This window comes from Hemiscyllium ocellatum, chromosome 28 (genome assembly GCF_020745735.1).
Source record: "Hemiscyllium ocellatum isolate sHemOce1 chromosome 28, sHemOce1.pat.X.cur, whole genome shotgun sequence".
Taxonomy (NCBI): Eukaryota; Metazoa; Chordata; class Chondrichthyes; order Orectolobiformes; family Hemiscylliidae; genus Hemiscyllium; species Hemiscyllium ocellatum.
Genome location: NC_083428.1, coordinates 15,105,565 through 15,249,743, shown reverse-complemented (window position 1 = coordinate 15,249,743; position 144,179 = coordinate 15,105,565). Strand labels below are relative to the sequence as shown.

Below are 144,179 nucleotides of genomic sequence, written 5' to 3'. Positions count from 1 at the left end.
GGATGGAGACAGAGAAGGTTGGTTTTATTTCAGGTTTCTAGTATCTATGGTATTTTGGTTTTGTTCTGGTCATTCATTCTTCCTTATCCCATAAATTAATTGCAATGTCACCACTGCCATTACTCCTGCTTAGATTATCAACTTTGCATACACAGTCATTCAACCATGGGCCTCCTTATTATGTCTGATAACTACCCTGTTTCTCAATCTAGCTCAGTAACAAAGAGAGGTAATAATACTGATTTTGTATGGCACCCATTACAGCATGGAGCTCTGGGATGTCAAGCAGTCATAAAATGGACCTACAGACATGTTCATATTGTTGTGACATCAAGTTAAAAAGGAAAAAAGCCAAAATAGCCAGATGTAGAATTTGTACCTCATAGCTATTGTCAGTCCATTATAAATCCTTAAGTCCATAGGGAATAGAAACAGGAGTAGGCTCCCCTCAGACAAGTAGGCCTGCTCTGTCACTCAATATGACTATGGCTGATTCAACATTCCTCATGTCCACTCTCCTGTCTTTTCCCTGTTCCTCTACTGATTTCCCTAGATCAAGAATCTATCTAATTCAGTCTTAAATATAGAAAAGGACCCTGTCCCCATGACTCTCTGTGGGAAGGAGTTCCGAAGACTCACAACTCTCTGAGAGAAGAAATTTCTCCTCATCTCAGTCTCAAACTGGTGCCTTTTTATTCTGGGGCAGAATTTGCACTTGCAAGCATGCAGGTATAGCACTGTGGATCATGCAACCCTCTTGGTCTATGGAGAGGCTTGTGGCATAATAGTGACCCAGAGACTGAGACTTGATGCCCAATGAATGAGCCATGAGCAGGAAAAGCAACTCTAATTCCCCCCTCCCAAAGGGTGGGTTTGCAACTTCCCATGCAATCTGTGGGGCCATCTTTGGCCGTCCTGAATTTTAGTTTGCTCTTACCTCCATGAAGATGTCTCCATGTTATGATACCACCAGTTCAAGAAGTCCAAGGTGCCCAGCAGTACCCATCTTCTGTTGGGATTGCTGAAGCTTCAGGACTGCTAGTCCTGTGATTGGACCAACAACATCAGGAGTCCACCCGGTGTCTTTTATTGGATGGCGGACCTTCAGGAGGCCACCTGGGCTTACATCACTTTGTTGGTCCTGCTACAAGTAAATGTAGGTTCCAAAGCCACATTCCAGTCTGGGACCAATGTGTGAAAGCATTCACTAAAATGCAGCTTCAAATGTGTCACACTGGCAAAAACTGAAATGGAGTTGGCCTGTCCTGAAATTTGAAGAAACCACCTGTGTACAATACGTGACAATGCTTCAGGCAAACTTTCTCACTTCATTCCAATTTAGAGGTCCTTTGTGAGCTGCAGAGTGCTTTGAGACAGCCTGAAGTCATGAAAGGTACTATACAAATTAAAATATTTCTTTTTCTGTTTAGATTGTGCAACAATGATTTGAATGATGATGCCTTTGGTATATGTTGAGTGGGGCAAAAGACTTTCAATTGTAAAGTGCATCTTGTACTTGAGCACTTCTGTGAAATAGATATGTATGTGATGTGAGAACTGTCACAGGTGGCAGTAGATATGAAACAAATTGGCAAGTAACATGTGGTAGCGTGCAGTCGTGGGTCAATTAGGGTCTACCAGTGGATAATTGCCTTTCCAGATCTGCTCCTTTAGAGACTGCTAGCTGCTAACACATTTGTTTTTAAGTCCTGCAGATAGCGAACACGACATTTTGCATGATCATTAGAGTAATTGCATCACAGCATTAGATTTATGAATCACTAATCAAATATCTTCTATATTACCTCTCGTAAATGAGATCCATTATCACATTGTAATACGAATGGTATAAATTAACATATATTGTGGTAATTAGTTCAACATGTCTTTTTCAAAATGCTCCACATAACGTAAGCCTTTCATCATCAGATTGGTTTCACAGATGCATTTCATCTGTTTTCCATAAAGAATTACAGATTTTATTGCGATGTTATTACACCAAATGAATTGCGAACACATAAACTTAATTTTAAACACATAAATTTAATTTTAAAAGCTACATAAGCAGTCAGCAATTTTAATAGATGAGCACAATGCACAACAGAGGAGCAAATGAGGGATGGAGGGTGTCCATTTCATGACCATATGACTGCCTTAGGAATAATTAATTAGCGCAGTAAAATTTATTTCATTAAATCCAGACAAAAGTTTTAATTTAACATCAATTCTGTTATAGTCTATCATTTTTGGCTATTACTCATAAACATTAATCTTTTTAACGGGTTCAAGTCGTCATGGTGCTAAAGAATATTTCAAACTGTGTAGACGGGCACCACCAACATTGTTCCTGTAAAAATGTTTCATCCACTTTGAAGATCTTCCATGTACTCCCTTACACCAGTTGTTAGCACATTCAAATTAACGGGGTTAAGACTTGTAGCAAAAAAATGCATGGTTGTGTATGTTCAACAAAGTCTTTCAACAGGAACAGAATACTCTTTGGAATGAACAAAGCATCTTGAATAGCCACACAACAAAATAATAAATTGTATTTATTAAGCATCTTTGACGCAGCAAAACGTTCAAGTAGTTGCATAGAAACATCAGCAAATAGAACTGACCTGGACGTTCTTTCATTTTCTTTTGGTTCTGTTTCTTTTATGTCTTCTCTTATTCTGTTTTTTTTAATGTCTTCTCTTGTTTTGTTTGAAATTCTTGTTTTGTACTTTTTTATTTTAAGACAATGCAAGAGAATGGTGACTTTATACACTTTTCACGTGACTTTCATATTCCCATACTTGAGAACTTGTGACAATGAAATCTAATTCTAAAATTTTATTAGTAAAGGTGATTAAAAGCCTTCTCTGTTAAGGAGGGTCTTAAAGGAGGGGAGGTGAGAGCTAAGGGTGGACATTGCAAGCCTTAAGGACTTGACAGCTGTCATCAGCAGAAGTGATATTAACATTGTGGGTGCACAAAATGCCAAAAGTGGGGAAGTACAGGGTCCTTTTGAGTTGTCGGGTTTGATAAGGTGAAAGATGTTTAGAGGAATGAGGTTACGATAGGATTCAAAAAGAATAGTGAGAATTTTAAATTTGCATTGTGGCTGGAATGAGAGGTCCATGAGTGCAGAGATGATGGCGAATGAGACCATAAAAAGATTCTCGTTGGATCTTCAGTTTGTACTGATCAGTACCCCTGGTTATGGTGGGAGAAATTGTCCAGTGTTCCTTTTCTGGATGGAGACTCAGTAACCTTGTTGGAAGTGCTTTGGCTGATCAGAGGTGGACCAGATTAAAATTTTTTGTGTTCCTCCAATGACAGATAATCTGCTGGAAATGAAAAATCAGTAACTGTTTGTATTTATATAGTGCCTTTATTGTAGAAAATGACCCAAGGTACTTTGAAAAACTATTGACAAACAAAAGCTGTCACTACATCATATGTGGTGGAATAAACACAGAGAATGATGGAGAAACTCAGCAGATCTGACAGCAACTATGGAGCGAGAAACTTAGTTCAGGAAAAGAGTCATACCAGACTAGAATTGTTAAATTTGTTTCTCTTTTCACAAAAGAGAAAAGATGCTGTTGAGTTTCACAGGACATTTTGCTCTTGTTTCAGATTTCCAGCATCCACAGTATTTTCCCTTTATTTCATCATATAAAGTGGTAAAAGGACAGATGACCAAAAGATTGGCCAATGAGGTATATTTTAAGGAGTAACTTGAAGGAGGATAGAAGGTAAAGCGTTTGAAATGTTTGGGGACTGAACAAAACTGATAAGCTGCCCCTTCGATGCCTTGTTTCACTGCAAGAATGATTTCCTGGGTACAGGATAGCATATATCAAGCATTTCCCTAGAAAGAAAGCATTAAATTTGGAGGACGAATATAGCATTACTGAAAAGGAATGAAAATAAGGAGGAGGCTATGTTCTTTTGTCTTTGATGGTGTGAAAGATAAAACTCACCAACTTTACTGTATTTATGATAACACAGATCCAGCTGACAGCTGCCAAAAACCAATGTTGTGAGCAACCGTCTCAAGTGTTCTATTACTAAGCACCCTTTTAGTAAAAATTAGCTCAGTAAGTCCCAGAGAACACAGAGCAATGCTGAGTCAAATAGTCAAAACACAGAACTGCTTCTTTGATAACTAATATTTTAGGAACTATGTATACAAGAGTTTAATTATAAAATAATCCTGCTCTTACATCTCCCCTTAGAAAATATTTGAAACCAAACATTTAATTTATGGTATCCTTGGGGATTTTGCTTCATTGGTTCTATATATATACATCAAGAAACATGTGTAATATTATGTTGTCAATTTAGCAATTCTCCCCATATCATGCATACCAACTAGTAGTACATGATATAAAAGCAAAATATTTCAGGTGCTGGAGTATTGAAAAAAACATAGAGAATGTTGGAGAAACTCAGGTCTGGCATTGTCGGTGGAGAAGTTCAGATTGGCCCGAGCCACTAACAAAATTTGTTCCATGAATGTCATTAAGTCTTTCATCGTTAACATCTTTAAGTGCACTGCTTCCAAGGCTTTGTGCCTGATTCATTACAACAAGCACAAGATCACATAGGCGAGGGAGATCCAGAGCACTTTCTGCTCAGTGCAGCCAGGAAATTGGCCAAAGGCACCATCTCCGAAAAAAAGAAAGTGATTACCAAATATATCAGTTCCGTTTAGATTCAACCACGCTAAAGAATGAAAAGAAAAAGTACCTTTGGAATGGATGTAACTTGGCCAGTGCTTAATTAATTAACCCATTGTCCTTTACCTCTGTATCTTAGCAATATAATTAGGATATCATTAATGCTAACTAGACAATGCTTATAAAACAATGATATCATGGAAATTGAGTGTGTAACACAATTTTAAATTGTTATTGTAGCATAGTTTGCAAGCTGTAATAAAAGAGATGGTAAAATGGCTGCTGAAGGATAAAGTTATGCAGATTAGACCCCTTGGTATGATAGTTATTTTGGAAAAAATGAAAGCTTTTGAAAGCACTGTGAGCCATGTATGTTTGCTCATCTAAAAGATTTGCAGGCAGTCACTGAGGAAAATCAATACAGGTATTAATATTACTGATTTAACAGAAGATGTGTGTGTATTGACTACAAGGCATCCTTGACACTTAACAAGGTCATGTGGGGTAGTGTGCCATGTGAACTTTTCATCAATCCATTAAACCCTTACCTACTAATATATTTCTTCATAATTATAGGGCAAATGATATAGATATATGCATAATATTACCACATACACTAATTCCCAGACGAGCAAAACTGGCTAACAGCTAAATTAACAGACTAGCTGCCAATTTTCTGAATTGTAAAGTAATTGCTGTATTTTAAAAATTCACTTGTGGAAAGTTGGTATCACTGTCTAAGGCAATATTCACCCTTGAATGTCTTCAACAAGGTTCTACATGGTAGACTAATTAATAAAGTTAGGTCACATGGGATTCAGGATGAGCTTGCCAATTTGATGCATAATTGGCTTAATGGCAGGAGACAGAGAATTGTGGTGGAGGGCTGTTTTTCAGACCTGAAGCTTGTCATCAGGAGTATTCAACCGGGATGAGTTTTGGGTTCTCTTTTGTTTGTCATTTAAGTAAGTGATTTGGATGAGAATATAGAAGGCTTGGTTAGTAAGTTTGCAGATTACACCTAAATTGGTGGCACAGTAGACAGTGAAGAAGATTACTAAGATTACAAAGGGGCTTTGATCAAATGGGTCAATGGGCTAAAAAAATGGCAGATGGAGTTCAATCTGGATAAATGCAAAGTATTACATTTTGTTACAACAGACAGGGGTAGGACTTATATAATTAATGGTAAGACCTTAGGTAGTGTTGTAAAACAGAGTGATCCAGGGGGTCAGGTACATAATTCTTTGAAGTTTGCAACTTGTAGACAGAATGGTTAAAAAGGCAGTTATCACACTGCCTTCATTGTTCAGTCCTTTGAGTATAGGAGTTGAGAAGTTATGTTGAGGTTGTACAGTATTTTGGTGAGACCTCTTCTGGATTACTGTGAGCAGTTCTGGTTGTCCGGTCATGGGAAGGATATTATTAAGCTGAAGCGAGTTCAAAGGAGATTTACCAGCATGTTGCCGACTATGAAAGGTTTAAGTTATAAAGAAAGATTGAACAGGCTGGGAATTCTTTTGATTGGAGCGTAGGAGGTTGAGAAACAACCTTATAGATCTGTTCGCCGAGCTGGGAATTTGTGTTGCAGATGTTTCATCCCCTGTCTAGGTGACATCCTCAGTGCTTGGGAGCCTCCTGTGAAGCGCTTCTGTGATCTTTCCTCCGGCATATGTAGTGGTTTGAATCTGCCGCTTCCGGTCGTCAGTTCCAGCAGTCCGTTGCAGTGGTTGGTATATTGGGTGCAGGTTGACGTGCTTATTGATTGAATCTGTGGATGAGTACCATACCTCTAGGAATTCCCTGGCTGTTCTCTGTTTAGCTTGTCCTATAATAGTAGTGTTGTCCCAGTCGAATTCATGTTGCTTGTCATCTGAGTGTGTGGCTACTAAGGACATGCCACAACCCAAAGGACTAGCCACACTACCATACATCAAGAGCATTTCTGAACTGACAGCCAGACTACTGCGACCACTAGGACTCATAACAGCACACAAACCAACAGCCACTCTCAGACAACAACTCACCAGAACGAAGGACCCGATACCCAGCATGAGCAAAACCAATGTAGTGTACAAAATCCCATGCAAGGACTGCACAAAACACTACATAGGACAAACAGGAAGACAGCTAACGATCCGCATCCATGAACACCAACTAGCTACGAAATGACACGACCAGCTATCCTTAGTAGCCACACACGCAGATGACAAGCAACATGAGTTCGACTGGGACAACACTACTATTATAGGACAAGCTAAACAGAGAGCAGCCAGGGAATTCCTAGAAGCATGGCACTCATCCACAGATTCAATCAATATGCACATCGACCTGGAGCCAATATACCGGCCACTGCAACGGACAGCTGGAACTGACAACCGGAAGTGGCAGATTCAAACCACTACAAATGCCGGAGGAAAGATCACAGAAGCGCTTCCCAGGAGGCTCCCAAGCACTGACGATGTCACCTAGACAGGGGACGAAACGTCTGCAATACAAATTCCCAGCTCGGCGAACAGAACCACAACAACGAGCACCCGAGCTACAAATCTTTTCACAAACTTTGAATGACCTTATAGAACTTTATAAAATCTTCAGCAGTATAGATTGGGTTAATGGTAAATGTTTTCTCCCAAGGATGGTGGATTTCAAACTATCAGGCACATTTTTAAGGTGAGAGGAAAGAGATTTTAAAAAGACATGGGGGTAATTTTTTTTCACAGAGGTTGTTCAAGTGTAGGATGAACTTCCTGAAGAAGTGGTGGATATGGACACAATTAAAGTGTTTAAAAGATATTTAGATAATTATATGAATAGGAAAGGTATGGAGAGATATAGGCCAGGAGCAGGCATGTGGGACTAGTTTAGTTTGGAATTATGTTGGTATGGACTGGTTAGACCGAAGGTCTGCTTCCGTGTTGGATGACTCTATGACTCTATGCTCTTGAGAAGGTGATGCTGAAAGTTGCCATCTTGAATTGCTGTATGTTTGGGGAAGGGATTGCCGGGTACACCACAGTGCTGTTTAGAAGATGTAGACACACTAAAGAAATAGCCGATATTTTACAAGTCAGGATGGTGTGTGGCTTGGAGGAGAACTTTCAGGTGGTGGTATCCTTATGTATCTGTTGCCTTTGTCATAGAGTCAAAAAGTCAAACAGCACAGAAACAGATCATTCGGTCCAACCTATCCATGCTGATCAGGTATCCCAAACTAAATTAGTGCCATTAGGCTGAATTTAGCCCATATCTTTCATATTCCTTTACCTGTCCAAATATGTTTTAAATAGGGCCACTGTACTTGTATCTACCACTCCTTCGGACAGTTCATTCCATTTACAAACCAACTTTTGTATGAAAATGGTGCTCCTCAGGTTTCTTTTAAAAGATTCCCCTCTCACCTTGAAAGTATGCCCTCTAGTTTTGGACTCTCATGCTCTAGGGAAAACACCTTTGCTATTCACCTTATCTATGCCCCTTATCTATCATGATTTTATAAACCTTTAAAAGGTCACCCCTCAACCTGTTACTCTCCAGGGAAACCATGTTCCAGCCTATCCATTGTCTCCTTATAACTAACTCTCTAGTCCCCATACTATCCTTGTAAATCTTTTCTGCACTCTTTCCAATTTAATAATTTCCTTCTTCTCACAGGGTGAACAGAATTGTAGAGATCTTAGGTTTGGAAGGTGCTGTCATAGGAGTCTTGGTGAGTTGCTGCACTGCATCTTCTAGATCATACATACTTCTGATGTGTTTCACTGGTCCAGTGGTGACAAAACCAATATACAAAGCCAAGTCTTCCTTTTTATATAATCAGGAGAAGAATTATAAGAAGCTTTTGTAGTACAATGAATGAGTGGCTGTAAATTAAGGAGTTTGTTTCCGACGTTTTATCTTATTAGAAACTTGTGGTAAGTGAAGATATTTACATATGCAAATGTTAAATGAAAGACAGCTAAATGAGATATTCAGAATCAAAATCAGTTCTGCAGAAGGTTTACAGGACCCAAAATATTAACTCTGCTTTCTCTCCACAGATGCTGCCAGACCTGTTAAGTTTTTTTGAGAATTTCTAAATTTGTTTCTGATTTCCAGCATCTGCAGTTCTTTGTTTTTTTTTAAATGAGACTTTCAATTATCCCGTCTTAACTGAGCTGATTCACAGTTTGGACCCAATGTGGTCTGAGACCTGTTCATGTGAATTTGATACCTTGTGGTATAAACCCAATCTCGGTAATACCTGCAGCTCTCTGAGGAGAAGAGTTTCTCTTCAGAATGGCAATGTTATCATAATGTTTACAAAAGCCTAGTAACAGGAACCACACACAAGTAAATAATTATGACATAATGATTTTTATGATCACAGTTGAGCGCTTTCCTCAGGGAGCCATTCCGTGAAGTGACATCTGTTTTATTATCATCTACGCTTGGTACTATGAACACATTCTTGGTTTGCATGCAAATTATGGTGGGAGTGACACTTCACTATACTATCAAAAATAATGACAATAGAAATATGTACTTCAAGAGAATAACTTAAAATACCAAATAAAACTCTTAACCTAAATTTATTTGTCACATTTGCCATCAGTTTTATTGTAATCTAAGTTAGTTATTTCTGTTTAACTTAATTATTATTTTTTTACACAACTTAATTATTATTATATGCTGTCTGCTTCATTATATTTCACAATTGGTAATTTACAAATACCATTTAAAAGGAAAGAAAATTCCTTTTGGCTAGCACTGCTGTCTCACAGCACCAGGGACCTGGGTTCAATTCCAGCCTTGGGTGACTGCCTGTGTGGAGTATGCACATTCTCCCTATATGTGTGTGGGTTTCCTCCCACAATCCAAAGTTGTGTAGGTTAGGTGAATTGGCTATGCTAAATTGCCCATAGTATTCAGGAATTTATAGGTTAAGTGCATTAATCAGGGACAAATATGGGGAATGGGTTTGGGTGGGTTAGTCTTTAGAGGGTCAGTGAGGATTTGTTGGGCTGAAGGGCCTGTTTTCACAGTGTAGGGGTTCTATGATTCTAGGCACTGTTTGGGGTGTGTTTAGTTTAGCTGGATGGTTAGCAGGTTTGCAATATAGTACAGACTAACACCAAAGTGCAGGTCCTTTTCTCGACCTGTTCAACCTCACCCCTTGCATGAGGTATGGTGACCCTCAGATTAATTCACTATCAGTCATTGCTCTCTAATGAGGGAGTGAAACTATAGCAACTTTACTATTTTGCCCAAACTGTTTATCAGAAAAAGAAATTCCAATCCTTTGGAAGTAATTCTTATTCATAAAGATCTTAAAATTAGACAATGGCATATTCCACATGAACTTTTTTTTGTATTCATTTACAGGGTGAGGGCATCACTGGCTAGGTCAGCATTTATTACCCACCTCTAATTGCCTGCAGGATAGTTAAGAGTCAACCACATTGTGAGTCTGGAGTCGCATGTGGCTAGACCAGGCAAAGATGGCAGTGTACTTTCCAAAGATGTGAGTGAACCAGGTAGGTTTTTCTGACAATTGACAATGGACTCATGGTCATCATTAGACTTTTAATTATAGATTTTTATTGAATTCAAATTCCACCATGTGCTATGGCAGGATTCAAACCCAGGTCCCCAGAACATTACTAGGGTCTCTGGATTAACAATCCAGCGATAATACCCCAAGGCCATAGACTTACACCTTAACATTCACAGTATAATTTAAAGGAAATAATTCATGATCTGGCATTTTTGCTGGTAACTTCCAAATTTTTAAAAATGATTCCCAGTCAGTTTTCTTTTAAAACATAGATCTTAACTTGAAAATGTGTTGGAGCATTTTCTGTCTCGATAGAGAATGAAGTTTTGGCAAGGTGAGATTATTCGATCCAGTGTGTTATCAAAGATATTCAAATTTCTGCAGGAAACAAAGTAGATAGTGGAAATGGGAACAGTATTTGGGGAGGAGCATGGCACCCACACAAAATGTCTCCAATGACTGATACAACAGTGAAAATACACTTTTCAATGATAGAGTTAAATGAGTATGCATGCCCTTGCTCACTTTACATTGGAGATGCTCCTGCTTTAATTTCAGCAGGGCAGTCAAGGGCCAAATGGACCCTGTGGAGAATCTTCAATTGCGAGGCATGGGTCCTCTTGCAAATCAAGATATTTCTTGCATTTTCCATGATATCCTCCCATATTTCAGAAGAGATCTCAATGTCCAACTCCCTCTCCCATACCTTACAGAGCCATTCAGTCTTGTCTGAGGGACCTTCTCCCAATACATGATAAGCGTTGCTAACAGATAATGTACCCTCAGCGCTCAACATCCTCTTCTCCATGTCGGACCTGTAAGAATCAGTAAGAAGTATGGTCTCTTTTCATTTGAAATTTCTAATATGAAAGAAATGAAAGAGGTCCCTACCGGGCAATCCATATTTCCGAGCCAACTGGTCAAACGGCATCAATATGTCCATTTTGAACAAATCACCCAGGAAAGACACGCCCCTAGCTGTGCATAGTTTAAATCCAGAGTCCATCATCCCTGGTTGAAAGCCCGGCATATTAACTATGCATGTCAAAAATGAGGTTTTGGCAATATTGCCCTCACCCTGACACATTGCCCTCCATGCCTTGACAGTGTTGATGGTTACTGGGCTATGGCAATATTCCTTAACTGTTCTCAGTTTGTCTAAGAACAGCAGGCTAATAAGGGGGCATCTTGCCTGAAATGCTTTGATGTCCATCTAAAGTGAGTGAGGGTCCCAGCTGTTCAGTCTTCAAAATATATGCTTAGTAAAAAGCAGAGGAAGCATTCACAAAGGATACGACAGACAGGGCAGAATGTTTATTTTAATGAAGGCTATCCAACCTAACCAAGAGATAGGAAGTACATCCAATCTACAAAGGTCCTGCTTGATTCTGTCAAATAAATGGCCAAAATTGGCTTTTAATAGCCAATCAAAAATGGGAGTAATAAATATACCTAAGTAGAGAAAGCCCTCCTGCAACCATCTAAAGAGGAACCGAGATCCGCCCTCACGGTCAGGCACTCTCAGGAGACCACTCATGGGTATGGATCTTATAACCTGAGAGGCTACCAAATAAATTGATGCATTGTATCAGGTGTGGCACTGAGACTGCTGAGTTTGATAAGAAGAACAGCATCCGCATACAGTGCGATCTTATGTGACTTTGTCCCCACTTCTGGAGTGGTTATATTGGGATCCCTGCATATTGCCTCTGCCTGCGGTTCGATCACCAGTGTGAAAAGCAATGGTGACAAGGGACAGTCCTGTCAACTGCCCCTAGAAATATTAAAATTACTTGACTGTACACCATTGGTGAGGATCACAGCAAGAGGATCACTATCCAAAACCTCCACCTACCTGATGAAGCCAAAGCTTCAAAGTATGAAACCGATATGGCCAATCGACCCTGTCAAATTCCTTTTCTGCATCTAAGGAGATCACCAACCCCTGTAGCAATCACTGTTGACATACTTGGATCATGATAAGTAATCTCCTGACATTATCTGTCGACCTGCGAACTTTTATGAACCCCTTCTGATTCTCCTTAATGATGGAGGGCAGTACAGTTTCTCGCTTTAATGCCAGAATCTTAGATAAGATTTTGAAGTCAACATTCAAGAGTGAAATGGGCCTATAGGAAGCACAGACCTCTGCCTACCCTTTTCTAAGAATGAGAAAGAAGTTTGCCTGTCTTACAGATGGTGGGAGGAGGCCACGACAATGGGAGTTGTTAAACATACTAAGCAGCAGATCTGGCAAAATACTTATAAATTCCTTATCGAGCTCACTGGGGAGCCCATCAGGACCTGGTGCCTTTCCATTCTGGAGCTGCCTCATGCATCTCTTGCACTGTCAATATGGCATTGAGGAGAGACTCTTGTTCAGGGGTCACTCCCAGAAGGTCCAAATTCTTTTTAAAAAGACTCCATCCTAACCTGCCCACTCTCACAGCTTTCAGATTGGTATAATTCAGAGTAAAATTTCTGGAATGCTGCATTAATCCTTTTAGAATCATAGGTTAAATTTCCAGTGTCCTCTCTGATTGAGGTAATGGCTTGGGGATTGTGTCTGGCCACTCCTTTTCCTACCAAGATATGCTAGGTACTTGCCTGCTTACCCCCATGCTTAAACAGCCTTTGATTTGGAAATGTAAGCTCCCTCTTGGCAATCCATGTGAGGATGGAGTGCCGTGATCCACTGCAGCTTAAGCAATGAGGGCCTGTCAAAGTTAGTCTTTTCAGCTACTTTCAGACTCATCTCGAGCAAGCGTTGCTGCTCACCCATCTGCTGCTTCTTACAGGCTGAATAGGAAATAACCAAACCCCTTGCTTAGGCTTTAGCTGTTTCCCAAAGAATGGATATGCTAGTGGCCGAGCCTGAATTAATATCTGAGAAAGCCCTGAACTCAGTAGAAAAGAATTCAATAAACTTGCTATCCTTGAGGATGAAGGGGTCCAGTCTCCAGTGCTTTGAGCCTAATACAGTACCCTTACTCTTAACCATTAAATGCACGGGGGCATGATCGGAAATAGTGATATTGCCAATTGTACATGATGCCACCGAGCCCAGATGTGTTGCGGGGTCAAAAAAAAGATCAATCCTGGTCGCACTGTGCTTTTAAGGCACATCTACTACGATATTTGCCTTGAGATGAATTTCAATGCAACTCAGCACTTGACTAACACGTTTCTGTACTTTCAACTCTAGTTACTCCAAGATTAAGACTTAACAAAGGTAAGGTTGCTTAATGTAAATATAACCCTATTATTTTAGAAGAGAGAGAGAGTGAGAATAGAGAAACACAGTTCTCAGTTTGATGTGGAGGTGCCGGTGTTGGACTGGGGTGGACAAAGTTAAAAATCACATACCATCAGGTTATAGTCCAACAGATTTATTTGGAAGTACAAGCTTTCAGAGCACTGCTCCTTTGTTAGGTAACTAGTAGGGCAGAATCATAGGACACAAAATTTTTGATGAAAGACCAAAGTGTTATAGAACTGATGTGATGTATGGAACAAAGATAAGTTGCTGATAAGTCTTTAATCACTTGGGATAGGTGACATCAGTAATATTGAAAATATTAGAATTTACTTTAAAAGGTGTAATGACTGAGAAGAAAAATGGTAAAATTGGGCAGAGTGACTATGGATTCATAAAAGGGAAAGCATATTTGATGAACTTGGAGTTTTTGACTATGTTACTTGTCACAAGAATAAAGGAGAACCAGTGGATATGATGTAATTGGATATTCAGAAGGCTTTTGATGAGGAGAATAACGCACTAGTATGGATTGAGAACTGATTAACAGACAGAAACTAGCAAGTAGGAACAAATATATCATTCTCAGAATGGCATACTGTTACAAGTGGGATAGAGCAAGGATGTGTACTAGATTCACACTGTTCACAATCTTTATAAATACTTGTTATGTGGAGACAAATTGTAATAATTCCACAATTGCTGATGTCACAAACCTGAATGAGAATATAATTTGTGAAGAGGATACAAAAAAGCTTTAAGGGGACATGGACAGGATAAGTAAATGGGCATAAACATGGTAGATGGAATATAGTATGAAGAAGTATAATGTTATCCACTTTGGGGGGAAAAAAACAAAAGGCAGACTGTATCTTTAATTGTGAGAGGTCAAGAAATGCTGGTGTCCAAAGGGATCTGGGCCTTCTTGCTCAAGAGTCATGAAAAGCCAGTTGTTAAGTATAGTTAGCTATTAGGAAGGCAAATAGTATGTTTGCTTATGTCACAAGGGGATTTGAGTACAGAATTAAAGATGTCTGCTGCAATTGTATACAGCCTTGGTAAGACCACACCTGAAGTATTGTGCAAAAAAAAACCAAAGAACTGCTGGAAATCAGAAACAAAGGCAGAAATTGCTGGAAAGAACTCAGCAGGCCTGGCAGCATCTGTGGAGAGAAAACAGAGTGAACTGAAGAAGGGTCACTGGACTCATAAAGTTAACTCTGATTTCTCTCCATAGATGATGTAAAACTGCTGAGTTTTTCCAGCAATTTCAGGTTTTGTCTCTGCAGTATTGTGAATTGTTTTAGTTTCTACATCTAAGGAAGGAAATGCTTGCTAAAGAGGGAATGCAATTGAGGTTTAGCAGACTAAACTCTGGGATGACACAATTGCTGGATGAGGAGAAATTGAGGAGACTCAGGCTATATGTTCTGGAAATTTAAAGAAAGAGAGGTGGTCTCATTGAAACTTGCACAATTCTTACAAGGTCGGACAGGGTGAATGGTGAAGCTGGAACCAAAGACATAGGTAAGTAGATTTTCTGACTGGCAAGCAAAAAGTTTGAAACTGGGCTCAGAGCTATATTAATGTCTCTCTTCTCACATCATCCAGCACTTAATCCCTTCAATCTTCCCTGAACTCTTGTTGAAAGGTGTAGTGCTTTGGTGTATTAGTCACAAGAGGCATCATTTACATAATGGAACAGTCTCCATTTGCCTGGATAAGTACTTCTCCAACAACACTCAAGTAGCTTGACACCATCCGAGGCAATGCACTCATTTTGATTGGCATCACATCCACCACCATCAACATTCACTCCTTTCACCACCAATGCACAAAGCAGCAGTATGTACCAGCAACAAGGTACACTGCAGCAGCTCATCAAGGATCTTCCAACAGTACCTTTCTAACCTGTGACTTTTACTAGCCAGAAGGGCAGTAAATACAGAGAAACACCATCAGCTGCAAGTTCCCCTGAAAGCCAGAGAACATCCTGACTTGGAAATATAATTCCCTCATTGTCAATAGGTCAAAATTCTGGAACTTCCTTCCCAATAACATTGTAGGTGTTCCAATGTTCCGAGGACTGCAGCGGTTCAATTAGGCAGTTCACCACCACCGTCTCCAGTGCAATTAGGGATGGACAATGTTTGTTAGCCCAGCCGGCAACACATACATTCCCTTAAACAATTTTTTTTAAAAAATTAAGCCCAATTTCCTTCCATGACAACATTAATAAACTGGATGGAATTTTGCAACAATCATTTCATAGTCACCATTACTGAGACTAGTTTTTAATTCCAAATTTGATTGAGATTCCACCAGCTGCCATAATAAGATTTGAACCCATGTCCCCAGAGCATTAGCTTATAGCCGAAGGGGTATTCATTCAGTGATTTTACCACTGCAACATCATATCCCAGAGTTGATAGAAGATAAAAGTAGGGTATATTTTATCAATGTTTGCTGTTAGCAAAGTGACACTTTATTTAACAGGGCATATCCGCAAATCAAGTGAAGAGCAGAGGAGTTCAAATTCAGACAATTTACCCAGATTTGCAACTTAATTTGCACTAGAGAATACATTACACACACATGCTAACAGTCCTGGGGGTAGTTCTTGATTTTATACATAACTTAAGAATGGTGATTTTGAATCTGTATTTTACAGCCTCTTGATTTTTACTGGAAATCTCATGTTTTGCACTATGGTACAAATGTAAGATTATTCAACTCTCCCTTCCCAAGAACTGTCATTGCAAGTCTTCTCCCTCCAAGTGTCAGAGCTATACAAGAGCTCCATTTGGTATTGTTCATGCGTCCTCTGACTGGTTTGTTTTATTGTCTTTCTACCATTAATTTTCCCTTTGTTTGTTAAACCATGAAAGCTCACAATCCTATGGGACCCAGGTACCCTCTGACATCTCACTCAAACATGTATGAATCTAAGGTGTGAATCACAGCAGATAATTCAGCTCTCTGATCAACACTTGCCTGGCATTCACACCTTCCCAGAATAAATCACTGAGCAGCAAACTTTGAAAGCGTGTTTCTCAAACTAGTTCACCTACTGAGGTGGTCAACTGAGATCAACTATCTCAAACCAGAGGGGAATTAAATCTTGACTTCTCTAGTCTAGACTCCAGGTTGCCACTTCTTTATTAAAAGTAATCTTATCTGTGGAGCTTTTCACATTTCAATGACTGGTGTATATTACTGCACGTAAGGATAGAAGGCCAATCTGGAATGCTCATATAGAAAAGCTAACGCACTGGTGCTCAGCAATTGAGCACTGTATTTTTAGGTATCATCAATTAATTTAATTCAAATTGGTTGACATTTTTGTAAAAGTAGCAGACTGAGGAATTAAGTAGAAACTCATTACACTATCATAAACAAATTGTGGAAATTCACTAATTCTGGAAAGAGTTTACACTAATTTGTTTTGAAACATTGAAAACACCAATGGTGATAAATCCAAAGTTGGATTTTAGCAGACTTAGACAAACTCTCCAATACTCTGTAGCCATAATCCAAGCTTTCAGGTAATGATGGAAGGCAGTGCAGTTCATGTAATAATGTTTAAGTGCACCTTAACAAGACTTTTATTAGAAGCAGGAGTTAGGGACAATGCCAGACCGCACAAAACATTCTTAAGCAGACAGCCCCAGACCATAACTTTGGAATTTTTGTTTCGGTAAGTGTGCGGTGAAAATTTCCCGGAGTAAGATAGCTAGGTTGACTACCAGGGTTTAAAACAGACAAAACATTATTCACAAATTACATAATGAAACACAAAGAACAGAATAAAGAATCCCTACAGAACTCAGCCTATCCAACTAGACTTAATTAAGCTGTTCTGAATATAAACAACAGTTCCAATAAGCAAACTCTGTTTAAAAATCCAATATAAATTGAACACATGCTTACAGGTTGAAGTTGAAGGGCAGAAAATAGAAAGAGAGTTCCCACACAGTTCTCTGTTGAATCCCTCACCAGGTTGGACTGAACTAAACTGCTCTGCCCAGCTCAGCTAGAGAGCTGACCACTCCCCTTTCATTATACAGGTCACTTCTAAAACATGACCACTTTGGCCTGAAGTCTTATCTGTTTACATATAAACAAAATCATTTTCATCTCTGTACCAGGCTCTGATTGGAGCCTGGCCCGGTTTATTGCCCCTCTGAAAAAAATCAAGTACAGAGTGTCCTTGAGCTGAGGGACAGCTTTAAAATAAAGGGACTAGCTTTGTGATACTTCCCTCCTTTAAAAAAATTAACCATCAATACCAAAAGATGGCTTCATTTTTTACCCTTCAAAATCTGGTTAGTAGTCTCAACACACATATCCACTGTACTAACTATAAACGTGCAAACATGCACAACCACATGTGAATTCAGGCCATGGTATACCAACCAGCAAATGCTTCTGTATCTCATTCAAGTCTAGATAACACATCGGCAATCACGTTTTTGCAACCTGCCACATGCACAATTGTCAAATTGAATGGCTGCAACAGTCTGACATTTTTGTCCTTAAATATTTCCACAAACGTCAATGGGTTATGATCAGTATATACAATTGTCTCAGATGCATTGCTAGTAATGTAAACACTGAAATATTGTAATGCTGACACCAGGCTTAAAGTCTCTTTCTCCACCGGTGAATATTTCTTTTGATAAGCGTTCAACTTCCTGCAAAAATACCCAATGGATCTTTCTATTCCCTCATCATCTTTCTGCAGGAGAACCACCCACATCATTGGCATCGATAGTCACCTTGAAAGGCTTCATGTAATCCAGTGTGGTTGATACTGGGGAGGTGGTTAACACAGTTTTTAGACTGTCAAATGCCTTTTTTTAATAAATCAGTGAGCGGAGCAGCCACACTGCTAAAAGTTTGGCATAAACTTTCAGTAAAATAACTCAATCTAGAAACCATAGTACTGCTTTTTCCATCGATGGTGTGAGAAATTCCCCAATTACTTTGATTTTTGCACCTTGTACAGCATTTGTCCATGTTCAATAACCTGGCCCAGCAAGGTAACTTGGGTTTTGGCAAATTCACTTTTAGCTAGGTTTGCCACCAAGCCTACCTTCCAAAGTTGATTAATGCTGTAAATGTTCCTTCCATGAGTGACTAAAAATATACACTACATAGTTGGGTAATCCAGCAATGACCTTATTGGTCAGTCTCTGAAATGCGGCTGGAGCATTTTTCATACCTCATGGCATGACTTTGAACTGATATAGCTGAAAATGTGTTGCTGGAAAAGCGCAGCAGGTCAGGCAGCATCCAAGGAGCAGGAGAATCGACGTTTCGGGCATGAGCCCTTCTTCAGGAAGGGCCTGAGGAAGGGCTCATGCCCGAAATGTCAATTCTCCTGCTCCTTGACTTGCTGCGCTTTTCCAGCAACACATTTTCAGCTCTGATCTCCAGCATCTGCAGTCCTCACTTTCTCCTTTGAACTGATATAGTCCATTTGGCGTTGCGAAAGCTGAAATTGCCTTTGCTCTCTCTGACAGAGGTACTTGCCAGTCGCCTCTGAGCAAATCCAACTTAGAAATGTAAGTTGCTTGTCTCACTTTTTCGACACAGTCCTCCATCCATGGAATTGGATATGCATCAGTGTTTGTAATGGTGTTGACTTTGCAATAGTCCATACATAGTCCATCTGACTTTGGCACCATGATTATGGGTGAGCTCCAGTCACTGTAACTCACTTCAATTATGCAATCTTGGAGCATGCGCTCTATCTCCTTCGGAACCTGTGCCAATGTTAGAGGGTTATGCCTATAAGGATGTTGCTTAATCAGAACAGCATCTCCTATCTCTACATCATGCACAATTAGGTTAGTACTTCACAGTTTATTTCCGCATATCTCCCCATGTGATGGTAATAACTCTTTCAGGTCATTTCAATTTTCTTGTGGAAGGTAACTAAATACTTTATCCCAATTTTTGACAACTTCCCCATTGTCCAATTTGATTTGAGGAATGTCCAATTCAGAATCCTCTGAACTTAGTTCTTCCTTCTGTGCTGTAATCATTAACACCTTCTCTTGCTTTCCTTCCCTAACAAAATACCTTTTGAGCATATTCACATGACACACTCTGTGAGATTTGTTCCTGTATGGAGTCCTTATCAAGTAGTTCACCTCACTCAATTTCTTCCTAATTTGATAAGGTCCACTAAACCTTGCTTTTAAAGGCCCACCTGTCACTGGAAGTAACACCAGTACCTTATCCTTAATTGCAAAATTGTGAATTTGCAATTTCTTATTCATTTCCTGTTTCATTGTATGCTGTTATACTTTTAAATGCTGTCTAGCCAACTCTCCAGCTCTATTTAAATTGTTCTGTAAAATTTAACACATCTTCCAAATGGCTGGCCTCTGAATTCTGACTTGTTAATTTCTCTTAATCAATTTTAACGGTCCTCTTACTTCATGCCCAAAAATAAATTCAAATTGATTGAATTTGATTCATTCGGTACATATTTGATTGCAAAAAGTACAAACGGAGCTCCCTTATCCCAATCATTTGGATAATGCTGACCATGAGCCCTCAACATGGTCTTTAATGTTTGATGCCATCTCTCTAGCGCTCCTGCGATTCTGGATGGTACGCAATAGATTTCAATTGCTTTATTCCCAAGTTATCCATAACCTCCTTGAATAGTTTGGATGTGAAATTTGATCCTTGATCTGACTGGATCTCTGTTGGTAGTCCGTATCTCGTAAAAATTTTAAGTAATTCTTCTACAACCCTTTTAGCTATGATGTTACGTAATGGGATTGCCTCTGGAAATCTAGTCGACACATCTATTATTGTTAATAGATACTTATTTCCACTTTTTGTTTGAGGTAGGGGACCTACGTAATCAATCAAGACTCTTGTGAAAGTGTTCTCAAATGCTGGAATAGGTATTAAAGGTACAGATTTTATTATTGCCTGTGATTTTCTGATTAGCTGACATGAATGACATGTCTGGCAAAATTCAAATACATCTTTGTCTGGTCCAGGCGAATAAAACTGTCTTTGTATTTTAGCCTGTATTTTCCTCACCCCTAAATGACCTCTAAGTGGGCGCTCATGCGCCACTCGCATCACCTCCTTTCTATACACTACTGGCAAACAATTTGATGAATCTCTGCCCATTTCTCATCTGCTTGAATGTTTAATGGTTTCCATTTCCTCATTAAGACATCGTATGTTAAGCAATAACACACAGGAATGCATTCACTTAATTTCTCAGTAACTGCCTTTCGATATAATTATTTTAACTCCTCATCGTTCTGTTTTAATCAATCAGCTTAACAGAGCTAAAAATACTTGCATGTTTACCTATTTGCTCCTTCTCTGTGCCACTTATCTGATCAAAAAAAGTTTCAGATGACACAATGTCAGCTTCATTATCTGTGTCTTTTGATCTCTCCTGCTTCAGCTTGTGTCTCTGTAATCTTGTGATCGCACAATCTGGGAAAATTCCTGAATAAGCATCCTTCATTTCTTCAGTTGCCTGCGTCTCCGCTAGCTTTTCAACTAGAGTAGGCAGCACGCCTACCAGTGAATCAGCTATATGATTTGCAAGGACAAATTGTATTCCTGGAGCTGGGAGTTTGTCCACAAATTCTCAACTGTTCTCTGGATTCTCTAGCCTCACTTTAAATAATTGAGCACTTTTTGTCTCACCATGAATTCCTGTTACCAGTACATTTTCTGGCAACAGTCCCTCAGGAGTGCATATCTCCACATCCCTCAGCATTATAGACTGAGAGGATCCTCTTTACCTGCTATTCCTGGCCTATGTGAATAAACTTTACCCTTGTGTGTACTTCCTCCTTAATCAACCTCTGATCATCTTGTACACTATGAGGCAGTTGTCTAACTTCCCTTGTGCTTTTTGTTACTAGTTTTACTAGTCCAACGAAACTTCCAGGCTTGTCTGATTTTCCTACATCTGGTTTTGTCCAAGCCCATCAACACTGTGAATTTGGGTGGTCCACTTTATTACGATGAAAGCAATGGAGCTTTTTAACTTCTTTGTCTCCCTTAAGGGTTTCTCTTTTACCCTGAGGTAAGTTGTCCTTATGACTTTCACTGAGATTTCCCTTTCCCTTTCAATGTCAGGCTTTCTCTTTGCCCCATGGCCTGAAATTGATTCTAGAAGCCAAGCTGAGTTTTATGGACCAGCTCGTAATCATCAGCCACTTCAGCTGCTAACCTTGCTGTTTTAACTCTCCACATGAGTTTGCACTACTTCCTTACTAAGCCTACCCTCAGCCTTTGTCTCCAGCCTTTTAAGCTGACTTTCCCTTTTAAGTGTCAGTTTTTAAAGTTCAAACACTCTCTTTTTCTCTCTGTTCTGCTTTTAATTGTAATTCAAACTGTTTCATTTCTGCTTTTCCTTATCTCTCACCCACAATTCAAGCTGCTTCATTTGCAATTGAGTTCTTGCCATCTCTGTAGATTCTGAGGATTTCTCCAGCAAGTTTAAATGCTGAACTACTGCTGTAATTATCTCTCCTTTCCTCACAGAAGCAGATAGTTCCAATTCCAGCTTCTCTGCTAATTCTTGCAACTTGGTCTTATTCGCTTTTTGCAAAACTTCTAAAGTCACCGCATCTACATCGAGAAAACTTTTGGTGACTGAAAGAGCCATTACTACCCCAAGCTTTGTCTATCCACCCAAACCAACACCTGGAACAAAGACCCTAGCACCTACTACTCGCTGTTTAAAATCCCGCAAAGAGCCCCCAATATGTTATGGACTAGGCCAGACCAGTCAAAACATTCTTATACAGACAGCCCCAGACCATAACTTTGCAATTTGTTTTGTTAAGTATGCGGTGAAAGTTACCCAGAGTAAGAAAGCTAGGTTGACTACCGAGGTTTAAAACAGACAAAAATTGATTCACAAAATTACATAATGAGACGCAAAGAACAGAATAAAGAACCCCTACAGAACTCAGCCTATCCAACTAGACTTAATCAAGCTGTTCTGAATATAAACAACAGTCCCAATAAGCAAACTCCCTTTAAAAACTTGTATAAATGGAACACAAGCTTACAGGTTGAGGTTGAAGGGCAGAAAATAGAAAGAGAGTTCCCACACAGCTCCCTGTTCAACCCCTCACTAGGTCAGACTGAACTAAACTGCTCAGCTCAGCTAGAGAGCTGACCACTCCCCTTTCGTTATACAGGTCACTTCTAAAACATGATCACTTTGGCCTGAAGTCTCATCTGTTTACATATAAATAAAAGCCTCTCAAAATCCTTTTCAACTCTGTACCAAACCAGACTGATCAGAGCCTGGTCTGATTTGTTGCCCCTCTGAAAAATAATCAAGGACAGAGTTTCCTTGAGCCAAGGAACAGCTTTCTTTAAAAAAAAGGGACTAGCTTTGTGACACAGGCAATACTTGATTTGCCCATCCCTGGAACCTTCATCATTGAATGAAGAACATAGTTGGTGATTAATTCATAAAATACTAAGTCCAGATTTTGGGGAAACATCCATGTTTTTGGGAAGAAGATTCTTACTCTTTCTCATCACTATGTGCTAATCTTCTGAACTGAAAGTGAATGTTAATTCCAGCTCTTCTTAATATATTTGCTTCCTGTGCATTTGATTGAAAAGACTAATAATGTTACACAACATTACAATGTAAGGTTAATTAACTGCAAAGTTTACGCTGTAGTCTAACAGCTTCATTGCACTGTTACATGGATGTTATCAACTCCACTATTCTTTCTTTACAATAACTTATTTATCAATGCACTTCATTCAGTCTAAGACCTCATAACCTTTTTTAATAGATACTCACAAGGGAATTAATTACCTATTATGTTTTGTGCAGCACTGCAATAATTATGGAAGGAAAGATGTGGACCTGAGAATAATAATAATCATGAGCATTTACAAGGCACAAGTCAAGTATGTGACGGAATATTCTCCACTTTCTTGGATGAATGCAGGAGCAAGAAGCTTGATACCATCTAGGACAAAACCGGACACCTACTTAGGACCACATCCACAAACATTCACACTCTCCACCAATGATGCTTAGTAGCAGCAGTATGTTCCATCAATAAGATGCACTGCAAAAATGCACCAAGACTCCTTAGACAGCACCTTCCAAACATAAAATTACTACCATTTAGAAGGACAACGGAAGGACATGGGAACACAACCACCTTCAGGTTCCTATCCAGGTCACTCACCATCCTGACTTGAATAGACATTTAAATTTCTACACTGTTGTCGGGTCAAAGTCCTGGAACTCCCTCACTAATGACATTGTGGGTCTAACTGCAGCAAATGTTTTGCAGCTATTCAGAAAGATAGCTCATCTCCACCTTTTCAAGAACACTGAGGGATGAGCAATAAATGCTGGCCCAACTAACAAGACCTATATGCCGTAAATGATTTTTTAATTTAAATCAACAATGCCAGTTAGGATTGGTAATTAGTAAAAATATCTTTCCTCAGAAGGTGGCGAATCTTAGGAATTTCCTACCCTAGAGAGATGTGGAGGGTCAGTGATTGAGAATGCTTAAGACAGAGCTCATATTGAACACATGAAGCAATGTGAAAATGGTGAGTGTTTTGAAGAACATGCCAATTCCTGTTGTTATTTCTGGGTTCCTGTGTATGGACCATTTTGCATTTTGGTATTCCTGCCCATCTGGTGAAATAAAAGAAGGATTCTCCCATGGTTAACAGAAGAGATTAAATCCAAACAAAAACTAAAGTGGCAAAAACAAATGGGACACCAGAGGATTGAACATTTTTTAGGAGAGCAGATGACTAAAAAGCTGATAAAGGGGAAAAGCTTGAATATGAAAGTAAATTGGCACAAAATATAAATTATAAAACAAACAAATTAGCTATAGTTCTTTGAAGATATAGGTAAAAACAATGACTGCAGATGCTGGAAACCAGATTCTGGATTAGAGTGGTGCTGGAAAAGCACAGCAGTTTAGGCAGCATCTGAGGAGCAGGAAAATCGACGTTTTGGGCAAAAGCCCTTCATCAGGAATAGAGGCAGAGAGCCTGAAGGGTGGACAGATAAGTGAGAGGAGGGTGGGGGTGGGGAGAAAGTAGCATAGAGTAGGTGAGTGGGGGTGGGGATGAAGGTGATAGGTCAGGGAGGAGGGTGGGGGAAGGTAGCAAAGAGTACAATTGGTGAATGGGGGTGGGATGAAAGTGATAGTTCAGAGACGAAGGTGGAGTGGATAGTGGAAAGGAAGGTAGGCAGGTAGGACAAGTCATGGGGACAGTGCTCAGCTGGAAGTTTGGAACTGGGGTGAGGTAGAGAAAGGGGAAATGAGGAAACTGGTGAAGTCCACATTGATGCCCTGGGGTTGAAGTGTTCTGAGGCGGAAGATGAGGCGTTCTTCCTCCAGCCGTAGGGTAGTGAGGGAGAGGCGGTGAAGGAGGCCCAGGACCTCCATGTCCTCGACTGAGTGGGAGGGGGAGTTGAAATGTTGGGCCACAGGGCGGTGTGGTTGATTAGTGCAGGTGTCCTAGAGATGTTCCCTAAAGTGCTCTGCTAGGAGGCATCCAGTCTCCCCAATGTAGGGGGACTTCACCACCAAACAGACCCCACCACCAGGGATATATTTCCCTCCCCACCACTTTCCGCATTCTGCAAAGTCTGTTTCCTCTGTGACTACCTGGTCAGGTCCACGCCCCCCCCAAAAACCCACCCTCCCATCCTGGCACCTTCTCCTGCCACTGCAGGAATCGCAAAACCTGCGCCCACACTTCCTCCCTCACCTCCATCAAAGTTTTACCTGCACATCCACCATTTATTGTATCATTTATTGTATCTGTTGCTCCTGATGCGGTCTCCTCTACATTGGGGAGAAGGGACGCCTCCTAGCAGAGCGCTTTAGGGAACATCTCCGGGACACCCGCACCAATTAACCACACCACCCTGTGGCCCAACATTTCAACTCCCCCTCCCACTCACGCCTGGAGGAAGAACACCTCATCTTCCGCATTGGAACACTTCAACCCCAGGGCATCAATGCGGACTTCACCAGTGTCCTCATTTCCCCCACCTCACTCCAGTTCCAAACTTCCAGCTCAGCACTGTCCCCATGACTTGTCCTACCTGCCTAACTTCCTTTCCACCTATCCACTCCACCCTCCTCTCTGACCTATCACCTTCACACCCACCCCCACTCACCTATTGTACTCTATGCTACTTTCTCCCCAACCCCACCCTGCTCTCATTTATCTCTCCACACTTCAGGCACTCTGCCTCTATTCCTGATGAAGGGCTTTTGCCTGAAACATTGATTTCCCTGCTCCTCGGATGCTGCCTGAACTGCTGTGCTTTTCCAGCACCACTATAATCCAGATTCTTTGAAGAAAAAACAAGCAGAATCAATAAAGCGAAACCAGTAGACATGATGCACTTGGATTTCAAGAAAGCATTCAATAGTGCCACAATAGAGGTTGTCGCATAAGATAGGAATTCATGGTTTGGGGATGGGGGGGGTAAGGTCTGAGTGTGGGTTGAGAATTGCTTGATGTACAAAAGACAGAAAATCAGGTTTAATAGATTTTAGCTCTGTAAAGACATAACTAGTGGAGATCTACAAGATTCCATTCTAAGGTATCATCTGTTTACTATCTATATTAATATCCTGGAGAGGGAGCAGAATGTAACGTATCCAAATTGAATGCAGTTCAAAAGAGATTCACAACGCTAATTCATTGGATGAAGGGTTGAGTTATCAAGAACAGCAAAACATGTTGGGCCTTTATTCATTAGAATGAGGGGTGATCTTATAGAAACAAATAACATTCTGATGATGGGTCCTACCGAAATATTGACTCTCCTGCTCTTCTGATGCTACTTGACCTGCTGTGCTTTCTTCAGCACCACATTTTATCGACTCCTATTTGCCAGTGTCTGCCTCCTCATTGTCTTCAATATTGTGAAGGGACTTAACAGGGTAGACACTGAGAAGATTTTTCCACTCATGGGGAATCTCAGAACAGGGGACACAGTTACAGAATAAGATAAGAGGGACACATTAAATGAGATGTGAAGGAATCTCTTCTCCCAGTGAGTAGTGAATTTCTAGAATTTTCTACCCCAGAGTGTTTTGGAGGCTAGATCACTGCAAGTATTGAAGAGGAGCTAGATTTTTGAAATATTGGAAAATTGAGAACTATGCCAAGCTGCATGAAAGAACAATTGAGGTCTGGGGCAAATCAACCGTGATTTAATTAAATGAAGGGACAGGCTTGAGGGGCTGAATGGTCCACATTCCTTTTTATTAAGGAGATGTGAGGGTCGTAGGCTGGTCAGCATTTATTGCTCATCCGTAGTTATCATTTGGAAGGTGGAGATGAGCTGCCTTCTTGGAACTCTGCCGTCCGTCCATTATAGGTAAACCATAACACCCTGGAGAGGGAGATCCTATTCATGCTTATATTTATTATATTTTTAAAACTCACACAAAACCACTATCACACTCATTGCTAGAATTTTCAGACCCAACTAATTAACAGAAACTGCTACAACCCAGATCATTTTTATCTGGCGAAATTGTTTTAATGCACATTTTTCATCAACGCTGAAACTGCCTCACATTGATGAATCTGTGCAAAATAATTCTCATTTACATTAGATTAAGATTCCTACAATATGGAAACAGGTCATTCAGCCCAACAAACACACAGCAACCCTCCAAAGAGTAACCAGCCAGACCCATTCCCCCATCCTATATTTATCCCTGACTAATGCACCTAACACTACAGGCAATTTAGCGTGGCCAATTCACCTGACCAGGACATCTTTGGATTGTGACATAAACTGAAGCACCCAGAGAAAACTCATGCAGAAACAGGGAGAATGTGCAAACTCCACACAACCAGTCACCCAAGGCTCGAATCAAACCCAGATCCCTGGCATTGTGAGGCAACAGTGCTAACCACTGAGCCACCGTGCTGCCCTGAGCAAATAGTATAACATATCCATGAGGAAGATTCACACTACCATGACTTTGTTGTGACTGTAATATAAATGCAGCTAGTTTAAAATAAACTTTTGCAAAGGGCCATCCATCCTGTTGGTTCATTGTTAATGTTAAATTTAACTGATGAGCAGAGCTTCATTCTGCTTAGGTGGAGACCTTCTCATTATATAGTGGAACAAATCAATGTTTTGAACTTCAAGGACTCTAAGGACAAAATATCAGTTTCAGATCAATGCTTGTGGAATATCTGTCCCTTGTTTATATTCCTGTGAAATGTAAACCAATATGATACAACACGTGGCTGAATCTTGTCTATTATCAAAGCAGAAGTGTAAATTAATCCTGAAAAAGAATGTTTCTTGTACCATCCAGCCAATTCTGTGGATTATATTTCAATCTCACTGCATTAGCTTTGGTAACGTACTTGTTTCTGAGTTCAAAGGTCATGGGACAACGTCCCACCCACCCACTCAAGTAAATAACACAATCTGACATCCAAAGTTATGAGGAAAGAAATCTGTATTGGTGCAAGTGTTGCTTTTCAGGTGATGTGTTAAATTCATAGTCTCTCGGATATTGTGTATTGCGCTACCAATTAATTGTGGTTGGGGTAAAGTGATGTCACTAAACTATCCTACTAAAGTTTTTTTTATTCACTTGTGAGACATAGGCATCACTGACTGTTACATATTTATTGTCTGTCCTTAGTTACCCGTTGAGAAGGTGGTGGTGAGCTACCTTCTTGAACTGCCTCCACAACTTCTCCTTCAAATCCTCCCACTTCCTTCAGACCAAACAGATAGCCATCGGCACCCATATAAGGATCACCTATGCCTGTCTCTTTGGATACATGGAACAATCCATCTTCCGTAGTTACACTGGCACCATCCCAACCTTTTCTTTCACTATAATGATGACTGTATTGGCGCCACCTCATGCTCCCAACGTCACAAACACCCTAATCTTAAGTTCATGTGGACCATATTGGATACCTCCCTCCCCTTCCTGGACCTCTCTGCCTCCATCTCCGGCAACCGACTCAACATGGGCATCTACCTGAAACCCAACAAATCTGGACTCCATCTCCTCCCACACCCCTACAGGAAAAACATTATCCTTTACTCCCAGTTCCTCCGCTTCCACCGTATCTGCTTCCAGGAGGAGCAATTCCATTCTAGTATATCCCAAATGGCCTCCTATTTCAAGGACCGCAATGTCCCCTCCCACATGATCAACTATGCCCTCCAGTGAATCTCCTCAACTTCCCGCACCTTCGCGCTTGAACCCCACCCCTCCAATTGCAACAAGGATAGAATTCCCCTGGTCCTCATCTTCCATCCCACTAATCTCGGATACTGCACATTAGTGTCCACCATTTCTGCCACCTATAATTAGACCCCACCACCAGAGATATATTTTCCTCCCCACCCCATCTGCATTCCACACAGACCATTCCCTCTGCGTCTCCCTCAGTAGGTCCACAACCCCCACCAACCCACCCTCCACTCTAGGCATCTTTCCTTGCTGCTACAAGAGGTGTAAAACCTGTGCCCACACCACTCCCCTTACCTCTGTCCAAGGCCCCAAAGGATCCTTCCACATTCGGCAGAGATTTTCCTGCACATCCAAACACCTCATCTAAAATGTCCATTGTCTCCAATGTGATCTCTGCAACATTGGACAGACAGGATGCCAACTTGCAGAACATTTCAGGGAACATCTCTGGGATACATGCACCAAACAACTCCACCACCCTGTGGCCAACCACTTCAACTCCCCTCCTACTCCGCCAATGACATGCAAGTCCTGGGCCCCTTCCACTGCCAAATCCAAGCTACCCAACAACTGGAGGAAGAATGCCTTATCTTCCACCTGGGGACCCTCCAACCACATGGTATCAAGGTTAACTTCATCAGTAACCTTATCTCCCCTCCCCCCACCTCATCTCAGATTCAACCCTCCAACTTGGCTCTGCCCCCTTGACCTGTTCTACCTGTCTATCTTCCTATCCATTCCACGCTCCTCTCTGATCTATCACTATCACCCTCCACCTTCATCTACCTATCACCTTCCCAGCTACCTTCCCCCCACCCCCACCCTCATATTTGTCTCTCAGCCCCCTTCCCCTCCCCGCCATTATTCCTGATGAAGGTTTTATGCCGAAACACTGACTCTTCTGTTCCTCGGATGCTGCCTGACCTGCTGTGCTTTTCCAGCACCACACAGATCTCCAGCATCTGCAGTCCTCACTTTCTCTCTTCTTGAACTGCCTGTAGTCCAAGTGCTGTAGATAGCAATGGTAATTAGCAATTAGCTAATTAGCAATGGTAGATGATTTCCTGAAGGATTAAAATAATTTACTAATCACCAAGAACAAGCTTGGCAGTGCCCAGATCCAAAATACTGGTGGCGCCTGTCGTATTATTAGAATGCATATTTAATGATATGATGCTCAAACCCTAACATCAACATTCATTTTATATCAAGATTCTGAGAAGACCTTTACCTTGCCTGCAATCCCAAGCCTTGTAGGTGTTCAAGCCAAGGATGAACCTATAGCTCAGCAGATACGCTCTCTGTGGACCCTCTAGCCTCAACCACCTTGAGGTCACTTGTCCATAACTCCAAAGCCAACAGGCTGCACCATAGATTCCTTTCATCCTAAACTGTAGCACCTAGACATAGTGAGAGGGAAAGGAAAAATAAAGTCCTATGAGGGCATAAAGGTGGCATGAATGAAAATTCATTATAGATACAATATCATGTTTGTTGATACATGTTCATTTTCCATCGTCACCTGTGTAAGTGAACATCATTTTAACTGAAACTATAAGAATTAAGGTAAAGAGTCCAGCCAGACTCTGCACTCCACAATTTCTCAGCCTTTCTGAGCAATAGCTGTACTTTGCATAATGCCCATACCAACATGACACATTGTTAGGACTGAATGAAACAGCAGTGGATATTGTGAAGGCTTCCATTTTATTTTAACCTTAACTTTTATTAACCCACTCCTCAGTCCAAGTAACCAGCCAAACCTTCACATTCCTTTCTTCCTTCCTGTCTTTGTCAAACCCATTAGTTTTGATTTTCCTCATGTTCTCAACCAGCCCACTTACTTAACTGCTCATCTTCCACTTCCCTCCCTGAGTCCCTGACAGCTTTGTTATGCCTAGGCACTGTAACCCCCCCTGTTGAAGTCATGGTGATGGTGATCATTGATGAACTCCCTCTTGCTGAACCCCTTGCTCTATTTTTCCTATCCTTATATGTTCAGTTGCCCTGGTCTCCACAATTATTTCTCCTCCTGCACCCTGCTCCAATCCCCACAACAGATTTCCTCAGTATCTTCATCACAGCAATGATAAACATCTTTACATTTCAGTGAATGGACCCACTGGACTAACTATGGATCACTTCCTGACTGACTGATGAGTGACCAACCCCTGACTGATCTCTGTAGAGCTACCTAACTGATCTATCACTAATTACCAAGCTGATTGCACTCGCCCTGCAGGAATGGCCACACCTTACTCCCAAAATACAATAATGCTGACCCTCAGACAGGACAGCTTAAGTGTCCTTCAAGCCAACTGATTAGCTAGACTGAGATTGGATGGTATCCTTGAGTTGTGTAAGAACCTCCTGGCTGAAATACTCCCCATAGACTTGACTGGAGACTACTCCCCTTAGAGTTTGAGACATGTGGTGTGTTTGCTGCACAAGCAGCTGGCTCATGCTGTAGGTGTGATATTAGCACAACACAGTGCTGTGCAGCAACATGTTCACTCTGTTGACTGATTACTACTGACAGTAATGACAAGCTGCCTGACTTCATGTCTGTGCTAAAAGGCAAGGCAAGACAGAAGGACTGTGAGCCTGTAAATTCTAAACAAAGCAGTAAAATCCAAAAAGACAAGGCAAGGAAGAGATACTGTGAACATCCAAGTAGGTACAAGGTAAATGAGTGTCAAGAGAAGAAGCTAAGAGCCCTGAGTTACATTCTGCTCCAATATGTGAGATGGGTGCCAGTCCCTGCATGTAAAGTGGTCAGGCAGCAACATTTCAATGTGAGGTGTCAGCACACTCCATAGTGATAGAATTGAAGTGGAGGACTGGATTCTAATTGAGTTGAACATAAGCCATGATGATCTGATGGAGCTAGTGTATGTCATTTAGGGATTAGTGGAATTCCTCAGTCCTGCCTTTTAGGGTGGAATGATTCGTGTGATGCACAATCTGGTGCTTAACACCGTGGTAACAGAATGCTCAATGCTCCTACTGCACCTGTACGTAACAGGTAATATTATCAAGATGCAGTGCTGCAAGCTTCCTTTTTGCAATGGCAGCTGAGTAATGACTTTGTGAAGAAAGCATAAATTATAATTCTACTCACTTCATAATTGTTTAAAATTCATACTCTGTCTGCCTTTTATCAGTTGAAATTTAATATAGTTGCAAAGTTTGATATTAAAGGATGATTTCACTTGAAAGAAACTTTCAAAGAGGAAAAGTTTTAGCAGATTTCTCTTCTTAAAAATAGAGATTTGAAATTTGCACCTGGAGGTGACTGACTGTTATAAGTATCAACAACTTAATTCAGAAAGAATATTCAAGCTTTTGTTCCAAAGGAGGAAGGTGACTAGGTAATAGATGCATATGAAAAATTTAAAATATGGATATAAAAATTAATGTGCTAAGATGTGTTATTAGTTCATAGTTGAGACAATATTAGCCTAAAGAGTACAATTGATAATACAAACAAGTAAATGCCGAAGCACATCTGAATGACATTTCTCCATCCAATAGCAGAAACATTAACCAATTGAAAGTAATGTTTGTATTTAAATAGCAGATTTACAAAAGTCATATGAAAATGCTTAGCATTTATCCATTAAAACTGCCAATAATTTTTTATTGTCATTCTCGGTAAAAATGAGCAGTTGTTTGTTTCAGCTACAGAATGTTCTTCTGTTAATTACAGCCTTTAAATTATATTATTCCAGACATATAATTGTGTGTTGCAATTGAGAGTATAATTGTTGGTTGGATACAGGTAATATTCAGGTACTGTAATTGTGAATACATACTGGACAATTGATGAGTCAGGCTATATTCAGCCAACCAGACTCTGCAGAACCAAAGAATTGTCGAAAGTTTTGGAGATTGTAATTATTGCTTATCTGGAGGTTCTGTATTATTGATGTTCCCATCAATGTTAGCTCATTTATGTGGAATGGGCTGAACAGCCAGGTAAATTTTTATCAACAAAAACTTCTGCAAATGCTTTGGTTGTTCCATTGAATCAAATCTGAAATATTACAACATGATAGCATTATCTAGAGAGATTCAATTTAGTATTAAAATTGTTAAACTGAATTAAATCTCAAACATTACAAATATGATAGCATTCTCTAGAAAGATTCAACCTAACAGTAAAGCTGTTAAACAACAGGTGTTACAAATATTCCAAATTTGTCATTCCATGCAATATAATTTAATTTCCAAAAACACATCATATTTATAAGGTCTTCATATCACTCAGAACAGTATGTACATTGTGAGATGAATGGTATGTGACTTATATACATTAATATCAATATATTTTAGTGTTTGGATTTCAAACTAGTGCCATGTGGGTGTTGGTCTATTATTGTGTAGGGGTTTAAAAACAAATTAGAGAGAGAAAGATGCTTTTAATTGTCATTTCTACCATATATAGCTGATACAGTAAAAATGAGACAGTGGTCCGTTAGGACCGAGAGTATTATATGGACAGCACAAACTACATGATTGTACACGGCATAACATGTATAAGAAGTGCAAAATGCATGTTACAGTGTAACAGAAGAATGATGGATAATAGACATTTTTCTAGCAGCAATATGAAATAATTTCAGATGGGAAAGAATCCAGTTATAGTGTTAAGGAGACTGATGGCTTGGGGGAAGAAACTATTGCACAGACTGGCCGTAAGAGACCGTAGGCTCCAGTATCTTCTGCCAGATGGCAGGAGGGAGAAGAGTTTGAGTGAGGGATGTGGGGTCTTCCACAATGCTCTCAGCCTTTCGGATGCAGCATGTGGAGTAAATGTCTGTAATGGTGTGAAGATGACACCGATGATCGTCTTAGCTGTCCTCACTATCCGTTATACGGTCTTACGATCTGAGATGTAATGAGCCAGTGATGCTGCAGCTCAGGGTACTCTCAATGCACCCTCTGTAGAAAGTGGTGAGGATGGGGTGTGGGTGGTGGACTTTCCTCGGCCTGCCCAGAGAGACGTTGCTGGGCTTTCTGGGCTATGGAGCTGGTACTGAGGTTCCAGGAGAGATCCTCTGCCAGGTGTATGCCAAGAAATTTGGTGTTTTCCTCAATTTTCACAGGGGAGCCATCACTGTCCAGCAGAGAGTGCTTGCTCTGTACCCACCTGAAGTCAACAACCATCTCTTTTGTCTTGTGCATGTTGAGAGACAGATTGTTGGCTCTGCAGCAGTCTGTTAGCATCTCCTCTCTGTATGCTGACTCGTTGTCCTGACTGATGAGACCCACTATAGTCATATCATTAGTGAAATTGATGATGTGATTTGACATGTGCATTACTGCACAGTCATGTGTCAGCAGAGTAAACAGCAGTGTCAGTCTTTCCAGATACATGACTTTAAAGTCAGTATGTGACAAACAGAGCAGGTGACTGCAAGGATCCTTGAAGTATGAATGGAAGGTTATTTATACTTTGGGGTTTTACAACTGGAGAGAGAAAACATGAAGCCTTTAGCTGTAACAGAGAAGGATGAGCAAGTTTTTTCATTTAGGGTTCAGTTTGATGGAATCAAAAACAAATATTGTTGCACCTAGATAAAGAGATTGTTCAGGGCAGTTAAGGAAATATGTTAATGCAGTGAAAGAGCTTGTGAAACTTTTACATCAGCATGCTTGGTTAAAATGATTCAGATCTTTCAAAGCTGAGAAAGTACAAGCTCTCAGTTGTCCATGTTTTCAAGGGAACAGGCAACATGTCTTGCAAGACAGGAACTGAAAAGAAGCAATTAAGATACACCTGAAAATTGTAAAATTTCTTTGATTTTGATTAATTGACAAGAGATGGTATCGGAACACAGATAGGATTTTATGTAGCCATGAGTTTCAAAATCTTTCAAGCTATCTTAGATATAATAATGTGGAGTGTGTGTGTATGTGTACAATTGTAAAACAAACATGTTTTATTGTTCAAACCAACTCTGCAGCCTTATATGCATACTTTTCAGTGAAAGACCACCATGTTAAGTTAAAAGAATGAAAGGTATGATCAACCAAAACAGATTGAATTCTCGGATCTGATTTGTCCAATAGTGACATCGGGTGGGATCATAAAAATTGAATGACTTTATTAACATGCATGATTAAAATGTGGGATATGACATTTTGTAGTGGTTTAGTCAGAACAAATGGAAAATTTTAACCTTCAAAAAAAAGGAGTGAGTTAGTATTGGGTGAAACAAAATGTTAAAAATCTTTCACTTAATCCATCCTGCCTCCAATCTGCCGACTTCCAAATTTAATGGAGGTGAGACGGGGACAAACAGCCATCCTGTTTTCAGAAGATGGATTGGGTAGACATTATAATGAGGCTGGGAGCCTCATGACATCCTTTCCTTATTCCTGGCCATGAAAGCTCTTCATAGCATGCTTTCCTTTATTGGTCAGAGTATTGAGTACAGGAGTTGGGAGGTCATGTTGCAGCTGTACAGGACATTGGTTAGGCCACTGTTGGAATATTGTGTGCAATTCTGGTCTCCTTCCTATTGGCAAGATGTTGTGAAACTTGAAAGGGTTCAGTAAAGATTTACAAGGATGTTGCCAGGGTTGGAGGATCTGAGCTACAGGGAGAGGCTGAACAGGCTGGGGCTGTTTTCCCTGGAACGTTGGAGGCTGAGGGGTGACCTTATAGAGATTTACAAAATTATGAGGGGCATAGATAGGATAAATAGACAAAGTCTTTTCCCTGGGGTCGGGGAATCCAGAACTAGAGGGCATAGGTTTAGGGTGAGGGGGGAAAGATATAAAAGAGACCTATGGGGCAACTTTTTCATGCAGAGGGTGGTACGTGTATGGAATGAGCTGCCAGAAAATGTGGTGGAGGCTGGTACAATTACAACATTTAAGAGGCATTTGGATGGGTATATGAATAAGAAGGGTTTGGAGGGATATGGGCTGGGTGCTGGCAGGTGGGACTAGATTGGGTTCGGATATCTGGTCGGTATGGACTGGTTGGATGGAAGGGTCTGTTTCCATGCTGTACATCTTTATGACTCTATGACACTGCCTACAAGTGTCAAAAGGGGAAGAAAGATTTCCCTTTCCACTTACCACACCACATGAGTGATTTGAACTTTATCCTACCCAACAAATTTCAGGTCAGGATCATAAAACAATCAAAATGTAAAATGAGTTTGAGTGGAGCTGAAAAATAATAATGTAAACAGACCCTCGGTAGGAGTGGTTTATAGGTCCTTTAATAGTAACCACATTGGAGGACATGGTAGATAGCAAGAAATAATCAGAGCTTTTGAGAAATACACTGGTGATTCGAATCTGGGTATAAATTAGATGAATTAGATTGGTGAATGTAACTATAGCCTGGACAATGAGTTAATGGAGTCTTTTTAGGACATTTTCTTACAGCAGTACATTCCAGAGCCAGAGACTAGGCTATTCCTAGATCTGTTATTGTGCAAAGAGACAGGATTAATTAATTACCTCACATAGCAAAGGTACTCTAAGTAGCAGTCACCATAATATAAATCCTTTACCATATTCAGGATGAGGGACCTGATATGTTGGCACTTGATCCAATGATTTCACACTGGTTTGAGCACTCACTCCTGAAGGTGCTTACTCCTACACTTAGACATGCAAACAAATGCTGGCCAAAATAAATTTGTTGGGAAATAGTCACCCGATGTCTTTACATGGTCGCAGAATAAATGCACAGAAATATTTTCCTTTGGGAAAAATAATGCATTTCCACTTTTAAAGAATTGTTTAGAGTTAAATGATAGCATTGCAAAAGCAGAATACTTTACAAGACAGACTTTCTGTGGAATGAGTTCTGTTGTTAAAAAGAATGCATTGTTGATTTCTTCTGGGAAATAAACCCGTTTGGAGCTAAAGCAACTTCACTTCAGCTCATGAGGTACTGTAGATGTCACCTATATTTTTGTATGTCCTTGGAGTTTGGCTTTTCATAGCAATTGCGCTGGGGATAGCTAAACCTTTCGTTCATCAGCAACAACAGTTTATTGTCAGAATTTAAATGATGCTTCAATGTGTGTGTGAATCATCTAAGAAATGAATAAAAAATTAACAACTGTGCAAAGACTTTCATTCAAGGATAAATAATTCCTCTCAATCTTTGTTATACAGTGAAAAACTACATTCATTAATTGCATGTTCTCAGCAGGGAGAAACCCTTAAGAGGGATGATGTGTCATATAAGCCTATTATTCTGTGGGACCAACTCTCCGCACTGTCTCTCAAGTGTAAATACACATCGTGAACAATGGATCAATGAATTTTCGTAACATTTTCCTCAATGAACAAGCAGTAGAATTTGTTTAGTGAATCTCCAGATAAAATGTCTGTTTAAAAGGATCCAGCATAATACAACTGAAACTTTGTTTAGCAGAAAGTCATTTAAGTTGTATTTTTTCACTTTCCTGAATCAACTAACCTATTCTCTCTTAGGCCATTTCACCTTAAAACTACAAAGCCTAAAAATTGGTGAGTTTACGCAATAGTAATTTTTAAAAAATATAATTCTACAATATATAATTTTGTACAAATCTATTTTAGAATGGGCAGAAAGTTAGAAGCTGCTCCTAAGTGAAGGTTACTGAAGCATCTGGAAGAGATAAGGAGAGAATACTACCATTTGGTAGTGAGAAAAGAAAGGTCAGGTGTGTAAGCATTGGAGATGAGAACTGTTGGATTACAATAACTGGAAAAAGGGTTCTGGAATTTTGGAAAATTGGGGATGACATGAGAATGGGATGGAAGCATTGGTGTAGAAGATTGTTTGTGTGTTTAATTACAACATTGACACTGGGTGGGGCGTTGTACAGTCTAGTGCAATATGCCTGTGCAGGTGGTGATTCTGGAAATTATAATATTGTGTTCAAAGCGCCTATTGAGGCTTGTGGCAGCAGGAATCACAGTGCAACCTGTGATAGAGACATAGCTTGGGGCAATTTAGTGGGAGGCAAGTATAATTATGGGGAATATAAGTATAGTAGGAAAGTTTGACAAGCACGTATGCAGGACAGAAGAGATAGATAGATTAAAAATAGTGCTACAGGAAATAAGTGTGACCTTTACAAGAAATGTATGTGAGGCATGTAATGTTTCACATAAGAGTTAGGTAACTAATTATAATGGAATGTTAAAAGTCAGACATGTTTTTAAGAAGAGTCATATCAAGCTCAAAACATTAGCGCTGTTACTCCATTGACTGGCTAGGTTTCATCAGAATTTTCTGGTTTTATTTCAGTTTTCGAGCATCCACAGTATTTTGTTTTTATATTTTCAAGAACTTTTATTGTTGACAGCTAGCTATCTCCATTAAATGTTTTAATGTTACATGTGTTTCAAAATCATGTACAGAAAGCAGCACATGGAAGTGAATTGTCAGATGCTGGCCAAATTTTGCTATGAATTTCCATAGGTTTCAAAACTGATCAGTTCTTCTTTAAGGATTGTTTGGTTTGCACTGGCACATCTTCTATTTCCCTGTTGACTACATGCATCTTTAATTTCTAACTTGAGATCACACATTCCTTACATTCTTTTGCATGATGTCAGGACTGTGTTTGACATTAGTTTAAGATTCATATCTTGGCCATTCATACCTGACTGCTACAACTTTATTTGGTGTATTTAAAACGAATTAATTGAATTCACATTCTCTGATTCTGGACTTTCCAATTTGCTTTTCTTTATGTGACATTTTCTTCAAAACCAATGAAAAGTCTTGATGGTCATTCATGGTTCTTGTTATGGAGGAGAAAGTGAGGATTGCAGATGCTGGAGATCAGAGGCGAGATTATGGTGCTGGAAAGAGACAACCGATCAGGCAGCATCCAAGAAGCAGGAGAATCAGGAGCAGGAGATTCTCTTACTCCTTGGATGCTGCCTGACCTGCTGTGTCTTTCCAGCACCACGCTCTCGACAATGGTTCTTATTATGCACAGTTTCAGTTTACAAACCAGTAACCATTTGATAGGACTCTACAATAACAATAACAGCCTTGTTCAAAGTATATGTTTCATGTATAAAGTTGCTGTTTCATGTCCCATAAGTAAATCAAATGGAAGAAATGCTGCCATAAATACCAACAATGTGTTAGGTGGAAACCATGTTGTTAAGGAAGTGTAGTATCTACAAATTATAAATGACGTTTTATAGTAATAAGATTAAGCAAGTCCTGAAGTTCAGGGGCATCTTCAAACAGACTTCTGTATGCAAAATCCTCATTCAATATTGCATTCTCCTCACCACCCTCCCATCCTCACCTAAAGTTACTGTGGCGAAATATGTTCACATAATACTGTAGGGGAGGCAATAGCCTAGTGGTATTATCACTGGACAGTTAATCCAGAGACCTGCATAACGTTCTGGGACCTGAGTTTGAATCTTGCCATGACAGATGGTGGAATGTCAATAAAAAATCTGGAATTAAGAGTCTCCTGATGACCATGAGTTCATTGTTGATTGTTGGAAAAACTCATCTGGTTCATTAATGTCCTTTAGGGAAGGGCATGGTCTGGCTTGCATGTGATTCCAGACCCACAGCAATGTGGTTGATTCTTAAATGCCCCTGCCCTCTGGGCAATTAGGGATGGGCAATAAGTGCTGACCCAGCCAGCAATGCCCACATTGTGCAAATGGATAAAGGGAAAAACAATCATGACATGTTTATTTCATTTTATTCACTTTAAAGTACAATTTGTTCATGGGAAAATTTAATGTTTTTTTAATCCCTGTTTATCATATGATGTCAACAATGAATATTTTTAGAAAATTGTATCAGTTAAATTTGCATTGCTGTCATATGGCTTGCAGCAATGGGAGCTTAATTGATATTGTACTTAAGTTCTAAAAATACCCATACTTGATGCTGGACAAAAATATCTTGTTCATGAACCTTGCCAATGTTGTTCCAGCAGAAAATTCATCCTGAATTGTATTTATGTAATGCTTTGTCAAAGATATAATTTATATGAAGATAAATATCCATTCTAGGATCTAGCACAATAACCAGAAGTATATCTGGTTATCCTGGTGTAATGTTCATGCTATCTCTGTGTAACTAAATTCACCATAGTCCTACTGAACCATAGGCTATTCCGTCTTTAGATATCGACAACTGGTGGTGGTTTAACCTGAGGGTCACCACACCTCAGGCGAGGAGTGAGGTTGAGAAGGTGGTATCTTCATGGCAACCTCAGCTGGTATAGGAATTGAATCGGCATTGTTGGTGCTAATCTGCATTGCAAACCAACAGTCCAGCCAATTGAACTAACCGTGCTGAATATCTCTGCATAGAGAATAATTAATAATCTATATAAAGGCCAAAAGCTATTGAAGTTAGATCATTCATTGTCTCTTTGGACTTCTTGTACATCTAATGTTTTGTTTACCTAATTTTATTGTTTTATCCTTCTGCATAAAGCAAGTAGATTGCTAATATAAAAATGGTACAATGATTAAACAGCATCTGCAAGGCAACAGTAATAATAGAGAAGACCTTGTCTCTAATTTAAGAATAGTTATTAAACTAACTTTGATGACTACTTTTGTAGGTGTGATGCAAGTGCTGAAGGATGTTCAAATATATACATCATATATAGAAAGACTGGCAATTTCCACCAGTTCTACAATGCTGAACAAAATGGATACACTTGAGTAAGCTAAACAAGATAATTTTGGTTTCAGGACTTCATATGACTGTGCAGATGAACACACTTACAATGTGGTACTTGTAGGCCAACATGCCTCCTTTATTCTAGGCACTAGATTGATACCGAGATGTGTGAGAACAAATGTAGACTACCCAAATTGGATTGGTTCGATTGATAACTGATTTATTGCTCTTTGTAGCACAGTACAAATTTTGTTTACTATCATGTTCTGTATAGTTACTGTCAGCTGATCAGGCAGTCTTCTGCCAATGGAGTAGGCCTGTCTCAGTCGGCAATCATCTTGCTATCACTTTCCTTTGCCTTTGTGGTATTTTTGTCTCATTAGTTTCTTCTTCAAGTCACATCCTTCCCAGTTGGGAGACCTTACACAGTATAGTGTTTTGTTACATCATCGCATCCTTATTTTATCAACCTAAACATTTGTCATCCCAGATGTTTCTTGTGTCTCCACTTGGTGGTACAGGGATCCTCAAGGCCATGGCAACAAATCAACCCAATGATACAGTTAATCAGTGCATTTAATTAATTATCTCTATACTCAGTAGCATAATCATTTATGAATTGACCCAGTAACACAGTTATTCACTGTGCAGATAGGCCCAGCATTCAACATTATGTATCTGCTTACATATCAAAGCTCCACTGAAATTTGGTGAAGCCAATGTATTTATGGTCAGTTTTGCATAATCTTTACATTTGCTTAATCCAATAGCCTCCTACACACTCAGCCTAAGGACAGGGAGATATTGGAATCTTTGGAATGTATTCAGTTTAATCAATCTTATAAGAACGCAGCATCTCAAAAATGTAAATAATATAATAGCATTATTCTGGGAATTTGGATTTAAAATAGACAGAGATGGTTTTTGGGCAGTTCTGCGAAGGCATTTTTCAAAGCAGGTCAGAAAGTCATTTGAAACTGTGACCTAGGTACATCAATTCCAAGAAAAAAGATGACTGCAGTTAAGTACTTGGGAGAATCTCTGTAATGTAAGTGGATCAACTGTTTATACTGTTGCATTTATAACAGAATAAACACATTAAGGCAATTAGTTTTGAATAACTTCTGAACTAAAAGTTAAAGGTTTTCATTTCGAAGAACCTGCATTTAAGTTCAGAAGAGAACAGTTTATCTTCCAGCCGAAAAACCAAGCTTTTCACTTCATTTCAGGGGAATTAGTCACCTTTGATGAAGGTGTTTCTAGTATGTGAAGTTTCCAAGCCAGAATAATTTGAATAGAAGTCATCAAGTGAAGTCATTTAGGCCATGAGAACTGTGACAGGTTCATGCCAGTAGACCCAGAAATGCCCCGTAGAAAATGGTCTCAGGGATCACAGATAAAGTACCTGCAAAGCATCAGTTAACCACAGATTTAGAAATTTGAGACAGGAGTGATATGGGATTAAGTCTCTGTGACAGATAGTGTTTGAAAAGTTTGAAACGTTGTTTTGATTTTTGTGTCAAGATGCTACTGTCTTCTATTTTAATATATATCTAAAACTTAGCTTTATTTTCTGTTTTTTGTGAAATGGGCATATGTTCTGTTGTTAAGGAACATCTGCAATCTTATGTGCTTATGTCTCACTGACTAATCACTGTGACAAACAACCGCAAAAAATAAATATATGATGGATCAAGGCATGTTCATTCTGGGATTTGACTTGTTCAGTATTACCAGCAGCTGAGATCATGATATGCATATGAATAAAGGGGGCCCCTGACTTACGAACGCCAAACTCAAACTTACGCACATGATCTCACCCAGGGATGTATTAATATTGATTTTGATGGTCTGGCAGACGATCACTTCGTCATACCTATAGACGGCTATTTTATATTGTCCTGCAATGTATTCCAACCTGCATTCAATACACATAGATTCAAGAATGGAACCCATTTGCGGCTCAGGGACAGCATGCAATTTTTAGACAATACATTGTTAAATACATTATGCTGCTGAGGAAAAATGTGACTTTGAACTTGTTTGCTAAAGTGCTTCAACACTGAAGATTTTCTTGTGCGATTTCTGGGCTTGTATTAAACTAATTGATAAGGATAGTTTGCAGCTATTAGTCTATTGTGCAAACAAGAACAGCAGAACATGAAGTAAATAGACTTTGGTCTTCATTTGTCTTGCAATTCCTATGTTCTTTTGAGACATATGTAATGTATTACAATTAGTTGCAGTACAGAGTTAAAAAATCTGCCAGGATTCCCTCAACTAATCTCTATCCAGTGAGCCCTACTGGAAAATTATGTGTATGAGTTTCAATTAAAGACAGGATTAGGTTCCACTGTAATTACCTATTAGTTGAAAATCTTGGCAATAATCATTGCACAGACTCCTGTATAGAGAAAAGTTACTTGCAGGAAGAAAGGTGAGGGATTTTCTTTCTAAATTTAATATGGCTAATTGAAGTTTGTTTCCAAAATACAATGCAGAGAATTCTAGTGCAGGGGAGCTTATTTTTCAAGGAATGCACAAAGGCTATTGGTTTAACTGATCCTAAATTACTACCTTAAATTTAATTCTTTACTCGGCTATTTTAACCTACTCAAGTTTGTATTTCAGTCTGTTTCTCAGCTGAAATAATTTTTAAATCTGTAACAATAAGATACCGCTGAAATACTTCACAATTATTATTTATTTAAAGTTGTTCAATGGAAATCAGGAATTAAAGATGTGAATTTTAATTTGAGACATGATTTGAAAGAGGATGGGCTGCACAAACTCAACAACTTCCATTGTTAAGTGTTACATGTTTGAATGTGTGTGAGCAACCCCCTCAAGCAAAGTGAAGTGTCAATTTCACTGCATTGATCATTAAATTAGACCAATATTAACGTGGCTTTTGTAATGGAGTTATATCTTCATGCATTTCATGGAACTCAACAATGAAATCATGGTGAGAACATAGTGGCTATTGCGTGAACTGAAAACATCATCAGGAAATATGACAGTAACTACAGAAACATCCCAGTTGATATTTTTGTCTGTATGAAGGATTATGTTTCACAGTACTGTTGCAGGGAAATTTCTTTCACAACTTCAGGCATTACTTTTGCAACTGTGGATATGTTTGTTCACTACTTTGGAGTTGTGGTCTATCACATCAGCCTGCTGCCTGACTTTGCACTTCAAATGAGGACTAAGGGAATTGAGCATCTGTAGCACTAGCAGTAGGAGCAGCACCAGTCTGAAACTAATAACTGCTTCATAAGAGGAGGGATCATACAAATGCTTGCAGGATGACATTCCCCAATGTAGAGTCTATAACCAGAGAATAAACTTCATCTGCAAGCTGAAATATTAGTGTCGCAGGAGACTCAGGATCTTATATAAAATGGTTACAGGCATTGGTGGTCGACTGGAAAATATTTCTGCTTCTAATAGACCTGTTGACCACATTTCCAATGTCTGTCAAAGTCACCACAACTCTCAATTTCTTCATCTCTAGCACCTTCCTGGCTATGCTGGAGACATTTGCATGATATTGCAGTAAGTATTCCTAAAATAGTTTATTTGCCAGAGCAGACCATCATATTATCTTTGGTACTGATGTTATCAATCAGGTTTCACTTGGTCTTGATTCTGTATGGAATCCCTCTGTTGCAGAGTATCTTCATCTGCTACAAATGGCAATTAAGATAATCCAGATCACCCAGGAGTCTTTATCAACCACAAAGGTTCACAACCCTGGAGCAGCCTTCTGATGATGTCATGGAGCTCTACTTCCATGAATATATAGATTACAGAATAGACAGAGTTTTTTTTAGATTCCCTACAGTGTGGAAGCAGGCCCTTCAGCCCAACAAGTCCACACCGACCCTCTGAAGAGCAACCCACCCAGATCTGTTCCCCTGCATTCACCCTTGACTAATACACCTAATACTAGGGGCATATCTTTGGACTGTGGGAGGAAACCAGAGCACCGGGAGGAAACCCACGCAGACATGGGGAGAATGTGTAAACTCCACACAGACAGTTGCCCAAAGTGGGAATTGAATCCAGGTCCCTGGCGCTGTGAGGCAGCAGTGCTAACCACTGAGCCACCATGCCGCCCCAAATCTAAGCTAGACAATTCTACACTAGTTGTGAATTTTAGGAAATCTTAAGAGCACCTGGATATGTCTACATGAAGAAGATAGATTAGTCCTTAGCTAATATAGTTACGGTCATAATCATACAATCCCTACAGAGTGGAAACAGGCCATTCGGCCCAACAAGTCCACACCGACCCTCTACAGTGTATCCCACCTATTCACCTACCACTCTACATTTCCCATGAGTAATGCAATATTAAATCAAAGGTAGATATGTCTATGATTACCACTAGAGCAGTACTTACTAATAATATAAAATAAAGTGTTACTTTGAAATCAAAGTCTGAAGATAGTTCTTGACTTTATCATCTCCATGTCCAGCTTGTTTTGAACCCAAATTCATAGTGTGGCATCAAATTGAATGATAAATGTTGGTGATAGTGACAGGATATGCTGAAAGAAAATTATGGAAACACTGAAGAACAAGAAATGGACCTGAGATCATCTGGAAAAAAGAATTCAAAACATTTTTTTCTTTGAAATTGTTGATACAGCTTTCAGAGCAGCTGGCTGCCAAAAAAGGCACACAGGTAAACAGTTACTGGGAAGGGAACATCTCTAAACAGAAAACTCTGCAGGATAAACAATCATCGCTCAATAAGTCTCAAAAGTCTTTGAGTCAACAATAGGAGAAAATAACTTTTAAAAGAAAATAGTGAAAATGATAAAACTTCTAAATCTGCATTGCATACCTGGGAAACAAGGTTGACTCCTGTACACCCACAGCAGATGCAATCAGTTTGATAAAATGTCTTAGTTTCCACCTGAAAAACTAGGAGGAGCATAGTTAAGATACATAACAGTGAGTTGAAAAATATCTGAATGTTTTATTTGACGATAAAGTTAACAACAGCAAGTTAAGGTCGTGATTCAGTAAAAGGATTTTTTTATTGTAGGATTTTTTTATTCCTTGGTTTAAGGAAAATCTCATGAAAAATGGGGGAAAAAGAATTGGGAATAAGAACAAGCTTTTGCAATTTGAAGTATCAGAGCGAACAGTATAAATGAGAGAAATCTTTATTATTTCAACAGGTTATGGAACAAGTTCAGCTATTCAGCAATTACTGTTGATTTTTCTTCAATAAAAATACCACAAATTGGATGAAAGAAACATGTGTAAATCTGATCACATTTTGTTGAAGGTAGTAACAAAATACCCAAATATGGCAAAAATAGGCTCAAATGACATCATGGCAGCCCTCTTTGATACAGTCAAAAAAAATCATTGAATCTTATCGCGTGAAACAATTTTTAAGAAGTTCTACCTCTGGATCTTTGGGAAATCCTTCAGCCAACTTGAAAAATGAATTTATCTTTCATTTATCTCTCTGAAAGTGTTGTAACTGAGAAGGGAATTAGATGGAAAACAGCATTTAGAGTAGCAGAAGCTTTACAGCTTTTACCACAAGATGTGGTTGTGATACAATGGCAATCAAATGGGCTGCTTCACTGTGGATGTTGTTAAGATTCTTGAGTGCTGGTGGAGTTATATTTATCCAGATAACTTGGGAGTATTCCAAAGCACTGCTGACTTGAACCTTGTAGATGGTGGAGAGGTATTGCAATGACAGGAGGTGAATTACTTCCTTCAGAATTCTTAGTCTCTGACGTGGCCTTGTAGACACATTATTTATTAGCTAGTTCAGTTCAGAATCTGGTCAGTAGTAACTTCCATGATGTTGACAGTAGGAGATTCAGGAATGATACCACTAATGAATGCCTAGATGGTTAGGTTCTGTCTTATTTGAGATGGTCATTGCCTGGCACTTGTGAGTTGCAAAGTTAATCGACACATATAAATCCTGGATGTTGCCTAGATCTTAGGCTATAGGTGCTGGAGATTCAGAGTCAAAACGTATGCTGGAAAAGCACAGCAGGTCATGCAGCATCCAAGGAGCAGGGAGAGTCAGCATTTTGGCCAGAAGCCCTTCATCAGGAAAGTGACATTCCTGAAGAAGGGCTTACATCTGAAACATTGACTTTCCTGTTCCTCGGATGCTGCCTGACCTACTATATTTTTCCAGTACCACACTTTTCAACTCTGTTGTCTAGAATTTCCTGCATAAGGACACAGGATGCATTTGGTAATTGAGAAGTTGTGAATGGTGGTGAATGTTGTGCCATGATCAGCAAAAACCTCAGGTTTGATGTTATGATGGTCATTGACAAAGCAGCTGAAGATGGCTGGGCTTAGGGTGTTATCCTGAGGAACTCCTGCAGTGCTATCCTGGAACCACAACAAACTTCATTTGTGGATGTAAGTTTGCTTGCTGAGTTGGAATTTTCATTTTCAGATGTTTGACCATGATACTAGGTAACATCATCCGTAAGGCTCCAATTAAGCACTGGTTTTATGACCTACTTTCTATTTATGTGCTTAGGTTTCCTTGGGTTGGTGACGTCATTTCCTTCAGTGATGTCACTTCCTGTTCTTTTTCTCAGGGGTTGATAAATGAGGCCCAAGTCAATGTGTTTGTTGATAGAGGTCCAGTTGGATAACCAGGGTCCAACCAGAACTCTATGAACAAACAAATCAACTTGCACCCCATTTACCATGCTCTGAGAAAAGGAACAGAAAATGACATCACCACAGGAAATAACATCACCTGCCCAAGGAAACCTAAACATGTAAATAGAAAGCGGGTCATAACACCAGTGCTTCACTGGTGGCTCACTGATGATGTTACCTAGTATGGTGGCAAAACATCTGAAAACGAACCTTCCAGCTCAGCGAGTAAACTTACATCCAGAACCTCAACGTGAGCTACAAATATTCTCAAAACTCGTGAACTTCCTTCGTGCAATTGGAGAGTTTTCCCTTTGATTCTCATTGAACTTAATTTTGTTAGTGATCTTTTTGATGCCATTCTTGGTCGAATGTTGGCTGAATGGTAAGGGTAGTCACTCTCACCTCATCTCTGGAATTCAGCCTTTTGTTGACATTTGGGCCAAGGACGTAATAACATCAGAAGCTGAGTGGCTCTGCTGGAACCCAATTTGAGTGTCAGGTTATTGCTGAGCAAGTACTAATAGCATTATCTGTTTTGTTACGAAAGATAGGAAGTTCATTAGTATAAGTCTGAGAGACATCTCATGGTATTATCTCTGTATCATAGCAGTAAAATACTTTTTGGGAGGCAAACGTACACCATAGTAGCAGTGGTAGCTATCTGTAAAAGACTCCACTATATCGATGTAGATATTTAGAAAACTATTTGAAAGCTAGCTTTGGGACCATGAGAAATAGGAGTGGAGGTAAAGTCATTCGGCCCATCGAGTCCACTCTGCCATTCAATCATGGCTGATGGACATTTCAACACCACTTAGCCGCACTCTCCCCACATCTCTTAATTCCTTGACAATAGAGAATTCAGTCAAAGAGAGAATTCCTCATTATAAACACTGTTATAGATGTTTAAATGTTGTAGGCATTTATAATCAAGAAAACAGAGCTAATTTATTTTTGATGAGAATATGTTTTCAACATGGAGAACTTTTTAAAAATTGCCTGAATTAAAACAAATTTAAAAAGCAGACATTCACTCATGAACTGAGACATAAGGCTAGTGCATTTTAGTACAGAAAGCTGGAAGGCAAGAATGCTTTGTTCCTGACATTTGATATTGAAGTAACAATTTCTCAAACACAATAACAAAGTCTTTGCTGTGACAACAAGATTTGTTTTAATTTGCACTAACGTAAAATCAGGGATGCATAGCTTAAGATGGCATAGTGCGATGTTAAGGTGAAAACATGAATAGTAGAATTATGGATAATTATGGAATTATGAATTATGATTATAGATTAGGAATTCAGTGGCACCCTTACTGAATTACAACTGTTGATATAATGTATCCAGCTCTAGTTTGCAGACCATATGTTAGATGATCCCAAAAAAGAGCTCCACTAACCTTTCCTTTCATTGGCAAAGAGGGGCTTTGCAAAATTAACACATCCAGTCTTTCCATGGATTGTCATAAAGATCCAGAAAATATCAGGATTGGTTTTGATGAGTAGCACTAAGTAACTTCAGAACTAACAGACTCTGCATCATATCATACAAATGACAACTCCATGAGTCTATTGACCAGTTTATTAGATAATGTCACAGAGAAGGACATATGCATGATTTTTAAAAGAAGAACGATTAGAGAGGCTCTTTGAGATACTCATCACTATTACATTGATCAAAGCCTTTAGGAAGGATCTTTTGGGCAAGAAGGCGGCCCACACCATTGATGCATTACTTGAGGATGGACATAAGTGCAAAGCCATAGTGGTATATTAATAACAATTACATGCTTTAGGTGCATAATCATTATTGTTAAGATTAGCAAAGCTTATCTAATCAACAAAGTATGTAATAGACAGATATTTGCACCAATGCACAAAGCTGTCCAGTTTTCTTGATGTCTGTAAAGCACATGGCACCAAAGGGCATTAGCACACAAAAACAGATAATTTAATTCCATAGCTCAAGCTAGATCCCTGAACAAAACATAGGTGACCAACAAGATTGTACATCACCACAACACTGGCAAAAAAAAGTGCTAAGAAGGTTACCCAGGCAAAGGTTACATTTCAGTAGATGAGCAGGTTTTCCATTTTGTTAATGTCATACATCATGTCACTGGTAAAAGGTGATTAGAAGCTTATACAAGACATCCTGAAAAAGCAGAATAATACACACTTAAAGAAACAGCTGCGGTCAATTGATAGCTGGGGGTCCAGATATACTGTTTATTAGAATGCCATCAAAAGATACAGCAAATATTCAAAAAGACTAATGGAATTCTGGCTTTTATATCTAGATGACTAGAATATAGTGGGTGGCACAGTGGCTCAGTGGTTAGCATTGCAGCTTCACAGCATCAGGGACCTGGGTTTGAATCCAGCCTCAGGTGACTTTGTGTAGAGTTTGCACATTCTCCCCATGTCTGCGTAGGTTTCTTCCAGGTGCTCCAATTTTCTCCCACAATCCAAAGATGTACAAGTTAGGTGAATTCCCCCACGGTATGGTGTTAGGTGCACGAGTCAGTGAAAAAAATTGAGAAATAAGGGAATGAATCTCGGGTGGGTTACTCTTCTGAGGGTTGGTGCGGACTTGCTGGGCCGAATGGCCTGTTTCCACACTGTAGCGATTTTAAGTTCTAAGAATACAAGAGGATAGAAGTTATATCACATTCATATAAAGTCTTGGTTCTATCACAACTGGAAAAGTTTGAGCAGTTGTAGGCACCACACCTTGGAAAGGATATGCTGTATATATTATAAAATGTTAGAAAGGCAAACTTTCCCTTCCATTGTTCTTAATCTGTCTGCAGCCTGCAGTCTCACCATGCCTCTCCAGCCAGGTGGGACAGCTCTCAACTGGATCCATTCCCAACAAATTTTACATTGAACAGTGGCTTCTTTCTGGTATCCTTGAAAGATCTATCTTTGAACACATCCTATTTCTCACATTGTGTTAACCTTCAGTGATATCATCCATAACCACAACAGTAGTCTTGACATGTACTCTATCAACACCCAGGCCTTCCTTACTATCAACTCTAATGACTCCTGCATGTTGGTAAATTGTCCAACCCTTAAACTGGCATCCAGTACTGGATTGGCCAAAAGTCTCTCCAATTAATTATTGGGAAGATTGAAGCCATTGTTGCTGCTTTTCTGTCCAAACTACACTTCCAAGATATGAAATCCTCAGCTGGCTGAAAAGGATGTATGTTTGCAACTTTGGTATCACATTTAACCTTGAAATAAGCTTCTGACCATGTGTTTGTGCCACAATTAAAAAAGCAACTTCTACCTCTACAACATTACCAAAATTCAACCCATCTCAATTTATGTACTGTTGAAATCTTCATTATTTTTGTTAACTCACAACTTCTCAAATACTTTACTGGCTGGTGTCCTACATTCTACCCTGTGAACTAGAGGTCATCAAAAACCATTTCCTGTGAAGTAATTTGCACCACATTCTGTTTGCCTGGTGCCCCTATATCCTGCTGATCTGTATTGGTTCCCAGAGAAGAAATATTCAGACTTTGAAAAGCTCATCCTTGTCTTCAAATTCCCCAATGGCCTCAACTCTTCCTAATTCTGCAACTTCTGCCAGCTCATAGACTTCTGGCCTCTTGAACATCCCTGATTTTAATTGCTCAATCATTGATGACTCTGACTTAGTTCTGAAAGTTCCTCCTTCACTCACTTTCTTCTTTTTTGACACTCCTGAAGTCTAACCTTTTGGCTAAGTTTCTGATTCTCTGAACCAAAGGGCAGCACTTAATAAGGGCAACAGGAGTCTCAGCTGTCAGCTAGTGAGAGCCTCACTCATCTATGTAAGGAAAGACTCACTCCATTGATTTCCCATCAGGCAGACTCTCCCTCCAATAAAGAAGACAAGAATTGAGGGTTCCCTCCTTTCCTGAGTTGCTGGCCAGAAGTTGGCAGTTATTATTAGAAATGGGGCCACAGGCTTCTGCAAGCAATATATCTACAGAGGTCGAGAATTGGCAAGTGATCCCAGTCCAAAGGCAAGGTGAGGGCAGGATGGGGATCATGGGTGCGAGGAAGGCATGGAAGCAGGAATTAGGTCTGCAGAAAGAGCAGAGAAGGATGGCTCTCAGCAGCGTTCTCTTTCACACCACCTTCTCTGTACTGAATCAGACACTGAGTGGCTTTGAAGAGCGGAACCCCCAAGTAAACACATCAGTATTTGATTTTCATGCTCCCAACACAAGATACCTCTGTCTGGAGCTGATTAAATACCAATGGAATCTCCTCTCTAAAAGACAACAAATCCAACAAGGCACAAGAGTGACTTCCTCCCTAGATCTTTAAGTATCATCTCTGGATTGGCACATGATCCAATAACGTTCTAGTTCAAATGTCGGAGTGTGACCGACTAAGCCATGTTGACTCCAACAGCAAGTTGGAGCAAAAGAAAGATAATTGTACATTTTTCATAACCTCGCGGTTCAAAGAGGGCTTCACAGTCAAAAATTAAGAACGGCTGGTGCAGCGTAAGGAAGTGAGACCTATTGAGGCGCTGATGACCTGGTTGAGGCAAAGAGCAAAACAGCAAAAACAGAAAAAGTGAGGGGGAAAGAGAGATACAAGAGGGAAAGAAGAGAGGGGTGGAAGAAAGACGAAAGAGAGAGAGAAGGAAAGAGGGAGGCAGGAGGAACGAGAGGGGGAGGCAAAAGCGAACAGAGGAAAGAGAGAGTTCGGAATGAACAGACGGAGCTGGAAAGGGAGGGAGAGGAGGAAAGGAAAGTGAGGAAAGAGAGAAAGGGGAAGAGGAGAGAGGAGGAAACAGTGTTAGAGGAGAAAAGAGAAATTAGGAGGATGAAAGAGAGACAGAGGAAGAAAGAAAGCTATTATCCATAAGGCATGGAGAAATATGGGTCCTGCTACCTAGTTAGGTCCCTTTAACGCAATAAAGGCAACTGTAGCGCCCCAGTGACACCGCTCCCCTGGCCCCGCAGTCACAGCGCTGCACTCCCACTGACCGCCAGCAGCGGCGCTGCCGCAGCACTAGCCGAGTGTACATCCGGGACCCGGCGCTCGGATTTCCCAGGCAGAGACAGAAACAATATGGCGGAGGTGAGGCGGCGCAAGAGCTGGTTTTACCCTGATGTGATTTAATGACTGCGCCGCGTTATTACAGGCTCCCGAGCGGCCGGCTCTTGAGGTATAGATCGAGGGAGCGGCGCTTGAGCCGCCGGGGTTGTTGAAATCGGAGTCAGCGGGTGCAGGCATCAACGGCGAGTGATTTTTATTTTGTTTTTGGGAGTAAGGGGGGAGCGGTCGGTTGGGTGATGGTGGTGGTGGTAGTGGGTTGGGTGGAGGTGGGGTAGTGTGTTGGGGGCGGGCGGGGAGTGGGGGGGGCGGGGATCGCCTGTCCCGGCCCCGGCTTCACTGAGAACCTGACAGCTCCCGGAGCGCACTGCGCCTGCGCGCCTCGCCGACTCTGTTTGTAAACTTACTGCCACATTGCCCCAGAGGAGCTCACACAGAAAAAAACATCCACAGGAATGAGCCTTCGGGCTTTTCCATTCAACCTGCTGCATACCTGCACTCCACTTCATTATATACGTGCATCGATATGCATCTGCGTGCAGACAGCAAATGCAAAGGCACACACTCAGTACCTTCATCCCAATGGGCAAAAATGAGGACTGCTGATGCTGGAAGCCAGAGTCTAGTTTAGAGTGGTGCTGGAAAAGCTCAGCAGGTCAGGCAGCATCCCAGGAGCAGGAGAATCGACGTTTCGGACAAAAGCCCTCCATCAGGAATAGAGGCAGGGCAAGGTGGAGAGATAATCCCAATGCACATGCTTTAAAAATCTGGCAGTTTCTTGCTTTTGGGGGGGGAAATCTTTCACCTGGTTCCTGATCAAATCTTGGACGTGCATGCGGTATTGTTATGAGCGCGCCGCTGTGCGTGTGTTGCAGAGTGTGATCCAACATACGCTCTTGTTTATATGGCAATTCTAGTGCTTTGCAAAGGTGAGATTTCACCCCCTGTCTCTCTCTCTGTGAGAGTGTGTGGGTGCGCGCGCGCGCGTGCAAAATCCGCTTGCTGCCGGAGAATTGCTTCAGTTTCCCGAAGTCGACCTGTGCGACCCGGTTTATCAGCTCGTTCTCCTCCAGAAAGGGACGGTGCTGCACGGCCTGAAGTACCACTCAGTGATGCGTTGGCAGAACTTGGAAGTGTTGGAGTTGTCTGTGCTGAATATTCGGACTTCGGAACCTTTTTATTTAAATAAAAGCCCAGGCAAGAAACTTGCCCGGTTGTGATCGGGCGTGTTTTTGGATGCTTTTATTTCTGCCGCTACCGTGTAGTTTAACTTCTGCAGTTGACGGCAATGCTGGCTGGAGACCAGAGTCTTATGCCACTGTGTAACACAGGACATTATTCCATCACAATTGTGTGTTGCTCAACTGTGCCGAGTGGTGGGCTCAATGACGTAATGTGAGCAAGATGGAAATGCGAGTTTAACTGAACGGAGGAGTGCGTCAAACAGCTGAAATTCAAGTAGAACGGAAGATTGTTGCACAGTTTGAAAAACTCCGTTTTAAACAGACCCAGGAGCGTTGGAGCTGGGAGCCTGAGCAGAAGCTGAAGATGCGGCAAGCAGTGCAGGAGCACATGAGAGCCCAGTGTTAAAAGGTGAATAATTCTGCATTGCAAAGTAAGAATGGGAATTATCCTCAATTGATTTAATTCGCTAAACCGTAACAACCCCACGTAGTTTCAGTTTATTATTTCCCAAGGGGCTAAGTGTAATCCATATTTTCAATGACACGATTCTTTCTTCCAGGTCACCATGGAATGTTGCCTATAAGCCAACCATAGTGGGTAAAAAGAAACAAAATGCAGCGTGGCGGCATGGTCCCGTTAATACACTCTTTAGTCGATAATTAAGTATTCCTTTCAGAATTACAAATTGCGTGCTCTACAGTGTGAGCGATCCTTGAATGATGGAGGCTTTTTTTAATGGAAAACTTGAAACAAATTATCATAAATAAGGAGTGTGTGTTTGTGTGCACGTTCTTCCTGAAGATGTTTTAGCTGGTATATCAAATGTTAGCGACATGTTTGATGTTCGTTTTCTCTTCCTTCCTGTAATGTATGTGCAAATGCAATCCAGTGGGTGATTCAATATCTGCTGATGTTCAAAAAAGAACTGAAGTCCCCAGTCTGCATATAGGTCTTTGGGAAACACAGAATAGATTCACAATGAAAGGAACTTCAATCAACATGATCACTATCACTCATCAAATACAAGAAAAATGCCAATAATACTCTGGAGGTCGGCTTCGATGTTTGATGAAGACGGCAGATCTTGATTGCAGAAACTACAACCCAACTTTGGATGGCTGGAAAAGGTTGTACTGGTTTCTTCAGCAACTGCAGGACTGTGTGATTGAGTGATTTATGTCCAGATGATACCCTTTCCAATCCATTTAATGTCTTCAGAAGATCAAACCTGGTTGTATTCTTATACTGAACTCCTTTGGTCTCTACAGCTTTGATGACTGTCCTACAAGATTGGAGGAAAGTTACATGTCAGGTATGGAGTATCTGAAAAACTTTTCAATTTGAGCCAAGTACTTGATTTGGCCAAGGTTCTTTGTGAACCTTTTATGAACTTCATGAATATGTGATACATTCTTCTGGGGTGCCAATCAAAATGGTGTTCAGTACTACACATAGATTGAGCAACTTTTGAAATGGCACAAGAGTAATCATTATCAACAACAATGTGATCACTTAATCCATGACTATAGCGAAACCTCTACATGCACATTAGGAAGTCCATGCTTCTCAAACTAGATTAGGCCTTGATTGTGAATGACTCTGTCTTGATCAGCCAGTTATCTACCACCTACACAAGATAGGGAATTGAACCTGTCTTGAGATCATATCTCTTTTTGCCTGGTCAGTTGGTACTGTAGCAGGACTAAATGTTAGACTCCTATTCCACATATGGTTGAGTCAAGATGACATTGCGATACTGAATACCTTTGGATCTGACACTCCAGCTTTTTAAGAATGTTAGTAATTCAGGGATGGGGTACATTTTGAAGAGCTGGCAACTGTACTTAAACACATACCCAGTTGTACTAGGGTACTCACAATAGTAGCAGTGGTGAAGAATTATAGTTTTACCACAAAATCTACAGAAAGAAAGTGTTGTGAAAACCTGAACCCAATGTATTATAATTGAAAGTGATTCTGGGAGGTTTTCTGTTTAGCACTATTGTTATTGATTATGAAGTGTTTTCACATACAGAAGGACTTTTTCCTGATTTGGAAACTGAAAAGGGTGAGCCGAGGACAGCCTTGTTTAACTTCAAGCATCAAACTTTTTTTTTCCTTTTTTTAATTTTTTTTTCTAGGGATGTGGATGTTGATGGCAAGGCCAGCATTTGTTCCCCCTCTAATTGCCTTTGAACTGACCATCTTGTTAGACCATTTCAGAGTTCAGTTAAAAATCACATTGCTGTAGATCTGGAGTCACATGTAGGCCAGGCAATATAAGAATAACAAATTTACTTCCCTAATTGACATTAGTGAACCAGATGGGTTTTTATGACAATCCATGATAGTCTCCGTAATGGTGATCACAAGAACTAGGCTTTGCATTCTACACTTAATTAATTGTCTTTCAGTTTCACCAACTGCCCTTGTGGAATGTTAAGCGGTTAAGATCTTCATTTCCTTTCACCAAGTAAAACCACTGTGCTGTCATGTTCAGGTGTCATCTCGATTAGTTTTATGGAGCAGATAGGAAGTTGGCATTACCAGTTGTGCAGTGTTTATTTTTGTTTGTGGGATATGGACATCACTTGGCTAGACTAACATTTATTGCTCATCTTTAATTGCACTGGAGAAGACAATTAACTTGGGAAGTAATTAGTAAGAGGACAGCTGCATTAGGCAGGATATCCAGATTCAAAAAACTGTCAGACTTTTCTAGCATATTCTATATGGTAACCAGAAATATATCAAGCGTTCATGTTCTTCCTCTGCTGACTTCATGAATATGTGATACATTCTTCTGGGATGCCAATCAAAATGGTGTTCAGTACTACACATAGACTGAGCAACTTTTGAAATGGCGCAAGAGTAATCATTATCAACAACAATGTGAGCACTTAATTAATGACTACAGCGAAACCTCTGCATATTCATTAGGAAGTCCATGCTTCTCAAACTAGATTAGGCCTTGATTGTGAATGACTCGTCTTGATCAGCCAGTTACTGAACACCCACACAAGATAGAGAGTTGAATCTATGATCTTGAGATCATATCTCTTTATTAATTTTTTGCCTGGTCAGTTGGTACTGTAGCAGGACTGAATGTTAGACCCTTATTCCACATATGGTTGAGTCCAAGATGACATTGCGGTACTGAATACCATTAGATCTAACGCTCTAACTAGTTTAAGAATTTATTCGGGGTGGAGGTGCATTTGAAGAGGAGTTAGAAGTTCTCGGTTTTACATAACATCCTTCTGCAAAACCAACGAAGAGATCACGATATTGTGCAGGTTTGCTTGCATTCATGCCTGTAAAACAGTGGTTTCATTGGAAAAAATAATTTATTGGTTGAGAAAAAAGGAACAGACGTAGGCCAGTTGGCCCCTCAATTCTGCTCCCCTCTTCAATATGATCATGGTTGATCATCCCATTCAATACTCTATTCTTGCTTTCACCCCACAACCTTTGATCCCTTTATTTCTAAGAACTGTATTTTTCTCCTTAGTCATAGATAGGTACAGCATTTGGATAGAGAACTGGTTCAAAGGTAGAAGACAAGGTGTTGGTGATGAGGATTGTTTTTCAGACTGGAGATCTGCGACTAGTGGTGTGCCACAAGAATTGGTGCTCGGTCCACTGCTTTTCATCATTTATATAAAGTATTTGGATGTGAACATGGGAGGCATAGATTTGCAGATGACACCAAAATTGGAGCTGTAGTGGACAGTGAAGAAGGCTACCGGAGAGTACAACGGAATCTTGATCAGATGGGCCGGTGGGCCGAGGAGTGGCAGATGGAGTTTAATTTAGATAAATGTGAGGTCCTGCATTTTGGAAAGGCAAATCAGGGCTGGACTTAGATACTTAATGGGAAGGTGCTGGGGAGTGTTACTGAACAACGAGACCTTGGAGTGCAGATTCATAGTTTCTTGAATGTGGAGTCTCAAGAAGATAGGATAGTGAAGATGTTTGGTATGCTTTGCTTTATTGGTCAGAGCACTGAGTGTTGGGGTTGGGAGGTCATGTTGTGGCTGTACAGGACATTGGTTAGGCCACTTTTAGAATATTGCATGCAGTTCTGGTCTCCCTCCTGTCGGAAGGATGTTCTGAAACTTCAAAGAGTTCAGGAAAGATTTTACAATGATGTTGCCCGGATTGGTGGTTTTGAGCTGTAGGAAGAGGCGGAATAGGCTGGGGCTGTTTTCCCTGGAGCATCAAAAGCTGAGGGGTGACCTTGTCGAGATTTATAAAATCTTGAAGGGCATGGATAGGGTAAATAGAAGAGGTCTTTATCCTAGGTTTGGGGAATTCAGAACTAGAGGGCATAGGTTTAGAGTGAGGGGAAAGTTTTGAAAGAGACTTAAGGGGCAACATTTTCATACAAAGGGTGGTGCATGTGTGGAATGAGCTGCCAAAGGAAGTGGTGGAGGCTGGTACAATTATAGCAATTGAAAGGTATCTGGATGGGTGCATGAATAGGAAGGGTTTAGAGGGATAAGGCCCATGTGCTGGCAAATGGGACTAGATTAATTTAGGATATCTGGTCAGTACGGATGAGTTGGACCAAAGGATCTGTTTCCTCCTCCTCGAAAGCATTTAATGTTTTGGTCTCAACTGCTTTTTGTGGCAAGGAATTCTACAGGCTCACTACTCTAGATGAAGAAACCTCTCCTCAATTCAGTCTTAAATGGCATACTCCCTATCCTTAGTCTGTGACCCCTGGGTCTGGACTCCCAATCATTAGGAACATCCTTCTTGCGCTCACTCTGCCTAGTCCTTTTGAAGGTTTCTACGAGACTCCCCATCATTCCTCTAAACTCCAATGAATATGGGCCTAACCAATCCAGTCAGCCCTGCCATTCCAGATAAACCTCTGCTGCACTCCCTCCATAGCCAGAACATCCATCCTCAGATAAGACCAAATGTGGCTCACCAAGGCTCTGTACAACTGCAGCAAGATGTCTGTGCACCTGTACTCAAGTCCTCTCACTGTGTTGGCCAATATACCATTTACCACCATCACCCCCTGCCGACGTACATGCTTACTTTCAGTAACTAGTGTGGAAGGACACCTGGGTCTCTCTGCACCTTCCAGGTTCCCAATCTGCTAGATCCATCAGAAACACCTCAAATTGAGATAATAAATCTGTACAATCTTGCTGCTTCATCCACTCTTTTTTAACTTTCTGAATTATTGTTGCAAGTCTGTCTCCTGTTTTTGTCGATGATTGATCGCGCTTTATAAAGGAATGCTCTTGAAAGAGAAAAGTGAATGAAAATGACAGGTTAGCTAACAGAAGTTTTCACTTCTCTATTTCTGTTGGATTCATCCAGGTGAGCAGTTAAATCTAAATGTTTTATTTCTGTTTTATCTGACCACTGTTGTAACAGAACTCTATTGGGGTGCTCATCAAGCTGGGTAGAAGAGAGGACCTTTTAAACTGTCAGTGCTACTATATCAGCCTCACATCTGCTTTTAAGTTTGCTCCTCAACATTACCAGGCTTTTTGCCTAAGTATGCCTACCTCTGGTGGCATTTGTTGCTCTTCAAGTAGTGGTCTTTTGTGAGCTTTGGCAATTACTTACCCTATTTTTTGCATTTAAATGTGCAAAATCAATTTCTGAGGATTTCTCAAGTAATATATTCTATGCTGTTACTTTAACATCTCCTTAGACATTGTTGCTTATTTGTGTAAAATCAGTGCTTGCAGTTAAATAAATGTGTGAATAATATGGTATTTATCATTAGTTTTGCACACTTCCCCACCATCCACACTATTAACCAACATATTTCTACCTCAACGAATGCATTTATTTAATGAGTAAGAATTCACTGCTCAAGAGTCAAACATATGATTAATGAAAAATGACATTCATTGATTTGGCACAAGCAAAATTATTTGAAATCAATTTCTGTCTTTAACATGCTATGTTGAATCTAATTTTTGTAATGCACTATTTTACTTCTAAACCCTCAATTTATTGTGTATCCACTAAATGTTCTCTTAAAATGTTAATTTCGTTTTGGTTTTGAGGTTTGGTTGTCAGTGGGGCCTGCTGGGTGGATGAGCTATCTGACCATGACATTTGATACAGGAACCTATTCAAGTTCAGGGAGCAAAAAAGGAATGTAGTGGTAGTCAGCAATTGAGATGTTGAGGCTACTATTCTCTGCAGTAAAGGACTACTGTCCAGAAGACTGTTCCTGTCCGTTGCCAGGATTTGTAAGGGAGAGGATCCAGTTGGTGTGGTCCATGTCTGTAGCAGTGATACAGACAGGACAACAACGAGGTCCTGTGTAGTCAGTGCAAGGAGCTAGGCACCAAATGACAAAGCAAACTGAAGGGCACTGTGCAAACTGCTATGGGCCAAGAGATTATAGAAATGAATGCATACCTCAGACAGGTGCAGTAAAAGTTGGTTCAATTTGTGGGCACTTTCAGTAGTATGAGGAAAAAATGCTGACTCATTGGAACAATCTACATCTGACCTATGTTGTGGCCAGGACTCTAGTGAACCACGTAACTAGGGAAGTAAGGAGGATTTTTAAAATCTATATACTGGGGGCAACTCATCACATTTGGGGAAGGTGTGGTAAATCAAAGAGTACAGACCAGACACGGTATTGTATGCTAAATGATAAACAGTGATAGGAAGCGATAGAGAGTACAAAACTAAGTCAACAGTTAAGGTTAGTGGTTACAAAAGTGCTAAAGAACAAAACTAAAGATTGCATATGGATACGCATTGCATTCAAAACAATATTGATAGTGAAATACAAATAAGTACGATATGGTAGCCATTGTGGACTCATAGCTGCAGGATTGGAGCCTGGATATTGCTAGGTTTGATAATTAGAAGGCCAGAAAGATAGGAAGAAATGGAGGGTGTCTCAGTTACTGTATATCCTTGAATAAAAGTCTGTCTTCTGTAAAAGTCAACCCCCTCTTTTTGGACAAAAAAATTGGGAATTTTCCATATCTCTCGTGGAAAAGTTGACTCTAGCTCTTCACATAATTCACACCGATGTTAGGCTTCGGATTTCTTAAGTTCATTATTGAGCGAGCGCTATAGTTAATGTAATTAGCATTCACTTTTTGTATGGCTGTTCCGCTTGGTTCTGGGATTCCATTCTGCTGGCCGTCCTGCTCAGTTCTGGGACTCCGATCTTCCAGCAGTTCCCCTCCAGTCCAGTATTCTAGTCTGCTGGCTTTTCTACTCTGTTTTGGAATTCAGTTCGCTGGCCTTCTGGTTCAAGTCTGGGATTCCAGTCTAGCCCTCAGCAGCACTGCTGATGTCATTGCCGCTCCAAGGGACGTTTTTTTATATGAAAAAGAGAATAACAAGAAAAAAAAGCAAAGGTGGACTAATTAATTATTCTTTATCCAGTAATTACTGTAATCCATTGTGTCTCTTTCTTTATTCCTTAAGTGATCAACTGGGCTCCTAATGATACAGCATGAATTTTGACGGTCATGAATTTCAACCCCTCAAAAGTAGTATCCATGTAATAGTCGACCCCATAAATTTAACCTTAAAACATAGTCTAAAATCCGACTCTCTAACGTGAGTATATACATGATTATTGATGGTGTTCATGCAGTAGAGAGGGACAACCTGGGTTCAGGAAATCAGGGGTAGACACGGTTTGGGTGGAGGTGATATAAAGACAAGAAGTCACTTGTGAGAGTGGTATACAAACCTCCTAACAGTAATCATATGGCAGAAAGGACAATAAAGGATGTAATAATAGGACCCTGTCAGAAAGGTATGGCAATAATCATGGATGATTCTAACCAGTTTTCCAGTCTGAAAAAAGTTCGATGCAAGGGTAGGCTAAATATGAAGTTCAGAGAATGTTATTAGGATGATTTTTTGACAGTACATCTGAAGCAGACTAGAGAGCAAACTGTACTAGAACTGATATTATGCACTGAGATAGACTTAAGGACATCTCTTTAGTTCATCAATTAAGTAGCAGTGATAAAATTATGATTGAATTTTACATTCAGTTTGAGGGAGAGGAGTGGGTCCAAGGCTAATATTTTAGGCTTAAACAAGGGTCGTTATGAGGCATAAAATTAGAGCTCACTAAAGTGAGCTGGAAAATTATTTTAGGGGATAGGAAGGAAAAATAGCAATTCAGTGGCAGATATTTAAAAGAATATGGCAGAATACACAGGATAGATATTTTTAACAAGAAACAAGAATTCCAAGGGAGGATCACGGTCCATGATTTACTGAATGAGAGTTAAAGGTTAGACAAGGATTTTTTTTCTTCTAATTTTGATACTAAGATGGATGGTAGGTTAAAAGAAAACAATGAATGACAAAGACTAATAGAGAGGGAAATCAATATTGAGAGAAAGCTGTCTAGAATTATAAAACATATAGTTAGTATTTCTATGCATAATTGAAAAAGAAAAGCATTAACAAAGTGAATGGTAGTCCTATAAGCCTGGGGAATCAATGGAAGATGGAGATTCTTCAGGTGATTTGAACACTTTGCTTTAGTCGTCAGCACAAGGAATACAAGTAACATCCTGGGAATGGCAGTAAATCAGGAAATAGGTGGAAACTTGAAAATTATGGTCATCAGAGCATTGGAACTGAGCCAGTTGTTACACCTATAAATTGACAAGGCCCTGAGTCCTGATGTATTAATCCTAAGGTCTTAAAATAAGAGTCTAGTGGGAGGGTTGATTTTAATTGATTTTAATTTTTTAAATTCCCAAGATTTAGATTGGCGAGTAGTAAATGTAACTCTTCTATTAACAGGAAGCTACAGGCTAGTCAGTTTAACCTTGGATGTAGAGAAAATATGACAAGCTGTTATTAAATATGTTATAGCAAGACACTTAGAAATAAATGAAATAATGTGGCAGAATTAACATATCCTTTCCGTGAAAGGAAGATTGTGTTTTTTTATCAACTTGCTGGCATTATTTGAAGAAATTGCATGTGTTGTGGGTAAAGGGCCACTGCTGGAAGGCATTTGATAAAGTTCCACATCAAAGGCTTTTTCAGAAAATAAATGCTAGTTATGGTATAGTTATAAATAACTTGAGTATTACTGAAAACTTTTTATGTTGCACTTAGAGGACAATTTGCGTGAAATATCAATGTAGAATATCAATCGGTCGTCTTGGCAACTATTAGCACTTTCCTCTCTATAGAATATAAATGTTTTTCCCTCTATCTTGATATTTTTTGCAAATTGTTTTATTGAGTGCAAGTTAAAGACCTTCAACGAAATGTATCTTTTTCCAGCAGTACTCAAAAACCAATGGTGTAGGGGCAGCATATAGGCATGTATAGAAGATTTGTTTCTTGTTTACAAACCAGAGAGGAGGCGTCAATTGATCTTGTTTTGATTGGCAAGATGTAACAAATGCTCTGCCTTTGGGACCAGTGCTGGCACCTCAACCTCAACTTTTTAAAATGTATACAATTGATTTAGATGAAGCTATAAATGGTTGTTAAGTTTGACAGAAAGTAAGTTGTGACGAAGACCGAAAAATGTTACTAAAGAGAACTAGATTAGTTAAGTGAGTGGGCAAAGATCTAGTAGACTTTGTGTAATGTGGGAAAATGTAAAATTGTCCATTTTGACAGCAAGAATTAAAAAAATTTATTTAAATAGTGAGACATTACGGAGTTCCAAAACTCAGAATGGTCTTTATTTCCTTGTGCATTAATCGCAGAAGGTTAACATGCAGGTGTGGCAAGTAAATAGAATGTCATCATTTATTGTGGGTGGAATTGAATACAAAAGTGGAGATATTAAACTTCAGTTATTCAAAACATTAGTGTGATCACATTTGGACTAGTGTACAGTTTTCTCTTGAGGAAGAATGTAAGTGCTTTTTTTTTGAAGCAGTGTAGTGAAGGTTTATTAGACTAATACCTGTAATGAGTGCGTTATTCTGAGGTTAAACAGACTATTGAAAATATTTATAGGATGTTATTATTGGAAACTTGGATTTTAAATTGTAGGCAAATGGTGTTTGGTTTTAGTTCTTTGGGGGTGACCTTTTTAAAATAAGCCAGAAAGTAATTTTTGTACAGTGAGTTCAAGAAAGCATGCAACTTAAGCTTAAGACGAGATAAATAATCTGGAGAGTTAATTGATGAAAATTTTGCAGATTTAAAATTTATGATCTATAGAAAGGCAGACCAGCTTTTAATTGAGCAGGGCAGTTTCTTACCAGCAGAAGAGCTGTTTAATTTGTAGTAATCTAGGCTTTTGAAACTTCTTCCCAGCTTTGAAACTTTTATTAGTTAAGTGGATAAGACTTTTCTTGAAGTTCTGCTAAGAAAAGTCAGTGAAGTAACCCATGCCTTTGTATCTTGGGGAGAGTTAGTAACTGGGAGAATCTTATCTGGTGAATGCTGAGAAAGATGCTGAAAGGGAATGCTTGCAATGTTGTCAATTCCATAAATTTAAAAGCTAAGATAGGAATAATAATTCAGTAAGATTGAGTGCTCTCAAAAAGGTTGAAATTTATTTTTTGCAGTTTATGTTAAGATCTTTCAAAATTGCCTTGGAATTTTTTTTGTAATAGACTTGTGATTTTGTTTTGTTAAAAGTACATTGATGGCCTGTGTGAATGTGTCAGTGTCAGTGACAGACTGCCATGGTAACCAAACTGCAAAAATAAAACTTGTGCTCTATTAAGCCAGCTTTCACTCCGAGATCTGATGTGTCCAAAAAAAGTACGAGGTAACTTGATTGAACCATATAAAATTCTGAGAGTCTTGACAGGGGGTGCATTTGGAAAGGATGTTTCCTTGTGTGAGAATAAGGCACTAGGGATTGCTTCTAAAAATATGCAGTTGCCCATTTAATATGGAGATGAAAAGAAATTTCTTTCTCACAGAAGGTTACAAAGTCACACAGCATAGAAACAGACTCTTCATTCCAACTTGTCTCAGCTAACCAGACATCCCAATTTAATCAACTACCATCTTCCTGCATTTGGCCTAAATCCCTCTAAACCTATTCATGCACCCATCAGTTGCCTTTTAAGTGTTGTAATTGTACCAGCCTCCACCACTTCCTCCAGCAGCTCATTCCATTTACTCATTACACTCTGCGTGAAAAAGTTACCTGTTGGGTCATTTTTAAATCTTTCCCTGTCATCTTAAAATTATGCTGTCTAGTTTTGGACTCACCCACCATCAGAAAAAGACCTTGGCTATTCACCCTATCCATGCTCTTCATGATTTTATAAACCTCAAGCTTTGGACGTTCCGGAGAAATGATCCCAGCCTATTCAGTCTCTTCCCAATAACTCAACTCAAACTCAAATCCCAGCTACGTCCTTGTATATCTTTAGTGCATCCTGTCAAGTTTGACAACATCCTATAGAAGAGCTATCAGGAATGCACATAGTATTCTAAAAGTGGCCTTCATCCATACCCTGTACAGATACAACATAACATCCCAACTCCTTTGATCAATGTTCTGACAATTGAAGATGAGCATGCCAAATGCCTTCATCACCTTGTCTACCTATGACTCCATTTTCAAGGAAATATGCACTTGCACCCCTTGGTCTCTGATCTGCAGCATTCCCCAGGCCCTACTATGAATTGCCCTGCTTTGCCTAACCAAAATGCAACACCTCACCTTTAGCTAAATTAAACTCCATCTGCAGTTCCTTAGCCCATTGGCTCATTTGATCAAGTGAAAATAGAGATTTTGCAGAGTTCGATAGATTCTTGGTTAGCAAGGGGATAAAAGATTATCAACAGAAGGTGGGAATGTGGTATCATCAGATAAATGTGGTCTTCGTGAAAGTGGGGCAAGCTTGAGGGATTGACTGGCTTTCTCTTGCTCCTGTTGTGCATGTTCATGTGTTTAGTTTACTTTGAGCTGTACTTCTTTAAGCTATCATGTCCTAATATATATTCAAAGGCGTAGATAAAGAGAAACAATTTCCAGCATTTGGGGGTTCTAGAACTGGGGAGCTTGTCTGAGAATTAAGGCCAGACTATTCAGGAGAGATGTTAGGAAATAGTGTATGTACAAAAGATGGTAAATGTTTTGAACTGTCTTCCACAATCAGCATTGGATGCAGATCGGTTGTTAATTTTAAATCTGAGAAAGATAAAGTTTTGTTCAGCAAAGATATTAAGAAATATGGGCCAAAGACAGGTATATGGAGTTAGGCCACAAATCAGCAATGATCAACCGGCTAAATTACCTGTTCCTATGTTAAATTGTTGTAACATGTTATCTGAAGATAGAGTATTTGATAGGCACATCAAAATAAAGTGGTCAAATTTCTCAGTCAACCTTAGACTGTTTTGTAAAATATTTTTTTAAATGCTTTTCTTTCTGTCAAATAATCTAAACAAAAGTTTGAGCCACCAGACCTTATGCTGTCAGTAAAGGTTAGTAAGGAACCTTTACCATGCCCAAATACAGTTATGCAATTTTAAATCCAAATCTGGAGAGGAAGACGCGTTTTAGAGAAATAAAGGAATTCACTTAAACAGAGGCATTGTTTGGATGTGGGTGATCGTAGCATGCTACTGTTCATTGTTCAACCTTTGTTAACTTGAGAAATTGTGGTGAGCCCCCTTAAACCATTGCTGTTCTCGTGCTTCCTTAACAGCATTAGGTAGAGAAATCTAGGATTCTGACTCAGTCATAATAAAGGAATGGATGTTTATTGCTCAGTATGATGGTATGTGATTTGGAGGGCAATTTGTATATTGTTTAATATTTGGAATGATAATTGTGGAATTAGCAATGCTAATTTAATTATGAATGAATTTTAATTGTGTCATATAATAAGACATGGTGTTCATGAGTTCCTTTTATTTTCCATTTTATTTGATTATTGTAAAACATTTCTTGTGATGAATTTGAAGTGAATTTGTAATCCTGAAGTTGGTTTATGAAAACTTTTTAATCAAATCCAGACAACTCAATGTCCCAGTATCTTTGGAGCAATTACTTCAATGGCTCCTTTCAGTGGATGTATTCAGAGCATGAGTTTTAAATTGAAATATTTTCCATGTAAACCATCTTCCTTCATTGTGCAAGGATCAAAATAGCACTTTGATTAAAGTCATGATTGAAAGGTATGATACTGTGGTTAGATTCTTTGGCACAGAGGAATGTAACTAACACCCAGCATCATGGTGCATAATTTGTAAAGCTAGCATCAAATTGCTATATAATCCTGGAATCCTACAGCACAGAAGACGGTAACTTAGCCCCATTTTGTAGGTGCTAGCTCTTTCTCTGTAGTCATGCAATTTTTCATTTTGCTCTGTATATTCTATCATTGCTTTTGAAGTTACTATTTTAAAAAATGAGTAAAAGTTGTATCAACTTCTGATGTAGTAGCCTTTATACAGTGAGAAACAGGCAATATTTCTATTTCTAATAGGTTTCTGTGTTGGGCATATAAAGCAGTATTGGTTTGATTTAGAAACTCTTGAACATGGTGATGTGTTGCCATGTGTCAGATACCTAACTGATGATATGACAAAAGCTCATCGTTTGCCAGCCATTCTGTACTTGAGTGGTCCTTGACCAGATCAGCTGTATTCCGAACAAATCACGGCAGGAACCAATTTTCAGAATGAAAGTGGTGTTCCCAATTGTCTAATGAAAAACCACGGAACTGCAAACTGCAGATGATGTGCATCATAGGATCTCTTTGCTTAGTGTCATTGGATGCCTTTTCAACCACAGAAAACTGGTTATTTGAGAACTATGTAAAACAATTACTTTGCAAAGGTAGAACAGTGTTTGAACTTAACGCTGCTGGACAGCAATGGGGTAAGTACTTCTCGTTATAGTTTTCTTCCCTCTAATTTGCTATTTTTGTGATGGTATTTCATTCCCTGCCGATAGCTGTAGAAAGAAAGCTCCAAATTCACAGCATGCATACACACTGCAACATTTGAATTTCATTTTGTGTAATAGCTGCATATAAGTTACTTTAACCTAGGTGAAATGAATCGAGTTATTGTCGAGTGACATAGGTAAATCCAACACTTTTGAAACCAGGTATGTGTTGTCAGGCAATGTGTTCAGATACGTTTCTAACAGGCGTAGGTTGAACTCAGTTGTTCAAGATGTATGTAGTGCTGACTTATTAAGATTGTTGGTTCCATGTGGCCCTGCGGATGTGAAGGGAATGCAAAGCTTGGCTTTAACTCTTTCAGCATTGTAAAATAAAACCCGAGCAAACTCAAACTTCTCATTTATTTTTGCAATGGTTGATTTCTCTTGACATTTTAAACTTTGTATTTGCAATTACTTTTGCAATGTACAGTGAACAAATGTATGCTGTAACATTGGAAGATTGAAAAAGGTCTTAAAAATTCGGCTAGTGGCGTGGCTTACTGAGTGACTCTTTACCAATTAATGCTATTTGATTTTAAAAATTATGGCCATCTATTTTAAATACTTGGTTGTGATAGTGATATTGGTCTGCAATCTTGTTTTGAGCATAAACTGCCACATAAACAACCAAAGACCTGTAACACTGAAGTATACTGACCCTTGGTCAAATGCAGCATTAAGTAGCAAATTATTTCCGCCTTTTTAAGATAAATGGAGCTTGCCACAAGTGGCAGCTAATAGTCTTCTTGTTAGAAATGTTGTGCTGTGGAATCAATAATCAAATGTGTTTTTTTAAAATCTCCTTAATTCCAAATTTTACAACTGAAACATTTTGCTTACCTATGTGCAAATGCATTGCATCTGGATAACAATGCCTACTTCCATTTATTTAGCACCTTTTTAATATAGTAAAATATACGAAGATGTTTTGCAGGACATTGAACTGCATAAGGTATTAGAAATATGGCCAAAAACTTAGTGATACAGAGGCATGGGGATTTAGGGAAGGAGTTTCAGTGCTTTGGGCCTGTGCAGCTACACATTGAAGAACCATTAAAATTAAGGATGTGTAAGTGACTAAATTTAGAGGAATAAAAAGATCTCTGAGAATAATGGGGGTAGGGAAGGACAAGACCTCGGAAGGATCTTGTCAGGCCCTGAATGCCCTAGTCCTGCTCCTAACCCCAATGTTTTCTATGGCAGTGTTTAAAAAAAAAGGACTCTCAACTTTCATCATTTGATCTTCATTGGCTAGAACCTTTTATGGACTATAATGGATTTAAAAAGAAAGAATTACTTAGTCGCCACTGTGACGACCTGAACAAGTTGAGGCAAGCTTCATAAAACCATCAATAAGTAAGGCTGTCTAAACTAAGATTAACATCATCAAAATGACTTTCACCTCTCAATTGGGTTGAAAGTTGCTTGCAGGTTATCTAGCTTGGAAAAGAATGAAACCAGACACTGGGTTACACAAAAGAACTGTATTTCAGACAATTAGTTTAGGACAAAGAGGAAGAAAACTAATTTGCACCATCAGAATTTGGAAGGCTTGCACTATCTCCTCTTGGCCTTGGAAACCAAGGCCTGGTGATAAACCAAACTGGAGAAATATCCATGCACTGAGAACTCAAAGCATTTTTGCTACTCTTAATGCAAAATGTCAATTAAGCAACTCTAGATTCAGGTTAAAGTCTTAACACTTAAGACTCTACAAACTTTTCTTCAAAGCTACTTTATTCTAGACTTTGTGTATTAGACATTTTCCCCATTTTAAAATTTACATCCATTTGTGTGTGTGTGTGTGCGTGTGTGTGTCTTTTTTGTGGGCTGGTAAATAATAAAATTCCTACTACTACTGCATTTTATTTGCAGTGTTATCTCAGCTGCACACTAAAAATAATTTTAAACCTTTTTGTTGCAGCCAGTCGAAGGATATTGAAAGAGCAAAGCTGATTTATCCTTCCTCACCTGGTTGTAACAACTTGTAAATGATGACAATTTTAAAATTAGTCATTGTCCAATTGGTCACTGAGCACAAGGACAATTAATAAATGAAACTTGGTGTGAATTAGGAAATGGGGCGGTAGAGATTTGGATTAGTTCAAGTTTTAAGATTGGAAGATAGGAGGCTAGTAAGAGATATGTAAGAGTAGTCAAGCCTAAAGGCAGCAAAGGAATGGATGAGGATTTCAGCAGTAGATGAACAAACTCTGGTAGTATTATAGACTTGGACATAAGTAGTTTTGATGGTATGTTTATGTCTTTGGAAGACCAAGTCTGACATAAAGATTGTGAATGGTCTGGATTACCTTGACAGTTGTACGGTCAGTTTTCTAATTGAAGTGTGTTCTCCCCATGTTGAAGCACATTTCCTTCTTCACTCCTCATTGTTGGGCTGCTCAGCTGATTCAATTTCATTGTATGTGGCTGTTAAGGTTACTCTTAAATAAGCTGTCTTCGTCAGTGCTGATATAAACAACAAACTACATGTAATATGTTGAAGATTTGAGATATAAACTGGATGTTAGCCGGATTTTCTGGTGGTAATGAGAATGAAACTGTCAGCATTCACCGTCATTCCTCCACTGACGATGACAGTAGCTTTGGAAATATCACAGAAATCTATAAATTACTATCAATAGTTTTGCATTTCTCTGGAGGCTATTGAAGCATAATCAGTGGGAAATCTTATGAATTAGCAAAACTTCCAGTCTAACTGTTAATCTTGAAGCAATTGACGCAATTACAGCTTGTTGAGGTGTAACTGGGTTTTTAATAGCAAACTGTTAAATACCTTTTCTAGCCTTCAGGAACTAAGTTTGTTTATAGAATGTCAAATTTCTTTGAATAATTTTGTATTGATGTAGAATTAGTTATCATTATTTTAGAATATTTGTTAAACTAATCACATTCAGTTGTTTTGTCATCTGGAATTTAAGATTGAGGATGTCAAATGCCTTTCTCTTGCTGTTTGGGACAGTGTTTCAATGTGATTTGCTGCTTACCTCCTTGATAACATCACTGCTGCTGCATGCCAATTTATCCCTTCATCCTGGTGTCAGGCTTAAACTGCCATCGTGAAAGAGGAAAATCCTACCACAGATGGCGAGATCTTTGTGGGCAGCAGCCCATGTCCTTATTTCAATGCTAATGATAAAATCGAGGCTAAAATTTTTCTAAATGAAATTTTACTTTGGACACAGCTAATCGTTTTTAAAATCTTGTTTTCAGGCCTCTGTTGGTAGACAGAGTCCACGTGTGGTGTTATATCGAACACAGGATCTATGTTCCTTCGAAAACAGGCTTCAGTCTGGAGGAGGTACAGTATGTTAATATTAAGATTAGTTGTGACTTAATAGGGATTGTTGGAACTTAGTTTATTTAAAAAATACAGCCATTATATTTTAGTTAAAGCTTTTCAAAATATGAAAGTCACTGTTGCTGACTTAAGAACTGCTTGAATGGAATCTTCTTTCTACTTGCCACACTGCTCTGGTGATGTCAGTTCTGCAGAATGTGTCCATTACAATTAGTCATTTTGATCACATAGAACTAGAGTATTATTGAAAAAAGTTACTTTTCATTGAAACTTTTTTTGTCTTGTTGGGATTTTATTTGTTTTCTGCTTTATTGGTATTCTTGCGAATTGTCCTGATGTGTGCAAGGCAAAAGACTTCAACAAAATGAGTTCTTTTGGCAAGGTGCAAGAGTATTATTATTATGAAATTATAATTTCTTAAAATCATTAAAATGCTTTTGCAGCGGAGCCAAACTGTCCTAAATTTTAGTCAAAATAGCCAGATTTGATCTAAATTCTGTAGAAATCTGTGACCCGTCCTGTTGCTACCCGTGATGGTGTTCACCAGAGTTGTATTACAAACCTAATTCCATATCTGCAGCTATCATGATAACTCAACTTCCTGGTTTATTCCTCTTAACTTCAGCTAGAGGGACCTAGAAATAAGGACACGGGGTCCATCAGATCTAAACTGCCTCCGTCTAAAGGAAGAAAGGTAGCCAGCAGTTTTACCCTCCTCCTGATATTGAAATCTAGGCATCATTTTTAGCCTTTGTAATTTTCCTCAATATTATGAGTGTCCCATTGAAAATCATCAGTAAATGTTCCCCCACCAAAAGGGATTAGGAGTTAGACTCAGAGTATTTTGACAACAGGACAATGAATGAGATGGTTTACATTTTAAACGCATGCAAATTTATTATGATGAAAAAGCATACAGTTTGGTGGTTATAGAAAAAACATAAATTCCACAAAATAAAAGCTAGCTCTTATTGTATAAGAAATTCCAAGCTATAAAATGTATTTGTTACTTGATATAAATTTTGAAAAGAATGCAAGGAGTCCATTAAATAGTAGAATAAGGTTATCTTACCAACCGTGAGGTGCAAGGCCATTCAGCCTATCAAACCTTATTCTAGTGCCATTCAATGACATTATGGCTGATTTGATCATCATCAGCTGAGCTTCCCAGTTTTTCTTCCCACAGCTCTTGATTACCTTACTACTTAAAACCTTGTCCCAGCCTTCAATAGCCTTCTCTAGTCAAAAACTTCCACAGATTCACAACCTCTGAGCAGAAATTCCTCCTCATCTCTGTCTTAAATGTTTGACCTGTTATTCTGAGATTATGCTATCTGGCCCTAGGCTTTCCCACAAGGGCAAAAAACTTGTTTTGACGAGGCAATCCAGCAGTGCAGAAAGAGTTTGTGCGTTAACGGAAACAATAGAGAAGTAGAGTTAGGTGTTGAGGACTACACCTGTGAAAGCTACTGCCTTGGACTGATTGTGCCTTAGAGTTCCTTGTAAATAAGGAAAAGCAGTGATCTGTCAGGGTGATGGGATGTAAGAAAGAGAAGCCATTGTGGTTGATATATGGTCTAAATAGGTGAGAATAGAGCTACCAAAGGACAGTCATAATTTGGACTTTGAGGAAAGACTGTGAATGGAGAATGGAATAGTCTGTTGCATGAAGTGCTGAAATAGATTGAAGAAGATAAAGAAGCACATTAACTATTCTCACAAGTGAAAATATGTTCTTAGCTTTGGTCAAAGTCGTCCTAGTATAGACAAGGAGGATGTCTTGTTCTTTGTTCTAGAATGCTGTAGGCACATCTCTACCTGTAACTCCTCAAGGCAGCAACTAGTGAATTATGGCATTTTGTAGTTCTGTCAGGGTCACCAGAGAAAATTGCAGTTAGCCTGATAATTATGGGAGTAAGATGGTAATAGGAATTACAATAAAGAATAGTACTGAGGGGCATATGAACATGGTATATGTATTTGGAGCTGAAGTAGGCTATTTGAACTCTTGAGCTTGCTCTACCATTCAGTAAGATTATGGCTAATTTGTGTTTGAAATTCCACATTGCCACCCACACCCAGCAATCTTAAATTCTTGTTAGGCAAGAAAATAAGTCTACCTCCTCCTTTAAAAGTATGAAATGACACTGCTTTCTGCCCCTTCTCAGGAAGAGTTTCAAAGTCACACAACCTTCTGAAGAAAAAAAATTCTCATCTCTGCCCTAAAAGGGCAACCATCACTTTTTAAGTTGTGCTCCCTAATTTAGATTAGATTAGATTCCCTACATTGTGGAAACAGGCCGTTTGGCCCAACAAGTCCACACCGATGCTCCGAAAAGTAACCCACCTAGACCCATTTCCCTCTGACTAATGCACCTACCTGGATAAATAATTTGGATGTGAGCACAAGAGATGTAGTTCCTAAGATTGCAGATGACACCAAAATTGGGATTTATAGCAGACAGCTAAGAAGGTTACTTCAGATTACAACTTGATTTTGATCAGATGGGTCAATGGGCTGAGAAGTGGCAGATGGAGTTTAATTTAGGTCAATGCAAGGTGCTGCACTTTGGGAAAGCAAATCTGAGCAGGACTTATACACTAAAATAGTAAGGTCCTCCGGAGTGTTGCTGAACAAAGAGACCTTGGAGTGCAGGTTCATAGTTCCTTGAAAGTGGAGTCGCAGTTAGGTAGAATAGTGAAGGCGGCATTTGGTATGCTTTCCTTTATTGGTCAGCGTATTGAGTACAGGAATTGGGAGGTCATGTTGCAGCTATATAGGATATTGGTTTGTCCACTGTTGGAATATCGCGTGCAGTTCTGGTCACTTTCCTATCGGAAGGATGTTCTGAAACTTGAAAGGGTTCAGAAAAGATTTACAAGGATGTTGCCATGGTTGGAGGATATGAGCTATAGTGAGAGGTTGAATAGGCTGGCGCTGTTTTCCCTGGGATTGTCAGAGGCTGAGGGGTGACCTTATAGAGGTTTATAAAATCATGAGAGGAATGGATCGGATAAATAGATAAAGTCTCTTCCCTGGGGTGGGGGAGTCCAAAGCGAGAGGGCGTAGTTGTTGGGTGAGAGGGGAAAGGGTTAAAAGGGACCTTTCACACAGAGGGTGGTACGTGTATGGGATGAGCTGCCAGAGGAAGTGGTGGAGGCTAGTACAATTGCAACATTTGAAAGGCATTTGGATGGGTATATGAATAGGAGGGGTTTGGAGGGATATGGGCCAGGTACTGGCAGGTGGGACTAGATTGGGTTGGGATATCTGGTCAGCATGGATGAGTTGGACCGAAGGGTCTGTTTCCATGCTGTACATCTCTTTGACTATGACTCTATAAAACCCACGCAGATACGGGGAGAATGTGCAAACTCCACACAGACCGTTGCCCAAGGCTGGAATCTAACCCAGGTCCCTGGTGTTGTGAATTAGCAGTGCTAATTACTGAACCACCGAGCCACTATTTCTATGTATCAATCTACTCCTCTGAACTACCTCCATGCATTTACATCCTCTCTTTCCAGGCCGAGGGTGATTGCTGCTGAACTGCAGTCCAGCTCAGTTGTGACTGGGTGAATGGTTTCTGATGGTGGGCAATCTGAGACTTTGTGGATAGGAGATCCCCGATGACGACCTTGGCCAGAGGTGCCATATGGGAGGAAAGTGCCATTCAGAAGGCTGGAAGCAGTCTTAGCAGGGGAGAGGCCACTCAAACATTGTGTTGATCCGGTCAAATAGGGTATTGCAGTACTGTAAGCAACTTTAATATGAATTTCTGATGCTCAGTTATATTTCCAGTCCTAATAACCTTGATGTTAAAGCACCACTAAAAGGGACAAATTCAGATTCAGACTCTCTGTAGTGAAGACAAGCAAAGCATTTGTTCATTTCATCTACTGTTTCCTTATTATCTTCTATTAACTTCCCATTCTTGAGTATGCTGAAATATCCCATTAAATATCTGCTGTTGCTTCTGTTTTGACCCATCTCCCAGCATGGTATCCCAGTTTATTTCAGCTTTCATGTCCAAGTAATTGTCCTTAATTGAGATAAAATACCAATTAGCAAGTTTTGAGAAGATTTGTAGCTCAGGTTGAGGTTCTGGATGTACGTTTGCTCGCTGAGCTGGAACGTTTGTTTTCAGACGTTTCAGCACCACACTAGGTAACATCTTCAGTGAGCGTCTCGGTGAAGCTTCATCTGGAGGCTCACTGAAGATGTTACCTAGTCTGGTGACAAAATGTCTGAAAACAAACTTTCCAGCTCAGTGAGTAAATCTACATCCATAAAATACCAATTTTAGACCCAATCTTCTTCCTTTCATGTTGATTACAAAATTTGGTCATAATATAGTTGCTGCGAATAGGAGTAACTTTACTCAAAGCTGATATTAATCCTGGTGCTACATAATACCAATACTATAACCTGCTTTCTGCTTGGTTCCACAGCAGATTGTGAAATTATCTCAAAATCATTCCATGAATGTCTTACGCAGGCTACCAATGCTAATTTAATTTTTCCAGTTTCCATATAGATTAAAATCTTAGGTTATCGGTATCCCTTTATCACAAGCACTCAAAATTTCTTCTTGTAAAGTCTGTCTTATATCATGGCTCCAATTCCTGTAAACCACTCCCACTGGTGGCTTCTTTCATCTACTATTCCTCAGCTTCACCCAAAGTCAGTCTTCATCCTGACATCAAGACTGAGTCATCTCTTACTATTGCACCAGTGCCATCCTTGCTAACAGTGCTAGCCCTCCACCTTTTATGTAGCTTCCTATTCTTCATGCATATCATACACCCCTCAATATTCGGGACCCAATTCATTATGTCCTGCAGCCATGTCTTAATAATGGCTGTTTGATCATATTTATTTGCGTTATCAATTTGTTTCCTCTGTTACAAACACTATGCATGTTCAGATAAAGAGCCTTTAGTTTTATCCTTTTGTTATCTTTAATAAAATGAAATCTTGACTGTTGGTGTATTCTTAGATTTAGTTCTCTTCTCTTCATGATTTCATCTGACTTTTCCTCTCCCATATTACTATTTTGATTTTTGACTTCCTACTTTGACTTTATCTCTTGATTTGCTACATCTACCTAAACTTGATCTCTCACCCCAGAATTTAGTTTAAAGCCTGCATGTTTGAATTTATTTGCAATTTTGCACAGGATTACATAGTATAAGTAGCACAGACACAGGCAATTTAGCCAAACCAGCTGATTTTTTTAAAAAAATTAATTCATGGGATGAGGCTAGCTGACTAGCCTAGCATTTATTTGCCCTTTCCGCATTGCCCAGAGGGCACTTAAGAGTCAAGTACATTGCTTTGGGACTGGAGTCACATGTAGGCCAGACCAGTTAAGGATGGCAGTTTCCTTTAGTGCCTCAGATGAGTTTTTCCGACAATCCAGATGGGTCCCCAGAACATTTCCTGTGTCCCTGGATTAATAGTCCAGTGATAATACCATAAGCCATTGCCACCCCTGTTTTTGCTGCATTCAAGCCTCCTATCTTATGTCATCTCAATCCATTATTGTAACCCTCTATTTATTCCATCCTCATCTGTTTACCTAGCTTCCCTGAAATGCATCGACACTACTCCTTCCAATCACTTTCTATGTTAGTAACTTGCATGTTCTCAGCATTTTTTAGGTGATTTCTTTGAAATCCCTGTTGGACTTTTTAGGGACTGCTTTGTTATTGTAATCCTGTTATGCTATCTCCCACATGAGGAGTCATATGCTGTAATTGTAAAAACTTCCCATAATTTTAAAGATGTAATCTATTAGAGTCATCCCTCAGTTTCCTTTCTTCAAATGAGAGAAGACCAAACCTATGAATATTTTTAAATATATTATTATGATCCCAGCTAATGATAATACTGGACAAGTCAGATGAAATCTGGCTTGATACATCTTATTTTTGCTGATGTGACTGTCAGTCACTGAAACAGTCAAATGAGGCTGTAAAGTTTATTAAGTGTTTTGCATAAAAGACTAAAACAAGCTATAGAATAAAGTTTAGAAAACTCCAGCAAAATAACGTTTTCAAACTACTTCACAACACCATCCATTGAGATTCAAGTTCAGCAAAATTGCCTCTCCATATCAAATCTTTAAGTTCTCCTTTAATAATTCTCCAAGTTTCTTTCTTGTGAATAACGGAGTCATTCTACATAAGTACCCATAAAATTGAGAGCTTAGGTTACTGTTCTAAGTCCATTAGTTCTAACTCATATTACCTTGTTTATTTTTTTTTTCTTTCTATTATTGTGTGCACGAGAATGTGTAATTGTTAAATTTGATTTTTGACTTTTAGCTGGCTCAATGGGCTCAGCAGATCACAGATTCAATTTGGCCGATATCCTGTCTCACAATTACCCATCTCAGGAAGAAGAGGAAACGCCTGAGGCCGATAAATCATTTGAGGATCTGGAAAGGGTAAACTCATCTTAGGAATTTTCAAACTTTTAAGTTTTGAATGCCATCTAGTTATGTAATACATCTGATTTTGTTTGATAACCAGATATTTGTTAATGTCACCTGTATAGCAGGTAAAACTGCTGTAATGTTTTGCTATTGTTTCTGTTTTTCTGCCACTTACTCACCTCCAAGCAAAGCAAAGCAAATCACTTGTATATGTCTATGTGTTGTAACTGCAAGATATATTTAGCAAAAATAAATGAACTGCAGAATTTGTTGAACCTTAAATCTAATGTATGTGTTTTGCTAATTGGTGGTTCATCGAGGAACTCCCCAGATGTTCAGCACTTCAGTCACTAATCTACTTGTTAGCAGACATCTATGGTATACTCTGAATAATTGTCTCTTTTGCGCTAAAAGAGATCCATCCAATTTTTTTTTATTCATTCATGGGCTGTGGGCTTGATTGGCAACGCTAGTATTTATTGCTCTAGAGATATTGGTGAATGGTTTGCCAGTCCATTTCAGGTAGCAATTAAGAATCATCCACATTGCAGTGAGGCTGAAGTCATGTGTAGGTGAGACCAGATACAACTTAGGCAGATTTAGTTCTGTATAGTTTAGAAGTGAACCATTACTGAAATCAGCTTTATAATTCTGATTTTTTTTTTGTGCCTCTAATACAAATCCAAAGATTTCATGATAGCCTGGCATTCATCATTGAAAAGGTTATCAAACTGGCAACTTAAGATTTTTAAAAACATTTATCTCTTAACTGTGTCTGTCTGTGTGGTAGTCAGGGTCTATGTTCAGAGAGATTGGACTTAGATAGTAGATATCAATTGGATTGACTTGCAGTTTGCCTGTGTTCTGCTAAAGTTACATTGTGAATAACAGCTCCAACTAAACTGATTCCACACCCAGATTCCCTGCACCAATATGTTTTCATTGCATTGATTTCATCTTTCACTAACAATGCCACATCAGCATATTTTTTTCACACCTAAGATTGAATTCTTTTGCATGTTCAGTTGTAGCATGGTCGCCAGCTGTCACATCTCCACAATCAGAATCAGATTATCATATTTACGATTATTTGCATTGTTAATTCATTTAACTGATCCACAATGTTCTGTGCACTCAGATATACTACCTTCAGACTTATATTATTGACATTTTTGCACATTTTGTTTGTTGCTAGCACTTGTTTCCTCTATCTTCCTGTTTTGCTTTCTACTTTTCTATCTTGGCTTTCCATTGCATTCTTGTCTCCCCAGTTAGGTTCCCCTTCCCCTGCCAGTCTGGTTTAAAATCTCTCCCACAGGACTGGCACATGCACTTGCAGGATATTAATCCTGGTCCTGTTGGGGTGCAAACTGTCCAACCTTTGCAGACCCCAGTTGCCAAAACTGGTCTCAAAGCCTCAAGAATGTACATCCTTCACTCTTCCATCATCCTTCCAACTACTGACTGAACTAATCTATTTTCCTGCCCCTGTCCTCACAAGTATGTGGGGGCACTGGATGTAATCTATGACTGCAATCAGTTGAGGTCCAGTATTTTAATTTACTTCCTAGCATTCAATATTCTGCCCACAAATCATATATATCGTTACGGATATGGACCACGAGCTCTGGTTGTTCTCTCATCCCTTCAGAAGGTCCTGTAATCATGCAGTGGCATTCTGACCCTGGTACCAGGAAGGTCTTTCAACCCTGGTGTCACTTTGTCAGAACATCTGCCGGTACCCCTTATGATATAAGCCCCTCTTGCTATTATGCTTCCATGTCTTTTCTCCTCCTGTGCTGCTGGGCTGTTCCTGGTGTCACAGTTTTGGCTCTTGTTGCATTCCACTGAGAAACTACTCCTTTCAACATTGAGAAATCGGAGATGGCACGAAGGTATTTATCAGATATTATCTTTTCCAATGAGAGTCTGGTGTTACATTCAGGTGACCTTTACCTTGGTACAACTTTATTACAGCTTCGTTTCTCTTCACAGTAAGGCACACAAAAGCTTCAGATTGTCTTAGCTTATGCAGTTTTTAATTCCAAGCACAAGCCTCCACCCTTTGACAACTATAGATCAGTGGCACTGGGTTATCTCTCTGTAATTGGCTGCAGGTATAACATCTTACACAGTTCAAGCTTGCACATCACTGAAATGCACAGGTTGTGTCCATCCCAGGTCCTCATGATGTTTCCCAGACTTTCCTGTCTTTCTTCTTGAGGCTTTTCACATTGGATATTGTATTCAAGTAACCTCTGCCAGCTGCACTGTGTTAACTGACAATTAATTAGATACTTGAATATAAAAGAATACTGATTTTTTTGATCAGTTCCAACAAAGTTATGTGGTTACACCTAATGTTAGAATTCTTTACATAAGTTGTGTATTAATTTGTCCATTCAATCCATATTCCAATGTCTGCTAATTTCTGTATTCATTCCTCCTCATAATAACAGGGACTGCTTTTGCTGTTTGAAACTGGTTTGAATCCTTTCCTCTAATGCTTTTGGTGATTTTATTTTTGTATGTAAGTGGATCAATAGCTACTTCGGAATCTACATCTGTGATTATCTAAAGGATCTTAACTAATACCTACTCTTAATATCCTAACAGATGGACTAAATAATTCAAGAGAAACAGATGATTAGTGTGAAATATTCTTATCTGCATTAGCCATTGCAGCTGCACATTCTCACTCATTTAAGTAACCTTGAGCCTTGCAGAGCTGCTACTGTTCTACTTGCAGAGACTATATCAAGTAAATATTTTTCCATATGCTAACACTACCGTCAGCCATGTTCTACTGCATTAGCCATGGGCAGCCATTGGCCATTTTGTGCCGTTCAGTCATGGGCACCCCTAACAAGATTCCTGCATTGTCTACCTGGTGCTTTTTCTTTATTTGGCAATAGTCCACTCCTTTTGTACCTGTGCACTCTTTAGCTGTGGTGTGCCAGTCAACTATGTAGATCTCAGCCTTGTGTATTCTCTACAATTATGTTAGCTGCCGCTCCAGACCCGAAACACCGATTTTCCGTAGTTGCAACTGCAGACAGTTCATGTACATGTGGCCAGTCTGGACACTGCAAGTGTCCCTGACTTCCCAAATTGCACAGGAGAAACATTCCACTAGGTCCTGCTGCCTTACTGTGACCTAACCATGAATTACCCATTTTATGTTTATTTTCTCTAGTTTAAAAAATATTCAATATATACTAAGGACCTTACCTTATTCTTTGTAGTCAAATACCCTAAAGACCAATTTTTAACTTCTCAATACAAGTTAATTAAGATGAACAAGTGGAATTGAGTTAAAAATTAGTTAACAAAAAATAAATGAATTAAGCTTGGGCGATTTCAGCAAAATTGTCTCATGGAGACTCGTAATATGATTTCATCTAGTCTTGCCTTTTATAACTTCATTGCTTTGTTGTGACATGTTGTCTTAACAGTTGTAGTATTGCATATTTGTGTTCAAAGGAATTAGGAAAAAAGGAGCCAAGATTCATGTATGCTAATCTTAATTACATTTACAGGAAAGTGATGTGCCTTTCGAAGAACTTCTAGCACTTTATGGTTATGAAGCATCCGATCCAATCTCCGAGCATGAAAGTGAGGGCAGCTCACCCAGTGAGCTTGCTGATAACTTGCCAGAAATGACTCTGGATAAGGTAATCATTTGTTTTTAAAAGTTCAAAACAACATAAGTGGTACAATCAGCTAGTTAATGCCAATATCTGCCTACATTTTTATAAGAAGCAAGTGAATCTTGGTTGGTCCTGCTCATAAAGATCAAAGGGAAATGTCAACCTTTTATGTGAAATTTATTATGCGACCATGATGGAAATAATGTTTTTTGGGCTACTGAAAAATCTGAATGACTGATCAGAATGTGTCTGTCTTTGTTTCATTAAAGTTTCATTATATTCAGAATTCTTGTATATGGGGAGTCATTAAGAAATCCCACACTTGATTAATGTGCAATGGTTTTTGCTGGTGAAGTTTAGACTGTAGCTGAAATCCACAGCTTTATTAAAGGAAGCTCTTAGCTTCTCTGCCATTTTCTCTATCTAACAATTCTACTGTTTTGCCAAAAACTTTGCTATTGTCACCATGATTTCTTCATAGACCTGCAATGAGAATGTAAAATCTTACTTGACGACTTGCAACATTTTCTACTCTTTTTTTTTAAGAAGTACCAGCTGAAATATTTCTTGGAGTCTGCATAAAAGAATGGAATGATGGATAGTCATTTCTTAGAGACCCTATTAACGGAAAGCACAAACCAATTTGAAAATTTAATATACAATTAAACTGGTTAAAAATAGATAAAAAGCAGAGTTGCAGAATGGGGAAAGGGTGCAAAGTGAGCATAACAGCAGATACATCAATTTTGATAGTCTAAACTTGAAACTTGACTTTTTTTCTTTTAGATGCTGTGCTCTAATAGCAGTTCTTTTTTTTTTATCAACACCCTGAAACCTTAGATGCTTCATGTCTTGAAGTCAGTTTGAACCTCTGTCTTTTAATCTAATGACTAACATGCAATAAACCATTTGCTATTTGTTGTGACTGAGCTGACACTTGCTTTCTTGTCTTGCTATCTTGTAGCTTGACCACAGCAATCTTTTGTCCTATATAATTGAAGGATCAGTATTAAAGATTGTCAATTTATTGTGCAATTGGTATCAAGCTTAACAAATTCCATGAAATTGAACTAAACAGTGAAAACCTTTCAAATTGTGTACCAGTTACAAAGGGTGTTCCTTTCACATAATCAAGGAAAAATATATGTTAGTTTCTTTTCTTCATTAGTTACAATGACTGATTAAAATACTTCATAACTTTTGTATTTGTTCATGGAATGTGAGAATCACTGCTGAGACCATTATTTGTTGTCTATCCTTAATTACTTTCGATTTATCGTTGTGACATGTACCGAGAGACATTGAAAAGTAATTTAGAAGGTTATGTTGAACTGCCTTCTTTAACCACTGCAGTTCATATTGTAAAAGTCCTCCCACAATGTTGTTACAGAGGGTGCTTGAGGGTTTTGATTCAGAGGCGTTGAAAGAATGTCAATGTATTTTCAAGTTAGGGTTTTGTATGACATTGGGAATTTGGAGATGCTGGTGTTTCCCATTCACATGTTGCCCTTGTCCTTGTTATTGTTAAATGTTGGTTCTGGAGGTGCGTGTGAAGAAGTCTTAGTGAGTTGCTACAATGCATCTTTTTGATGATGTGCATTGTAGTGATTGTGTACCAGTGGTTGAAAGAATGAAATGTTTTAAGATGGTGGATTGACCATCAAGTGCACTGCTTTGTTCTTCTTGATGTTGAATTTCGTATGTGTTGGTGCAGTACTTTAAGACACTCCTGATTTATGCCTTTAAACAAGTGGAAAGGCTAATAGAGTCATAGAGATGTACAGCATGGAAGCAGACCCTTTGGTCCTTGCTGACCAGATATCCCAACCCAATCTAGTCCCACCTGCTAGCACCTGGCCCATATCCCTCTAAATCCTTCTTATTTATATACCCATCCAGATGCCTTTTAAATGTTGCAATTGTATCAGCCTCCACCACTTCCTCTGGCAGCTCATTCCATACACATACCCTCCTCTGCATGAAAAAGTTGCCCCTGAGGTCTCTTTTTTAACTTTACCCTCTCACCCTAAACCTATGCCCTCGAGTTCTGGACTCCCCACCCCTGGGAAAAGACTTTGTCTATTTATCCTATCCATGCCCCTGTGTTTTAGTAAACCTCTATAAGGTCACCCCTCAGCCTCCGACGCTCCAGGAAAAACAGCCCTGGCTATTCAACCTCTCCTTATAGCTTAAATTCTCCAACCCTGGCAACATCCTTGTAAATTATTTCTGAACCTTTTCACGTTTGACAACATCTTGCCAATAGGAAGGAGACCAGAATTGCACACAATATTCCAACAGTGGCCTAACCAATGTCCTGTACAGCTGCAACATGACCTCCCAACTCCTGTACTCAATACTCTGACCAATAAAGGAAAGCATACCAAATGCCACCTTCACTATCCTGTCTACCTTCAAGGAGCTATGAACCTGCACTCCAAGGTCTCTTTGTTCAGCAACACTTCTGAGGACCTTACTGTTTAAGTGTATAAGTCCTGCTCAGATTTGCTTTCTCAAAATGCTGCACCTCACATTTATCTAAATTAAATTCCATCTGCTACTTTTTAGCCCATTGGCCCATCTGATCAAGATCCTGTTGTAATCTGAGATAACCTTCTTCGCTGTCCACTACACCTCCGATTTTGGTGTCATCAGCAAACTTAATAACTATACCTCTTCTGCTCACATCCAAATCTTTTATATAAATGATCAAAAATAGTGGACCCAGTGGTTATCCACTGGTCACAGGCCTTCAGTCTGAAAAAAAATCCACCACCACCCATTGTCTTCTACCATTTGAGCCAGTTCTGTATCCAAATGGCGAGTTCGCCCTGTATTCCGTGAGATCTAACCTTGCTAACTAGTCTCCAATGGGGAACCTTGTGGAATGCCTTACTGAAGTCCAACTAGAGCACATCCACCATTCTGCCCTCATCAATCCTCTTTGTTACTTCTTCAAAAAAACTCATTCAAGTTTGTGAGATGTGATTTCCCACACACAAAGCCATGTTGACTATCCCTAATCAGTCATTGCCTTTCCAAATACATGTACATCCTGTCCCTCAGTATTCCCTCCAACAACTTGCCCACCACCGAGGTCAGGCTCACCGGTCTGTAGTTCCCTGGCTTGTCTTTACCACCTTTCTTAAACAGTGGCACCACGTTTGCCAATCTCCTGTCTTCCGGCACCTCATCTGTGACCATTGATGATATAAATATCTCAGCAAGAGGCCCAGCAATCACTTCCCTAGCTTCCCACAGAGTTTTAGGGTACAGCTGATCAGGTCCTGGGGATTTATTCACCTTTAACCATTTCAAGACATCCAGTACTTCCTCCTCTGTAATATGGACATTTTTTTAAGATTTCACCATCTATTTCCCTACATTCTATATCTTCCATGTCCTTTTCTACAGTAAATACTGATGCAAAATACTCGTTTAGTATCTCCCCCATTTTCTGCAGCTCCACACAAAGGCCGCCTTGCTGATCTTTGAGGAGCCCTATCCTCTCCCTAGTTACCCTTTTTTGTCCTTAATGTATTTGTAAAGTCCCTTTGGATTCTCCTTAACTCAGCTTTGGCAAAGCTATCTCATGTCCCCTTTTTGCCCTCCTGATTTCTCTTTTAAGAATACTCCTACTACCTTTATACTCTTCTAAGGATTCACTCGATCTATCCTGTCTTTTTCTTCCTTCTTTTTCTTAACCAAAACCTCAATTTCTTTAGTCATTAGCTTGGGGAGTCACGAGATGTATCATTCAACACGGAATATGCTGTCTCTGATATGTTCTTTTAGTTGCAGTATTTGAGAGTCAGGAATTTGATGATAGTAATGCCATTGAGTGTCAAGTAAAGTGGTTCAACCTTTATTAGAGATGCCCATTTCCTGCTCCGAATGTTACTTACATGTTATCAACCAAAGTTGTCTAGGTCCTGCTGCAAATCTGCAGAAATATGAATAAATAAGCATATGTGATGAACCCTGCCTTTTATTGACAGGAGCAAATAGCTAAAGATCTTCTTTCTGGAGAAGAGGAGGAAGAGACCCAGTCTTCAGCAGATGATTTAACTCCGTCTGTCACTTCCCATGAGGCATCTGATCTTTTTCCCCACCCTCTGAGATGTAAGTTCAAAAACATGATGGTTTACAAGGTTCTTATGTATGCAGAAGGCTAAATCAGCCATTTTCAAGCATTTATATAGAATAACCATATACACATTCCTTTGTTGCATCTATTATTTCTAAATTATACCATGGTTTTTGCACCTCCTTTTGTTATGATTCCAGCTAACAGTAATACTGAAGCTGACAGTTTCTAAAGTGAAACCCTGACTTGGTCGACTTCAAATCCTACTTTTGCAATTTAGTCATCATGCTGGTCAGCCATTCAGCATACCTTACAAGAGGGTATCAATGTATTTTTAACATAAGAGCATAAATGTCTATTGGACACACAGAGGAGAAAAAGAAACATAAAGTAGTTCACACTTGTTTAATGACATTATATCACTCAGGACTACTTTTCAACCCCAACTTGTTTGAACGGTGCTAAAGTAACAGAATCTTTCCTGACATAGACCTATTTGCTCTGCCTAACCTCTGGATGTTTCTCTTTATTGATAACAAAACTTGTTTCTTTCTCTGTCAACATGTGGCACAAGAAATCTCATTGATAGGCAATAGCCCAATTGTTTTTCTTCGACTGTGGGTTTTTTCTAAAGCATCTAACTACTGAATTTCAGGATTCCAGGAGAAAGTGAGGACTGTGTTCCGGATTCTTTAAAGCTTCATTTTAAATGCATGTAAACAAATTGCCAGACAGCCTGGTGGCTCTCTGAGAACCCAAAAATTAAAGTCCTTTTCTTAACCCATGCAATATAGCTTAATGCCCACACTTAAAGTTTTACATGATTTTGTTGACATTAGATTCCAATTTTCTACAAAATAATAATTTATCATGAGCTATCATTACATTTTCTGCCTAGAAATCCATTCTATATGTTCAGCAGTTTGCTTAAAAAGATATTCCAAATCAGTTTTAGCATTGTACAGGTTTGAACTTGTTTTAATCATAACTTTAGCTCTACTGTTATCTTCCTCTTGAGAATGAATAAAGTATGATCTAATACAGTTTGCACAGGAAGGTGAAAAAAGAACAATTCATTGTTCAAATATTTTATGAAAATCTGCTTTATTCAATGTTGAATATATTTCACATATGATGTTTGGCTGTTAGAACACAAGAACCACCAGGATGACATTTCAGATAGGGAAGACCAATGATTTATAATCACTCACCCATTCTAATTTTTCTTCCTTTCTAATGAAATGTTTCGTTAAATCCTTTTCATATCTCAGGAGTGAAATCCCATTTTAAAAATTTCCATCCAACAATCTATACAGGTATTTAGTTCCAAATGTTGATTTTCCATTTGTTAAAGAAACTATAGTTTGAATTTATGCAGCTTGGTTCTAAAATCTATGAAAAGGTAGACAACTAGGGCAACTTTTAACTTTTAAGTCTGTTAATTCAGAACAAAATGTTAAATTTCAACTACCATAGCGTCCAGAGGAAGAGAAATTACAGTTTGTAATTTCATAATTCAGCTCAGTAAGTTTTAGTATTGTAGCCTTTTATTAGACTAATTGTGAGAGCATTCATTATCTGCTCTGAAGTAAGAGCCCAAGCATGGTCAATGTATTCCAAAGCTGATCTTAAATCATTTACAATTTTAATAATCACTTTCAACTCTTACTGTATTATGAATTTAAGAGAATTAACTTTAATGTTAGTTGAAAATGTGTTGCTGGTTAAAGCACAGCAGGTCAGGCAGCATCCAAGGAATAGGAAATTTGACGTTTCGGACATAAGCCCTTCATCAGGAATGAGGAGAGGGTGCCAGGCAGGCTAAGATAAAAGGTAGGGAGGAGGGACTTGGGGGAGGGGCGATGGAGATGTGATAGGTGGAAGGAGGTCAAGGTGAAGGTGATAGGCCGGAGTGGGGTGGAGGCGGAGAGGTTAGGAAGAAGATTGCAGGTTAGGAGGGCGGTGCTGAGTTGAGGGAACCGACTGAGACAAGGTGGGGGGAGGGGAAATGAGGAAACTGGAGAAATCTGAGTTCATCCCTTGTGGTTGGAGGGTTCCCAGGCGGAAGATGAGGCGCTCTTCCTCCAACCGTCGTGTTGTTATGTTTTGCCGGTGGAAGAGTCCAAGGACCTGCATGTCCTCGGTGGAGTGGGAGGGAGAGTTAAAGTGTTGAGCCACGGGGTGGTTGGGTTGGTTGGTCTGGGCGTCCCTGAAGTGTTCTCTGAAGCGTTCCGCAAGTAAGCGGCCCGTCTCCCCAATGTAGAGGAGGCCACATCGGGTGCAGCGGATGCAATAGATGATGTGTGTGGAGGTACAGGTGAACTTGTGGCGGATCTGGAAGGATCCCTTGGGGCCTTGGAGGGATGTGAGGGAGGAGGTGTGGGCGCAAGTTTTACATTTCCTGCAGTTGCAGGGGAAGGTGCCGGGAGTGGAGGTTGGGTTGGTGGGGGGTGTGGACCTGACGAGGGAGTCACGAAGGGAGTGGTCTTTGCGCAACGCTGATAGGGGAGGGGAGGGAAATATATCCCTGGTGGTGGGGTCTGTTTGGAGGTGGCGGAAATGACGGCGGATGATACGTTGTATACGGAGGTTGGTGGGGTGGTAGGTGAGAACCAGTGGGGTTCTGTCTTGGTGGCGGTTGGAGGAGCGGGGCTCAAGGGCGGAGGAGTGGGAAGTGGAGGAGATGCGGTGGAGGGCATCGTCGATCACGTTTGGGGGGAATCTGCGGTCCTTGAAGAAGGAGGCCATCTGGGCTGTGCGGTGTTGGAACTGGTCCTCCTGGGAGTAGATGCGGCGGAGACGAAGGAATTGGGAATATGGGATGGAGTTTTTACAGGGGGCAGGGTGGGAGGAGGTGTAGTCCAGATAGCTGTGCGAGTCAATCGGTTTATAGTAGATGTCTGTGTTGAGTCGGTCACCCGAGATAGAAATGGAAAGGTCTAGGAAGGGGAGGGAGGAGTCTGAGACAGTCCAGGTGAATTTGAGGTCGGGATGGAAGGTGTTAGTAAAGTTGATGAACTGTTCAACCTCCTCGTGGGAGCACGAGGCAGCGCCGATACAGTCATCGATGTAGCGGAGGAAAAGTTGGGGGGTGGTGCCAGTGTAGTTGCGGAAGATGGACTGTTCCACATATCCTACAAAGAGACAGGCATAGCTGGGGCCCATGCGGGTGCCCATGGCAACTCCTTTCGTTTGGAGGAAGTGGGAGGATTGAAAAGAGAAGTTATTCAGGGTGAGGACCAGTTCAGTCAGTCGAAGGAGGGTGTCAGTGGAAGGGTACTGGTCGGTACGGTGGGAAAGGAAGAAGCGGAGGGCTTTGAGTCCTTCGTGATGGGGGATGGAGGTGTACAAGGACTGGATGTCCATCGTGAAAATAAGGCGTTGGGGACCGGAGAAGCGAAAATCCTGGAGGAGGTGGAGGGCGTGGGTGGTGTCCCGAACATAGGTGGGGAGTTCTTGGACTAAAGGGGACAGAACCGTGTCAAGGTATGCGGAGGTGAGTTCGGTGGGGCAGGAGCAGGCTGAGACAATGGGTCGGCCGGGGCATTCAGGTTTGTGGATTTTGGGCAGGAGGTAGAAACGGGCGGTGCGGGGTTGTGGGACTATGAGGTTGGAGGCGGTGGATGGGAGATCCCCTGAGGTGATGAGGTTATGGATGGTCTGGGAGATGATGGTATGGTGGTGGGAGGTGGGGTCGTGGTCGAGGGGGCGATAAGAGGAGGTGTCCGCGAGTTGGCGTTTGGCCTCAGCGGTATAAAGGTCGGTGCGCCAAACTTCTACCGCGCCTCCCTTGTCTGCCGGTTTGATGGTGAGGTTGGGATTGGAGTGGAGGGCTGCACATTCTGAGGGTGAGAGGTTGGAGTGGGTAAGAGGGGTGGACAGGTTGAGTCGTATAATGTCGCGGCGGCAGTTGGCTATAAATAGATGGAGGGCGGGTAAGAGGCCAGCACGGGGTGTCCAGGTGGATGGGGTGCGTTGGAGGCGGGAGAAGGGGTCGTCAGAGGGTGGGCGGGAGTCTTGGTTGTGAAAGTAGGCACGGAGGCGAAGGCGGCGGAAGAATTGTTCAATATCTCGCCGCGTGTTGAACTCATTGATTCGAGGGCGTAGGGGAATGAAGGTGAGGCCTCTGCTGAGGACTAATCTTTGGCGTAGGGGAATGACCACGACCCCACCTCCCACCACCAAACCATCATCTCCCAGACCATCCATAACCTCATCACCTCAGGGGATCTCCTATCCACCGCCTCCAACCTCATAGTCCCACAACCCCGCACCGCCCGTTTCTACCTCCTGCCCAAAATCCACAAACCTGAATGCCCCGGCCGACCCGTTGTCTCAGCCTGCTCCTGCCCCACCGAACTCATCTCCCAATAGCTTGACACGGTTCTGTCCCCTTTAGTCCAAGAACTCCCCACCTACGTTCGGGACACCACCCACGTCCTCCACCTCCTCCAGGATTTTCGCTTCCCCGGTCCCCAACGCCTTATTTTCACGATGGACATCCAGTCCCTGTACACCTCCATCCCCCATCACGAAGGACTCAAAGCCCTCCGCTTCTTCCTTTCCCGCCGCACCAACCAGTACCCTTCCACTGACACCCTCCTTCGACTGACTGAACTGGTCCTCACCCTGAATAACTTCTCTTTTCAATCCTCCCACTTCCTCCAAACTAAAGGAGTTGCCACGGGCACCCGCATGGGCCCCAGCTATGCCTGTCTCTTTGTAGGATATGTGGAACAGTCCATCTTCCGCAACTACACTGGCACCACCCCCCACCTTTTCCTCCGCTACATCGATGACTGTATCGGCGCTGCCTCGTGCTCCCACGAGGAGGTTGAACAGTTCATCAACTTTACTAACACCTTCCATCCCGACCTCAAATTCACCTGGACTGTCTCAGACTCCTCCCTCCCCTTCCTAGACCTTTCCATTTCTATCTCGGGTGACCGACTCAACACAGACATCTACTATAAACCGACTGACTCCCACAGCTATCTGGACTACACCTCCTCCCACCCTGCCCCCTGTAAAAACTCCATCCCATATTCCCAATTCCTTCGTCTCCGCCGCATCTACTCCCAGGAGGACCAGTTCCAACACCGCACAGCCCAGATGGCCTCCTTCTTCAAGGACCGCAGATTCCCCCCAAACGTGATCGACGATGCCCTCCACCGCATCTCCTCCACTTCCCGCACCTCCGCCCTTGAGCCCCGCTCCTCCAACCGCCACCAAGACAGAACCCCACTGGTTCTCACGTACCACCCCACCAACCTCCATATACAACGTATCATCCGCCGTCATTTCCGCCACCTCCAAACGGACCCCACCACCAGGGATATATTTCCCTCCCCTCCCCTATCAGCGTTCCGCAAAGACCACTCCCTTCGTGACTCCCTCGTCAGGTTCACACCCCCCACCAACCCAACCTCCACTCCCGGCACCTTCCCCTGCAACCGCAGGAAATGTAAAACTTGCGCCCACACCTCCTCCCTCACTTCCCTCCAAGGCCCCAAGGGATCCTTCCATATCCGCCACAAGTTCACCTGTACCTCCACACACATCATCTATTGCATCCGCTGCACCCGATGTGGCCTCCTCTACATTGGGGAGACGGGCCGCTTACTTGCGGAACGCTTCAGAGAACACCTCAGGGACGCCCGGACCAACCAACCCAACCACCCCGTTGCTCAACACTTTAACTCTCCCTCCCACTCTTCCGAGGACATGCAGGTCCTTGGACTCCTCCACTGGCAAAACATAACAACACGACGGTTGGAGGAAGAGCGCCTCATCTTCCGCCTGGGAACCCTCCAACCACAAGGGATGAACTCAGATTTCTCCAGTTTCCTCATTTCCCCTCCCCCCAACTTGTCTCAGTCGGTTCCCTCAACTCAGCACCGCCCTCCTAACCTGCAATCTTCTTCCTAACCTCTCCGCCCCCACCCCACTCCGGCCTATCACCTTCACCTTGACCTCCTTCCACCTATCACATCTCCATCGCCCCTCCCCCAAGTCCCTCCTCCCTACCTTTTATCTTAGCCTGCCTGGCACCCTCTCCTCATTCCTGATGAAGGGCTTATGCCCGAAACGTCGAATTTCCTATTCCTTGGATGCTGCCTAACCTGCTGTGCTTTAACCAGCAACACATTTTCAACTGTGATCTCCAGCATCTGCAGACCTCATTTTTTACCCGATAACTTTAATGTTAGTCCAGTGATGTGATTGGTCTATGGGTGCATCACCACTAAATCTGAATTTCTAATAGGTACAATAATCTCAGTACAGAAACTGGTAAAATGTGTGATTGGGTAACTCTCGGTCACCAACTTCCCTCTCAATTTGGTGAGATCTAGTTCTGCTACTCCTTCCAAATACTTAACGTTGAATTATTTTCAGCACTTTTTGACTTGCATTCATGAGGTTGTACAGTCTTGTCACTTTTTATTTTTAAAACTAAGGATGAAAATCAAACAGGGACTTGACAAGGTCAGCAAAGTGTGGATTCTCTGCTCCTGGGATGCTGCCTAACCTGCTGTGCTTTCCCAGCAACACACACTCAACTCTGTGACATAAAGGGTTGGATCATAGACATTCATGACTATTGCCTGCTGGTTTTTGGCATGTTGTATGCAGAGAGTCATGAGGCTCTCATTGATGCCAACAGGGACCTCCAAGACCCAGTTGACAAAGTTGTTCTTTGATAGCGCATTCAATTCTGTGTGTCCTGGTTTTTCCTCTCCAAGAGAAGGTGGAACCACCTCCTCCTCCTACTGCTACTATTACTACTATTACTTGTGTTAATGGGTTCAAAATTATAATGTCCTCTGATGAAGAAGTTTGTCCTAAGTTCCCTACTGGATTTATTGGTAACTACCAACCTTGTATTTGTGGCCTCTAGCCCTGTTCCAACTTGCAAATGGAAACATTTTTCTGACGTCTACTTTTCAAACCCAAAATTTTGAAGACCTCCATCAGGTCACACATCAGTCTTCTGATTTCCAGAAAAGAGCTTATTTTCCCTGATATACATTATCCCTGTTCTAGCATAATTGTAGCAAATCTGGTCTTGTACCTTCTCCAGTGCCTCAAAACTTGTTACTGTACTGTAGATGTCAAACTATTAACAGGACTCCAACTCATGAAGTTGCAATGTCCACTGACCAACTGGTTAGCATGTGGAAGGGAAACAGAGTAGCATCTTGTAGACTTTACAAATGTCAGTTCATTCATTGAGAATTAACTGCTGAAGGCCCACAAGCTTGCAAAACTGCTGAAACTTCTAGCCACATTGTGTTTGTGTCTCTTTTGTCTGAAATCATATCTTAAATCACCTCAAAAATTTGCATCTTGGATCAGTGTTTCAGTTTTTCAAAAAATATATCTTGATCATTGATGGGTTCAGATTCTATTTGGAATATGCTGAGAATTAGCATTGTTGAAACATTTAATTTGGTGACATTTTGCAAAAATGAGCTCCAAAATACTGTTCATTTTATTGATATAAATGCATAATTTTTTTTAATGTTGCACTTTTTGGTCAGAATAATTAACACAATAATTACATGACAATAAATGAAATGCAATAAAAATATGATTTCTTTGATTAATTGTAATTAAATTATAAACTTATTTTGTTTCCAGCTAATTCTATTGAGGATGATAAGGAACTGTCATTATCAGATGAGGATTCTGAAGAAGATGATTCCATTTTATCTAATGACTGTAAAAAGGTACAATTTATATTTTCATTCCTTCACTATTGAAAACTAGTTATTGTGTCGGTCCAGGTAAGTTACTATCAGCTGGGGACATCTGTCACAACATAACTTTTGAGCATTGAATTATGCTTTCTCTTCAAAACAACTTTAACCATTTTTCTTTTTTAGTTTTATTCATTCATTTTTGTTTTGTTCCCACTCTTGCTATTTGTTAACACTGCCAATCTCTAGTTCTAGCACTGAGTCATTGTTATGTAATGTGGAGTGGAAACTATCTAATTTTTAGAACTGGGCTGTGCCAGAAGGTTCATCACAATTGATGTGAGTGATTCTGAGCTGACATGATTAGCTAACTTACCTAGTCTTTGCTGTCTAATAATATGTGCTGAAAAAAAAAACACAGATTATTGAATGATGAAATTATTGATGCTGATTGTGATGTCTCCTTTGGAATATTCATCTGATAGCTTGTCAAAACTGATCCAGCTCACATGTATAATGGTTAATTGAGATATTGAAGGATTCTCTTTGCTTACTACTGAACTGTACCGGATCGCGAATCAACAAGAACATTTTGATGGTGGAAGATGAGTCTGAGATATGTTTTATTACCTAAATAGCTTGTTCAATTTCTTGTTTAATGTTTGGGAAAGCAGTGACTATAATGTACACTGGTTATTTAACAGTTAAGTTTTACAGTTAATTTTGAATCCTATAAGCAACTGCTGTTCTTAAAAAAAAATTCTCGCCCTGATATCAAATCACTCCATGGTCTTGCTGTTGCACCTCTCACCCTTGAGTGGTTTCAACATATCACTGTATATACTGGTATGCCAAAGTAGAAGCTTATCCCTTGGTGAAGACTGAATGATATAATCAGCTTTGGTCAAAAGTTGTTGCAATTTGGTTGAGACTTGAGAATATATTTCACACCTTAAAGAAGAAAGTACTAAAAGTATATTTTGGTTTATTTCAGGAAATTATGGTTGGGCCTCAGTATCAAGCCCCTATTCCACCATTTATTGGCCGATATAGACAAAATGAGAAAGGTAAGAATAGGAGAAAGAATATAATTTTTTCTTCATTGGTGTTTCTTTTTTTCTTAGTCCTCTGGACTTAATGATTGATTCTTCTTTCATATATAGCACTGTTTGAAATATATGCATTTGCATGACCCATTTCATAGTTAAAATTTTATCAATTACCATAAAGTCTTAACAAATATATAAATACTTGTATACATTTCTAAACTGAATGCTTCATTTTGCACAATACAACATTCTAGGATAGTAATGAATACCTTTGTACCGTTTGATATTTTAATATTAATAAGTAATGTGCATTTTATTGAAATGCATTTACTCCTGTACTATTGTAGCAGGGCCAACAGGCTTCAATACTTGGCACTTGCCTTTCTGATATGAATTCAAGCATTAATCAAAATTTATTTTGATTCAATGTAGAGATACTGACCGCTCCTCTTACCATTATCAACTTCCCTAGCTGGTAGCTCACGCTAAGTTCAGTAATGCAGAAACTTGACATTCATCTATGTGAAGAGCTGTGTTTTCTTTCCCATGACAGTGCTGTTGCCAACAATGGACTTTAACAGTGGCAACCATCTTGTCACTGCCTTGTCCCATAGTCTCTAGTCATCTGTAGGTGATACTTATCTGGCTGATTGAATTCATATTCCAGTCCTTCACAAATTGTTACAAAGTCCAAATTCCTGCTCTAAGTCCTGTGCTTTTTTGCAATTTGATTCTTCCCACTCTCCCCTTGTACCTTATACTTTGCTATTGATATGAAAAGTCTCCTACCTTTTTGCTCCAGATGTCTCCACACTCTCGCTCGTTCTACTTCAATCATCTCCATTACGTTTGCTGTCATTCCTGGTAATCTGACACAGTTCTGCAGTTGTTCTCTATCTCTAATTGAAACCTAAGTACAGAATTTTGGTCCAAAGCAGTAAAATAAAGAAAACAAAGTTTAGAAAGTTAAACATTACTTCTTTGTAAAAAGTAGAAAAACAAAGAAACTCAATTAATACTTCAACACCACAGTCCATAAATGCCTAGCCATGCTGGGCTCGCACTCATTGTCTCATTTTTAATTTTCTAATTTTTAGAACTGGTCTGCTGGAAGGTACATCACAATTGATTTGATTAACTCTGAACAGAGGTGATCAGTCAGCTTACCTGTTCTTGATGTGGAGGTGCCAGTGTTGGACTGAGATCAGAGGTCACATGACACTAGGTTATAGTGCAACAGGTTTATTTGAAATCACAAACCTTTGGAGTGCTGTCCCTTCGTCAGGTGACTTGGTGAAGGAGCAGTGCTCTGAAAGCTTGAGATTTCAAATAAACTTTTGGACCATAACCTGGCATTGTGTGGCTTCTGACCTTATCTATTCTTGATTGCTGTCTAGTTATTGTCTACTTGAAAAAAAGCACAGCACAGATTATTGAACGAAGAGATTATTCGCATTGATTGTGATGCATCCTCTAGGTACCCTGTCAAAACTGAATGATCAGGCTCACATGTATAATCCTATATTCTCACTTTCAAAAGTCCTTTAAAGTATTGTTCAGCCAATCGTTTGATCACTTCACTTCGTTCAATGTACTTGTTCTTCCTTTTCATTCCATATTTTTTCTGCTTCACACTGTCAAGTATTCTGAAAGCCTTTTCAGTGTGTAAGATTTTCCATAAGCATATTTTTGTGAATGACTAAATTTGACTGTTTAGAATTGCTACACCATCTAATTTAATGGGTAAATTATTACTTTTCTGCTGAGAATATCTGGTATAGATGTGTGAGTAAAAATAAAACAAAAAATTGATTCAGTATCCAATGATATGTGTCAGTTTTGTGGATCTAGTGCTTTACAAGTTAGTTCAGGTGACCATTCATATAGTTGAATGAGCTAGAGGTTTAACCTCAACCATTATTTTAAAATGGAGTGCGATTTATTTACATCTGTACCTTTTTATAAACTGAAATACTGCTCAGTTGAGCTAATAATAAGATCAAAGAAGCCAAAGCGCACAGTTAATCCATTGAGTATACTTTTTTTAAATAACCGTTAAGTTTAATTTGCCTGAGTTTAATTATCGTAGTACCAATAAATGCCAGTTAGTGGTGGCGATAAGCTTATGGATCCTACTATTGTCATTATTTGATATCATGCACTGGTGTTGATTCTAAGTATTATACTCATCTTATTTTGTGTATACCTATCTGGCTACAGCACTGCAAAAAAAATACGTAAATTACATCAATGAACATTAGTGCATTATTCAAAATAAATTGGCAGTTGTGGCTGCTTATAACTACTTGCAACACAATAACAACTTCTATTAATGTAACAATTTTGATCGAATCAGCTGTCCCAAGTCACTTCACAGGGCCATTCTGAAACAAAACGTGATACTGTGGCACATAAGTTGTTTGAGCAGATGACTTAACTTGGTCAAAGCATGTCTTAAAGGAAATAAAAACGTAAGCTAAGGTGGCAGAAAGTTGTATGGACAGAATTCCAGAGATTAAGGTATGGCCATCAGTAGTAGAGCAATTAAAATCAGGAATGCTGAAGAATCTAGAATTAGAGGAATGCAGATACCCCTGGGTTTTATTAGGAGGGTAGGTTTAGGTTTCAAATGATTGAGAGCTCTGGAAAAAAATGAAACATCCGGATTTCATCGCAAACCTGAAAATGACTTCTCTGAACATCATGCTTTTGTGCTGGATGTTAGTCTGTTCTGAGAGACTTGGCTTCTCTCTCCATTCTGTTGCTCTTTTCCTATAATTAAAGGCACTATGACTATCTGGCTCTTTCCCTGTGGCAGCTGTGACTGAGACACTTCGGTTCCGTGCTAAATGTGTGACTAGCCACAGTTTATACTGTTTTTAAAGTTTCAGCTTAATTCTGTTCCTGGTCAGAAACTCACTGTCGTCAAAGTACAATACTTCCCAATGCACCTTTTGATATTCTACCCCCAAATAGCCTTCTGCCTTCATTCGCAACATTTCTCTCCAAACATGAACAACAGTCATTGGTGCTTCATATTCACTCCATCCTACATAAACGTTGTCCCACTAAGGGACCCCTATTTCTCAGTCTGAGCTCCCACCTATTATTTTTCTTGAATTGAATTTAATTTATTGTCACATGTACCGAGGCACAGTTAAAAGCTTTGTCTTGCGAGCAATAGAGGCAGATCACATAGTTAAATAGTGTAGACAGTTAAATAATAGGTAAACAACGGCAAAAACAAAAACATTAATACGGGTGAATGTTAAGAGTTTGTGAGTCCATTCAGTATTCTAACAACAGTAGGGTAGAAACTGTTTTGAAACTGTCTGGTGCGTGTGTTCAGGTTTCTGTACCTTCTCCCCTATGGTAGAGGTTGTAGAAAAACATTGCCAGGTTGGGATGGGTCTTTGAAAATGCTGGAGGCCTTTCCTTGACAGTGGGCCTGGTAGATGGATTCTACAGATGGGAGGTTGGCCTTTGTGATTGTCTGGGCTGAGGTCACCATTCTCTGTAATTGTCTCCGATCTTGAATGAGTTGCCATACATCCAGACAGAATGCTCTTGATAGTATACCTATAAAAGTTGGCAAGGGTATTCACCATCCTGCCAAATTTCCTCTGTGCTGTTAATGTGTAGGGGGACATGAGTAACATCCCGCAGAAAGTCAATAATGAGTTCCTTGATTTTGCTGGCATTGAGAGCTAGGTTGTTCTCGGTGTACCGTTTTTCCAGGTCTTCCACCTCATCTCTGTAGTCTGTTTCGTCACCATCTGAGATTCAACCGACTATGGTGGTGTCATGAGCGAACTTGTAAACGTCTTTAGTCTGGTTACAGGGGAACCTCGATTGTCCAAATACCAATTATCTGAAAATTGGATTATCTGAAGGAGATCTCGAGGTCCCAATAGAAACATTACATCAAAGACGTGTTTCCAGCAGTGATTGTGTCTTTTGTTTACAGTGATTAAACAGGCACTGTCTCCAAATGACTGATCTCCTGCACTCTCTCTCTCCCCACACTTTCCCTGGAGTTCTACAGAGGGGTGCACCCTAACCCCACCCCACCCCAGGAATAATCTCTCCAACATTGTCCTGTACAGGGCAAACATGGAACCTGCCAAAAATTTACAGTAAAAAGCTGTGTGTGTATCTGTGTGCTATTTGGAGACTTATCCCACAAAAGCAGCAGCGGTCTTGTTGTTGGTATGCAGTCCAGATGCCCCGGAGAAGGGCCAAGGTTGGTCGGGGTTGGGGGACAGGGTTGGACCGGTTGGGGTTCAGGGTTGGACCAGAGTTGGGGGCAGGGTTGGATAGGGTTGGGGGCGTGATCTTGCATGCTTTGTGCTGGGGGGAACAGGGGCGGTGTTGGGGGCAGCATCTTGCGCGCTGTGCACTGCTGTAGTCTCCTGAATAGGGAGCAGACTTTAAAACTGCGAGCCCCAGAGGAAAGGCATTTAATCGATTTTTGGAATAAGGGATTATCTGAACGAAATAGTGCCCACCCATCATGTTCGGATAATCAAGTTTTCCCTGGATTTGGTGACACAGTCATGGGTATACAGCGAGCACAATAAAGGATTGAGTACGTACCCCTGGGGGACTCCAGTGTTGTGTGTTAGTGAGGATGAAATATTGTCCCCAATTTTCACTGATTATGGCCTGAGGGTCAGAAAACTTTTCAACCTATGATCCCAACCACCTAGAAGGACAAGGACAGCAGGCACTTTGGAATACTACCTTTTGCAAGGAGCTCTTCATAATCCAATGAGCTATTACTACGGCTTCCCTCCCTTCACATTGATTCAGTGAAGCCCCGGCCACCCCAGTCCCAAACTCACTTCATTCTTTCTCTAGTTTTCCTCAGTGACTGCTCATATCTTAGTGGTTCAGACTTTTCTTCCATGTTCTTTTCTCCCATGTTCCCCAGGACTCCTGAGACTCCTTGCCAGCAGCTAATTAGCTGTACAGTTTCAGCCTTTTACCAATCAGCTGACTGCTGCTGTGCCTGAATATCCCTAGATCCCAGATCCTATCTCTTTGGTTTTCCTTTCCAGCTGAGTTGATTTACTTCTGATACCAACTCCTTTTTCCTTTGGCCAGACTGTAGTCCAGCCCACACTGTTGTCAACAATTGCTTACCTTGCAGCTGCTCACTCTCTTTTCCTAAGACTCCGTTTCACACAGCAGCACTCCAGCGATGAATCACTGACACAATTCCAGCTCTCTGGCTGCTGAGCGCAGAATCCCACTGCTTGTGGCTGTCCTTTTTACCAACCATGTGAAGCAAGCTAACAGCACTTTAGCAGTATGTAATCACCTTTTCTGACTACTTCTCACAAACTGACTGACACTTGAACTGATTTGAGAAACCAGGCTCTACCCTTGTCTCTAGATAAATCAAATGAAAAACCTTAGATTGCTTTGAGCTTAAATGTTGCAATCTCAACAAACTGACTGCCCCACCGTACTAATGGATGAAAATAAATGCATTTTATTTTTTAAACTGTACTTTATCGCATAACTGATATTAAAGATTTTCACTGTTCAAGCACTCTGACCTTTAAAGTTGACGTAACTATCTGTTCTTCTAATCCTAGTCTCTTGAATATTCTCAATGTTAATTGCTCCATTTATGATAGGTACACATTCAGCTGCCCCAGACCTATTTCCCTTCCTAAATCTCTCAAATGTCCTTCTCTGCTTTAAGTTGCTCCTTTAAACCCTACCTCTTTGACCATGTATTGTTCCATCAGCCCCAATGTCACTTATATTGGTATGTCAAATTTTGCTTTATAATTTGCTTTCTTGCTATGTTAAAGGAGCTTTGAATTACAATTTGTTGGTGTTGGTGATGCTGGAGGGGATTACAGAGATGGGAAGGGGTGAAACTATAACAGAAAATTGAAAGCAGGCTGATAATTTTAATATTGGTTTGTTGCTTGATTGTGGTAAGCCAGTGAATGTAGAAGTGATGGGGTTTTTTGTTCCTCTTTTTAACTTTTGTTCATTTGACATGATTGCATTTAGACAGTTACTTTTCACACTCACAATTTGGGTTTCACTGAAATTGATCCTTAAATTTAGCAGAATTCCTGTATTTCTTTTTTTAAGATATGGTACTACTACTAACTGAAATGCAGAAAGTCGCAGTCTTAACGAAATTCTTTATTTCTCGGTGCGTGACGTCATGCTGAACTAAGTGTAAACTATGATTTAGAGGTTGTCTGTTAATTTCTATAAAGTCAGTAGATTGTACATTGCTCCTCTTCCTTTTATCCACTGGGTGGTAGCAATTAGTCACTTTTCTTTCCAGAATGTAAATTATACAGCAGGAAAATACCTTCTTCAACGTCTAAAAAATATTTTAATCAACCTCTTCCGAGACATTATTACACAACTCTGGTGCAAGTGGGACTTGAACCTGGGTCTCCTGCTTCAGAGGCAGGGACATTACTATAATTTTTCTAGTAGTTAGCATTACTTTATCCAGAAGAGGTTCCAGAGAGAAATGTCATTAAGCAGAATTTAACAACCAGGTTCAAGAAATTAGACTAAAAAAATTGTGTCCAGAGCCCATATTGTTGGCAGCATAGACTTGGTATTTTTACTGCAGACAGCCTTCTCATTGGCTGCCTGAGGGCCTGCTGTCCAATTTGAATACAGCAGGTGGATTGTCTGTGCTGCCAGCCTCATCCTACGACTGTCTATTGTGGAGCCGCACAGAGCCACCAGGAGAGATAAATCTTGGTGGTATCTTGGCCACAACTCTTGTTAGAGACAAGTGCAAATTAAAACGGAGAATGGCTGATTGGGACAGGCCTACCGTTTGCAGGCAGACTGTTCCAGGGGTGTATCATTGGGACCATGAGGACTGCTTTCTCAGGCCTCTTCTGTGTGACAAAAAAGTCCTGACTGATGGTCCCCATAGTTTGACCGAGGGAAGCTACTTCCCTGAAGCTAGTGGCCTCCCCATGTGGCGGGAAGGGGTCTGCCCTGCTGTTGGCAATTTATCATAAAAATTATCTTTATCTGATCTCTAAGTTATGGAAATTGCCTGTCTTCTTCCCTCTGTGATGCAGCCGTTTGATTGACAGAGCAGCCCATCTCCAAGAAATTCCGTGACTGCAGTGTAAGGGCAGGAAACTGCCTGATACAACATCCCACTGTTTTACCCACCCTCTACCTCTGCCAACTCCAACTTCTGGCCCAACAACCAGGTTCCAGTAAAACTTAGCCTAATGGTTTCACTATCAATTATAGTGTACAGTATCTTCTAATACTCTGCTACATTTTTAGCTTTGCTGGTGTCCTGCACAGTGGGTGCTGGAAACCATTTCCTAATTTTCTCAATAAAACAAAACAACTTCTGGAAGCTCACCCAAATCAGCTAGTTATCACAGATAAGAGAGAAACATTTTTTTTTAAATTCACTTGTGGGATTTGGGCATTGCTGGCTGGCTAGCATGCACTGTTCATGCCTAGCTGCCCTGAGAAGATGGTGGTGAGTAGCCTCTTGAATCTATTTGCTCCACAATGCCATTAGGGAGGGAATTCCAGCATTTTGACCCAGAAACAGTAAAGGAATGGAGATATATTTCCAAGTTAGAATGTTGAGTAGCTAGGAGGGAAACTTGTAGATGGAGGTGTTCCCATGTGTCTTCTGCCCTTCACCTTCTAGATGGAAGTGGTTGTGAGTTTGGAAGGTGCTATAGATCTTTGGTGAATTTCTGCAGTGCACCTTACAGATAGTACACACTGCTACTACTCAGCATTGGTAGTGGATGGAGTTGATGTGATGCCAATAAAGTGATCTCTTTTGTCTTGGATTGTGTTAAGCATCTTGAGTGTTGTTAGTGTTGCACTCATCTAGGCTGTTGGGGAGTATTCCACCACATTCCTGATTGTGACTTGTAGATGGCGTTGCAGAGCCCGGAGATAAATTACGGTTTGCGATATTGCTAGTCTGTGACCTATTGTTAAAGCTATCATATTTATATAATGATTCCAGTTGAGCTTCTGGTCAATGGTAATCCCCAGAATGGTGATATTTATATTTATTCCAGTTTTTCAAGGGCTCCTTGCTGGCACATGTGCTTAAATGTGGCCTTCATGTCCAAGGCTATCACCTCTGGAAATTGTATCTTTTCCAATGTCTGTACCAAAGATGTAATGAGGACAGGAGCTGAGTGGCCATGGCAGAACCTAAACTTTAGTAAGCTGATTGTTGTTAAGTAAGAGCTTCTTGTTGCATTGTTGATAACTCTTTCCTTCACTTTACTGATGATTGAGAATAAACTAATGGCACAGTTAGATTTCACCGACGTTTTGTGTATAGGACATACCTGGACAAAATTCCACATTGTTAGTAGATTGCACTTTGAAAGCAATACTGGAGCAGCTACTTGAGGGGTGGTAAGTTCTGAAACGCAAGTCTTCAATACGGTTGCAGGAATGTTGTCAGGACCCATAGCCTTTTGCAGTGTCCCATGCCTTCAGCTGTTTTCTTTACATCAAATGGAATGAATCAGATTACAGTAGTTGAAGATTGGCATTTGTGATGCTGGGGACCACTGGATGAGGCTGAAATAGATAATCCGTTTGATACTTTGGGCTGAAGATTGTTACGAATGTTTCAGCCTTCTCTGCAAGATAACTGGGACAGATAAGCTAACTTCTAAAAGTGCACAGGTGGTTTAACTAATAATGCATTCCAAGTAAGAAGCCAACCCATCTCGAAGATGCAATGTCTAAGTTATCGGTGGTTAAAAACATTAAAATAGAATTATTAACTTACATTGATATCTGCTCTAAACCTGAATTTATAATGAAGGTTTTACTAAGTGTAATTTGTTTGAAATGAAATGAGTACTTAATTTACCCACTGAACAAGTGAAACCTTCCATATCTTTCTCCAGTTAACAACAGTGAAAGTCTTAATTGGCTTGTTGACTTCCATTTTATAGATTTCTAAATAAGTTGCAGTTAAAAACACATTTTGATGCTTTACGCTAAAATAACCAGCATCAAGTGTACTGCAACTATTCATACTACCGTATGAACTCATGTATAAGTTGATCTTATGTATAATTCAAATCTTGTTTTTTCCATATATCTCATATATAAATCGACCCTACTATATCGCATTAAATCGCATTCATTCATTCATTCATTCATACCAGTAACTATTCATCGCTCTTTGTTTACTATATCACGTATCTATTCATTCATTCATAACTCTACTTACCACACTTGGTTTACTACAGCATGTTTGATTCAATCATTTATTCAGATTAGTAATAAGTCTATCGGTACTTACCACACTTTGTTCACTATACATCCAAAAGTTAATATCGTTTAAAAAGTGCAGCATGAATTTCAGCCCCTCAAAAGTTGTGCCTGTGTATTAGTCGACCCCCTAATTTCAGCTTTAAAAAACCATCTTCAAAATTCGACCTATACAGGCAACATGCTAATTTTAGTTGAAAGTGATCACTCATTTTATTCAATCATTCATCTTTTGCCTTAGCTCTGGGGAAACAGCAAATTGTAGGGGAAAAAAGATGTGGGAAAAGATACTTTCTTTTTCACTCTTCTGATAATTTTCAAAAAGCTACACAAAATTAAACAAATTCCCCATGTTATGACTGCATTAAGGCCTATAAGTTCTACTGCTGCTGCTGAATGTTATGTAAAACCCACCAGTTGAATGCCAGGCAGTTGATTAGTGCTCTTTAGAAATAGATTATCCTTCCTCACTTGTGAAGTATAAATGTTCCCTGTAGAGAATCATCAAGTGTGCTTTTGTTTTGTTGATCTGCTCATACAATATCAGGGCATAAGTAAACCATTAAGCCACTCAAACCTGATCCTTTATTCAACAAGGTCATGACTGATCTGCTTGTGGTTCAAATTCCACATTCCCAAACTATACTCTGTATCCTTTGACAATGCTGTTTAACATGAACCTATCTATTTCCATCCTAAAAATACTAAATTTATGGTAACAACTGGTCTTTTCAAAGCAATATTTTTCCATGGTGCAGTTGTAAAGTCATCATATTCAACAATAAAGCGATTTCACAACAAAAAAAAAACTGACCCCACCACCACCACCACCTGAGGCAAAGATCATCTGGATATTGTTCATGTTAGTTCCTGGCTGTACTGAATTTGTAGAATGTTTCTTTCAAATGTTTCACTAAATTAACAATCCGTTTGAATATTATTTAAATAGGAATTGCAAAAATCTGCAGCACAGAAGGCTTCGGGTTTCCTCATGCCTTAACACTCAACAGGTAGTAGGAAAGGCAAATGGGCCTTTCGGGAAGTCTTGCTAAAAATATACAAGGTATAGTCAGACCACGCCTAGAATGCTGTGAACAGTTTTGGCCCGCTTATCTAAGGAAAGGTTATATTGGTACTGGAGGCATTCCAGAGAAGGTTTACTTGGTTAATTCTAGATATGGAGTAATTTTACTTATGAGGAGAGGTTGAGCAACTTGGACTTGTATTCATTGAAATCTAGAAGAATGAGGTGGAGTCCTCATTGAAATATATATGCTTCTAGGAGGGGCTTGACAAGAGTAAGTGCACAGAAACTGTTTGCACTGCTGGAGGAGTCTAGAACCAGAGAGTATCATTTCAGAGAAAGCCCATTTAAGACAGATGAGGGGAAATTTCTTCTCTGAGGCTGATAATCGGCCTTTAGCATTCTTTATCATAGAAGGCTGAAGAATACTCAAGGCTGAAACAGGTACATTTTTCGTCAGTTGGGGAATCCAGGATCATGGGGAAATAGTTGAAAAGTGTAGTTGAGGATTTTCAGATCAGCTATGATTTCATTGAATGACAGAGCAGACTTAGTGGGCTGAATGGCCTACTTCTGTTCCTATATCTTATGCTATTAGGGCAACTTAAGCTAACATCTGGATTACACAGTCAACTCTCTAATCACCTCCCCTCCCTCCCCTCCAACTTCCATTCTGACATAGCCCAATTAAACCACCACACAGGCCTGACTATGGCATCCAGCCTGTACTGATCACTCACCCACTAACCTACATATTCTATTCTACCCACTTAGCCATTATTCAATATAATGGCAGTTTATGCTGTAAAAAGGAGGGACTTCTTGTCTTCCTTAAGCAGTGGAATGTTCTCATGATGTCCTGCATGGGTTGCTATGCATTTGGGGAACCTTTCAATTCAGTGGCAATCTGTTCAAGATTGTCATTGCTTCAGCAATACCCGAACATAATTCCAGTTGTGAACCCTGCATAGAGTCAAGACTCTTGAATTAACTGAAGTGGGTTGGAGAAAGAAATCTTACCAGTCACGTTTTACTGTGACAGGGAATCTTGAGACATGTTCCATTTGTTCAACTTACTCCTATAACCACAGAGTTGCTCAAATTCAAAGTAGACACATCACAGTGAGATAACCAGAGCATTTGGAGCCTGAATGAAGAGGGAAACCAGCTAACTGAACCATGAATCGGTCAGACTGGAGGATTGTGGAAATAAATGGCAAAGCAAGTATAAACTAGTGGAATTAGTTTGGATCTCAATGTTGGTATAGAAAAGGAGGGAAAGAAAGTAGGTTGAGAAGGAAAGAGCAAAAAGAGACAGGAAATGCCAGTTCTTTTTTAAAATTGCACATCTTACAGTTGCTTACACATAAAGAAATGAGACTCCACGTTTCATTTTCAGTGCCAAACATGTTGATTGATACTGATGAACATTCACACCTTAAGCAGTTGAAATTATGAGACTTAACATTTTGTGAGGAGTTTATTTTGTATCCACCATGCATATGCATCAACTTCCTGACATTTAAGGTGTATCAGTGGTAGAGTGAGCAGTGCCATGTCAACAGCAGCATTTGGTTTTTGACATTGGCATTTTTTCTTTGCCTGACATTGTGCCATGTATGCGTAAATAATAGAGACACTATTAGTCTCACTTTTATGTAGACATGTAATCCAGCCTGTATAATCCAAACCATTAATTGGTTTCTAAAGCATTATACAATTACAGCACATGGTGGGTTTTTTTTATTTTAGCATTGGACCATCTAATTTAGTGTCTCTTTATGGATGAGGTATAAAGTAGAAGTTCTATCTGTCTATTTGGGTGTACATAAACAATCTCGTGACATAATTGAAGAAATGTGGTGGATTCCTTCCAGTATTTTGCCCAATATTTATTATTAAACCAAGGTCACCTAAAATGATTGACTGGTTATTTGTCACATTTGGGCCTGCTATGCTAGAAAGTATTGCTGAAAATGTGGTGGAAGAAATTCATTTGGGACTTTCTAAAAACAATTGGACCGTTGTTTGAGGAGGAAGAAATTTCAGGCAATGGGGAAAAGACCAGTGATTAGAGTAGCTTGGAATCAACAGGCTGAATAGCCTCCTTCTGAACGATAACATTCCTATGATTCTATGAATTCAGCAACCTTGTTTGCCTGCAATAGTGGTACATTATCTGTAAAGTACTTTGAAATTTATTGGAGATACGAAAAGCATTTTAAATCTGCATGTTCTCTCTGTTAAGTCTGTATTTTAAATTATCAACATCTGCTGCATTTTATTTAATGATGTGCTTGCTACTCTTCAGTTAGACTACTAATAGTGTTGATTCAGTGTTGAAAGATTCTTATGTTCTGTATTTTGATTGTCTTTACATCTGCTATTTTTCCATACTTCTAGTTTATGATAACGAGGATCAGTTGCTTTGGGATCCCTATGTTCTTCCAGAAAGACAAGTTGAAGAGTTTCTATATAAAGCAGTAAAGAGAGCAAGAGATGACAAAACGAATGAGAGCTTACCTGAAGGAATACTCATTAAGGATAGCGAACAGGTGACCAGTTAATCTGTACAAATTAATTTCAGTGGAAGTCTGAACTTACTTCACTTAATACTTTTGCATGAACAATCGATAAGTTTTATGCAAATCTAATAATTTAAAATCAACTTATGATTGCTCGTTACACTACCAAATGAATCTCAGAATACCTTTCATGTTGTGATGAATTCAGGGGTAATACATTGCCAGAAAGTTCTTATTTACCGTTGGACATCCTCTTATGTTCCATTTGATGTGTAAGGAGGAAAGACTGCAAAACAACTCATCCATAGCTTGGCAACACAGTTTTCAAAATCTATGTATAAGAGAAGGACATGCATGTGCCATAGATAAAGTTAGCACTCTTAAGAGAACATTTTCTGTCAAATGATCATTTCATATGTGACCATTAAGCTTCCACTAAGTTCAAACTGTTGACAGGATAAGAGGGTATTTGTTCAAACTAGCACCAGGTAAATGTTTGACAAGTATCATCAAGAAATTGTTCAACCAGAATGATTATTACATGAAATATACAACTGGATATAATGCTACGTCAAAATTGACAGTGCACAGAGTCACTCTGATCTTTCTAGATATTAATTGATATTCTTAAAAATTAGCTGGCCTTTCTCATCCTTATTTATTTTGAGTATACATTGATTTTTTTTAACAAGAAGCTGAAAATCCTGGTAATTTGCCAAAAAAAAAACAAGTTTCTGGAAACACAGTTGGTCAGGTCTTTCTGTGGAGGAAACAGACATGATCCTGTTTCAATATGAAGCCGTGACATGTTACTATCTGAGAGAACAATTCTTTAAATTAAAGTGAACACCTGAATTGCCAATTATTCCTGGTTTCTCTGTTCTTGTTGCAGATTCTGTGTATCCTCATTTTCTAGGTTTCTTTTTGTTTTGAAATTTTTAAACAGCTTAATGTTTTAAGACATTAGTTTCAGTGATAATTTAGTTTGCATTTTTTTAATCTATAGAGTGTAAGATTTCAATTTCTTAATTTTACAATCCCTGTTTAAATCCATAGGCCTTGTACGAACTTGTAAAATGTAACTTCAATGCAGAGGAAGCCCTGAGAAGACTACGGTTTAATGTCAAAGTTGTGCAAGGTAGGGAACTTCTTTTTAAATATCTTTCTACCTCTATTCAACAAATTATTTAATTTAGGGGAAGCCTCCTCTCTCTCCTCAGTGCATCTCATGTGACCCAATTCTCTTTTGTGATAACTATTTTAGAGATGTGAGGATGGATTTACTTATACTCACCTTCTGCTGTTTCTTGCATTCTTTAATTATAATGGAAAGACTTTCTGAAATATCATTTTATTCAATTCTAATTTGATGTAGTCTAACAAAGATGTGAGGAAGTAACTTGTTTGCATTGCAAATTATTACTCTGCTACCAATTGTGATATAAGCTAACATTTGGAGCCTAGAAATTGTTTTATCGTTGTCCGGAAGTATCACATCACTCTGTATTGTAGTGATACCATGCCATTGTTTTGCCCTTGCAGATGAACTGTGTGCCTGGAGTGAAGAGGAATGCAGAAATTTTGAACATGGACTTCGGGTTCATGGCAAAAATTTCCATCTCATACAAGCAAATAAGGTAAAATGATATAAAGGCACAACGTAGCTGAAGCTGGAAATCTGAATTTAAAAACAAAAAAGGCGGTAGTTCTGTCAGCTGCTGTGATGAGAAGTAGAGTTAATTTTTTTCATCTGTCAAAGCACTTCAAGCTGAAAAACTAACTCACTTCTCTACAGATACCGTCTGACTTGTTAACTATTTCTGCTGAGTATTTTTTGGCTTTAGTATGGCTAAAATAGAATGTCTTTTTCAATTAAATCCATAAATAGGAATATGTTTTGTCCTGCCTAACTTTCCAGGGTGTTGTACATAGGGAATCAAAACCAAATTTAGTCTTCAGGTGAAGCTTAGATAAGTAGTGGGGAATAATCCAACTAGGGAGTGCCGATGTAATGTATTCCTTTTATGCAAAGTCATGTAATCCATTATAATGTGAACACAAGCAGTTAATGGCAAAAGAGTAGTCCAGGATACAGCAGTTGATGCAAGAGTTTTATTGTATTAACCTGCTACATTGCTTTTCCAGCCGCTAAGCTTTACACATGTTGGCATTATTTCAAGTTTTTCTTTTGAACTCTTGTCTGTTTGTCATTTGAGTTTTGCACAATCACAGATCCACCACTTGACAGGAAAAATGATTTGGCTTCCAGCTAATGTGTTGCAGCAACTTGGCTATTCGTGGAAATTCTGCAATGTGGGGATTGATATTGTCGGAAATTACCTGTTCATGTTTAGCTAATGAATACAGAGATGAAAAAATTGAGATCTTGGTCTTTTTCAACTTTGCTGCAGTTTTATTGACCAGTTCAAATGTCAAGTATGCTTATTTGTTACTTTTGAATGAGTGAAGCGCCCAGAGCATCATTTTGTATTTGATTAGACCATAAGCTACAGGAGTGGAAATTAAGCCTTTCAGCCCATCCAGTCTTCTCCGGCATTCAATCATGGCTGATAGGTTTCTCAACCTCATTCTTATACTTTCTCCTCATAACTTTTGATCCCCTTGATATTCAAGAACCTATCTATCTCATTCTTAAATATATGCAATGACAAGGCCTCCACAGCCTCTGTGGCATTAAACCCACAGATTCACCACTCTCTGGCTGAAGACGTTTCCCCTTATCCCTTCTAAAACGTCTTCCCTTTATTCTAAGGCTGTGCCCTTGGGTCCTAGTCTCTCCCACCAACGGAAACATTTTCCCAGCATCTACTCTGTCGAGGCCATTGAGTATTCCTTATATTTAAATTAGATCCCCCATATCCTTGTAAACTCCCATCAAGTTTAGACTGAGTCCTCAAACATTCCTAGTATGTTAAGTTTTTCATTCCTGAGACCATTCTCATGAACCTTCTCGAAACACACTGCAGGGTCAGTGCATCCTTCTTGAGAAACGGGACCCAAAACTGCGCACAGTACACCAAACATGATCTGACCAGAGCCTTGTATAGCCTCAGAAGTACATCCCAGCTTTTATATTCAAATCCTCTCAAAATAAATGCCATTGTTGCACTTGCCTTCGTAACTATTGACCCAACCTGCAGGTTTCCCTTGAGACAATTCTGTACTAGAATTTTCAAGTCTCTTTACACTTCAGACTTCTGAATTTTCTCATTTAGAAAATAGTCCATTCTTCTATTCTTCCTACTAAAGTGCATGGCCTCGCACTTTGTCACGTTGTATTCCATTTGCAATTTCTTAACCCATTCTTCTAACCTGTCCAAATCCTTCTGCAGTCTCCCTGCCTCCTCAGTGCTGCCTGTGCCTCTAGCTATCTTGGTATCATCTGCAAACGTAGCCCAAATGCCCTTAGTTCCTTCATCTAGATTGTTAGTGTATAAGGGGATAGGCTGTGGTCCCAAAATTGAACCTTGCAGAATGCCATTTGTCACTGGCTGCCACGCTGAGGAGGACCCTTTTATTCCCATCTTTGCTTTTGCCAGACAACCAAGCTTCTATCCATAATAGCACCTTGCCTCTAATACCATGGCCCCTTATCTTACTCTGTTGCATCCTACGCGGCACCTTGTCAAAGGTCTTCTTGAAATCCAGGTAGATAACATCCATTTGGCTGTCCTTGGTCTAACCTGCTTGTTACTTCCTCAAATGAATTCTAGCAGATTTGTCAGGCACGACCTACCCTTGATGAAACCATGCTGACTTTGCCCTATTTAACCATACACTTCTAAGTATTCGGAAATCTCATCCTTCAGAATAGATTCCAGGGTCTTACTCATGACCAAGGTTAAGCTAGATTGTAGCTTTTGGTGTTGTTAATTTGGCTCTGGTCTTTAAAGATCAAAGTTAGGGTTCTTGTGGTACAGAGATAATGTCCCAGAGTCTGAACCAGAAGACCTGGGTTCAACATCCCCTATTTCAGAGGTTTGGAATAACCTCACTGAAAAGGTTGATTAGATAATATAAAATCTCAGGCTCTGCTGCAGTAGTCATGTCCCTCCATCTGAACGAAAGACCCAGGTTTGACTCCAACTTGCTCCAGAGCTTTGGCATCATATTTCTGAACGCGTTGATTAAGAAAATCTAAAGATCTGTGTTACGTAAAGACAGTGATTTTGTGCTGTGAAGCAATGTAATAATTCCCTCAATTATTTGATTTTGTTCAAATATGTAAACACTCAGTTGTGAAATAACACTATTAGCATGTTGCAGAATTGGATATGTTATTTGTTGTCAAGGAGCTGACTGAAATCAGGAGATCAAAAATAAGAGCTGGAGTGGACATGACAGTCTTTCAAGCCTGCTTCATCATTCACTGAGGTCATGGTTGATCAGGTCTAAGCCTCTCTACTTTCAGGCCTTTTCCCTTACAACAAAAAGACAGCTTTTTGAAAAGTAGGAGAGTCCACATCCACTTTGTGTCAGTTCAATGACTTAGCCTCCGTAGTCTCTGAAACAGAAATATCTAAAGATTCATGAACATTTGAAAGAAGATAACCCATTTATCGTCAATTGATGACTCCTTACTTAAACTATGGCTCCTGGTTGTAGACTCCCTTACTATTACCAATCCTCTTAGAATTGCATCTCATTGTTCTAAATTGCAATAATTATAGGACCAACCATTCCTCATATCACCTTCTATCCCATGTATTGATTTAGTGAACAATTTTTGAACTGCCTTCAATGCAATTACATGCCTCCTAAATAGAGACAGAAAATGTCTGTCATAGTCTAGGTGTGATCAAAATAATACCTTGTATAGTTCAAGCAGGACTTCCAGTTTTTATACTGTGTCTCATGCAAAATAAAGACCACATCCTTCAATTTGCCTTCCTGACTTTTCAATTGTATCTGCAAGCTTTTATCTCATCCACAAGGGCACCCAGTTCGCTCCGTATCTAGCATTCTGTAGTCTGTTCAATAATAGGTAGTGTAAGTAAGTGTTAAATAACATAACAACACTATTTGCAGGATTCACATGACGCAACCGCTCAGCAATACTGTCCAGATGGGTAATAGAAAATGAATAACTTATACTAAGAAGTTAATTTAAAAATAAGAAGGAACTTTGCACAGTCATAATATTGTAATAGAAAATCAGTCAAAGGGAAAATAAATCTTCTTGCAGAGACGGAGAACGTAGCTAAGCTACTGAATGAATGCTGTCTTCACTAGTGGAGGGGATGGTGCTAATATAGCAGTGAAAGAGAAGTATTAGGAATCTTATCTTAAATAAAAAGTGGTAAATGAGGTATAGATAAAAGGCTGGTAGTCTGGAAGTGTATGAAAGGGACAGTGACGGTGTGGATGCAAAATAAGTTTAGGGACAGAAGCAAAGAGAGGTGGTGAGTTTTATTTTATTTCACACAAACATGGTATAACCTTGATGGATCTTAGGTATTGAGACCATTGCCCTTTTAAATATTTATTAATTACCTGGTCTTGATATGAATTTGAGTTTTCAAATGACATGAAATCCATGTTTGTAATAAACAGAGCAGAATTGTTGCACATGAGGACACTTCAAGATCAGGGCAGACATCTGCCTCATGAAATTTAAATCCACAGTGTGCACTAATAAATTCTGATTTGAAGAACTGCGAGAACCAATACAAAACTAATTGTTGGACACCATTTTATAGAGGGTATAGGACCAGAGAACTGTGTTTCATGTACACATATTTCTGAGGTTGGTTGGGTAAGTTCAAAAAACTTTTATGAAAGGTATGTAGGCCTTACTAACTGTATGCAATAATGCAGTTTTGATAAACCTTTACAAAACATTAGTTAGGTGTCAACTGAGCAACACTGCTGAAATGCGTGTCAGGGCTTTAGAAAAATTTCAAGAGAGATTTATCAAAGTATGTCAAAAAATTAAGAGATTTGATAATGTTTAAAATTCTCAAATGGCTTTGGTAGAGAAACTCTTTCCAGTATTAGATGGCTCAGTAGCCATGTTTCCGCCAATTTCCCGTTGCTGTTCACAGTTCATTTGTTCCTTTTAAGAATATTGTGAGTCTACAGTTGTGCAAATCTTAAAGGAAAAACTTTCTGAGTATGACCTGTTCATTCTCAGCATGGTATGTTTGGCAAGGTACTGCATCAGAGTAGCATATACCTGAACAACTTATAAGAAATGTTGGTCATAAACTGAGGGCACAGATTTAAGGTGATTAGCAAGAGAACAATTTGAGACAAGGAGATTCTTTTTGCATAGCAAGTAGGTGTGGTCTGAAATTGACTATCTGAAAAAGATTGTAACAATTGGTTCAGCAGTAATGTTCAAAAACAGTTTGGATATATAATTGAGGAAAATTGTTTCCAGGTATGATGGATCCAATAATAGACATTAGTTCTAAGTTCTTTGTTCAATATTGCTAATTACAAAATGTGTACTTAAGAAGTTGATGTATTAAACTAAATCCTATTGATAGTTGATGCCAATTTAAAATTGTCAGTACAGTGAGTGAATCATAGTTTTACTTCACAATATCCAGCACTCTTGAATCTTTCTAGGTAAGAACACGTTCCGTTGGTGAGTGCGTTGCATATTATTACATGTGGAAGAAATCCGAGCGTTATGATTATTTTGCTCAGCAAACAAAATTTGGGAAGAAGAAGTACAGTCTTCACCCAGGTGTCCTGTAAGTATTGTTCTAGATATTTAATCTATGGGATTTTTGTTTGTGGTAAGCTCAACATGGCTATTATTTGATAATGTGTGGATGTCAGGAGATTTAATTCTTATTTTTCTGAACTCAGCGTTTTCATCTTGCCTTATATGCTTTTGTTTTTTTTTTCTCTCCTCTCTTCAGTGACCATAGAAAATAAATTTGGGGCTGTTACTGGAATGAGTGTTTGCATTATAGACATTTTCCTTCCACCAAAGCTGTTAGTTGAGGACAATACTGAACTTCTTCATGAAATTGAAACCCTTTAAAGGATTTCATGATTCGTGGTAATTGGTAGAGGGTGGATTTCAACCTCTCAGATGTTACTTGTGTAAAACATCACCACCTACTTTTTGACTGAAAATTTAGACTTGTCTTTTATACCAGATCTTACAGTATTACATAAGTTCTACAGAAGGTTCCTGATGTAAAAGTAATGAATTTACATTTGTGTCAAATGCCAGAAATTCCATAATATTTGAAACTGAACCCAGTGATTTGATTTTAGGCACTAGGTTAGATGAGCTTAGACTGTTGGGAAAAGGAGAGTGATACCATGCAGACCAAAAGTGAATTGAGTTGTCAGTCTTAGAATGAAATGAGGAATAACCCAAGGTCATTAGTGTAGGATTAAGCTATGTGCCTGAATGACAGACACCTAACATACTGGAATCTAACAAAATAACCACGCGTAACTTTTTTATCAGCGATCCGAGAGAAAGAAAGCTTTTGTTTAACAGGTCTTCTACAGTACGAATTTTCCAGTAGAGATTTTTGTACAGTTTCTAAAGTATTTATGAAGTAAATAATAAATATTGCAATAACAATGTTTGTCTTTTGGAAGCTGTTCGCTATATTGTAATTCAGATCTGTAATTTCCAGTATTGACTGCGGTACTTATGTACACTATTAATTTCTGTAATCCAGATTGATTAGAATGCTTATGGAAGACCTGATTTGCATTTTCTTTTTAATCAGGGAGATATAATGGTGTGCTATTGGAAACCACTCTCTCATTAGAGAGTCATCCTGCCAACTGAGCTAAACTGACCCCCTGTGGGTTGCTATTGTGGTGTGTTAACAACATAAAATATAATAAAGTAAAAATAGCAGTATTTGCAGATTGTTTAATGGGCTAAACCTGTCCCCAAATTTAATATGTTTCCAGGAATAATTGGTAATGCACAATGTATATATTGTACAGTATTTAAAGTCTGGTTGAAGATTTGTAGCTCGGGTGTCCGTTGTTGTGGTTCTGTTCGCCGAGCTGGAAGTTTTTGCTGCAAACGTTTCGTTCCCTGGCTAGGGAACATCATCAGTGCTATTGGAGCCTCCTGTGAAGCGCTGCTTTGATGTTTCTTCCGGTATTTATAGTGGTTTGTTCTTGCCGTTTCCGGGTGTCAATTTCAGCTGTAGTAGTTTGTATGTGGGGTCCAGGCCGATGTGTCTGGTGATGGATGTTCTTGCCGCTTCCGGGTGTCAGTTTCAGCTGTAGTGGTTTGTATATGGGGTCCAGGTCCATGTGTCTGTTAATGGAGTTTGGACACATGGACCTGGACCCCATATACAAACCACTACAGCTGAAACTGACACCCGGAAGCGGCAAGAACATCCATCAACAGACACATCGACCTGGACCCCACATACAAACTACTACAGCTGAAACTGACACCCGGAAGCGGCAAGAACAAACCACTATAAATACCGGAAGAAACATCAAAGCAGCGCTTCACAGGAGGCTCCAATAGCACTGATGATGTTCCCTAGCCAGGGAGCGAAACGTTTGCAGCAAAAATTTCCAGCTCGGCGAACAGAACCACAACATTGTACAGTATACAATAAACTGCTAATACACAGTCATAACTATAACAGTACAACTCTCAAAGAAGAGTGTCTTCATGGGTTTTTATACACCAACCTACCTTGCTCTTCCCCACCAAGTAAAGGGCTCACACTCATCCATCCACCCACAGGTACACATAAGCACCCACACACACACATGCAGCAACTGTGTGTGTGTGTGGATTTGTGGATCTACTGTCATATTTTGTCATGGCTGAATTTTGAAGGGAACACTTGGATAACTTTTTCCAAAAGGAAGATAAACTAATGAGTGACAGTAAGACACCAAAGTTGCATGAGCACCTGCATGATGGCCAAATGAATGGAAGATGACATGTCTAGAAGTTAAAAATCACACAGCACCAGGTTATAGTCCAACAGGTTTAATTGGAAGCACACTAGCTTTCGGAGCGACGCTCCTTCATCAGGTGATTTCGTCGCTCCGAAAGCTAGTGTGCTTCCAGTTAAACCTTTTGGACTAAAGCCTGGTGTTGTGTGATTTTTAACTGTGTACACCCCAGTCCAACACTGGCATCTCCAAATCATGTCTATAAGTTGTTCATGATCATTGATATATGTCTCCTTGCTACACTTTGGCTCATTAATTGTGCTTTCATGTGGCCTAATTTTAATGTATGTAAACTGTTAGAACTATTAAAGGCTGTATTTTTATGATTTGTATTATTTTAAAACTTACAAGTAAAGGGCAGATTTTCCTCTTTTAGTGGATAAAATTAATTGTTAGAGTGGAAAGCAAGGTGAGACTGTGAGAGGAATATCTGGCTTTTGGTTTATTTGAGGTCATGTTGAAAAGCGATGAACTGAACATTTTCAAATTATGACATAATTTCCTCATATATTTATCATCTTGCATAAATTTTGTCTTGTCAGTTCCTTTCTGGATTGAAAGTTTATGTTTTATTTAAGTAATACTAACATTTTTTTTTCTCATTTCGTAAGAGACTACATGGACCAGGAGTTGGATAGCATTGAAGGTGAGAGTTGCAGCCGAACCCCAAACTCTCCACCCATCTCCTCCACTACGAGCAGACTGGACCCAGAACAAGATCCACTACTCATCCAGAACTCAGGTGATCATTTCTCTGTGCCCAGAAACCTTATAAGTATTTGTAGGTAAAGTTCATTATCCTGAAACTTTGGAGTACTTCAGAAAGAACCTACGTTTTTTTAACTGTGTTGTTAGCTCATTCTGGTCTTTGTTTCTTTTTTGCCTCTGGTTTAAGTATAATTGCAGCAATTTCCTTCTTCCAACTCTGCTGTCGCCGCCTATGACCTGCTGTTCATATGCAAACTTCTGATCAATATCTTGTAACACAGTTAAATTGGACACTTAATCTAATGCACTTCATGTGTGACTTAGATTGAGTTTCCGAGGTGGGTTAGTACTTGTGATATTCCTGCCAAAACATTGGCTGGGGACTGAGGTTATTTTATTATTGCATCATGTTTTTTTGTTTCTCAGTTGGGTAGACATCCCAGATTTAAATTTAGACTTAGGAGTAAAAAGTGAGGTCTGCAGATGCTGGAGATCAGAGCTGAAAATGTGTTGCTGGTTAAAAGCACAGCAGGTTAGGCAGCATCCAAAGAACAGGAAATTCGACGTTTCGGGCCAGAGCCCTTCATCAGGAATGAGGAGAGGGTGCCAGGCAGGCTAAGATAAAAGGTAGGGAGGAGGGACTTGGGGGAGGGGCGATGGAGATGTGATAGGTGGAAGGAGGTCAAGGTGAGGGTGATAGGCCGGAGTGGGGTGGGGACGGAGAGGTCAGGAAGAGGGTTGCAGGTTAGGAAGGCGGTGCTGAGTTCAAGGGAATTGACTGAGACAAGGTGGGGGGAGGGGAAATGAGGAAACTGGAGAAATCCAAGTTCATCCCTTGTGGCTGGAGGGTTCCCACGTGGAAGATGAGGCGCTCTTCCTCCAACCGTCGTGTTGTTGTGTTCTGGCGATGGAGGAGTCCAAGGACCTGCACGTCTTCGGTGGAGTGGGAGGGAGAGTTAAAGTGTTGAGCCACGGGGTGGTTGGGTTGGTTGGTCCAGGCGTCCCAGAGGTGTTCCCTGAAGCGTTCTGCAAGTAGGCGGCCTGTCTCCCCAATATAGAGGAGGCCACATCGGGTGCAGCGGATGCAACAGATGATGTGTGTGGAGGTGCAGGTGAATTTGTGGCGGATATGGAAGGATCCCTTGGGGCCTTGGAGAGAAGTAAGGGAGGAGGTGTGGGCGCAAGTTTTGCATTTCCTGCGGTTGCAGGGGAAGGTGCCGGGAGTGGAGGTTGGGTTGGTGGGGGGTGTGGACCTGACGAGGGAGTCACAAAGGGAGTGGTCTTTACGGAACGCTGATAGGGGAGGGGAGGGAAATATATCCCTGGTGGTGGGGTCTGTTTGGAGTTGGCGGAAATGACGGCGGATGATACGCTGTATACGGAGGTTGGTGGGGTGGTAGGTGAGAACCAGTGTGGTTCTGTCTTGGTGGCGGGCGGAGGAGCGGGAAGTGGAGGAGATGCGGTGGAGGGCATCGTCGATCACGTCTGGGGGGAATCTGCGGTCCTTGAAGAAGGAGGCCATCTGGGCTGTACGGTATTGGAACTGGTCCTCCTGGGAGCAGATGCGGCGGAGACGAACGAATTGGGAATATGGGATGGAGTTTTTACAGGGTGCAGGGTGGGAGGAGGTGTAGTCCAGGTAGCTGTGGGAGTCAGTCGGTTTATAGTAGATGTCTGTGTTGAGTCAGTCGCCCGAGATAGAAATGGAAAGGTCTAGGAAGGGGAGGGAGGAGTCTGAGACAGTCCAGTTGAATTTGAGGTCGGGATGGAAGGTGTTGGTAAAGTTGATGAACTGTTCAACCTCCTCGTGGGAGCACGAGGCAGTGCCGATATAGTCATCGATGTAGCGGAGGAAAAGGTGTGGGGTGGTGCCAGTGTAGTTGCGGAAGATGGACTGTTCCACATATCCTACAAAGAGACAGGCATAGCTGGGGCCCATGCGGGTGCCCATGGCAACTCCTTTAGTTTGGAGGAAGTGGGAGGATTGGAAAGAGAAGTTACTCAGGGTGAGGACCAGTTCAGTCAGTCGAAGGAGGGTGTCAGTGGAAGGGTACTGGTTGGTGCGATGGGAAAGGAAGAAGCGGAGGGCTTTGAGTCCTTCGTGTTGGGGGATGGAGGTGTACAAGGACTGGATGTCCATCGTGAAGATAAGGCGTTGGGGACCGGGGAAGCGAAAATCCTGGAGGAGGTGGAGGGCGTGGGTGGTGTCCCGAACGTAGGTGGGGAGTTCTTGGACTAAAGGGGACAGAACCATGTCAAGGTATGCGGAGATGAGTTCGGTAGGGCAGGAGCAGGCTGAGACGATGGGTCGGCCGGGGCAGTCAGGTTTGTGGATTTTGGGCAGGAGGTAGAAACGGGCGGTGCGGGGTTGTGGGACTATGAGGTTCGGGGCGGTGGATGGGACCAGATTAGGTTAGGATATCTGATTGACATGGACGAGTTGGACAGCAGGGTCTGTTTCCATGTTGTACATATCTATAACTACGTGACTGAGGTCCTTTGATATGTGTCTCCAGCCCCTTAATTATTTTAGGGTTGTCTGAACTGTCCCTTTGGTACAAGATCCACTCCTTTCGTGACTCCCTCGTCAGGTCCACACCCCCCACCAACCCAACCTCCACTCCCGGCACCTTCCCCTGCAACCGCAGGAAATGCAAAACTTGCGCTCACACCTCCTCCCTTACTTCTCTCCAAGGCCCCAAGGGATCCTTCCATATCCGCCACAAATTCACCTGCACCTCCACACACATCAACTGTTGCATCCGCTGCACCCAATGTGGCCTCCTCCTCTATATTGGGGAGACAGGCCGCCTACTTGCAGAACGCTTCAGGGAACACCTCTGGGACGCCTGGACCAACCAACCCAACCACCCCGTGGCTCAGCACTTTAACTCTACCTCCCACTCCACCGAGGACATGCAGGTCCTTGGACTCCTCCATCGCCAGAACATAACAACACGACGGTTGGAGGAAGAGCACCTCATCTTCCGCCTGGGAACCCTCCAGCCACAAGGGATGAACTCAGATTTCTCCAGTTTCCTCATTTCCCCTCCCCCCCACCTTGTCTCAGTCGATTCCCTTGAACTCAGCACCGCCCTCCTAACCTGCAATCCTCTTCCTGACCTCTCCGCCCCCACCCCACTCCGGCCTATCACCCTCACCTTGACCTCCTTCCACCTATCGCATCTCCATCGCCCCTCCCCCAAGTCCCTCCTCCCTACCTTTTATCTTAGCCTGCCTGGCACCCTCTCCTCATTCCTGATGAAGGGCTCTGGCCCGAAACGTCGAATCTCCTGTTCCTTGGATGCTGCCTAACCTGTTGTGCTTTAACCAGCAACACATTTTCAGCTTAAATTTAGACCTGTTATGTATTTTTTCCAAATGTCTTTGTGGCCTTTACGTTAGTTGTACCTCAAGGAAAGTTCTTTCTAATTTAATTCTATGCATATAGATCACAAGGTAAGCATAGGAGTAAGTCATGTGGCCTGTTGTATATACAAATTAAATGTAGAAGTGGGCTACTTGGTCCCTTAAGCCCACTCTACCATTCAATAACATCATAGTTGATCTGCCTACTTCATGTTCCCACCTACATCCATTAACCTTTCACACCATCGCTTATCAATAACCTATCCACCTCTGCTTAAAAATATTCAAAGGTTCTGCATTTGTTAATATCAGGAAGAGATTTCCAAAGGCACTCAACCCTCTTAGAAAGGATTACTCCTTATTACTGTCTTAAATGTGTTTTTAAATAGTGACCCATAAAACTAGATTCTCCCACTAGAGGAAACATCTTGTCCACATCCATCGTGTTGAACCTGTTCCACCGTTCATGGTTGATCTTGACTTTTGCCTTCGCATCCTCATCACTCTTCCTTGATTCCCTGAGAAACTAACAGTCTGTTAATCCCAATCTTAAGTGTAATTAACACTGGAGGATTCAGAGTTTTCTGAAGAATCCAAAGATTCACAACCCTTTTGAGTGAAACACTTTCTGCTCATCTCCATCGTAAATGATTGACCCCTTATGCTTAGACTCTGATGCTGTGTTTGAGATTTCCCAGCCTGCAGGACTAAGCTTGGTGCCCTGTCTAGCGTCTTCAGAAACGCACATGTTAATTCTTCCAAACTGCAGGAAATGCAGGATCATTTTACTCAGCCTCTTAGCCATCCTAGAGACCAATCTGATCAACCTTTGCTCTACTGCTGCAATGCAAATATATCATCTTATATATGGAGATCCAAACTGCGTACAAAGCCTTGTGCAATTGGAGCAATGCTTCTTTATTCCTGTACAACAGTTCTTGTGCAGTGAAGGCCAACATGTCATTTGCCTTCCAAATTTGCTTGCTGTACCTGTATACTAACTTTATTTTTCTTGTATGAGCACAATACAGTTTGTTGAACATCAACATTTAGAACCTTGACAGTTTTTAAAGAAATATTCTGCTTTTATATTCTTACGCCAAAGTGAATAAGTTCACAATTTCCCACATTATGCTCTATCTGCCATCTTATTGACTACCCATTTAACCTCTCTATATCTCTTTGCCTCCTCTCTGTGTCCTGCTCACAACTTAGGTTTTCAACTGGCTTATCAACAAATTTAGGCAAAGTAACAATCACATATCTATGTTCTTTATATAGATTATAAATACTGACCTTTAAAACACTCCAGTAATCCCACCCTGCAAATGCCTAGAGTTTGCTCAATAAACTAAACTTCTATTCATGCTAATACATTATTCATAAATTCATGAGCCCTTATCTTGCCTATTAACCTTCCGTGTGGCACTTTATCAAATGCCTTTTGGAAAGTCAGATGTATTACAACTTGTGGTTTCCCTTTGAGAATAAGTTCATCTGTGTTGATAATGAGATACTCGTATGTCAAATTATTGAATTGATTTTTCTTTGATACTTATTCCCTACTACCCTACCACATTTTGTTACAGAACAGCAAGATGTCGAAATTGCAGTTTGCACCATGAGTGGTAACAGCCAGATGTTTGAGTACTGCAATTCTCCAGTGAACCAATCTGAAACTAGTTGTTCGCTGGAGCCCATCTGTGACCAAGGAAGAGTTACACCCACTCACGACTGTGATACTGTTACCTTAAGTCAAGCAGAATCGGGGTTTTTCCAGCTGGAACTGGATCAAGTAATTTTGGATAGACCAGCATTGGAGATGTCCACAAAAAAATTGAAGATGGATTTCTCTCTGCCGAAAACATTCAATCCCGGACTGTCTGATAACCCTGACAGTGTGGATTTTGAAAACCACACTTCACACATTGCTCAGGCAAAAATGTCTGTTGCTGTGACGGATTTTGGAAGTATTGATGTTGGAGATGTGAACAGCTTGCTCAGTGCTCATACATTGCACCACCCTGCAACTATTCATTCGGAATCGTTATCTCAGTGAGAGCTAGGTGTCTCGCAGAATATCTTATTTATATTTTACTTTAAAAGTTACTGGAAATCTAATTTTTGACATGACATCAGTGATGTCTTATATTTATTTACAGTGTGTATTTGTTTCTTGAGAGGAAAGAACCATTTATTTTTGGGCCCAGATACATGACTAGGATCTGACCCTGTTTGGATGGTACATGGAGAGGAGATTTTCCTCACACTTTACAGAGCAACCTTTTTCACCTATTCAGTTTTGTATCGTCTTGTCTGTGAAATTGGATTCATGATGATATCACCTGCAAGTCTCATTCATGACATTTATTCTAGTCATAGACATAATCATTTTTTTTAATTGTGCGCAAAGTTTAAAATCCAACTCCAGTCATTTCCTGCATCTCTAAGAAGCTAATCAGTGTTCTTTTTGGACAAGGGTGTGTGTACATTTTGTGCGTGACTGATTTCTAATTGTATCTTTGATTAAACCAAACCATCTTAATGGTGAAGGAAGCTACTTTCATGGCTAAGAAAGAGAAACATGGAAAAGCTAAGTTTATATTAGGTTTGGGAAAAAATGAACTATTCAGTTTTAATGAAATCCTGTTTCATATCAGCTGTTTGTCTGTCCCCTTTTTGGATCCAGCAACTAGAGGTGAGCCAACCTTGAACTATTTTGAACTGATACAAGATAATGATCTGGGTGCCAGGTGAGAGCACATATTATCCAATCACTAGAACAAGGCTAGTACTAGGGATTGCTGAAACTGGGTCCCAGGGACTCCTTATACCAAAATGTGTAGCAGTGGCTGTGTTGAATTAATGCCACAAGATGATGGTTTGTGGTAAATATTTTGCTGTACATCTAGTGTTAATAAAAGGGTACTGCGTGGACCAGAAAGGATTTGTATTTCCATGAACTTAAGGATTGTAGAAATTTGGCATTACTTTTATGTGAATGCTTTGCACCCAAGTGAAGACTCCACTCTTTCTCCACAGCACCCTCCCCTTCCAAATCCACCAAATAAAAGTAGAATCTCTTTCAATAGTTGACATTCACCAGCTTCTTTCTAAAAAGCAATTTAGAAACTAAGTATCCACGCCATGGTCCAGTAGGATTCGTTCACTGCTTTATCCATCCTGCTGCAGCCCAGTTACCTGGTCATTAAATGCTTAGAATGGTTTCAGTTTTGGAAACATGTTTGGTTTGTCACAGATTCTAATCCTAAACATCTGTGGGACGAGAATACCCGTAGTTAAAATCTACATTCATCACTGGGAAACACCTGATTAACCCAATATGTTCTGTGATTGAAATTTTTTCCATCAAATAAAGTTGAAAGAGGTTTCTGCACTATCTTTTGTTAAGCACTGCCGTGTAGGGAAGCGATTTTCAATGTGCTACAATTCAATTGCAACTTACATAGATAGTGACGCAACAACTTGTTGAGTTTTGGGCGGTTGCTGTACCTTTGCCTCTAGGATTTTTAATAATGTAACATTTGATAAAACAAAATTTTAATGATCTTGCACTGAAAAGATTCTGTGCACTCAAACATTGCTAGTTTTCACTCATACTATATCAGTGTTACTTTAAAAACAAGCCTGTATGTTCATTAATCAAGTTTGCCAACTCTTTTGGCAAGACTGCTGCAGACTATTGCACAAAGGATAATGCATTTAAAGCCATTTGAGTTATATTTTAATTTAAATATTGCTGAAAATCTTAGTTGACATAAAATCACTTGGCCAGGCTAAAAATCATTTGGCACATCCAGCCATGCTAAAAATCATTTGGCACATCCAGCCATGCTAAAGATTTGCCACCTTAAACTTTTGCACACTTAGTCTTATTTATGTTGATCCCATGGCTCGACTTAATGTTAAAATAACTAGCAGTATGTTATTATTTGCTATTCAATATTTTTAAATAACCCTTAAGAGTCACCTTGTAATTCATTTTGCATACAACTTAGTAAGACCCAGTCAGTTGTCAAAATAAGAATTTCTCTCAAGTTGCAGAACACTTGACGTTTGTGGTAGTTTTCTTTCCAGAAAATGTTTTTCTAATTTAAATTAGTATTTTCTTTTAAATGTTCATATGTCCCTGAATGTTTAGAGCTATTCATTATTCAGGCTAACTTAGTTTGAATGTCACTAGGCTTTATTCTTTTGTCACAGTCATATGCTGGCAATCTGAGGGTTTTAACAATAAATGCATGCAGTAGAGCTTAAATCCTTGAATGAAAAAAAAAGTTGGTAAGTTTCCTTTTTGTTTAATGATGCCAACCTTTGGCTGAGTAATAGCAATGTGTCCAGTCAGCACTCAAACTTTATTTTATATCTAAAGCTCATAACTGTACTGAAGCATCATTATGATATTGAGGCAGTGTTGTGTTGTTAAAAGCACCATATTCCTTTCAAAACATTAAACCTTTCAGGCGAATGCAAAATGTCCCATTGAAATTATTCCAATGCGTTTTCCCAATGTCCTGGCCAGTATTTGTCACTGAATAAATTATCATTCAATTATTACTCTTTGGAAGTAACAATGCTATGATTTATTGGGGGGAAATATGAAAATTCCATTGTCTGACCTACTAGTGATAGGTTCTGCTTAGTTCATCTCCCTTCCTGAGTACAGATGAAGTGTGTGTTTGGAGTTGCATCAAACACCAAAGTTCACTGCCATTAACTTGTGATTCACTTTAAATTGTAATTAAATATTTAAGTAGTTCAAGTTGTACAGTCTCGTTTGCAATATTATGTACAATTTTGTTATTTCCCCCATCCAAAACAGCCATTTTAATTCTTAAAATTTAGATTTTGCAATGAAGTAAAAATTGTATATTTGTGCTGCTAGTTAACAGCAGGCTCTTTTGTTTTAATTTTTATTTAAATCAACTATTAATTGAAATTCTCGTCTAACACTGAGGAGGCACAGATCTGCATGAAACCCACTATCATGTCTATGGCAGAGTACTTGACAAATCTTCTGCATTTTTATCATTATTTTTCTTATTGTGTTCCAGAGAGCACAATGTAATTCCAGGACAATTGTTCCCACACAAACTATGCACTCTGCCATTAAAGGCAAACATTTATAGCTCCGAGCACAATAAAAGCCGATCTAATGAGACAAAAATTAGAGAGAATGAATTTGTTATGTAAGAGAAATTCATATTGTGAACTCTGTGTGAACAAGTATTAAAAGTCTTTTTAACAAGTACTCTGAATTTCCCTTGTGAGTCCCACTATGTTTATTGGGAAGCGGTCCATTAATTTCTAGGAGCATAAATTTAACTAAACCAAAGTTCTGCTGTTAGAGAAGTACATCAATAAAATCCTCTTGCAGGAATGAAAAAAAGATATTGACCATAATGACAGCAAGTTTTGTAGGAAAATTCTTTAAATGTTAAGTTGTACTGCAGTTTAATATGTCTGTTATGGTCACTTCTGTGGGCAATGTAATCATAGATACCTGTATAAAATACAAAGAGTATAGAATTGGAATGTTCTCAGGGTCATTCTTTTTTGGTGTATTGGGCAAGTTTTCTGTAATTGTTAGGAATGTCCATATTCTAACAACCACTTATTTCAAATGGTAGTCTATTGAATTCAAACTTGCGTTGTTACTACATAAGTGAGTTGTGACATCTGTGAAAATATGGTGTGGGAATAAGGATGAGGCAAACCAAAAATTCTGAACAATGTTGATAATATAAACATGCATAATGTTCGCCAATGTCCAAACTTACCACTCACTGGCACATTACAACTTTAGAAGTGCCCCTGGGCCAGTAGGGGGCAGCTTGTGTTTCATGTTTGTTATGGAGTCTCTGTCCTATTGAGCAGCATTTGCTGTTGGAATGAAACTTGATATTTTCTGAATGGCCTGATTCCTTTGTGACTTTTTATTTCTCTCCTGTGCCAGCATCTGAATAACGTTCTTATATGTATAAACTTGAGCTTCTTAAAGGATGGATGTGATCTATCACTGACATTTATGGGAAAAAAAGAGGCTTGGTTTATGGTGTACTGTCTTTGTACTTTATCACTTACAAAGCATGCCTGTTATCTCTTTGGAATGCAATTCTTTTTAGCCAGATTCTGCCGGATCTCTACTCCTCTGGGTTTGAGTATTCAGCAGCAAATCACAGGGAGATGCAGTGTTGAAATGTGCAATGTCATTTTCAGGTCATTAATTACATAGAAAAGCAGACTATTATTGTTGATCTTGTTGCAATTGTTTGTAAGTTTGGCAGCTAGAAACATTACATTCCCAAAGTATTGGAATTTTATTTCCCATCCAAGAAGAGCCACTGGGCACACAAACTATTCTTCTGATTAATACTGCTGACTGGGAAAAATCATTAATAAATAGGTCCCTCTTGCACACTTTTCTAATTCACATAATATTTAAAACTGACTGATCTGACTTTGTTGCCTACTCTCCGTGTTCATTATTTTCAGAGCTGCTTTAAAATTGATGGAATTGAAAGTTTGGTGCAACTCTAAGGAAAATGATTGTATTAAAGACTTTTCTCAATCAAGTCTGTATTGATTGTTCCTGTTGATAGGTTTTATGTATCTTACCATTTAACCTTTGCATTATTTACTCATGCACTCTATGTACACATTTTTTTTGATTTTTTTTCCCACTGTTGCTTTGCTGTTTCCTCTTATTTTCTATTTGTGCCATGGACTCTCCATCTGCATCTCTTTAACTCTGTCATATGGTTACGATGAAAATGTCTGGTCCCCCAAAGATTTTACGTTCTTTTAAAATAAATCTTGTAGCAAGATAACCAAATGGCAAATGTTATTTTTGTCCAACTTAATTTATTTTTTGGAGGTTGTGGAGTGAGACAAATAATTAAGAGCCAGGAGGAATGTGTTTGCATCTTAATTGCATTGTACCTATCAGTAAAGCATTTTCATTTACTGTGGCGCTGTAATCAAAATCACATCATGAAGTCCATAAATATTAACAAATCTCATTAACCTTTGAAGAGACAATGGTCAACTCCACAAGGCCAGCTGAGACGTTGAACCATTTAGTTCAGGACTATTCAGGGGAGAAAAATTGGCCAGAGTTGTAAAATATAAAAAGGTTAATACTATTGAGTTAGAGCAGCTTAATAGTCTGCAATCTTTGCCAAGTTTGTATTTCTGAAACTGACAGTGGGTATTTACAGTTTCCACAAACTTCAAATAGTCTATGTAAAAAGGAAAATCAACACATTTTTAATAAAGCTGTAGGTGTTCATGTAATGGTTAGAAGCAGCAATAAGTCACAGCCCATGATGTATTATATTGAGAGAAAATGGAAACTTTATTCTTGTTCTGTGTAGTATAGCCTGAACTAATAACAGATGTATTTTTGTGAGAATATTCTACAGGGAGGTAGACTTCCAATGCAATATAATCCTTTAATATTGTGACATTGAAACAATTTCTAATGGCAGAGTAACTGAGTATTTGGTTTGTTGCTGCATCATATCTGTCTTGTTCTATTATACAGCAACTGATCCTCCTTGTCATTGATAGACTGAATTATGAGATTAGAAATTAACATTGTATTTGTGCATTTTCAGTATTTTAATTCGTGCAAGCCATTAATTATTTGTGAATGACATTTAATCCCTTCACTGGTCTGATGAATATTAATAAACATAACGCCAGCCTAAATATATCTTGTTCAAACCAAAATTAATTTTAAGCCTGTGAAAAGATCAGTGTTTTCTAAATTGCAGTCTGTGCATTTGTATCAGTCAGACTTCAATGGATTCACTAGAAGTTGTGCATCAATTTCGTAGCCAAAAGCAAGGATTTTCACACTGTTACAATGGGCATTATGAACAACAACCTATTAGCTTAGATTAGCTTAGTTGATCTTACCCTCAGGTGTTGAATCCCAGTGGTTGATGATCCAACTCCCCATACCTATTTTGGTTAGGATCTCAGGGGAGAATCAGCCAGGGAGGGAACTGGGAATTTGGAGTCAGGTGTACAGTTCAGGGTGTTAGAAGGGGACTCACTTCAGAAAATTAAGGTTTTGGCTGATATTTTCCTTCTCAAAGCATCTTGGGCTGTTCTTGTACTGTAGCCAGGAACACATCAAGAAGTCATGTATGTTGCAAAGCATGTGGTGCATTGTAAAATTGTGCATTTACTCTATATTTGTACTAATTGAAACAAAAGTACTGTTTTATGGAAGAAACTAATAAGTGTGCGTTTTAAAAGAGACAAAAAGAACTGTCCTGCTGCTACTACTGTATCATCCTCTGTTATTTTATCTTGATGTGCATTCCCTTTGCTATCTCTCCTTAATACTTCATTATTGGTTGTCAGGAAAAATACTGCCTTCACAAGATGAGCACAAACTGAACCCAAAATTTACTCAGTCTTGTGATTTTTGTTTTGGTTTTATAAAGAAAAGCTGAATTCATAAGTTCTGACAATTTTTCAATTATACTTTTGGTTTATATATACATGTATAGCAATTTTCAATGTTTTTAAATTTCAGATGTTGGAGTCAGTCCAACTCAATATAAAAAGACCAAGGCTTGAGAAGGAGTTTTTGGGGAGGCCTACATTTGAGATAATCTGTAACAAAACCTATTCTGTTCATGTGCTACTTGCCATATCCTCCATGTGATTTAATTTTCCTTTTGTACCACCACTCTCAGTATGCGGATAAGACAAAGCGCATATATCATTCAAAATCTAAGATTGTTGTCCAGTTTAAAAATTGATCTGCATCTCCCGATAACATACCAAATTGATCCAATGAGTAACCAAACAGATTAGGAGGATGCTATGTACTCATCTGATAAAAAGTAGGGAAGCAATTAAAGCGAAGTGCCCCTGGGTTAGGTTGCCAAAATCAGTGAGGGTTTCTGCTTCTGATTTCTATGTGATCCTTATTACAAGTGCAGAGGTTGAGTGAGGAAATGGGACTAAACCTCACGTGACCAATACCTTGCTTATCTAAGTTTACACCTTGTGACTTGGGTGAAGTATTCAGTAGGCAGTTGGCAACTGTGAAATTACTTACCAATGATTCAAGACTTCTCTCTAGAGATGGAGGAAATACGGTACAGCAGATTGCTAATTTTGGATTTTTTAAAAGTAAAATGTGCATTTTTCAGAGACGTTTAAACTATGTGTATATTTTTAAAACAACATTCATTGCTTATTGTTACTAGTTACGTTCTTGAAAAGAATCAAATTTTATAAATACGTGGAAGTTTTCTTTTGGATATTTTAAAGAACAAAATTTGTACATTAAGGAGGACTAGTGATATGTATGCATTCCTTACCAATAACTTATGCTCCGGGTAAAATGTGACTGGCTTAAATGTGTTTGATCTACAATGACTATATTTTTACGTTTAAAGTTGAAACAACACAACTGCCATTTGTGCAGATTTGTCTTGACAGATCTAAATATGCCTTTTTATATATTAGCTGGACTCGAGAAAGTGTAAATGGATTAGACACTGCTTTCATGCATGTTACATGTATGTGGCTTCACTATGAGATAGTATAAGGACCCAGTATTTGGACAACTAGTTGCACATTCATAAGTTGCAACATTCCTTGTATGTGACTGCCCTCTATTACTCTCGGACTGTGGCTTTGCCTACAGCTCAGCACTAAAAGTCTGAAATGTATAAGAAATTCCTGTTGTAAAGAAGAAAAATAGTGGTAAAATATTTTTGATGTTACTTTGTAAATATAAGTTATAAGGCTCATGCTGTAATGTTAAAACTCCTGTAGTTTGTATGTTGTAGATTTCCCGGACTGCCTAGGTTGCCAGAAAGAAGCACTCTGCTGCAATCTGGGAAGCAACCACTAGATGGTGAAATATATTTATTTTTGTGGTCATTTAGCTGGTGAAGTCTACACTACACTTTATAAGGTTGTAATGGATAACAACATTCTGTGCCTGTAAAAGTTTCTATTCAGGACATTTAAAGAACTATCAAGGACATTCATCCTTTGCAGATCTGCCCAGGCTGATTTCCAGAAATGAGTTTTATATTGCACAGTATTTTATACTTCCACTAAGAGTACTTTGTTCATCAGCCGTCATCAAACCAAGAGAAAAGTCTCTCTGTTACATACATATTTTATCACTATCCATTTTACTCGCATTTCTCTGATTTGTGTAAATAGGTGGAGTAACATACATTCCTCATTATAACATTTCAGTTCTCTCAAATTTGACATTTTCAGTACTACTTATTGAGCAGTTTGCTGCATTATATAATTTATGATTACATTTGAACCATGTCCTTTAAAAAGACTTTTCTTAAATTTTATTTTATTAGATTTTATTCCAAATTGAGCTATAAGTGAGCCCATTTGTTCAGTGTTTCTCTTTAAATAATGCACATTTCACTGTGATGTAACTATAATTTTATTGTAGTGTTTAATACATTGTGAACTATTTTGAAAATAAGATGATTACAATGTAGTTAATGTTTTGCACAGTTATCAGTTGACCCAACATATTTAGATTACTGTGTTACATATTAATGCCCTTTTGAAACCTTCAAAATAGTTAGAAATGTTGAGAATTTTGTTTAAATACAGAAATATATGTCATTGTAAATTGTTAATTCCAGCCTGCACAGGTCTGTAATAATGTGCCTACAATGTTGCGCTCCGAGTCCAAGAAATGAAAGCCCAGTACAGTGATGAAAGCAGGCACTTTACAAGTATCTTATATCTTCATTATTGCCTTATAGTGAATTTTATCTTATGATTTTGACACTTGAGTGCTGTCCATTGTTGTGAAAGATTCTCAGTCCATTGCCAATGTGAATGGAGTTCTATGAAAATGCAAATCGTGTCATTATACTATCTATAACTAGAAATATTTGAAATTTATTAACTTATTGGAAATAATTGCAGTGTTGGTTGTGTGAGACCATTTTGTTTTTCAAATGTAGCTACTTTTAAAACAGTGGTACCTTTGCAAAGATTAGAGTAGGAACTTTGCTTTCATAGAGGACATAGCTGATCTAAATATCAAATTGTGTGCATGAATTGGGGGGAAGAAAGAGAACACTGTCATTTGAAAGAAGCTAACATAGCCAGGTTTCATCAGTTCATGAATATGTCATGCTCACCTTTTTGTTCATTGCAAATAACACATGTTGTTTTCGAATGAGCAGCACATGATGGAGGAGTGTGTGTGTGGCTTCTTGAATATGGATAGATCAAAGAAAATTCTGAAAAAGATTTGTCTAATATCTGAAATGATTTTGAATAAAAGTGGTAAATATGAAGATAATGCAAGAAATGTTTCATCAATGAGTATTTGTGTATATTTGGAATGGAGAGATTGCAAGCTGTGAAATCTTTACTCACATAAAATAATGCATTTTTGAAATTGCCATTAGTGGCATTTGTTTTCAGTAATTGCTGAACTTAATCACTGCTACCCTTCAAATGAAAATCAAGGGTGCGAGAATGAAAGTCATCTTTGTATGCCATCTAATAGTTGATTGTAAGTGACAGAAGTCTGGATGAATGTAGTTGGGAGGGAGGTTAAAGAGAATTGTTCTTGTACGAACTTAACAGAGTGCAAAACAACTGGTACTTCAGTTGTGAGAAAATATTTCAGAAACTCGGTGGCACCTATGGTGGTCATTTGTTTCAGAAGTAAAACTTCTCAGTTGAGTTATGGTGATTCTCCATTTTCAAAAATTTCTGTACTTTTTTTAACCTGTTTATTTTAATCTGTCAATTGTCAAAGTAACACAAAGTTGAATGAAAACCTGTTGGAGGTAAAAGTTATGCTGAAAAACAACTGAGATGTTGCTGTTAACTTAGACTTCTGAAAAAGTGCATTACATGAAATACTCTCCTTCCCACTGCAGTTTCCAAAAGCTGCTTCAAATTCGAGAATTTACATATTCATACAAAGTAATAAATGCATTGTAACATTTTAATGTTTTGACACGACCAGCCACAGCAATTTTTTCTATTTCTTTTGCCCAAGTTTTTTCTATCTGGCTATTTTGTGCATGCACTGTAATTGCATCCTTGACTTTCACATGTAGGTTGCAGAAGGCTAACTACACAATAACTGAATACAGTACTCTGAACACAATCCATCCTGTGTGAGAAATTGATGTGGGTCACAACCTGTTGATGCGAAATAACAGTACATGATCAGTCTGATTTGATACTTAACTCAGTACCTCAGTAATCTTGGTTCATTATCCAGTTTCTCTACAGTTTTCCTTTATAGGAAGGAGTATTTATATCTAAAATTTCTTAATGTACTTTTGAAATTGTTCTTGATTCAGTTGAAATAATTGAAAGTAATGTAGACTTCCCTCTCAAACCGTGACCAGTTTAGTATTGTTTGTCTGCTGTGAAAAGCCTATGTTTGTCATTTTGTACTATACAATAAAATCTTGATAAATAAAATAACTTTGCTAGCTTGTTTGACCTGGTGATATATCGCTTTGCATAGATTTACCACCTTTCCATTCCTTATCTCTTTTTTTTGAAACAAAAAGTATAAGCCATTGAAAAGAACTTGGAGAAGAAAAACGTAGTTAATTATCAGCACTACTGCAATATATAACATATAATTGAAGCAATTAACTCCCAAGAACATCTGTTATTGTTAAACTGTTAATATCTGTTATGTGTTTTTTTTAAAACCTGTAGCACAATCTTGCAATACTAAGGTTATCTCTACCTTTTGACCTCCCATTTTAGTTGCTTTCTGTCTTACCTGATCAACATCTTGGTTTCAAGTTACTTCTTACATCCCAGTAGATGTGCCTTTTATCCCTTTTTCTAAATTTATAATTCAGTGTGTCAGGCTTCCAACCCCACCAACTAAATGTTTACTTAAATCACAGAATTCATATATTATAGATTATACAATGTTTCTGCTCCAAAACCATTCTTATATCACGTCTGTATTGGTCTCTCTAACAATGTGGATATGGCAACACATTTATTCCCACTCTATTACCCAGGAGCTTGTAACACATGAAGACTGGGTGAGAAAGCTTTATTACCGTAAGAATGGCAAGGTTAGCATATCAATGAAGCCTCAGAAGGAAATACATACAAGAGCACTAAACAAGTGTTAATTGTTACATTTTTTTAAAAAAATACGGCTGTTAAGTCCTGAAGTGTTAACGTTTTCTTCGTGAATATTATCCAAGTTGCCAAATATTTTCAGCATTTTCAGTTTTTATTGCTAAATTAACTGAACAATGAAACACTGCTGTAGGAGACTCAGGTACAACACTAAGTATTTTGCTTTAAAAGAAAACATTTTTAAATGAGGATGACAATGATTTATAAAAAAGGTCACAAAACATTTCTATTTTTTTCATTATGTCTTCTGAGTCTACTGCCGATTATTTAGTACTAACAAACTTAGAATTATATATTCCAAATTAATGCAAAATTAATCCAAATATCTTCATGTGTACAGAATTGAAACACAAAGGACAGGTACTTTGGCAAGGGGGTAATGTTACTTTCTGTTTAATTGCTGATACAGTTCTGACAACAGAAATTGGAAACGTGTACAGTAGTATTCTTGTGGTGAGGTGCTATTGTCTCAAATCCAGTTGTAAAGGGGTGTCATACCATGAATGAATATGTTGATTAAAAATATGTGGAAACTAGTAAATGTTTGCTTACTAGAGTTCTTTAAAGTTGCTGAATTTACAGAGAGGTTCTGACTTCAAGAGTTGTGCACAATGTTTCCCTAGGAATTAGTGCAGTGGTAGATATGCCTGTTTGACCAAAGCATAGCTCAAGCAATGAGCAGAGGATATAATTTTCAAGCTGCTGGATTTGCGAGCTGATAGACATGGGCAAAAGGGCTGATTTGTCAGGGGAGAGAAGGACTTTGTGGAGAAGAACATATCCATCCGCAGCATCAAGGGAACTGTGTGTCAGATGTCCACATTCCTGTAGGAAGTCCTCTACTGAAATCTGCAGCCAAATGCAACCTCAGAACAGGGCAAAGACCCTATTGCCAGTAGCTGTTAAGGTGACCATGCCCATGACCTTTTATGTGTCCGGCTCCTTCCAGTCTGGAGCAGGCGACAGTTTGCTATCCAGTGTTGCAAAATGGAGGTGATTGACCCTCGCTCAGAGGGCGTTGACTATGATTCATTCTTTCGTGCCAGATAACAGCAAGCAAAGTGATACACAGCCTCAGTGCACCTCAGACAAAATTAACTCCACTCCTTCAAATCCACTCAGGCAGTAGTTTTGTTTATTAAAATGCCAAACATGAGCCTAAATACTATAGCTGATTTAACCAAGTAACCCAAAATGCCTTTTTGCAATGTTGGCAATGTTCAGCTGATGAGAATTGGGGAACTTAGAAGAAAACGGTGATGTTATTGAAACATACAAGAGACTTGACAGAGGGAGTGTGTAAATGTTGTTTCTCCTCATGGGACGGTCTAACAGCAGAGGGCATAACCTCAGAATAAGGGTTTATTGCTCCGGTTTCCTCTCTCAGTCCAAAGATGTGCAGGTCAGGTGAATTGGCCATGCTAAATTGCCCATTGTGTTAGGTGCATTAGTCAGAGGGAAATTGGTTACTCTTTGAAGGGTTGGTGTGGATTTGTTGAGCTGAAAGGCCTGCTTCCACACTGTAGGGAATCTAATCTAAAGGGGTCACACACTTAAGACAGATGAGGAATTTCTTCTTGAATTGGAAGGGTTTAGACGGATATGGGCTAAATGCTAGCAAATGAAACTAGATTAATTTAGAATATCTGGTGGGCATGGACAAGTTGGATCAAAGGTTCTGTTTCAATGCTATATATTTCTATGGCTATCTGACTCTGAGGGTATTGAATCTGTGGAATTCTTTACCACAGAGGACTATCAAGGTTGGGTCATCAAGTGTAGTGAACGCTCAGATTTTTAATCCGTGAGGAAATCAAGGCTTATGGGGGAAAGGCAGCAAAGTGGAGTTAAGGAATGATGGGGTAAAAAATGAGGTCTGCAGATGCTGGAGATCACAGCTGCAAATGTGTTGCTGGTCAAAGCACAGCAGGCCAGGCAGCATCTCAGGAATAGAGAATTCGACGTTTCGAGCATAAGCCCTTCATCAGGAATGATGGCTCAGGCATGAAGAAAGTTGATACCTGAAACGTTGACTTCTCCACCTCCTGAGGTGAAAGTGAGTACTGCAGATGCTGGAGATTAGAGTCGAGATTACAGTGATGCTGGAAAAGCACAGCAGGTCAGGCAACATCCGAGGAACAGTAATATCGACGTTGATTTTCCTGCTCCTCGGATTCTGCCTGACCTGCTGTGCTTTTCCAGAAGTGTTCTCTATTTCCTGGTGCTGCCTGGCTTGCTGTTTTCTTCTATGCTCCTGTTTTGTCTACTTATGATCTCATTGAATAACAGAGCAGACTCAGTGAGTGAGTGGTCTACTTCTATTCCATATTATAAATAAAAACAAAATGCTCAAGAAACTCAGCAAATCTGGCAGCATCTGTGGAGAGAGAACAAAGTTAAAATTCGGAACTTATAGTAGGTTAACCAAGCGCAAATCCATAATTCTTGCAGGTGATAATTAAATCAATAAATAGGCATCTCTTTTCCTTGGATTTTCAAAAGAGCATTCATTCATATGCTTAGAAACCAGATGGGATGGCCAGAACCAAAAAAAACTGCAAATGCTGAGCACCTGAAATAAAATCCTAAACACACTGCAACCGGGGCAGAAACATGACAAATTAATATTTCAGATGTCAATGTTCAGAACTAGAATGTGAATTTTATTTTATTAACCTCTTTTTCTAATCAGCCTGTTCAGAAATGTTATTCCACATCTCTGGAGCAGATGAGACGTTAACCCATAAGAGGGCCCAATGTGCAAGTTTTTATAAGGGTGAGGAAAATGTGAGAAATTTACAGTATAAAATAATTTAGTGAAGAAATGGAGATGGATAAATGGCAAATAATCTGAAACAAATGGAGCCAAGATGAGAGAAATTGGACACATCAAAAACACAAATTAGGCTTAGGTTTTGTGACTAGTTGGGGCAGGTGTAGCTGGAGAGGAGTAGTGTGAAACCCTGACAAAGCGGGGAAGGTTTAAGTGAGCCATGATCCTGGGGGTGAGGAAAGATAAAAATTAGCCACGTGGTACAAACTACTCAATCAGTGCTGTATAATTGAACAACTTCATCATGGGCATTAGTGTACCCTGCTGCCTGCTATTCTACTTCATGACACACCGTGTTCTGCTGTATTATGTTTCGATAATGTGAATTTGCTATGGCACAATTGATGAATTGGGGACACTGTTTCTAAAGCACAAACTTTTAAAGCGGGTATTGGTTATAACATGATTCCAGCCCCATTAATTTGAATGGTGCTCCCATTAGGCGATTTTCTTATAACACTGAATGCACTAGAATGGAACTACCACGTTATAGCAGAACCGGCTGGTAGGCTGAATGTTAATAATGTGACAAACATCAATACAAAAGATGAATAGTTGAGGTGAATAAACAACGCTATATTTTCCCTTTCACCAGGGGACCAATTGTAGTCTCAGCAGGAGTTCTAGCGCAATCCAAAATGCTGAAGAGTAAATAGATATGTATTACTATTTCATAAGTAAAAGATTTGTGCTCCAATAATGTAAAATGGCTGCAGATAATTAAATGGGCAATGTTAAAAAGTGCAGATCTGAGGAGCTGTACTTGAAATTACAATGCACTCTGTGCATTTCCTATTTTAATTTTCAGATACATGCACAATTATATTTTAGGGATACCAATCCAATTGAAAAGTCTGAGTTTTACCAAGAATCAGTGAAGTGTCATTTTCAGGAGTTACATGGAGGGTTTTTCTCTCTGAGCTCCAGTGGTTATCTCCTGCTATTCTCTGCTGCTCACCTCATGATGTACGCACCATACTTCTGGGCTGCTGCTTTCTCAATGTCCTGTGCACACCAGCAACAGAAGTACTTCTACTGTTAGGATATTCTGGGATTTCTGCTGACAGTGCTATATTTATAGTATATATCTTTGGACCAAGCCAATCCAGGCCACCTTTCATGGTACACATAATGGCAGTGAAAGGAAATGAAATATTTCTGAGGGCACAAAGATGGACGAGAGATGCTTCATTATAAGTAAAATCATAATCGTAAATACATTGCCTCTTTGCATCATTTCCTGTCCGAATGACAGTCATAGCAGCTACTGTTACAAGAAGGAAGCTACACAGCTTCCCCATTCTTAGCACCATCCCATGTCAGAGCCTTGTCTGAGGGAATGCTTTTCTTTCACTAGCACCCAGGATAGTGTTACATTGTCATTCTTCCACGTGGGAGCATTGCGTATTAAAAAGCATTCAAACAATTGAAAATAGTTGTTTTTCCTGTTCAATAAAAGTTAAGAAAAAACAAGTGAGGAAAAAGAAAGCTATTTGCTTCCGAGATTGAACGAGAGGCTACTCCCCTTTAGCAGCGACAAATTTGCAGTCGAGGCATGATCACTTGATCCAATTATACCTATTGGAAGTGGGTGTCAATGAATTCCTTTGTGGTTGATTGCGTCGAACACCGCTCCACACTGTCATGCTGAGGGTGATGTACCTCCTGCTCAATGTCGTGTCTTGCAGCTCTCCCAGCATCCATCACATCCCCTCATTTACCTGCTTCAGTTATGTAGAGTACAGTATGCTAGGATTATGTAACACCCATTATCTTGGATATGTTGTCAGGCCGATCCAAGTATCGGGACCTCATTTTCAGCAGACCTATCATCTGCTCCATGATGACCCTATTGGAAGAATGGTCTGTATTGTATCAGCAATCTGCCTCAGTCTCGGTGTTTTGTAACAAAGTTATCAACCATGGTTGCAGAGGTTAGCTCTTGTCTCTGACTGGCCTTGAAAGCATCTGACCCTTGAAACACCAGCAGGATCAAGGGAGTTCTCAAGAACATATACTGGAAGCTGCCAACATGTCTACCTGGTGTTAGCATCTAAGGGGGTATACTGATAATCCCAAATAACTTGTCCATTGACACAACTGAACACTTCTGTTTATGAAGTCAGTCATGTTATGATATGCCATTGTCATAACCTCTTGCTCCTGGGGAGGCCAGCTATGTTGACAAACGCCTCTTGTCCGGGCTGCGGCACTGACCTCATCATGGAGAAACCAGATGAAGCACTCGATCTGTCACAAATTGTATCCATAACAACCTTGATTCATCTGTAGGTTGAGGATTGAGATATTCCATGCCAGTGTCCAGTGGATTCTTGGAAGCAGCCAGCTGCACAAAAATTTAGCGCAGTTGTCACCTTGACGATTAGTTGGCTGGATGGCCAATAAACCCATTCAGTTTGCAATCCCTGCTCCAGCAGACGATACAGTTCTGTGTCTTTGGCCCAAGTACTGTCAGTCTGCAGTGACAATGTACCTCATCCATCCAGAGGAAATGTTATCAAGGATGATGAATTCGGGGCATTCTGTACCTCCTGCACATCCTAAGAGGACCTTTAGCTGTGATCTCTTCATGTGAAGGTTTTTCAGCAGCTCCTTGAGGTTGTGGGGGCTGTTCCAGGGTCTGCTGGCACATTTTTTTATGTTCCTCCTCAGCATCTCTGCACCTTTTGTTGCACTGTGGCCACAGTGACAATAACCCCTGCTGTGGCTGCAACTATTGGATGTGATTCCAATTAACCTGTGTGTTGAATATCAGAAACACAACAGGTCCTCTAGTGATGTGAGCAGTCAGCAATGGCACCACTCACACATTACCATAGTCCTCAATACAGTGACTCCAATTAGGAGAACTATGGCATGCCTGCACATGGACCTTTGACATAATGGACCTAATTCGCTTGCCTAGTAAAAATCTATTGACTTCAGGCTTTAAAAGAGTCAATGACTCCATCTCCATTAGCTCTGAGGTCTAGAATTCTGAAGTCACACAACCATCTGAGAGAGAAAAAAATCCTTGTCTCTCTGTTGAAAGATGACCTTAAATTTAAAAAGAAGACTTTCCACTAGTTCTGCACTCACCCACAAGGGAAAACATCCCTTTTCACGGTTGTGTTAACTTCAATCAAATCACCTCCCACTTTTCTGAACTCTAATGAAAACAAGCCAGGTCTGTCCAATATTTCCTCATAAGTCAAGATGGACTGTGACAACTCACCAAGGCTTCTCTGAGACCAACTTGCAAACCTGTGACCTGTACCAACTAGAAGGTCAAGAGCAGTGAATGCAAGGGAGCAACTCTGACTCGAGAGTTCCCTCCAAGGCCAATAAGTGCTGGTGCAGCCAGTGACACCTACATTCTATGAAAGGATTTTCTTTTAAATAAACAACAACGGACAATTTCTTCACTGTCAGTGTGAAAATCTTGTAAATCTTTCTGCCAATCCTGCACCATGCCGACTAGAGTGTTTCAAGAAGGCAGTTCAAACTACCATCTCAAATCCAACGAGGACGGGCCATAAATGATGGCCTCAGCAGTGACACTCTCATCCCATAATTTTTTTATTAAAGATCCAAGCATGACAGTGGACCTTTTTTTCTTCCCCATAATCGGACTGCTCTGGCACTGGTTTTACCCGCTACTATATTCCCAGTGAAATACATGGTTAGTTCATTTTAGCATCAGCTCCCGTCTCTGACATCCATCACCAACCAGTAGGACTGCCATTCTCTTCTCATCTGAGGCAGTCACCTGCAAATATCCCAACTCCTTTTATTGGTTGTAACAAAAATAACAGTAACCTTCTGCAGATACTGGAAAATATAATTGACTTTTTTTTCTTTATTCTTCCATGAATTTGGGCATCACTGATAAAGCCATAATTGTTATCCATCTCTAATTTCTCCTTGAACTGGATGGCTTGCTAGGCATTACAAGGGACAGTTATAAATCAACAACTTTGCTCTGTGTCTGGAGTCGGATGTAGACCAGGCCAGGTCGGAATGGCAGATTTCCTTCCCTCATGGCATTAGTGAATCAAATGAGCTTTTAAAACAATTGATGGTGATTTCATGGTACCACGACTGAGACCACCTTTATGTTCTAGCTTTATTAATTAAATTGAAATTAATTTTAAGCAGTTAAAATTTCAACTTCTTTTCACCAAGTAATTAGATTCCCTACAGTGTGGAAGCAGGCCCTTTGGGCCAACAAATCCACACCAACCCTCTGAAAGGAAACCCACCCAGACCCATTTTCTTTGAATGGTGCACCTACCACTACGGGCAATTTAGAACAGCCAATTGACCTAACCTGCACATCTTTGGATTGTGGGAGGAAACCCACACAGACACAGGGAGAATGTGTAAACTCCACACAGACAGTTGCCCAGGGGTGGAATTGAACCTGGGACCCTGGTGCTGTGAGGCAGCAGTGCTAGCCACTGTGCCACCTGGCTGAGCAGGAGAGTTTCACTCAGTTGGCTGGATACCTGGGTTGCAATGCTGAGTGATATTAAAAATATGAGTTCAATTCCCACACCAGTTATGGTCACCATGAGTGTCTCACCTTCTGAAGCTGTTAGTACCCCTTAGGTTAAACTCACCACCGGTTGTCTCTATCTAGTGCAAATACAATCCAATGGGTTTGTGGTGACATTACCTTTTCTACCATGCAGTCAAGGTCAGCTGAACCACTTCAATCCATTTTTACTCTTTGGCTCATGAATGCATATTTGTGGTTACAATATTCAATACTTGGTTCCTCTACAAATGAACAAAGTTTTCTTTAGAAACTGAGTCACTTCAAAATGACCTTCGTTCACTTTATTTAGTGGAAATCAAGCCATTGTTATGACTGAATACATGTTTCAAGAGGTTTTTGTTCTGAGTCACCTGTGTTCTCCAATTAATTTCCAATGCAATTTGACTTTAAGTCACCACATTGCATGGTTATTCAGCTCCCTCTCTCACTATTAAAATTTTGGAACTTACTAAAAAAACAATAGATTTAATTGTCCCTGGGAAACAATGCTATTACATTGCTGTGCAACAACGTGAATATCAACTAAAAAAATAGAATATCTTTCTGTGTGATGTAATAATCTTAAAAATTAAAAAAAATGCAAGCAGCCTGAAATGGTACATGCAAGGATGCCTGACTCAGATAAAGGATGACTTAAAGCAACTGTTAAATAATATGCTTGCACTTTGTGCTCATTAAAATGTTTAACTCAGAATTGCAAGAGATCTGAATCAGCTAACTACTTTACGTGAAACATCTCCTGTAACAACCATTGTAGTACATCATTTTCCTGTCAAAAGCTTGTTGCAAGGTTTGAATTCAAACTGATGTGCACAATTAACAATGGTTTCATTCTCATGTTAAAATTCTTCCTCAGTCAAGACGACTCCCTCCCACCAATTTCTGTAACCACCTCCAGCCACGTTGTATTCTCTCAACTCTAACCTTTTATACATACTCCCACTTTAATCACCTTACTAACTATACCTTCACCCTAAGCTCTGGAAGTTGCTCTCTCAACCTCAATGCTGATCTCTAACTGTTCCCTTTTAGATGTCCTTTAAAATCCATATGATTGAGCCAGTTACAAGATGGCAGCAGAGTAGGACACTCCAGCTGGAGTTCGTCTGCTCCGCCCACTCTTCCTCTTAGTGCTTTTTTGTGTTTCTTCTTCTTTTATTCTCTTTGACTACGAGTCTCTGGTAACAATTCCTGTACTCCAGTGACGACCCCCAGCCTGGCACAGGGGCCTCCTTGTGTGGTGCAGTGACCTCTCTGCCAAGCACAGTGTCCTCCCAGCGTGGCATGATAACCTCCTGAACAGACGCAGTGGCCTCCCAATGTGGCGTGGTGACTTCTCGCCCTGGCGTGGCACTCTCCCACCCTGACGCAGTGGCCTCCCAGTTTGGGGTGGTGAACGCCCGGTCTGGTGTAGTAGCCTTTCAGTGTGGCATGTCATTGGTGCAGTGTACAGCCAGGGTCCAGTGCGGACTGGAAGCTCGGTGCCAGCATGGTTGTGTTGTATTCAATGTTTATTTCAGTAATCCTGGACATTTTATTTCTCTGTTGTCTGAGATCTTGTCACTAAAGAAGCTGTGCCTAGGTACTTTTGTATCAAAGACAGTGCTGTTTTTGGTGACATATAAACTTTTCTCTTTAGCCATTGAGTATATGTGACAATAAATGCTGTTCTATTCTATTCTTTTAATCACCCAGCCTAACACGTCTTCCTTAAGACTGGTGCAAATCTTTGCTAATATCGTACCTGGAAAGCACCCTTATTTTATTTTAAAAGGACTCAGACTTGCATTTATGTCGCACTTAATGTCTCAAAGTGTTTTACAGACAATGCAATGCTTTCACAGTATAATCATTGTTGTAATGAAGGGTGCAAGGCAGCCAATTTGTACAGCAGGTGTTGATTAAGAGATAAATATTGGCCAGGACATGAGATAACTCATGGCAGGATCTTCACATTGCTTAGGAAGACTTACTGGGTTAACTATGAAACAGACACTTAACTGGGCAGCAGTGGGACTTCCCCAGAATCCAGAATCTTTGGTAGAAGTTCCATACGCTGAATGGTGGTGGCCAATCAGTGGTTGGCAGCGCTCTCACTGCTCAGCGGCACCAGAGGGGGCTGTGGCTGTTACCAATAGTTCCCAATGGTCTTGGGCACTGTGGGAGGCAAATTGCAGACGATGGGGCTCTCAAGATAACTACAATCCACCCTTTCCCAATGCAGGGTCCCTGTGTCAAGCTTGACAGTGACAATGAGCATGCACTGTACCCCATCTTCCCAGAAGCCCAGGGTTTACTTCTCCAGTGATTCCTATGTGTCAAATCCACTGCCCATTTTAATTTTTTCTTCATTCAATTTGTTCAGCGATAGGTTATAACATTACCGTGGGCGCAGATAGGACTTGAATCTGGGTCTCCTGACTCAGAGATAGGACGCTACTACTACATCACGACAGCCTTTCCTGCCCATCACTGGCTAAGTGCATACAGGTTTCAATTGGCAGGGGGACTTTAACAGGCTTCATTGCGTAACTGTGGTCTTCTCTACATCGGGGAGACCATATGTAAACCTAGGGAATGGTTCGCCGAGCAACTCAGTCGGGCTTGCAGGGTCCAACCGGACCTCCCAGTCACTGTCCATCTTAATTCCCCTTCCCACTCCATTTCCGACATGACCATCCTTGGCCTCCTCCATTGCCACAATGAACCAAACCGCAAATTGGAGGAACAATACCTTATCTTCTGCCTGGGCAGCCTACAGCCCAGAGGACTCAGCATTGAGTTTCCAATTTCAAACAACCTCCCTTCCTTTACCCCAACTCGCTTCCAAGGCCATCCCCCTCCCTTCCATTTCTCCCTGCCACCAACTGGATCCATTCCTCCCACTGACCAACCAGGTCGTACCATCTACCTGTCTTCACCCACCCCCACTCCACCACCATGCCCCCACCACTCCCTTTATCCGTAGTTCCCCTTAATCCCCCGAAGAAGGGTTACACCTGAAATGTTGACTTCTCCACCTCCTGATGCTGCCTGTGTTCCTCCAGTCTCCTGTCTGTCTTCATTGGGTAAGTGACAGAAGGCAGTATGGGCCCACCTCCTTTATGGCCACCTGATTAAATATTCATTCCTTCCAGCCATGTTCACTATATGAGAAGTGCACTAATTCACCCTGAGTCTGTTTTACCAACTCCATGATTTATCATCGCGTGATACACAACATAAACTTAGTAATGCAGAAACTTAATAATGAGTTTGTTTGGGATCTTAGCTTATTAAAAAAATGTTTTTAGTAAGTAGTTAGAGGCAGGAAGGACTCACTGTTTCATCACACAACTATATTATTGTTCTGTTCTGATTGCAGTTGATGATCTACGCATAGATACCACAGTGTGTAATATCCTGAGGTTTATATTTGAAATTACTGTGAAAATCATTCAAAATATGAATTGAAGAGAAGAATATGTATCATTCACACAAACACTTTAAATAATGTTTTCTGTTCCCTGAATTTGAGCTCAATAACTTTTAAATTGCTTTCTTCATTTTGTCTCCCGTTGAATATTCCGAATCCACACCAAGCAATGAAGCTTTTGAATAAATCAGAAAGATTAACTTTTATGTGACAAAAGGGAAAGAGCTTGTGGACGTTCATTTCTAATTAGCAGGTACTCACTTGTGTGAAGTAAACATAATGAAAAAAAACAGTTGAATGTAATCATTTTTACCATATGTATTGACTAATTCTGTGACTAATTTACCTTGTAGTAAATGTGACACGCCATTTCTCAAACCATGTGCCATTTACATGTAACAATTTCCTGTTCTGGTTTTGCACTGGATCCCAATCTGAAGCATTGACCAGACTTTAAAATGTGTCCCACTCTCCGTTACCAGTACCACTGGAGTGAACTCATTTCCCAATAACATTTAGATGGTCATATATGTAGATTGTTGGATGAGTCCCAGGATTCAGTCCCGGTCACACAAGCACTGCAGCCAAATGAGTGCTTTGTGAGGGAAGAATGAAGCTTTGTTACCTTCACTTGAAACAGTCCAATCAAGAGCTCCTATTGGTGGCTAAAACAAACCTAACTAGTCCAATTCTGGGAAGGAGAACTTTGATATAAATGAGAGATTTGTACACTGCTACTTTGTTTTCCATAGGATAGTGCTCTAAGACAGAAATGGAGCAAATGTTTGATTCTTTTTGGTAAAGATTACATCTGCCCCTTTTTTCTTGAAAACAAGGCATAGTCCCTCAGCTTAGAGTCATAGAGATGTACAGCATGGAAACAGACCC

At 39.8% G+C, this 144,179-nt stretch overlaps 1 protein-coding gene across 3 annotated transcripts; it reads left to right on the top strand.

Annotated features, from left to right (window-relative positions):
* Positions 1 to 52,116: 52,116 nt before the first annotated feature.
* On the top strand, positions 52,117 to 123,272 carry LOC132828848 (mesoderm induction early response protein 2-like). 3 transcript variants are annotated; one of them, XM_060845996.1, is made up of 14 exons: positions 53,679 to 53,724; positions 54,585 to 54,628; positions 70,427 to 70,514; positions 76,845 to 76,966; positions 80,494 to 80,628; positions 84,603 to 84,726; positions 92,333 to 92,421; positions 93,386 to 93,458; positions 106,159 to 106,310; positions 107,337 to 107,418; positions 107,823 to 107,917; positions 112,875 to 113,002; positions 115,832 to 115,962; positions 120,887 to 123,272. In XM_060845996.1, the coding sequence occupies exons 2-14, from the start codon at positions 54,590 to 54,592 to the stop codon at positions 121,354 to 121,356; spliced, it is 1,728 nt and encodes a 575-aa protein (XP_060701979.1). In that variant the 5' UTR covers positions 53,679 to 53,724; positions 54,585 to 54,589; the 3' UTR covers positions 121,357 to 123,272. The 3 variants fall into 3 exon arrangements, with proteins under 3 accessions (XP_060701980.1, XP_060701979.1, XP_060701981.1); XM_060845997.1 differs by lacking the exons at positions 53,679 to 53,724; positions 54,585 to 54,628 and adding an exon at positions 52,117 to 52,155; XM_060845998.1 differs by lacking the exons at positions 53,679 to 53,724; positions 54,585 to 54,628; positions 70,427 to 70,514 and adding an exon at positions 74,261 to 74,270.
* The last annotated feature ends 20,907 nt before the right edge of the window (positions 123,273 to 144,179 follow it).

What these genes read in the sequence shown, in the direction of transcription:
- LOC132828848 (XM_060845996.1), top strand. Translation starts at nt 54,590, where the DNA reads ATGACTGTCCTACAAGATTGGAGGAAAGTTACATGTCAG. An exon ending in CATTTGAGGATCTGGAAAGG is followed by an intron (nt 76,967 to 80,493) that starts GTAAACTCATCT and finishes TTACATTTACAG; the next exon opens with GAAAGTGATGTGCCTTTCGA. An exon ending in TTTTCCCCACCCTCTGAGAT is followed by an intron (nt 84,727 to 92,332) that starts GTAAGTTCAAAA and finishes TTTTGTTTCCAG; the next exon opens with CTAATTCTATTGAGGATGAT.